The 144,179-nt window shown below is 41.1% G+C and overlaps 1 protein-coding gene across 1 annotated transcript; it reads left to right on the top strand.

The window, feature by feature from the left end:
* Positions 1 to 49,190: 49,190 nt before the first annotated feature.
* KPNA3 (karyopherin subunit alpha 3) lies at positions 49,191 to 141,622 on the top strand. The gene is made up of 17 exons (XM_068984778.1): positions 49,191 to 49,291; positions 95,303 to 95,347; positions 113,731 to 113,820; positions 114,005 to 114,034; positions 114,123 to 114,175; positions 114,296 to 114,391; positions 117,223 to 117,308; positions 118,171 to 118,257; positions 118,618 to 118,787; positions 119,884 to 119,928; positions 131,557 to 131,688; positions 132,615 to 132,743; positions 135,896 to 136,000; positions 136,099 to 136,170; positions 136,330 to 136,492; positions 138,374 to 138,468; positions 139,118 to 141,622. Exons 1-17 carry the CDS (start codon positions 49,223 to 49,225, stop codon positions 139,214 to 139,216), a joined length of 1,566 nt encoding a protein of 521 aa, XP_068840879.1. The 5' UTR covers positions 49,191 to 49,222; the 3' UTR covers positions 139,217 to 141,622.
* Positions 141,623 to 144,179: the final 2,557 nt, after the last annotated feature.

Genomic DNA, 144,179 nt, shown 5'->3' with positions numbered 1-144,179 from the left:
AGAGCAGAAAGTCTTCAGAACAATCCTGGGGCCTTGGAATCTTGACACATAGATACCAAAATGTCGCTTGAAAGGAGGTAGAGGCTGGAGCTCACAGAGGTGAGGTAACTTGCTGGAAAGTGACTAGAACCCCGGGACCTAACTCCTCTGGATTCCAAACTCAGTGCTCTCTCTACCAGGCCACCAACTACGAGTGTGAAATACTGACAGTTAACCAGACCGTTGGAGCTTCCCTGGTGGCTCAGCAGTAAAGAATCTGCCTGCAATGCAGGAGACCCCAGTTCAACCCCTGGGTCAGAAAGATCCCCTGGAGGAGGGCATGGCAACCCACCCCAGTATTCTTGCCTGGAGAATCCCCATGGACAGAGGAGCCTGGTGGGTTGCAGTCCATGGAGTCGCAAAGAGTTGGACACAACTGAAGCAACTAAGCAGCTGCAGCAGCAGCAGCCAAACTGTTAGAGAGCCACAGATGACACATCACATGACTCCTGTCCCATGGGGCCCTGTGCAGCAATCCTGTATGAAGGCATCTCCAACTTCCTACTGAGAACTACTGTGGTTTTTACCCACAACTTTACTTCCCACCAAAACTTCTCCAGAACACATTTGCCCTGTACCACAGACAGACCTGAACTTTTGATCTTACCGGCAAATTGACTTCTCCTCCACCCTTGCCTTTCTTGTGCATAAGACTCCATCTATTCTTTCCTTTCTCCCAGAAACCTGCCCCCTCACCCATACATCCCTTACTCTGTCCTGGTCCTTCCTCTACCAAAATACAGCTCCATCTTCTCTCTCTCTCTCTCCACTGCCCTAATCAAATCACCATGTTCTTTAGTCTGACTTCAACTGACAGCTAATCACTGGGAGAGTTTACATTAAAACTCAGGTTGCAGGGCTCCCAACCCTAGAGTTTCTGATTCAGGGGTCCAAGAATGTACATTTTCACAAGTTTTTGGTGAAGCTGAAGCTCCTGGAGTCCACTCTTTGACAAACTGAACCTCCTTCCAGTCCTTTCTCTGTATAGCAGTCCGAGAAATCTTTGTGTGAAAATCACTCAGTCATGTCTGACTCTTTGAGACCCCATGGAGTATACCGTCCATGGAATTCTCCAGGCCAGAATACTGGAGTGCGTAGCCTTTCCATTCTCCAGGGGATCTTCCCACAACCCAGGGATCAAACCCAGGTCTCCCACATTGCGGGTAGATTCTTTACCAGCTGAGCCACAAGGGAAACCCAAGAATACTGGAGTGGGTAGCCTATCCCTTCTCCGGTAGATCTTCCCAACCCAGGAATCGAACTGGGGTCTCCTGCATTGCAGGCGGATCCTTTAAGAACTGAGCTATGCAAAATCTCAATTGGATCATGTCAGTTTCTTTGCTCTGTTAGTCTGGTCAGGCCACTGTAACAAAATACCATAGACTGGGTCACTTATAAACAAAAAATTTATTTCAGACAGTTCTCAAGACTGAGAAATTCCAGATCAAGGTGCCAGCAGATTCTGTGTCTAGTAAAGGCCCACTCCCTTTTCTCCTACCCTCTGTCTTTTCTCCTACCCTCATGTGTGGAAAGGCCAAGGGAACGCTTTCATAAGGGCTCCAATCCCATTCAGGATGTTTCAGGTGACTCAGTGGTAAAGAACCCGCCTGCTGATGCAGGAAGCTCGGCTTCGATACCTGGGTCAGGAAGATCCCGTGGAGAATGGAATGGCGACCCATTCCAGTATTCTTGCCTGGGAAATCTCATGGACAGAGGAATCTGGCGGGCTACAGTCCGTGGGATCACAAAAAGTCAGACACGACTTGGCAACTAAACAACAACAATCCCACTCATGAGGGTGGAGCCTCATCACCTTCTGAGGGCCCCTGCCCCAAATACTGCCACGTTAAGTGTTAGGATTTCCACACAGGAATCTAGGGAGGACACAAACATTTGGTCTCTAGCACTTGAAACTCCAGTACTTTGGCTGCCTGATGTGAAGAGCTGACTCACTGGAAAAGACCTTGATGCTGGGAAAGATTGAGGGCCGGAGAAGGGGGCAACAGAGGATCAGAGAGTTGGATGACATCACTGATTCGATGGACATGAGTTTGAGCAAACTCTGGGAGACAGTGAAGGACAGAGAGCCTGGTACACTACAGCCTATGGGGTCACAGAGTCAAACACGAGTTGGCCACTAAACCACAACAGACTGGCCTAAAACCCTTCGTGGTTCTCATCACACTTAGGAGAGGGAGCTATGTCTGTCTTGTATCTCTGGCCGGCTGCTGGCGCAAGTTCCTTCAGAGTCCATGCCACCAGACTAAATCCCTGGTGCCCTCCAGTTGCCTTCACTTTCAGCCTGCTTGTTCCTTAAGAACTTGAGTACTGAACTCACCATCTTCATCTTCACCAACCCCTTCTGTCACTATTTAGGGAGCTTTGGCCTCTGTGTTCCTGACCTCCTCACCTCGAGTGGTCTCTAACTTTCCACCCCGATGGACCTTGTCGTCACCTGTAAGTCTTGATTTGAAGCCCCCTCTTCTTGAGCACCTCTTCCTCTCCTTGTAGCTTATTGGTTCTAATGCTCCCATCCCAGCGATTCTCTGATGTCATCAAGGCCCATGATTCACTGGCCTTATCATAGCTTAGTTTTTCACTTCCTTCCTGACTCAGCTTAGGGTAAATGGCATATTTTTTAAGAGCACTTCCTCATAAATACCACTAACACTCAGCTATCCCCTGCTCTATCCCTGTACCCAAGCAGCCAGAAGAGAACACTAGCTGGGGTGAGTGTTCTCACTTTAATTCCTGGCCACAGACCCTAAAGGTCCCATCACACTGCCCACAAGTCCAATCTATTTCCCTTCCTGGACCAACGGCACAGACATCACTTTTGCACATGCAGAAGCTCAGGCCCCACCCAGACCTCCTGAATCAGGATGACCTGCACTTTAACAACATCCCCAGGTGATTCATTTCTGCATCAAATGTTCAGAAGCTCTGCCCTGGTGGTTTGCTTTCTGAAATTCATTCATCATCTTCCTCTTTCTCCTCAAACCTCCTGAACCCCTGTGGCCCATCACTCAGCTCACAGTCCACTGAGAATGCCGAACACAGTCATATGAATTCAGCTGTCCATCACATCCTCAACCTGCTTCCATCTGTAGGGTCCCAGCTCTGTAGGGGGACTTCCCTGGTGGCTCAGACAGTAAAGCGTCTGTCTACAATGCGGGAGACCCGGGTGCGATCGCTGGGTCGGGTGGCCTCCAGATTTCATCCCTTTTGCTCCTGCATCCCTGAATCATGAGATGCGTGTGCTATGTCACTTCGGTCGTGCCTGACTCTTTGCGACCCCGTGGACTGCAGCCCGCCAGGCTCCTCTGTCCATGGGATTCTCCAGGCAAGAATACTGGAGTGGGTTGCCATTTCTCCTCCAGGGGATCTTCCCGACCCAGGGATAGAAGCTGCATGTCTTACATCTCCTGCTTTGGCAGGCAGGCTCTCTACCACTAGCGCCACCCGGGAAGCCCACTCCTTGGCTACTGGACATGTTCTGGTCCCGTGATCCCACATCCTGCTCCTACCGCCCACCTCTTAGCTTCCCAGCAAATCTCCCAGGTCCCCTTTCCTGCTGCGTTCTCATGGCTCACTCGCTCTCTTCACTTAGGTCTTTGCTCAGCCACCCTTTATAAAATCTCTCTCACACACACATTTTAATTATTTTTATAATGTTCATCTCTGCCAGTTATGTTCTCTGTTTCTTTACTGTCTGTCTCCCCACACTGGAATCTCAGCTCCAGGGCATGGGGTCTTTTTCTATTTTGTCTGTGGCCACATCCCAGGGCCTGACAGTCACTCATATTGCATAAATGAGTAGGAGCTAGGCTGGAGTGTCACACACCAGAAAGAGCCAGAGGCTACCAAGAAGGGCCCTGGAAGCTCAAGACCTCAGGGGCCCCTTCATTTGACAAGAGGCGATGGGACAAATAATATGTCATTTTCCGCTCTTCATTGCTTTCTTAGGACTGATTTGTTGCAAGGATATAGAAATGTACTTGTCATCGCCAGTGAAAAGGAGGGAGACAGTTGTTATAAGATAAGCAGAGTCTCACTGAATCCCAGGGGAGAATTCAAAGGGGCCTCAGCTGATGGCAGGTCAGCAGGTGGTCCCAGTAAGTCTCCGCTCCCTGTATTCCCATCCTGGTGCATGGTCCTCCTACACCAACCAGGCCTGACGTGTAAGAAACGAACAGGATCGTGGAAACAGCAGTCTATGTGTGGCTTCTGAAGTTAGATCATAAAAGACACTGCTTTAGGTCACTCGCCCCAGGGGAAGCCAGCTGCCATCTCCCGAGGACACTCAAGAGTTCCCGGGGAGTGGGGGCTGGAGGGTCAGTCCACACGGGGAGGAACCCAGGCCACAGCTGGTGCTGCTCAACAACCTCCAGAGCAGCCCTTGGAAGCGAACCCTCCAGCCCTCCCCGAGCCTCTGTCTCTGCCACTCCCTTCTCTGCCGTCTCACTTTCTGTGGGCAAATGCCCCGATGGCTAAACCAGTCTCCCTCTTGTCTCTGCAGGTGAGCCTTTTTCCTGCTTACCTTTTAACATACAAATGAAAAAAAAAAAAAAAAGTTGCCAGTTGTTGGTCTACTCCATGAATAGGCCAGCTTTTACTCTAAAGGGCCAGGTGGTAAATAATCGGACTTTGCAGATCCTGTTGCTTCTGTTACGACTATTCAACTCAACTCCATGTCTGTAGCGCAGAAGCTGCCACGACAATACCTAAGTGAATGGGTGTGGCCGTGTGCCGACAAATTTTATTTACAAAGTCGGGGCAGTGAGCTGGATTTGACTGGAGAGTCATGATCTGCCAACTTCCAGTCTTCAGGACATCACGGTTCCAGGGCCCAATACCATCTGATGGGCTCAGCCTGAGGCTGGTATCCCCTGTGGGTGAATCAGTTTTGGCCGAATAGCAACAGTGACACCAGATGAGTTAAGGGAGGAACAGATTTTCTAAGAAAGAAATGGTGCTGATCAGCAAACAACGTGCATCTTTTAGCACAAACACATTCAGTCAGTTCATTAACTGACCGTCTACATCGTGCTGAGCAACTTTGATAGGATATGGGAATATGAGTGATACATGGCCCACAGTAGGAGCTATTATGTGTCTCATGCTTAAAAGTGCCAGACTGGCCATTAAGTACTTTTTACATGTTGTTTCATATAACCCTCAAAGCAAAACTGTGAGGAAATTAAAGCTCAGAGACTAAGTAACTTATTTAAGGCCATACAGGAACAGGGGAGCCAAGCTGCCCTTGACTGTAGAAGCCAGAGCTCTTAACCATTGTGACCTGGGCTATTCAATGCTGCCTCTCAAGTTCCTTGAATTCTTGCCCTCTGAGAAGAGCTCGTCGTCGCCTTGGACTTTTTTTTTCTTTTTTGGTAAACTCTCTATTTTTTTGCAAATTAGTTTTGAATCCTTTTGGCTGTTAATAAAACCAATTATGTAATCATGCCCTCAATTGTTAATAGAGTGACTCTACAATTAAAAGTGACGTTGAAGGGGGCCCTGTTAGTTGGGCAGAGCCTGCACCTGGCCAACTTCCTGGCACGTGGGATTTGTGGGTCACTTACAGACTGGCAGTTCTTGTGGCCTGCAGCTGCTGTGCCGTCTCACAAAGGCCCGTTTAGGAGCTTTGTTGAGGAGGCTGGGGATCCCGCCCCAGTTCATTTCTCATTGTCTCCCTAAACTCTCAAAAATTGCAACGTGAATAGACATTCTAATAGTTCACTTGCATTATTTTTCAGCGAATTAGAAAGCAAATCGCAGTGAACTAAATATGTAATTTCCCAGAAGAGGCTCCCTTATTCTTTCAATCATGGAACATTTAATTTTTTTTTTTTTAGCTGCTTTTTCAAAGAGCCAGTTAGCCATATTAGAATTTAAATTTTAGAGATTTACATGGTTGTTTTTCTATTTAAGTTCCAAATCCTCATTAATAATATCTACTAAGAAAAAAACAATATACCAGAACACTGTTACATTTGTAATAACAGCATTTTTGTTTCATAATTCTGAAGTTACAAATCAACGTGTGTGTGTCAGTCATGTCCAACTCTTTGCAACCCCATGAACTGTAGCTTGCCAGACTCCTTTGTCCATGGGATTCTCCAGGCAAGAATACTGGAATGGGTTGGATTTCCTCCTCCAGGAGATCTTCCCAACCCAGAGATCGAACCTGAATCTCTTGAATTGCAGATGTACTGTTTACTGCTTGAGCCATCAGGGAAACCCCTGCAAATCAATAATAGAGAATTACACTAAATCATTTAACTTTTTTTTTTTTGAAGATTTGACCGTGCAATTGTGGTTCTGTTTCAAAACTAGAGGTTTTGTCTTGTAGACACTGTGGTAGATTGAAAAACCTGGTGGGACTTCCCCAATGGTCCTGTGCACTTCCACTGCAGGGGGGCGCAAGTTTGATCCCTGGTTGGGTAAATAAGATCCCACATGCTGCATGGTGAGGCCAAAAAACAAAAAGCTCCAAAACACCAAGTCTTCTCTGGAGTAAGAACATTCCCCCAGAGCCTTAAAAGTTATATTTCCTTGTATAAACGAGGTCCTGAACTCAATAATAATTGGGGGGAAAAGTGCTATGCTAAGTTGCTTCAGTCGTGTCCAACTCTGTGAGACCCCATGGACTGTAGCCCACCACTCCTCTGTCCATGGGACTCTCGAGACAAGAATTCTTGAATGGGTTGCCATGCCCTCCTCCTGGGGATCTTCCCTAACCCAGGGATCGAACCTATGTCTCTTAAGTCTCTGGCATTAGCACGCAGGTTCTTTAGCAGTAGCGGCACCTAGAAACCCCCACTTACACCCTCTTAAAACGCTGCCATTGCCACAGAAGGAAGTCAAGCTTTTGAAAGGTAAGTGGTTGCATGGAGAGAGAATCCCAGCTGACAGCCAGCACCAAGTCCCCTGACAGTGAGGCGTCTTAGGTTAGACCTGCCCACCACACTCAAGCTACTTGATGACCTTGGCTGCAAGAATCACTTGGGGAAAACAGAAGAATCACACAGCTCAACTTGGCCTAAATTGCAAAAGTAAGAGCAAAGAAATCGTTGTTGTAAGCAACTATGTTTTGGGGTAGCTTATTATAAATGGATACAAGCAAACGTGTGTGTGTGTGTGTGTGTGTGTGTGTGTGTTAAGTTGCTTCAGTCGTATCTGACTCTTTGTGACGCTATGGACTGTAGCCCTTGGAATTCCTCCCTCCATGGGATTCTCCAAGCAATACTGGAGTGGGTTACCATGCCCTTCTCCAGGGGATCTTCCTGACCCAGGGATTGAACCCACATCTCTTAGGTTTCCTGCACTGGCAGGTGAATTCTTTACCCCTAGCACTGTAGCAGATATCCTGAAATATTTATGGATGAAATGGCATATCATCTTGGATTGACTTAAAAATAATCTGATGGTAGACAGAAGTTGGTGAAGGTATAGTTGAAGACTGGCTGTGAGTTAATAATTGTTGAAGCTAGAGAATAGATGTTTAGGGGAATTCACTGCTTTATTCTCTCTCCCTTTAAAATTTAAAAAATATCTGGACATGTTTGAAATTTCCCTGATAAAAATTTTTTTTAAGTCAGTCAGTTTGTAATACTGCAAACGAAATAGAAAATTACCTATGTAGTATATTATAACTTAAACGAATTTATTTTAATTCTCAGGCTCACCTGCATTGGGGACATGGAGTCTTAACCACTGGACTGCCAGGGAGGTTCCCTAAACTTAAACTTTAATGTTGAATATTAGAAGACTTCATGTCAGATTTCATTAAAAAAAATTAGGATCAAAACCAAAGGAATCAGGCTAAGTGGAATATAAGGTGCAAAGAAAGGGCAGAAAACTTAAGCTGTTGGTTCCTGAGTCATCAGAGGCTGAATGGGTGCTGTAACTGTGCATGGCTGCCATGTTTTTTAAGCCTTTATTGAATTTGTTAGGGCTTCCCAGTAGCTCAGATGGTAAAGAACCTGCCTGCAGTGTGGGAGACCTGGGTTCAGTCCCTGGGCTGGGAAGATCCCCTGGAGAAGGACATGGCAACCCACTCCAGTATTCTTGCCTTGAGAATCCGATAGACAGAGGAGCCTGGCAGGGTACAGGCCATGGGGTCTCAAAGAGTTGGACAGGACTGAGTGACTAACACTTCACTTGAATTTATTACAATATTGCTTCTGTTTTGTGTTTTGGTTTTTTGGCCCATGTGTGATCTTAGCTCACAGACCAGGGATCAAACCTGCACCCCCTGCCTTGGAAGGCGAAGTCCCAGCCACTGGACCACCAGGGAAGTCATGGCTTCCAAGTTTTACAATTAAATGTTAAGAAAGAAGCATTGATCCCAACTATTTTGCAGTCACCTATGTGTCAGACTCTATGCTGAGAACTGGAGTTGTATCAGAGGGCTCATCCCAACCTTCCTTATCTGCCCTTGGACACACTGTAATTTCTTTTTGTGAGAAACTCAATGCTCAGTGTCTAGTCAGGTGCATACACATGTGAGGTGGCTACAAGGCGAGGGGTGCGGAAAAGTGGCCTGTCTTCTGTCTTCTTTACTTTCACTATTTGTCTTCCATATGCCTTTATGTCCCTCACTTTCTGCATTGCTGTTTTCTTTTGTATTTAGTTTTTTCTTACACGGAAACATTTAAACTCCTGTCTCATTTCTTTTGTGTATATTTTTCAGCTATTTGCTTTGTAGTTGCCATGGAGATTCCATTTGACGTCCTGAAGTTATAACACTTCAATTTGAATTTATGCCAGTTTAACTCCAATAACGTTTAAAAATACTCTGCTCCTTTCTGTCGTCATCCCACTGCCTTTTGGTTGTTGATGTCACAGAATGTATACATTGTGGTGGTGCTGTTCATTTGCTCAGTCTCACGTCTGACTCTCTGCCACCCCATGAACTGCAGGATACCAGGTTTCCCTATCCTTCACTGTACCCCAGAGTTTGTTCACACTCATGACCATTGAGTCAGTGATGGCATCCAACCATCTCATCCTCTGTCACCCCCTTCTCCCCTCTTGTTCTCAGTCTTTCGCAGCATCAGGCTCTTTTCCAACCAGTCGGTTCTTTGCATCAGGTGGCCAAAGTATCAGAGCTTCATCTTCAGTATCAGTCCTCCCAGTGAATATTCAGGGCTGATTTCCTTTAGGATTGGCTGGTTTGATCTCCTTGCTGTCCAGGGGACTCTTCGTTCTGTAGCTGACCATGATGTAATTATCTAATATTTCTGATTATTTAATATAACATTCATGTCATGGTCAGAGTTTAATTTTAACAATTCTCCTTTAAGGACTGTTGACTTGTAATCTTGAAACCATGCATATTGACTGCATTTGTTAAGAAGTTTGTGGTAAAGAATGTGCTTCCCTTAAAATTATCACCACCATGGTTTTTCTAGAAGGTTGAATTTGTTCCCCAGCTTCGTCATGAATATCTGCTGAGGAGTCCTTACTGATCTTGTTCCAGTGTAAGTTCAACAGAAAGCTTTCTTAATTAGACAGGCGAAGTATCTGAGAGTATCCTTCTTGTCTGCAAAGGGAATTTTGCAGGAGCAAAAGTAAAGTCAGTCAGTGGTTCTAATAGATTATTGTTAAAGCACAAATCAAACTCTGATCCATTTACATCAGTGTAGATAGTTTGTGTGAGATTGCTCAAGAAGGGTGAAGAATGAGAGGAAAAAAGGCCTGAGCAGAGCGTGAGGAACAGAACCTGCGAAAAATCTATTGGAGACCTCTGTGCCTGCCTCGAATCCTCGTGGCCCATCCTTTCTTATAAACTTTAGTCACTTCTGCGGCAAACAGTTAGGCACGTAGGTCCCAACAGCCCCTCCCCTTGGCTGCCAATTGAATCTTTGGATTTCTAAGGGGATGGAGGTGAGGACTGCCACCACCCATGGCATGCCTGTGGGGACCCGCTGAGCCAACCAGATCTGTGTGAAAACTTGGAGGTACAAGAAGTTACCCATCTTTAGGCAACCTTGGAGCCTCTGGAGGCAGCCTGGTGGCTTTGAGGTCCATTCTCCCTAGCAAGTCAGCCTCCCCAGTGGGGTCAAGCCTCAGTTGTCCACAGCAGTGACTGGCTTGACTCCCAAACCCCACTCTCATTCCTTGGGGCCACTCTATTTTTTTAAGAATGTATTCGTATATTTATTTATTTACTTATTTTTGTCTTTGGCTGTGCTGGGGCTTTGCTGCTGTGCCCTGGCTTTCTCTAGCTGCAGCGGGTGGCAGCTACTCTCAGGTGAGCAGCTTGGCCTTCTCACCGCAATGGCTTCTTTTGCCGTGGAGCACAGGATCGAGGGCACGCCGGCTTCAGTGCTTGCGGGGCGTGGGCTTAGTCGCCCCCATGGCATGTGGAATTTTCCTGGACCAGAGACTGAACCCGTGTCCCCTACATCGCAAGACAGATTCTTAACCACTGGACCACCAGGGAAGGGAAGCCCCCACCTTGGGGCCACTTTACAACAAAGAAAATTACATGTATATCTGTCTCAGGGTCCAAATAGGGTAAGTAGAAAGCCCTGTGTATTCTATTCTAATGCATTTATTTATTTATTTATTTTGATGGCACCACAGGGCATGTGGGATCTTAGTTCCCCAACCAGGGATAGAATCCGTGCCCCCTGCAGTGGAAGTCTTAACCACTGGATTGCCAGAGAAGTCCCAGCACTGTGTTTTTTAAACAGAAGGAATTTATTCAGAGAAATGGTTACATGCATGATAGAAGAAGCTGAGAAGCCCACAGGGGTCGGGGAGAGGGCAACAGAAAGACCGCAGTCTGGAGCCATTGACCCCTCTGGGAAGGAGGGACAAAGTACTGAGGCGATGGCAGCAGGGTCTAGAAGACAGCATCACAGTGGGCCTGTCCAGCAGGAGCCAGAGCCCTAGAGGACGTATCTTTGCTGCCGGACAGGCTGCCCTCCACTTGCTGCAGGCAGAAGCTGGCTGAGCTAGGAGCCGAGGAAATGCAGCCTTCAGGGGTCAGCTCACTGCAGCAGAGAGAAGAGCAGGGGTAGGCAAGGAGAGGAGGCAGGACAGACCGATTCGAACTGCCACAAAGGAACTGGCAGGGAGAGACAGCAAAAGAGCCTGACACTGAACGGCCAGGGAAGCCTAAATTGCTCCACTTTTTTTTTTTTTTTTTTAATGTGCTTTGTAAGATTAAAAGAATCTTCCCATATGTTTCTTGCTGTCAGCTGAGAGGGCCTGGGAGCCACAACACTCCAGTGATGGTGAGCATATCGAGTGCCTATAGGTCACTATAGGTCATACTATAGGTCTTGGTCTATAGTATGCATGTACCATTCTTCAATAAGAAGAACTAGGGGTCCTCAGAGAAATGGCTGATTCTCAGACTCAGGCCAGAGCTATACAAGGTGAGCCTGGAGCATCTTGTAGGGCTAGACAGTAAAGTGTTAAAACAAACATGGGACTTCACTGGTGGTCCAGTGGTTAAGACTTTGGGCTTGCGATGCAGGGGGCACGTGTTCAGTCCCCGGCCAGAGAACTGAGATCCCACATGCCATGTGGCATTGCCAAAAGATCAAAAAGAAAACAATACACACACAGCAAAACAAACCGCATGATGATGTCGGTATGTGAAAGGGACAAAGGAGTCAAATGAAAGAGCCTCTAGGGACTTCCCAGGTGGTCCAGTGGCTAAAAATCTGTCCTATAATGCAGGGGCACAGGTGGCATCCCTTATCAGGGAACTAAGATCCCACATGCTGTGGGCGACTCAGCATACGGACCACCACACTACTAAGTCCGTGCGCCACGACTAAGACCCAGTGTGGCCAAATAAATAGACTTCCCTGGAGGCTCAGACGGGAAAAGCATCTGCCTACAATGCGGGAGACCCAGGTTCAATCCCTGGGTTGGGAAGATCCTCTGGAGAAGGAAATGGCAACCTACTCCAGTATTCTTGCCTGGAAAATCCCATGGATGGAGGCGCCTAGCAGGCTACAGTCCATGGGGTTGCAAAGAGTTGGACAGGACTGAGCGACTTCACTCACTAGTGGCCAAAGTTGGAGCATTTGAGCAATAAAATAAAGTGGCACTGGATTATAACCCAAAGTATAAAATAAATATCCAGGAGTCTATACTGATGTAAACACATGATTGAGTAAATAAACACGGGAGTGGAGAGACACATCTCCCATGCAGAAGAATTCCAAAAAAATTTAAGTAGATACTCAGCCCTCCAGGAGGTGGAGCATAACTCCAACTCCTTCAAAGTGTGTTACAACTCTGCTTTCTTCCAAAGGGTGCAGTGTGAGAAGGGTGAGGACTGGGGGGATGAGCACCTTTAGAATGGAGGAACCTGGCAAACAGTGCCTTCACCAGGTGATCAAGGTCAACATCAATGTGGATAAATCCCATTGAGAGTCTGTAGGCTTGGTATGGTGTGATGAGAAGGACACATGATCTCTCAATCTTCTTCCCCCAAACCCATAATTCTTGTCTAATCAGGGAAAAAAAAAATAATTAGACGAATCACAATTGAGGGATACCCTACAAAAGAGCTGACCAGCACTGCTTAATAGTCAAGGCCATTCAGTTCAAAGTAAGTATGGGAAACTGTCACAGCCAAAATAAGCCCAAAGAAATGTGGCAACTCCGTGTAATGTCAGATCTTGGAATTAGAAGAAAGGACATCAGGTAAAAACAAAGAAAATTTGGACTGCCATACAGACTTTAGTTAATGATAGTGAATCAGTATTGGTTCATTAGTTGTGACAAAACGCCATATTAATGTTAGATGTGAATAGTCAGGAACACTAGGCACAGGTCATGTGGGAGCTCTTTGTACTATCTTTAGCTATTTCTGTAAATTAAAACAGTTCCAAAATTTAAACATTAAAAATAAGGCCTGCCTAACTGTAAAAGTGTGTATCAGTTGGTTCTCCAGCTGATAATTGAATGCCTTGTCTCGGCAGACCTGGGCTGTAGGATCTGATAACATAACATTCCTTCCCTCAATAAACACACAGTCTGGTATGATGCAGCTTGTTGTTGTTCAGTGGCTAAGTCCTGTCGTTGTGACCCCATGGACTGCAGTATACCAGGCTTCCCGGTCCTTCACCATCTCCTGGAGTTTGCTCAAGCTCATGTCCATTGAGTCAGTGATGCCATTCAACCATCTCATCCTCTGTTGCCCCCTTCTCCTCCTGCCCTCAGTCTTTCTGAGCATTTCTCAATTTTTCCCTATGCATTTCTCAAATCCTATTTGGGTAACAATTTTTTCTCCTTCTGATTCAATCTCTCCTTCCTCTAAATTGTTTTATATTTCTATTATTTTATGCCTTCTATGTATTTCTGTATTGTTTTATGCCTTCTATGTATTTCTATTATTATTTGATATATACCAAATTTGATATATATGACATTTGATATATATATATATATACAATTTGGAATATTTCAAACAACATATATATATATATTATTTGGTATATCCCAAACAATATATCTAGTATTTGGTATGTTGTATATATTGGTCTATATCCCAAACAATATATCATCTATTATTTCGTGCATCTGTGCATGCTCAGTCAATTCAGTTGTGTCTGACTTTTTACGACCCCATGGACTCTAGCCTGTCAGCCTCCTCTGTCTATGGGATTCTCCAGGCAGGAATACGGGACTGGGTTGCCATGCCCTCTTCCAAGGGGATCTTCCCCACCCAGGGATCAAATCCTAGTCTCCTGCATTGCAGGCAGATTCTTTACCGGTGAGCCATCAGGGAGTCCTTGCTGCTGCTGCTAAGTTACTTCAGTCGTGTCCGACTCTGTGTGACCCCAGAGACGGCAGCCCACCAGGCTCCCCCATCCCTGGGATTCTCCAGGCAAGAACACTGGAGTGGGTTGCCATTTCCTTCTCCAATGCATGAAAGTGAAAAGTGAAAGGGAAGTCGCTCAGTCGCGTCTGACTCCCAGCGACCCCATGGACTGCAGCCCACCAGGCTCCTCTGTCCATGGGATTTGCCAGGCAAGAGTACTGGAGTGGGTTGCCACTGCCTTCTCCCAGGAAGTCCCTATTATTTGGTATATATGTATTATTGGTACACACCAATATTTATCTGTTATTATTTGATATATACCAAATTTGATATATAAACTCTAGAGAGAGACCTTCCAAGCATGAGGAAACTCCGCACAGCATAGGAAGGGAGCAGGAAGGGACACAAAGAAGCAGTGGCAAACCGAAAACAGAAACAACAGGAAACTCAGTTGTGCCAACTGCTGCCAAGGAGGAAAAAAATCAGTGATTGGCGGATGTAATTTGGACAGATTGCAAGAGAGCACAAGACTGGGAGGCAGAGGCTTTAATGACTTGGGTGAGGACTTACTCTCCTGAACACTAAGTTCAAATAATGATGATGGGGAAATCGATGATGTAAGACTCAGCTTATTGGGTTACATCTATTTGAATCATCATCTTTATTTTTCTCCTCATTAGTTTTCAGTTTAGATTATTGGAAACTCACTTTCCTTTGAAAAGTGTCCCTTTTGCAAAGGGGGGAGATACCCCAAAATGGACAGAATATGAAGCCCCATGAGGCTTGGCATATCTTTGTATCTGCAGCGCCTGGCGTAATACTCAGCTCTCTTGGTTCAACCCTAATCCTTTTGACCCTTTTTCCTCAATCATATTTTGCTGCCTGCTCTTCCACCTACTAAGTTGGGAGTTAGAATTGTTATGGAAGAGATACACAGAACCTTAGGAAAATCTGTACAACACTCCGGTAATATATTTGAAAATATAGAAGAAATCCATGACTTCCTAGTAAAATATAAGTTACCAAAATTGATCCAAAAAAAAAAAAAGAAAAAGAAAATCTAAACCAGTCAATACTCATGGAAGAGAGTAAAAGAGTGATTTCAATCTAACCTTTAAAAAAGCAGTGGGCTCAGGAGATCTGGGTCCTATCTACCCTTTAATATGGTGTTATTGCAAAGTAACCAGTGATGTTACTGGCCTGCAGTTACTGGAACCAGTTACTGGAATGTTACTGAAAGAGTCTTCTGAGGATACCCAGGGATGACTGTATTTCAGGTCACAGAGAAAAAAACTAAAAGTCTCAAACATTTTATGAACTTATCGTAATCTTAAAATACAATCAAGTTACCCACCGCTCCCTCCTCCAAAAAAAAAAAAAAAAAGGAAGGAAGAGAAGAATTCTAGGTGCAAGAGACCCAGCAGGAAACACGGCAGAGTCTGTAGAGAAGATTGTGTTTTAGAAGAGGGGGATTGACTGTAGCGTACAAACACAGCACTGACAGACGCTGAGAAGTTAGACGTGGTGCAGAGTTCCAGGGGTGAGGGCGCATCTGCTTCAACTGTTACTAATGTATATATTTTTTATCCTCTGCAAATCTGCACCCTTTCTCCCTCAATCAACCCAGACTTTAGCACTTACCTCGCAGATTGCCTCTGAAGCCCTTTTCTTACCAGAAAGTTGTGTTTACCTCTTGATGGATCCTGAGCCGATAGACACAACCAAGCCAAACAGTGGGAGAAGGAAGGACTTATTGTCACCTGCAGCAAATGAGGCTTCCCAGGTAGTACTAGTAGTAAAGAACCTGCCTGCCAATGCAGGAGACAGAATAGATTTGGGTTTGATCCCTGGGTCGGGGAGATCCCATGGAATTAGAAATGGCAACCCGCTCTAGTATTCTTGCCTGGAGAATCCCATGGACACAGCCTGGCAGGCTCCACCCCTTAAGGTTGCAAAGAGTCAGACACGACTGAAGTGACTTAGCAAATAAGAACCCTTTCTCAAAGCAATGTCTCCCCAACAGCAAAACTGAGGAGGTTTTAAACTAAGGGTATATGCATATTCATAAGTGGGCTTGAACAAAGGGCTTCACTTGGTGGCTCAGACAGTAAGGAATCCGCCTGCCAATGCAGGAGACCTGGGTTTGATCCCTGGGTTGGGAAGACCCCCTGGAGAAGGGAATGGCAACCCACTCCAGTATTCTTGCCCGGAGAATCCAATGGACAGAGGAGCCTTTGTGTCCATGGAATTGCAAAGAGTAGGACATGACTGAGTAACTAAGCAGGCAGGCAGACACATGCATATTGATCATGGGGCTTGAGCAAAGGAGAATTAAGCACAGAATTGGACCAAAAATTTGACAGTGTCTACGCGGGAGTTGATTGAAGTCCAAAGGGTCAGCATCATCATTCTGTCCTCCATCTGGGTTCAGTTCAGTTCAGTTCAGTTGTTCAGTTGTGTCCAACTCTTTGTGACCCCATGAATCACAGCACACCAGGCCTCCCAGTCCATCACCAACTCCCGGAGTTAACCCAAACTCGTGTCCATTGAGTTGATGATGCCATCCAGCCATCTCATCCTCTGTCATCCCCCTTTCCTCCTGCCCTCAATCTTTCCCAGCATCAGGGTCTTTTCCAATGAGTCAACTCTTCACATGAGGTGGCCAAAGTACTGGAGTTTCAGCTTTAGCATCAGGCCTTCCTGTGAACACCCAGGACTGATCTCCTTTAGGATGGACTGGTTGGATCTCCTTGCAGTCCAAGGGACTCTCAAGAATCTTCTCCAACACCACAGTTCAAAAGCATCCGTTCTTCAGAGCTCAGCTTTCTTCACAGTCCAACTCTCACATCCATACATGACCACAGGAAAAACCATAGCCTTGACTAGACAGACCTTTGTTGGGAAAGTAATGTCTCTGCTTTGTCGTTTCTTTTTTTTCTTTTTTCCTGCTTTTTAATATGCTATCTAGGTTGGTCATAACTTTCCTTCCAAGGAGTAAGCATCTTTTAATTTCATGGCTGCAGTCACCAGCTGCAGTGATTTTGGAGCCCAGAAAAATAAAGTCAGCCACTGTTTCCACTGTTTCCCCATCTATTTCCCATGAAGAGATGGGACCAGATGCCATGATCTTAGTTTTCTGAATGTTGAGCTTTAAGCCAACTTTTTCACTCTCCTCTTTCACTTTCATCAAGAGGATCTTTAGTTCTTCTTCACTTTCTGCCATAAGGGTGGTGTCATCTGCATATCTGAGGTTATTGATATTTCTCCTGGCAATCTTGACTTCAGCTTGTGCTTCCTCCAGCCCAGCGTTTCTCATGATGTACTCTGCATAGAAGTTAAATAAGCAGGGTGACAATATACAGCCTTGACGTACTCCTTTTCCTATTTGGAACCAGTCTGTTGTTCCATGCCCAGTTCTAACTGTTGCTTCCTGACCTGCATAGAGGTTTCTCAAGAGGCAGGTCAGGTGATCTGGTATTCCCATCTTTTTCAGAGTTTTCCACAGTTTATTGTGATCCACATAGTCAAAGGCTTTGGCATAGTCAATAAAGCAGAAATAGATGTTTTTCTGGAATTCTCTTGCTTTCTCAATGATCCAGCGGATGTTGGCAATTTGATCTCTGGTTCCTCTGCCTTTTCTAAAACCAGCTTGAACATCTGGAAGTTCATGGTTCACGTATTGCTGAAGTCTGGCTTGGAGAATTTTGAGCATTACTTTACTAGCATGTGAGATGAGTGCAGTTGTGCAGTAGTTTGAGCATTCTCTGGCATTGCCTTTCTTTGGGATTGGAATGAAAACTGACCTTTTCCAGTCCTGACACACTGAGTGCAGCACTTTCACAGCATCATCTTTCAGGATTTGAAATAGCTCCACTGGAATTCCATCACCTCCACTAGCTTTGTTCATAGTGATGCTTTCTAAGGCCCACTTGACTTCACATTCCAGGATGTCTGGCTCTATGTGATGATCACACCATTGTGATTATCTTGGTTGTAAAGATCTTTTTTGTACAGTTCTTCTGTGTATTCTTGCCATCTCTTCTTAATATCTTCTGCTTCTGTTAGGTCCATACCATTTCTGTCCTTTATCGAGCCCATCTTTGCATGAAATGTTCCCTTGGTAGCTCTAATTTTCTTGAAGAGATCTCTAGTCTTTCCCATTCTGTTGTTTTCCTCTATTTCTTTGCATTGATCGTTGAGGAAGGCTTTCTTATCTCTTCTTGCTATTCTTTGGAACTCTGCATTCAGATGCTTATCTTTCCTTTTCTCCTTTGGTTTTCGCTTCTCTTCTTTTCACAGCTATTTGTAAGGCCTCCTCAGGACTTCCCTGGTGGCTCAGATGGTAAAGCGTCTGCCTACAATGTGGGAAACCTGGGTTCAATCCCTGGGTCGGGAATATCTCCTGGAGAAGGAAATGGCAACCCACTCCAGTATTCTCGCCTGGAAAATTCCACGAACAGAGAAGCCTGGTAGTCTACAGTCCATGGGGTTGCAAAGAGTCGGACATGACTGAACAACTTCACTCTCCTCAGACAGCCATTTTGCTTTTTTGCATTTCTTTTCCATGGGGATGGTCTTGATCCCTGTCTCCTGTACAGTGTCACAAACCTCTGTCCATAGTTCATCAGGCACTCTATCTATCAGATCTAGTCCATTAAATCTATTTCTCACTTTCACTGTATAATCATAAGGGATTTTATTTAGGTCATACCTGAATGGTATAGTGGTTTTCCCTACTTTCTTCAATTTAAGTCTGAATTTGGTAATAAAGAGTTCATGATCTGAACCACAGTCAGCTCCCGGTCTAGTTTTTGCTGGCTGTATAGAGCTTCTCCATCTTTGGCTGCAAAGAATATAATCAGTCTGATTTTGGTGTTGACCATCTGGGTGGGGGGCCTTAAATCCTGCACAATGTAAAGATGTATTGTTATGCATATTCCTTGGGGCATATTCCTGCCCCAAGACTGCCCTATTGTTTCTTGACTGCTTCTCCCTTGTTTGTACATCCCCTCTCTTAAAATTATTAATTACTGAGACCTGTGCAAGGGCAAGCATTGTGGCCAGGCTTAGATCACAAAATGGCTCTATGTCAAGAAAGCCATTCCTGGTTCTCTTTCTTCAGTCCAGTTCAGTTCAGTTGCTCAGTCGTGTCCGACTCTTTGCGACCCCATGAATCGCAGCATGCCAGGCCTCGCTGTCTGGCACCAACTCCCGGAGTTCACTCAAACTCATGTGCATCGAGTCGGTGATGCCATCCAGCCATCTCATCCTGTGTCGTCCCCTTCTCCTCCTGCCCCCAATCCCTGCCAGCATCAGGGTCTTTACCAATGAGTCAACTCTTTGCATGAGGTGGCCAAAGGATTGGAGTTTCAGCTTTAGTATCAGTTCTTCCAATGAATACTCAGGACTGACCTCCTTTAGGATGGACTGGTTGGATCTCCTTGAAGTCCAAGGGACTCTCAAGTCTTCTCCAACACCACAGTTCAAAAGCATCAATTCTTCGATGCTCAGCCTTCTTCACAGTCCAACTCTCACATCCATACATGACCACAGGAAAAACCATAGCCTTGACTAGACCGACCTTTGTTGGCAAAGTTGCTTTTGAATATGCTGTCTAGGTTGGTCATAACTTTCCTTCCAAGGAGTGAGCATCTTTTAATTTCATGGCTGTAATCATCATCTGCAGTAATTTTGGAGCCCAGAAAAATAAAGTCTGACACTGTATCCACTGTTTCTCTATCTATTTGCCATGAAGTGATCTTCTAATCTATCTCTTACACCAGAGCACAAGGACTGCTTTAACCCTCTTCCTATCACATGATAATTGCGCAAAAATTGCTGACTAGGTTCCACAAAGGCTCTCATCCGATCCTAACTATAGCACTGAAGCAGCCATTAGTGTTTCCCGCTACCAAGGAAGATACTGGTTCAATTTGCCCAGGGCCATCGAACTAAATAATGGTGGAGATGAGATGCTACCCTGGGTCTTTCCTACTCAGTAACTCCAGGTCACAAACACTGTTGATAGGAGGGGTAAAGTGAAGAACAAGCCATGAGGCACCAGCGATTTGGCTTCAGCTAGTATCTTTCCTGCCTGTTCTCTTGATCTTTCTCCATTCAAAGCTAATTACCAGTTTGGTTTTAACATGATTAAAGCAATTCTAGAATGAGCTACCAGAAAGTAGCAACTGAGAGAGGTTGCTTTCCAGAGTAAGATTTTATTAGGGTTAAATCCCAGATTCAGGCTGACCTGACACTGTGGTTTATTCATTTTCCAGAGAAGAGACCAAGCTCCTCTCTATTTCCTGCTCCTCACCAAAAAGGCCAGAATTGGAAATGCGGTGTTGCAGAGGTGGGGACCCAAAGCCTCCAGCCCCTTGCTTTGCTGGGCTCTGAGCCTCTGTGCCATCTCCCCAGCCCCCTCCAGGAGAAGACAAGCAGCCTTTGTTGAAGACTTGCATGGTGATGCCACAGCCCTTCAAGACTGCAGAGGAGACTCCTTGGACAGTCTCCAGAACTGGAGGTAAGTGCCCTGGGCATTCTAAACCAGCACATTCTCACTTCCATAATGCTGTCACAGCTAGGATGTAATTCCCAAGTGTCAGGGAACTTAAGTACTTCACAAGTTCTTTCAAGCGAGATTGTCTCTAGGTCTACTGACACTTTTCCAGTCTCCTCCCAAGCCCGCCCCTGGCTTTAAAACCTTCCCTAGATCAATGTATCCCTCTGAAAGCCTTCCTACCTTCGATTCTCATCTGCAAGTCCTCCCGGGAAGGCCAAGATCAATCAATCAATTGGATAGCATTGATTTTCTAAGTGCTTTTTTAGTTTTTTTTTTAAATTAATTTTTGAATAGATGATTCATGTACATTCCAATAACTGCAAAACAACAATAAGGTATGTAGGGAAATACATGTTTCTTTTCTCTCTGTGTACCAATCTGTTACAGATTCAGAAACGTTCTGTGACCTTGTTTTTCTTTCATTTTTTTTTTTTCTGTTCTTGTTCAGTCGCTCAGACATGTCCCTTGCCACCCCATGGACTCAGCATGCCAGGCCTCCCTTTCCTTCACCACCTCCTGGAGCGTGCTCAAACTCCTGTCCATTGAGTCAGGGATGCCATCCAACCATCTCATCCTCTGTCGTCCCCTTCGCCTCTTGCCCTCACTCCTTCCAGCATCAGGGTCTTTTCCAATGAGTAGGCTCTTCCCATCAGGTGGCCAAAGTATTGGAGCTTCAGCTTCAGCATCAGTCCTTCCAATGAATATTCAGGGTTGATTTCCTTTAGGATTGAAGTGGTAACATAATGAATACTCTGTTTTTCACCTCACATGCCTAGGGGACAGGTCCAAATCCATTCAGGTAGATTTGTCTAAAGGAATCTGTTGCTGGAAAGCATTGTATTTTATGGATGAACTTGTTACCAAACAAAGTTCACGTACCCAGGGTACAGTGAGGTCAAACAGACTGAAATATGGGAGTTTGGAGAAAGGCTTATTACAGGGCTAAGCAAGGAGAACAAGTGGCTCATGCTCAAAAACCTTGAGCTCCCTGATGGTTTGCAGGGAGAGGTTTTTATCAGCAGATTTTGGGGTGAGGGCTGCAGGGTGTGTGGCTTTGTTCTGATTGGCTAGTGGTGATGTAAGAGGGCGGTGCACATGTTAAGAGTCTGAAGGAGATAGCTCTGGTGAAGGGATAGGCTGTCCTTTATTTGACATGAAACTTCATTAGACTTGAAAGCAGAGACATTACTTTGCCAACAAAGGTCTGTCTAGTCAAAGCTATGGTTTTTCTAGTAGTCATGTATGGATGTGAGAGTTGGACCATAAAGAAAACTGAGCGCCGAAGAATTGATGCTTTTGAACTGTGGTGTTGGAAAAGACTCTTGAGAGTCCCTTGGACTTCAAGGAGATCAAACCAGTCCATCCTAAAGGAAATCAGTCCTGAATATTCATTAGAAGGACTGATGCTGAAGCTGAAATTCCAATACTTTGGTCACCTGATGTGAAGAACTGACTCATTGGTAAAGACCCTGATGCTGGAAAAGATTGAAGGTAGGAGGAGAAGGGGATGACAGAGAATGAGATGGTTGGATGGTGTCACCGACTCAATGGACATGAGTTTAAGTAAACTCAGGGAGTTGTGATGGACAAGGAGGCCTGGCATGCTGCAGTCCATGGGATAGCAAAGAGTCAGACACATCTGAGCGACTGAACTGAACTGAACTGAATGGTCCCCTTTCCCCTTGCCCACCTCTTTAGTTCTGGAGCCTACAGGCACTTAGGCCCAAGAGAACAGGCCAGATGGGGAATTGGAGGTGTTCCACTAAAGGAGAAATTTGTCTCAGTCTTTCCCTTATAGCTCAGTTAGTAAAAAATCTGCCTGCAATTCAGGAGATCCTGGTTTGATTCCTGGGTTGGGAAAATCCCCTGGAGAAGGGATAGGCTACCGACTCCAGTATTCTGGCCTAACGAATTCCATAGACTGTATAGTCCATGGGGTCGCAAAGAGTTGGGCACAACTGAGCAACTTTCACCCTCACCCTAGCCTGTATCAAAGTGATCATTGTTTTAGATTATTATGAATTTGCTTTAATTGACCTTTTTGTGCTCCGAGGAGAAGCTGAAGCAGTCAAAGCTGGGGAAAAGTGGGATCGAATGAAGATGAGAGGGGGAGGTCTCTAGGTAGGAAGGCTGATGGTTCTGACATGAAGGGCAATAAGAAAGTGGGGAGAAGTGGATATGAGGTAGATTCCATCTGGGATGACTAGGGCCCCACCCTACCCCCACAGTTACTGCCACACCCCCACTTTAAGGCAGCTCATTCCATTGCACCTGTCAGCTCTGAAGCCACCCTTCCTGCCCCTGACACCCAAGAGAGGGGGCTGCCCCAGAGTGACATTTCCTAGGAATGAAAAACACTTCCCTAACCTTGCCTAAGGAATGCTCTGGTTTCCACACTGAGGTGGCCGGAGTGTTGCCCTGAAGATCAGAGACACAAAGCTGCACGACCCCCATTCCAGCCCACAGAGCATTGGTCCATACTGTTTGCCCCCGTCCAGTAAAATGCACCTGGAAAAACCTCTATTGTTTATGATTTACTTCAGGATAAATCTCCCTGGGGACTGGGGTGTATGTGTGTGGTGGTTTTGATTTCTCCTCTAGGGATGGCTAGTTACTCTTTTTAATCCACGGGTCACCCTACTTGGAGCATTCTCAGTGGCTCAGTGGTAAAAAATCCACCCACAATACAGGAGACACGGATTCGATCCCTGGGCCGGGAAGATCCCCTGGAGTAGGAAAGGGCAACCACTCCAGTATTCTTCCTGGAGATGCCATGGACGGAGGAGCCTGGCGGGCTACAGTCTGTGGAGTCGCGGAGTCAGCCATGACTGCAGTGACGGAGCGCATTCACACACATATCTTACTGGGCCTATCCTACTTCCTTTTAAGGCAGTTGCTCACTCTGCCCTCCTTGAAATACCTTCTTTTCTGTTTTTAAATTTATTGAAGGAAATCCATGTTATGTTTGGAGCTCTTTTCTTTGTAATTTTATTTATCTAATTGTTTTTGGCTGTGTTGGGCCTCTGTTGCTGCGCCGGGCTTTTCTCTGGTTGCGGCACGGCGGGGGCTGCTCTCTGGGCGATGCTCTCCGGCTTCTCGCTGTGCTGGCTTCTCTCACTGCAGAGCACAGGCTCTAGGGCTCATGGGCTTCAGTAGCTGTGGCTCCCGGCTCCAGAGCACTGGCCTAATAGATGCAGTGCACGAGCTTGGTTGCTCCACAGCTTGTGGGATCTTCCCAGAGCAGGGATCAAACTCCGGTCTTCCTGCATCAGCAGGTGGATTCTTGACCACTGGGCCCCTAGGGAAGCCCTGGAACACTTTCAGGACAACGCGCGCTCCACAGTTTCTGGCCGTCTGCCAGGGCACTCCCGTACCTTAAAGCACCGAAGCATCGGTCCTCAGCCTTCATCGCCGCTCTGCCTCATCTCCGTGTTGTCTCATGGCTTTAAGAACCGTCGACTCCCGCATTTCTCTATCCAAGCAGCACCTCTCCTCTGAACTGGAAACCCTTCTATCTAATTGCCCACGTGACAGCTCCAGTATCTTTCTGGCTGTGAACACCAATAGGATTTGTCCCTCAAAGCTTGCTTCTCTGGTTTTCTCCCCCATTTTAGTAAATGGAAATGCCACTCTGAAAGTTTTGGTTTGTACCAAAAAAAAACACCCCAAACAAACAAAAACAAAAATGATACAACTCTGGAGAGTCATCCTTGACTCCTGTCTTTCATATAACCTGTCTCACTCAGCTTATAAACCACGGTCCTTCCAGGGGCCCATGAGTCTGACAAGTGTGTGACTAAATTAGCCCTGTTTCCAGACTTGATCGTGAAATAATGGGGGTAGGGTGAGCTTACATTCCCCACAAAAATCTAATTTTTGGAGTCTACAGATGTTTGCCAGAGGCGTCCAGTAATTGAAAGACTAGATGGGCTTAGGTCGGTCACAATAGGCTTATTTCCTCTCAGTTCATTTCTTCAACAACTATTTACTAAGCAGCTACTCACAGCCAGACCCTGCTCTAGATGCCACGGTTACATCTCTGAACAAAACAGAACTCTGTAATCCAAAATGGACAAAGCTCTCTAATCCATTTGGAGCTTATTTTTGTGTTTGGTGTTAAGGAGTGCTCTAGTTTCATTCTTTTTCATGCAACTATCTAGTTTTCCCAGCACTTCTTTTTGAAGAAACTGTATACTCTTGTATAATGTGTATTCTTGCCTCCTTTGTCATAGATTAGGTGACCATAGGTGTGTGCGTTTATCTCTGGGCTTTCTATTCTGTTCCATTGGTCCATATTTCTGTTTTTGTGCTAGTACCATGCTTCCAAAAGATCCATGTACCCCAATATTCATTGCAGCACTATTTACCATAGCCAGGACATGGAAGTAACCTAAATGGGAATGGGTATGGATAAAGAAAAATGTGGATAAAGAACATGTGGTACATATATGCAATGGAATATTACTCAGCCATAAAAAGGAATGAAACTGTGCCATTTGCAGAGACGTGGATGGACCTAGAAGCTTTCATACAGAGTGTAGTAAGTCAAAAAGAGAAAAATGTCTTATCTTAAGCCATATATGTGGAATCTAGCAAAATGGTGCAGATGAACCTATCTGCAAAGCAGAAATAGAGACACATGTAGAGAACAAGTGTACGGACACTGAGGTGGAGAAGGTGAGCGGGATGACCTGGAAGACTGGAACTGACATATATACACTACTGTGTATAAAATAGGTAACTAATGCGAACCTACAAAAAGCAGACAAAAGTCTCTGCCCTCTTGAAACATGCATTCTCGTCAGTAAACAGACAGCAGATAAAATATTAACTAAATTACATAGAATTCGCCAGCAGGTCCTGGGAGAAAACTCAGGCAGGGAGAGGTGTGGGGAATATTGGGGAGGGCAGGTTCTGTGTCCCGTGTTGGGTGAGGTGTTCAGAGATCGTCTCACTGAGCAGGTGACATTTGAGTAAAGGCCTGAAGGACATGAGGAGTGAGCAGCGGTGTTTGGAAGACTGAGTGAGAAGTGTGGGAAACACCGGAGGCAAAGAAAGGGCCCTCTGCAGGAGGTTCTCTGTTCTTTTCAGCGGCACCTTGAGTAAGGAGGCGGGTGTGCCAGGAGTGAAGCGAACGAGGGCAGTGGAAGGAGACGAGAGCAGAAGCGGGGCCAGTCTGGCTCTGGCCATGGAAAGACCCGCTCGCACGGCAATCCCGGGAGCCGGAAGCACCCCATCACCAGCATGTGGTCACCCAACTGTGGCACTAAAGGGAACCAGGGCTTCTGTGGGTCACCACTGATTCCAGAGCTGGGGCAAGAAATGAGCATCTTGTCCTTCTAGAAAGCAAGTAGGCTTTCAGAGATGACAGTTGTTCTTCAATTTCTCAGTCATGCCCCGACTCTTCGGACCCCGCGGCACGGCAGGCTCCTGCGTCTATGGGATTCTCTGGGCAAGAATACTGGAGTGGGTTGCCATTCCCTTTTCCAGGGGCTCTTCCCCACCCAGGGATCAAACCCTGAGTCTCCTACATTGCAGATAGATGCTTTACTGCTGAGCGACTGGGGAAACCCTTAGAGATGACTGGGTTGTATTCAAAAGACTCAGGTCAGGAGCCAGTGAGGTTAAAGAGACTCTCAAAAGATGGAATAATTTGAGCATCTCCAATGGATTGAGATTCATCAAATATATTAAAATGTGTGAGTTTATAATTATACCAGGAGAAAAAAAAAAAACCTCCTCACAGGTCACCTTTACAGGTTGCTAAGGAACCGACTCATCACTCTGAAGGCTGGTTTAAAAAGGGAAAGCTGAGCATTTGCCTCGTCTTTTCTATATGAACCATATCTCAGGATAGCTGAATTGTTGAGGAAAAGTTCTTGTTTCAGAAGCTTTCCAGCTAGTAGATGAAGGAGGAATGCTGGGATTAGAGTACCGTACGTCTCTAATCGCTAATGAGATAACAGATCTAAGCAATGATCATCAGTGCCTGTTAAAAACTCTCAGGGGAAAAGCTTATGGGGCACTTTTAAATGGACGGATCAAGCTGGCAGTGCCTGGATTCACGCGCCAATCCTAGCATCACAAAAGAGGAGACAAGCAGACACCATGTGATGCTGATGCGACACAGCCGGAGGTTCACGGCACCAGCTATGAAGTATCCTTGTCAAAAAATGGACCCTGAGATAGTTATGGACTTTGGAAAGGTCATGTACACACTGCCATATTTAAAATGTGTAACCAGCAAGGACCTACTGTGTAGCACAGGGAACTCTGCTCAATGTTAGTGGGAATGGGAGGGGGGTTTAGGGGAGAAAGCATACATGTGTGTGTATGGCTGAGTCTCTTCACTGTTCACCTGAAATTACCACAGCACTATTAATTGTCTCTACCCCAGTACAAAATAAACAGTTTAAAGTTTGGTGGGGGAAAAAAAAAAAAAAACGGACCCTGATCTAATCACGATGTAACCACTACTTTTCAGGAAATGCAGGGCTTAGGGAAACACGTTGAATGTTGCCACAGGGATGCAGTCAGCAAACTGCAGAATGTAGGTAACTGCCAAGTATCCCAGTTTTCCCAACAAATGAAAAGAAAAGAAGGCCGGACAGTTAATTTAAGTGAAAAGAGACGTAGAAGATATTTAAACTGACTGCAATGTATGGACCATAAAATACTAATTTTAAAAAGCTGTTAAAAAATAATGAGAAATTTCGAGTATCTGAATACTGATTGAATATTTGATAACATTAAGGCTTTTTAAGGGATGATGATGACATTATGGTTATGATATTTTTTTTAACGTTTGTGTATTTATTTGGCTGCACCAGGTCTTAGTTCTGTCTTCACTGTGGTATGTGGGATCTTTAACTGCAGCATATGAGATCTAGTTCCCCGACCAGGAACCAAACCCCGGCTGCTTGCATTGGGAATGTAGAGTCTTAGTCATCGGACCACCAAGAAAATCCCAACGGTTATGATTTTTTCCGAGTCCTTATCTTTTAGAGACACACCACTGAAATATGTGTGGATAATATGATGTGAAATCTGGGACTAATTTCAAAATAATCTAGTTAGATAGATGAAAGTAGGATTTCCACATGTAAATAATTGTTGAGGCTTGGCAGTGATCCGTTACATTATTTTCTCTGTTTTGTAAAATGTTTGAAAATGTTCCATAATACAAAGTAGAAAAGGAAGGGGGGGATCATGTACAGAGGAGTCATGAAGAAAGATTTTCCATGACACATGGGGATAATAATCCCTATTTTCTAACTTCGGTGCCAGCACACAAGTCATCCTCCAGTATTTATTATTGTTCAGTCACTCAATTGTGTCCGACTCTTTGCAACCCCATGGACTGTTGCCCACCAGGCTCCTCTGTCCATGGGATTCTCCAGGCAAGAATACTGGAGTGGGGTGCCATTTCCTTCTCCAGGGGATCTTCCCCACCCAGGGATGGAACCAGGTATCTTATGTCTCCTCCATTGGCAGGCAGGTTCTTTTACCACTGTCACCACCTGGGAAGCCCAATTCAGCTTTAGTAAACATTAAATAATATTAAAAGCAAATGAACAACAACAACAACCAAAAAAAAGAAAAACAAACCCAAACAGCATTACTTTTCTCCTGGAATTAAAAAAAAAAAAAAGTTTTGACCAAACCTCCAGAAATGTTCCTTAAGCAAAATATTTTAGTCTTCCCACCCCGTATGTGTGCCTTCGTGCTAAGTCGCTTCAATCATATCTGACTCTGTACACCCCTGTGGACTGCCGCCCACCAGGCTCCTCTCTCTGTGGGATTTCCCAGGCAAGAATGGAGTGGGTTTCCGTTTCCACCTCCAGGGGATCTTCCCAACCCAGGGATCGAACCCTCATCTCTTACATCTCCTACCTTGGCAGGCAGGTTCTTTACCACGAGAGCCACCTGGGAAGCCCCCCTGAGTATGTCAATAGCATTTATAATCAGCTGCGGTATTTATCTTTAATGCTTTTATCTTACATCCCTACTTCCAGCCATTCGTCTTGAATAAATCCTGCAGCAAAATGAAGTGCCTCAAAATCACAGATTATTTTCATTCCTTTGCAGTTCTCTGCACTGTTGAAATGCTACTGGCTCAAGCAGGGCCACTGATTAAGGCTGGTGTCACCAGGTTCTGTTTTATTTGACTCCACTCATGGTAAACCACTAGCTGTGCTGTGTTGTGCTTACTTGCTCAGTCATGTCCAACTCTTTGCTAGCCCTGGTATTAAAAATAGCCCAGATTTATCTTTCAGGATTATCACCTAACTTTGACATGTCTACTGTGCTTCACAGAAGGAGCCTCACATAAAGAAAAGTGAGGCAGGTTTGGGACAAGAATTGTGTTATTTTGTGGCTATCGTTTATCATAAGGTATGACCTAAATCAAATCCCTTATGATTATACAGTGGAAGTGAGAAATAGATTTAAAGGCCTAGATCTGATAGATAAAGTGCCTGATGAACTATGGAATGAGGTTCGTGACATTGTACAGGAGACAGGGATCAAGACCATACCCATGGAAAAGAAATGCAAAAAAGCAAAATGGCTGTCTGGGGAGGCCTTACAAATAGCTGTGAAAAGAAGAGAGGCGAAAAGCAAAGGAGAAAAGGAAAGATAAAAGCATCTGAATGCAGAGTTCCAAAGAATAGCAAGAAGACATAAGAAAGCCTTCCTTAGCAATCAATGCAAAGAAATAGAGGAAAACAACAGAATGGGAAAGACTAGAGATCTCTTTAAGAAAATTAGAGATATCAAGGGAACATTTCATGCAAAGATGGGCTCAATAAAGGACAGAAATGGTATGGACCTAACAGAAGCAGAAGATATTAAGAAGAGGTGGCAAGAATACACAGAAAAACTGTACAAAAAAGATCTTCACGACCCAGATAATCATGATGATATGATCACTAATCTAGAGCCAGACATCTTGGAATGTGAAGTCAAGTGGGCCTTAGAAAGCATCACTACGAACAAAGCTAGTGGAGGTGATGGAATTCCAGTTGAGCAATTTCAAATCCTGAAAGATGATGCTGTGAAAGTGCTGCACTCAATATGCCAACAAATTTGGACAACTCAGCAGTGGCCACAGGACTGGAAAAGGTCAGTTTTCATTCCAATCCCAAAGAAAGGCAATGCCAAAGAATGCTCAAACTACCGCACAACTGCACTCATCTCACATGCTAGTAAAGTAATGCTCAAAATTCTCCAAGCCAGGCTTCAGCAATACATGAACCATGAACTCCCTGATGTTCAAGCTGGTTTTAGAAAAGGCAGAGAAACCAGAGATCAAATTGCCAACATCTGCTGGATCATTGAAAAAGCAAGAAAACCATCTATTTCTGCTTTATTGACTATGCCAAAACCTTTGACTGTGTGGATCACAATAAACTATGGAAAATTCTGAAAGAGATGGGAATACCAGACCGCCTGACCTGCCTCTTGAGAAATCTGTATGCAGGTCAGGAAGCAACAGTTAGAACTGGACATGGAACAACAGACTGGTTCCAGATAGGAAAAGGAGTATGTCAAGGCTGTATATTGTCACCCTGCTTATTTAACTTTTATGCAGAGTACATCATGAGAAACGCTGGACTGGAAGAAACACAAGCTGGAATCAAGACTGCTGGGAGAAATATGAATAACCTCAGATATGCAAATGATACCACCCTTATGGCAGAAAGTGAAGAGGAACTCAAAAGCCTCTTGATGAAAGTGAAAGAGGAGAGTGAAAAAGTTGGCTTAAAGTTCAACACTCAGAAAACGAAGATCATGGCATCCAGTCCCATCACTCCATGGTAAATAGATGGGGAAACAGTGGAAACAGTGTCAGAATTTATTTTGGGGGGCTCCAAAATCACTGCAGCTGGTGACTGCAGCCATGAAATTAAAAGACGCTTACTCCTTGGAAGAAAAGTTATGCGCAATCTAGATAGTGTATTCAAAAGCAGAGACATTACTTTGCCCACTAAGGTCCGTCTAGTCAAGGCTATGGTTTTTCCTGTGGTCATGTATGGATGTGAGTTGGACTGTGAAGAAGACTGAGTGCCAAAGAATTGATGCTTTTGAACTGTGGTGTTGGAGAAGAGTCTTGAGAGTCCCTTGGACTGCAAGGAGATCCACCCAGTCCATTCTGAAGGAGATCAACCCTGGGATTTCTTTGGAAGGAATGATGCCAAAGCTGAAGCTCCAGTACTTTGGCCACCTCATGGGAAGGGTTGACTCACTGGAAAAGACTGTGATGCTGGGAGGGATTGGGGGCAGGAGGACAAGGGGACGACTGAGGATGAGATGACTGGATGGTATCACAGACTCGATGGACTTGAGTCTGAGTGAACTCCGGGAGATGGTGATGGACAGGGAGGCCTGGCGTGCTGCGGTTCATGGGGTCGCAAAGAGTCGGACACGACTGAGTGACTGAACTGAAAGTATGGTGATTTAATGAAGATACTCTCTCCAATAGGGCTTCTCAGGTGTCGCAGTGGTAAAGGATCCGCCTGCCAATCCAGGAGGCGCTAGAGACGAGGGTTCAATCACTGGGTCGAGAAGATCCCCTGTAGAAGGAAATGACAACCCTTCCAGTTTTCTTGCCTGGGGAATTCCATGGACATAGGAGCCTGGTGGCCGAGAGTCCATGGGGTCCCAAAGAGTCGGGCACGGCTTACCAGCACGCAGCCATGCCTTCTCTCCAATTCTAGCTTAAATTTCGTCTGGAACAGCCCAGTAGGTTCTGTCTGCAGGAAAAGGGCTCTCTGCTTCTGCAGCGGCCCCTACTGGTGCTCTAGTGCAGAGTGGCTGAGACTTCTGTTCCTTGCCCTGGGAGAGAAAGGATGTTCTGTTTTGTGAAGTACTGAGGGACCTAGATGGGTCAACACTGCTCTATTAATATAAAGTGAGATTATTCACCAGCTGTTGTTTCACTGCTTTCATCAGAGCCACTGAAACGTTTGCAAAATAGCGGAGGGTTTCTGATGGGAGGAATCATTGTTCAAAAGCCAGACCACCCAGCGGGCATTTCACGTAGCAGGCTTTGCACCCAACCTTTCCAGAAATTCAGTCATGTATTAAAGAGTTTCTTATGATGGGTCCGTGCCATGGGGAAACCACAGCTCCCTTCTTTTTCTCCCCACTGACTTCTTTTCCCCTGTTTTTTCCCCTTTTTTTCTAGCATGACCGTGTGTGTGCATGCGTGGTAAGTCACTTTGCTGCTGCTGCTGCTGCTAAGTTGCTTCAGTCGTGTCCGACTCTGTGCGACCGCATAGACGGCTGACCACCAGGCTCCCCCGTCCCTGGGATTCTCCAGGCAAGAACACTGGAGTGGGTTGCCATTTCCTTCTCCAATGCATGCAAGTGAAAGGTGAAAGTGAAGTCGCTCAGTTGTGTCCGACTCTTAGTGACCCCATGGACTGCAGCCCACCAGGCTCCTCCACCCATGGGATTTTCCAGGCAAGAGTACTGGAGTGGGGTGCCATTGCCTTCTCCAAGGTAAGTCACTTTAGTCATGTCCAACTCTGTGAAACCCTATGGACTATAGCCTGCCAGGTTTCTCTGTCCATGGGATTCTCCAGGCAAGAATACTGGAGTGAGTTGCCATGCTCTCCTCAGAGGATCCTCCCGATCCAGGGATCGAACCCATGTCTCTTACAACTCCTATATTGGCAGTTCATTACCACTAGTACCACCTGGGAAGCTCTGTATTGCCAGAGGTCTCCCTAGAAATCTATGGAAAAGAGTTACTAGACAAAGTTAAAGTAAAAAACAAGTCCAGTTAGAGAGATAGTAAATGCTTGGATATAAACTGTTTTTTTGAGTCCATCACATGACCTACGGTGTTCTTGATTTTCATAGACTCATAGAATGTTATCCAAGATGGGAGGGAGGAGACCAGAGATAGAGACGCATGCTCCTCAGGCCCCATGTGCACTTGAACTACGTGGGCATCCTGGCTTCCCTGGTGGCTCAGTCGTTAAAGAATCCGCCTGCAATGTAGGAGACCAGGGTTCAATCTTTGGGTTGGGAAGATCCCCTGGAGAAGGAAATGGCAACCCACTCCAGTATTCCTGCCTGGAAAATCCCATGGACAGAGAAGCCTGGTGGGCTACAGTCCATGGGGTTGCAAAGAGTTGGGCACAACTTAGCAACTAAACCACCAACTACCTACCAGGTCTGGAGAGGGGCCTGAGAACCTGCATTTCTGAAAAGCAGTCAAGGGGATGGACAACACTTTGAATGCAAGGGTCTCAGTTCAGGGGTATTCCCATTCACATTTTTCAGTGTGTCTGTAAATTTGCCCAAGATTTAGAAAATATAGCCTGAACAGATAATCAGAGTGGCAAAACTATTCCCCCTAAAACTGAATTCCTTAATAAATACTTTGTTATAACAATACATGTGAGAATAGAGCATCATTCAGTATCCACTTAAAAAAATGTTTCTCCTCTTCTTTCTACTGATGGATCATTCAACCTCGATGGTGATTTTCTTTGCTTTTCTACTGAAGTGTAAATACAGAATGCCTATTCTCTACTTAAATCCAGTGTACTAACCTATAACTACCTTTCCCATGAAATAATACTTTCTAAGAATGAGTTTCCTAGACACATCTTGATCATGTATGTGACAGGGAAGGTCAGGATCTGGGTCTGTTAATTAGGAGCTGAATGACCTTGGACAAATTGCTTAACCTCTCTGATCCTTAGTTCCTGCACCTAAAAGAAATGAGAGTGGAGGAATTAAAAATTTAAAAAGAACATTTTTTTTAAGTGGAAAAATAAGACTACCTATCTCACAGGATTATTGTAAGCTTTAAACAAGATTATGTATGCAAATTACTTGCTACATTATTTGAAGTAAGTACATAAGCCACGTGAAGTGTTCCATAAGCCGAGCTTCAAGACAAATGAAACCCTGAAATTTACATTTAGAATTGCTAAAATGTTTTCCTGTAAACCATTTTGGAAGGAAATCTTTCCAAAACATTTCTCACCCCCTCCAACCTTGTGTTCGGAGAAGGCAATGGCACCTCACTCCAGTACTCTTGCCTGGAAAATCCCATGGGCGGAGGAGCCTGGTGGGCTACAGTCCATGGGGTCGCTAAGGGTCGGACACGACTGAGCGACTTCACTTTCACTTTTCACTTTCATGCATTGGAGAAGGAAATGGCAACCCACTCCAGTGTTCTTGTCTGGAGAATCCCAGGGACGGGGGAGCCTGGTGGGCTGCTGTCTATGGGGTCGCACAGAGTCGGACAAGACTGAAGTGACCTAGCAGCAGCAGCAGCAGCAGCAGCAACCTTGTGTTACGGGCTTCCCCTGGGGCTCAGCGGTAAAGATTTCTTCACCTGCAGCACACGAGCCGCAGGAGATTTGGGTTTGATCCCTGGGTTGGGAAGATCCCCTGGAGGAGGTCATGGCAACCCGCTCCAGCGTTCTTGCCTGGAGAATCCCTATGGACAGAGGAGCCTGGCAGGCTACAGTCCATAGGGTCGCCTAGAGTCGGAGACGACTGAAGTGACAGCGTGCACGCATGCACCTTGTGTTACGGCGTATTCCGAATCCAGTTTAGCTCTTCCCTCATGACTCAGGGTCCCTGTTTTGAAAGTGAGTGACTGCCCTGTCCTGGAACGCAGGCATGGCCTCAGTCAGGGCGATGACGATCTTGGCCCTTCTCATAGCCACTCTCCTGGCCCTCTCCCCTGCTAGCACTCCCGCGCCTTCTGTTCAAACTTCCACAATAGCTCTTACCACATGGAGACCAAAATATCTGTCTATTCAGGTTTTTGTCCTCAGACCTCCTTGCTCGGGGCCAGGGCCAGGCCTCCAGTAAGTGTTTGCTGTTGAACAAAGAGCTCCCTCGGCCCCACTTAAAGGGTTGGATGTCAGGAACTCAGAAGCGTGGCTTGTGTTCATTTATTCAGACACTTTAAAATGCCTCCATGTTCTCAGCCAAGAGCTGAAAGCACTGCTCTATTTTATCTTTTAAAGATAGCCAGGGAGGGACAGAAATTGTATTCCTCCTTAGAACCTTGTGATGGTTTTTAATTATTGCAGGGCCAAGAAGTTATTTATCCTTCTGGTAAATTTAAAACCCATTCTGTTGTTTTGGTTCTTTGAAGATGCTTCCCTGGTCACTCAGCAGTGAAAAATCTGCCTGCCAAGCAAGAGACGCAGGTTTGACCCCTGGGTCAGGAATTTTCCCTGGAGAAGGAAACAGACAAGCCACTCCAGTATTCTTGCCTGAGAAATCCTGTAGTCAGAGGACCTGCTGGGCTATAGCCCATGGGGTTTCAAAGAGTCAAACACGACTGGGTGATTAAGCTCTCTGCATGCGGCTGCTGCTTTCACTGGCAGCAAGGCCACTGAAGCCAGGCAGCCCGGGATTCGAACACTAATCTGCAGTTTGACTCCTGTTTGAAGCCTGTTTGACTCCTGGCTTTGATGCTGTTTCCAAATCTGTACAAGGTTATAAAAGTTTGCTGAATGGCTATGTGTATGGAGATGGCAGTAAAGATATTTCCAGAAGTCCTCTTAGGGAGGAGTTATAACATTTGAAAGTCCCACTAGGGTTAGGGGCAGGAATGGAACTCTACAGAGCCTCCCTGCGTAATATTAGACTGCTGGGAACTAGAGCTGCAGGGAGCTTCACCTTTTAAACAGTTGGGCATCTACTTTGCAGAGCACAGAAGTGAGCAGGATTCCGAGCTGCTTCGTATGGGCAAGACTGGTGGATTATTTCTCAACAACTCTCCCTACCCTTTGTCCTTACTGCCAGAACCGTCTTTCCAACTCTAGAGGCTAAAAACACCAGTATCAGTTACTACAAGCCTGTGACTCAACCCTGGTGGATGAGTTTAAAGATAAATCTTGAGATATTTCTGGGAAACGTTTTCTCTTCTGATTTAGGGTGGGAGGCAGGGGATGTGTTGAGAAGTGCCACTTTTTCTGCATGTAAGTGTAGTTATATGCAGGTATAATTCCTCCAGCTATGGCAGCCGTCTTGTGATCATGGGTAACAACTCTGAGGATGAAAACTTATATTCTGTGAATGGCCAAGGAAAAAGGCAAAATCACCTGGGTTGGGTGCCTGATGACATTGTTGTGCTTCTGAGTTAACCAAACCTAGAAATGATATTTCCAGTGATAATAAACTTTATTGTTTAAGCTATGTTTCTATTGCATATTCGGTTACCTGTTACTTTATTCAGTATAAAATTGAGGCGGCTAAACCTTGGAGACGGGAGACTAAGAAGGAGCCTTGATGGTAGCACAGCAGAAGAGGACAGCAGAGAAAAGCCACTTCTGTTGAGAATTTTGACATCTGTTGGATGCGCAATGTAGAGCTCTGTTTCACGTCTTTGGGGAGGCATCAGTAAATTTATATTGCTTGCGCATAGTTTTAGTGCTAATGGATTGTTATGGGGGACTTGAAGAAAGGTTGAAACCTACATCAAGAATGGTGCATGATGGTAAATTCCCTAGTGGTCCAGTGGTTAGGACTAGGTGCTTTGAAGGAACTAGGTCTGGGAACTAGGATCCCACAAGCCCAGTTATGTGGCCAAAAAAAGATAAAAAGAGTGGTGCTTAATGGAAACAAAGACCTGGGAGTAGCCTTCATTCCTTTACATAACTTCTAGGTTGTGTAGGGTTTGGAGATCCATCTGTCAAGCATCTAGAATGATGCCTAGAACTCAGACATAGATAATAAATGATACGTTATTATTACCTTGTATTTTTAGTTTTAATTTTATTTTTTGACTGAGCCACACAGTTTATGGGATCTTAGTTCCCCCACTAAGGACTGAGCCTGGGGCCCTTGGCAGTGGTTAGGGAGGTCTAACCACTGGTTTGTCATTGTTGTTTAGTTGCTAAGTCATGTCTGACTCTTTTGAGACGCCATGGACTGTAGCCTGCTGGGCTCCTCTGTTCATGGGATTGCCTAGACAAGAATACCGACATGAGTTGCCATTTCCTTCTCCAGGGGATCTTCCCTGCCCAAGAATCAAACCCATGTCTCCTGCTTGGCAGGCAGATTCTTTACCATTAAGTCACCTGGGAAGCCCCTTGTGCGTAACCGCTGGACTGCCAGGGAATTCCCACTAGTGTTATTATCTCAGCTCCTATATATGTATCCAGGAAGGAGGCAGAAATTAGATGCTCTTGGGTGGGGCTGTACTGGAGGGCAGACCACGTGGTCGGTTTTAAGAAGAAGGTCTGTGAAAACAACAAGGAGCCGAGCGTCCCGGGCAGGAGCCTTGGCAGGTGGGTGGGGAAGTTTCACAGCAGAGCCACTGTGACCCTACGGCTGGGGCAAAAGGCTGAGTGCAGAGGCTAGAGGTAGAGGCAAATGGGGCGGTACTACTCAATGGGTATGAAGTTTCAGTTATGAGAGATGAAGACGTTTGGGAGGTCAAGCACATCTAACAGCAAGTGCATCTAACACTATTGTGCTGCACACTTGAAAATGGCTAAGATGGTAAATTTCGTGTTGTGTATTTCTTAATACAGTTTAAAAAAAGGAGGGGAGGATCCCAGTTACTAGAACTAAAGCCTACAATCAGAACAGGCTCAACAGAAGCCTGACAATTGTTTGGAGAGAGGCTTCCTGGATTTCCCCTGATTAGTAAAGGATGGGTTCCAGAGCTTACCCTCAAGCTGCCACGCAGAAGTCAAGTTTCCTCAAGAGCGGAATAATACTTTAAGACTCTCTGCTTCCACTCCAGGGGATGTGGGTTACATCCCTGGTCCAGGAACTAAGGTCCCGCATGCTGTGTGGCATAGCCAAAAAAATAAAAATTAAAAATAAAGGGTGGTATAATACTATATGGGCTTCCCAGATGGTGCTAGTGGTAAAGAACGTACCTGGCAGCGCAGGAGACACGAGCGACGTGAGTTCAGTTTGTGAGTCAGGAAAATCCCCGGGAGGAGGGCATGGCAACCCGCTCCAGTATTCTTGCCTGGAGAATCCCATGGACAGAGGAGCCTGGCGGGCTACAGTCCACAGGGTTGCAAAGAGTTGGATACGACTGAAGTGACTTAGCAAGCAAGCAAGGATAATACTGTGCATGTTTGTGTGTGTATATCTATACATATAATATCTCCTTCTCTCTGTGCTTTTGTGTGTGTGTGCATGCATGTATCTCCTTACCTTATTTAACCTCTCAAAAGGGCCTTGGGTGTCAACCTAATTTATCTGGACAGCTATGGGGAGCCTTCAAAGCTAGGGACTTCCTTTGGTCAACGTGTTGTGAAAGGACATAGCATAAACACCACTCGAACTGAGGCTTTAAAGGTTACTGTGGACGTTTGCACCTACTTTCTTGCTCTTCTCTTCTGGCACAGGACTGGCACGTCTCACATAGCTACTCCTGCAACCTTGGTCCCAGATTGTGAAAACACACGGAGCAGAAGCAGGGCCTTTACCAGTGTGGCGGCAGACGTGGTACCAGAGGAAGGAACACTGGTTGTTACAAGCCACTGGGAGTCAGGGAGTCCTTTGTTACTATGGTAAAGCCGACTGATACATCTGGACCATCACCTTTTGCCAACACACAGAATCGAGAAAAATAATGAATCATTGTTTTAAGCCACTACATTTCGGGGTCGTTGTAAGGTAAAAATAGATAATTTTAAGACTCTCTGCTTCCACTCCAGGGGATATGGGTTACATCCCTGGTCCAGGAACTAAGGTCCCGCATGCTGTGTGGTGTGGCCAAAAAAATAAAAATTCTATAGAGAGAAGCATTCTATAGAGAAGGAAGGCTAGCTTGATCCTAGGCAGGGCAGAAAGAGAGAAGGTAAATTTAAGGAATATTAAAAGAGTGTGTTTGAACTCTTTTGATCACTAATGATAAAACCTGAGCAAAAAGTAGAATCTTATTGGCTAAAGTTACTGAAAAGGAGTGAAGGTCAAATGATGTCACTGGATTGTTTCTCTCCATCTCTTGACTACCTTCCTTTGGTTGGATGGGTACCCTGGATTCTGAACAGTGGATTCCAGCAACCCTGAGTACAGCTTCCGCAGCCTCATGTCTTCCAAGGTTCAAGTTCAGTTTTCTAGCGACCTTCTTGTCTGGTCCTGCCCACAAAGGTCCTGAGATTCACTCTGAATAGACTGACTGAGGTCAGAGCCCAGCCCTGAGACAATCCCTATGACAGTGGCTGCAGAAAAGGATGCGTTTGTTATGGGTCTTTCTGTTGAAACTCAACCAGGTGTTTTTTAAAGGAGAATTTATTCAACGGTATAATTTAAAAAAAGAGAGAGACAGAGAGAACATTTCCTGAACTATTCCAATTTCAGGTGCAGTTTGAATTAGATCCAAAAGAATGTGTCCAGGATTTATTTCTTGACTTTTAAAAATTATGGCCAGCTGAGATACTCTTCCTACAGAGGATTTTGAAAACCAAGGAGAAATGAGTTTGATGACAATAAGAGACTACCATCAGGTGTTTGTTTTTTTATTTTTTTGGTCGCACTTTAGGGGTGTGCAGGATCTTAGTTCACCAAGGATCGAGCCCACACCCCTTGCAGCGGAAGCATGCAGTCCTAACCACTGGACCACCAGGTAAGTCCCTTGGAGTTCTTCTTTCTAATTGATTTCTACAAACAACCATAGCTGTATTAGTCTTGCTGTATGATCACAGGTTTGTGTATAGTAAGGAATTGTTGTTTAAGTTCATTAGTGTTCAAACTGCCCTCAGAGGCAAGATTGTAAAATGAATCCAGATTGCCTGAGCTTAGATCCTGGCTCTCACACTGACCTAAGCAGAGTCTCTACTCTGTGCCTCAGTTGATCTGTCTGTCAAATGGGATCAGCCAAAATCAACCCTGAATATTCATTGGAAGGACTGATGCTAAAGCTGAAGCTCCAACACTTTGGCCACCTGATGCGAAGAGCCAACTCATTGGAAAAGACCCTGATGCTTGGAAAGATAGAGGACAGGAGGAGAAGTGGACGACAGAGAATGAGAAATTTGGATGGCATCACTGCCTCAATGGACATGAGTTTGAGCAAACTCCAGGAGAAGGCGAAGGACAGGGAAGCCTGGTATGCTGCAGTCCTTGGGGTCACAAAGAATCAGACATGACTGAGCAACTGAACAATAAAAATGGAAAATGGTATTATCTACTTACCTTGTAAGCTTGTCAGTAATATATGTAAATCACTTAGGACAGTGCTTAGAACATGTTAAATGTAAATGTTAGTTGCTCAGTTGTGTCTGACTCTTTTGAGACCCCATAGACCGTAGCCCACCAGTCTTCTCTGTCCATGGGATTCTCCAGGCAAGAGTACCGAAAAGGATAACCATTTCCTTCTCTAGAGGATCTTCCTGACCAAGGGACTGAACTCAGGTATCCTGCATTGCTGGCAGATTCTTTACTTATTCTCATTTCCGTAGTAAACAAATAACTAATGAAGACAGGTTTTCAGAATTATGGCTATTTCAAATGGCAGGGCTTGGCTTGGTTCAGATTTTCCTTTGGTAGTAAGTGACTGGAATTATATCTGCTCATACTGTGGGTCAGAAGACATTCTTATGGTATTTTTCTATGTATTTTTAATGTATTCATCTGTCCCATCCCTTTTCCCGTTAGTTGGGTTGTCTAATGTTACAAGAGAGAAACAACTCGTTAGACTTCCACGGTAGTCCAATAGTTAAAAGCCCGCCTGCCAATCTAGGGGGCGCAGGTTTGACCCCTGCTCCAGGAAGATTCCAGGTGCTGCAGGGCAACTGAGTCAGTGCACAGCTACCAAAGTCTGTGCTTTAGGGTCCGCGCTATGCAAGGCGAAGCCCATGAACCACACGAAGAGTAGATCCTGCTCACTGCAACTAGAGAAAGCTTGCTCGCAGCAATGAGGACCCAGCACAGCCATACGTAAATAAATAATCTTTTTAAAAAAGAGAGAGAGAAATAACTCATTTCATTGTGCTTCTTTAATATGAAAGAAAACCTAAGCAAAGCTCTACTGAAGTCTAAAGAGAAACAAACTAAAGATTTCTTTAATTAGAATATTTTTCAGTTTAGCTTTGAACAATAAGGACCGGTTATTGCCCTCTATCTTTTTATCTTCTCATTGCATAATCTCACTTCTCCTTTTTCTTTTTTACTTTGAGAAGCTTAGAAAAACCGGAATTTCCAAATGAGTGTGATGTTAGCAATTCATATCATGATGAGTTGTAAGTTACTCATAGCTTCTCCTGGTTATTTTTGTTTGGGTTGTTCTGTGTAGTTGTGGTTGATAGAACAATTGTTCTGTGAGTCTGGAATTATCTTGGCTCTAGCAGCTCGCATTCCTATCTGTAATGTGTCCCTCTGTGACAGTGGCAGGGATTAAGTTCTATGGGGACATTATCCACAGCTCTCGGTTTTGGAGGCTGTTATAGCAGGCTCCATATTGATCTGAAAGTAGGGCAAGTGGATGGGGCTGGAGAGAGGCTTAGATAAGTTGAAGTACTTTCAGAAGTCCTGGAGTGTGCAATTTGCATGGGTTTTATCCCCAGGCTAAAGGGTGGTGAGGAGGGGGAAGTGTGAATTTTGTCTCATTGCTCTGGAAGGCAGCTTTGGATCACCAAGAGGATCCTGTTCAAATGCGAACATCAGCTGAACCTGTTCCTGAATTAAATTTTAGGAATGGTTTGGGAATCAGGAATCTCCTGGGTCAACTTATGGGTTTAAATAGCTGCCCACATCTTAGGTTTCTCCAGGGCAATTCAACTTGTTTTCTCTTACAAAAGTTTGATGTCATAAATGAAGAAGCAAAAATATGTGTGTCTGAGGACTTCCCTGGTGGTCCAGTGCTTTTACTGTAGAAGACAGGAGTTTGACCCCTGGTCAGGGAACTAAGATCCCGAATGCATTGCAGCACAGCCAAAAATTAAAAAGAAAGGAAGAAAGTGTGCCCTGTGATGTTTTTAATTTTTAAAATCTTTTAAAAAATGTATTTTTAATTGGAGAATAATTAGTTTACAATGGTGTGTTGGTTTCTGCTGTAGAGCATGAATCAGCTCTAAGTATACATATATTCTTTCCCTCTTAATTTTTAAAATCTTTTTGAATAGCCAGCAAGATTTATTGGATATTCTTGGCATGAAGAAAATATTGGTTGGTGTCGAATTAGAGTCTCAAAAAACTTGTATTTTTGATCCCTATACACTAATAGTTTTATTAAGCAATTAAAATGTGCTGGGCATTAACTGACTATGGGTATAAGTATTAATATTTCTAGCTCTACTTTATAATGTAAATAAAGTAATGTAAATAAACTGAAGCTTTGGAAGTTTAAGAACTTTCTTGGGATCACAAGTCTAGTAAAAGATGGGAATTGAATATGTTTGCTGTGTGGTGCTAAGCCAGTTCACTCACGTCTGTCTCTTCGGAACCCTACAGGCTCCTCTGTCTATGAGATTCTTTAGGCAAGCATACTGGAGTAACCCACGCCATGGGTCCTCTGTCCATGGGATTTCCCAGGCAAGAATGCTGGAGTGGGTTGCCATTTTCTTCTCCAGGGATCTTCAGGGATCGAGCCAGCGGTTCCCTGTGGCAGCAAGTGGGTTCTTTACCAACAGCGCCGACTCAAAATTGCGAACAAAAGTCTGTCTGTTGCTAAGTCTACGTCCTTTGTAAGGCAGGGTAGTTCATGGAATTTTCTGTGGTAATGTTCTTTGTCTCTGTGTTCGAGTCTGGTGCCCCAAGTATTGGTAGCTTTTGAGCACCAATGACATTTGTGTGACTGAGGAAATCAGTTTTGTTTTTTTTAATATTTCTTTATTTATGGTTGTGCTGGACCTTTGTTGCTGCGCTTTCTCTAGTTGTGGCAAAGCAGGGGCCACTCTCTAGTTGTGGGGTGTGGGCTTCTCATTGCAGTGGCTTATCTTGTTGCAGAACATTGCTTCTAGGTTGTGTGGGGTCAGTAGTTGTGGTGCATGCTCTTAGCTGCCAAGCAACTTGTGGAATCATCCCAGACCAGGGATCGGACCCTTGTTCCCTATTTTGGCAGGCAGAATCTTAACCACTGAATCACTAGGGAAGTCCAGAAATCAGTTTTTAATTTTATTTAATTTTGATCAAACAATTAAATTTAAATTTAATAGCCACATGTGTCTAGTGGCTACACATAGCTGTAGGACATCACATTGCTTGTTCTATAAACACAGGCTACTGTGGTCTCATGCATAGTAGATCTGGATATCGAAGACAGCAAGTGTGAGCAAGTAGTTGGAGAAAAAAAATAACCTTTTATGCAAATCAAAGTTATTTAAATTGCAGATTTTAAAGGAAGGTAGACCTCAAAGTTAAAAGACTCACAAAATGTAAGTAGGGAAAACTTCTTTTGGAAAGCTTTGATAGTATATTTTATTTTGTTGTTGTTGTTTAGTTGCTAAGTCGCGTCTGACTCTTTGCGACCTCTGGGACTGTAGCCCGCCAGGCTCCTCTGTCTATGGGATTTCCCAGGCAAGACTACTGGAGTGGGTTGCTGTTGCCTTCTCCAAGGAGCTTCCTGACTTAGGAATGGAACCTGCATCTCCTGTATTGTCAGGCAGATTCTTTACTGCTGAACCAACTGTTATTAATATATTGGCAGTATTGATTATAAGGGATATCAGTTCAGTTCAGTTCAGTTGCTCAGTGGTGTCCAACTCTTTGCGACCCCATGGACTGCAGCACGCCAGGTCTCCCTGTCCATCACCAACTCCCAGAGTTTACTCAGACTCATGTCCATTGAGTCGGTGATGCCATCCAACCATCTCATCCTCTATCATCCCCTTCTCCTCCACCTTCAATCTTTCCCAGCATCAGGGTCTTTTCACATGAGTCAGTTCTTCCCATCAGGTGGCCAAAGTATTGGAGTTTCAGCTTCAGCATCAGTCCTTCCAATGAATATTCAGGACTGATTTTGTTTATGATGGACTGGTTGGATCTCCTTGCTGTCCAAGGGACTCTCAGGAGTCTTCTCCAACACCAACTTGAAAACAGGGAAGAAGTTGTGCCTGGAACTGTATTCATGCTGCAAGATTCAGTCCTCTGCTGCTGCTGCTGCTGCTGCTAAGTCACTTCAGTCGTGTCTGACTTTGTGCGACCCCATAGACGGCAGCCCAACAGGCTCCCCCATCCCTGGGATTCTCCAGGCAAGAACACTGGAGTGGGTTGCCATTTCCTCCTCCAATGCATGAAATTGAAAAGTGAAAGGGAAGTTGCTCAGTCATGTCCAACTCTTAGCGACCCCATGGACTGCAGCCCACCAGGCTCTTCTGTCCATAGGATTTTCCAGGCAAGAGTACTGGAGTGGGGTGCCATTGCCTGCTCCATCAGTCCTCTAGGTGTTTTCATTTAGGGAATCATGAATAACCCAAATATCATAGTAAGGACAGAGGAGTATGTTTACAGTCAAACAATTTAACCAAGCTTTTTTGATTTTTACTTTCAGGCTTCTCCTGCCTCCAAATATCCTGTTTTTGGAGCCTTTGCTGCTCAATATTAACAAATAGACTAGGTCTCCTACAAAGAGTGACACACAAACAAAACATAGATGCCTACTTAGTAAAAGTCTCCGTGATAGCCCCTTTTCTATCTGACCTCTGGATTTATGGTTGTTACTAAAAGCTTGGCTTCTTTGTACACTAGTGCTGAGTCAAATCCTGGAGGCAGAGTTTTGGGTGAAGTAGAAAAGGATATCTTTATTGCTTTGCCAGGCAATAAAGTTTTTTAATTACTTAATTAATCTGGGTGCACCTGGTCCTAGTTGTGGCAGTGGGATCTGGCTCCCCGCCCAGGGCTGGAACTCCAGGCCCCTGTGCCCTGCACTGGGAGTGCAGAGTCTTTGCCACTGCCCCCTTAGGTAAGTCCCACGTGAGCTCCTTCTTGGATCTGGTGTGTTTGTGTTGCCCTTTGCATATCGTCACCTCACTGTCCACTGGGAAGGCAGGCAGTGAGTCAGAGGAAGAAAGAGAGTTTGACCGACTCTCCAGGCAGAGAGCCTTTCCCTCCTGTCTCTGCTCTGCTCCCTACTCCTCCCCTGTCCATTAATGCAAGTGCCTGATGAAGACGGTGTATGGGGGGCGGCGGACACTCAAAGTATGTTTGGAACAGAAATCCACCTAAAAGAAGAACTGTCAAAGAAAAAAAAATTGTCAGAAATTTTAGGACAAAGAGGAAGAGTAGAATGAGGGAAAAGAGGAGGTGGCGGCTGACAGAGAGATGCCCCAAATTTGAGTCACTGGTGACAGTCATTTCCCAGAGAGTAAGGACTTCAATGAAAGGACCTCTTGACGAAAGTGAAAGAGGAGAGTGAAAAAGTTGGCTTAAAACTCAACATTAAAAAAACTAAGATTGATGCATCCAGTCCCATCACTACATGGCAAACAGATGGGGAAACAATGGAAACAGTGATAGACTTTATTTTCTTGGGCCCCAAAATCACTGCAATTGGTGACTGCGGCCATGAAATTCAAAACTGCTTGCTCCTTGGAAGAAAAGCTATGACCAACCTAGACAGCATATTAAAAAGCAAAGACATTGCCAACAAAGGTCCATCTAGTCAAAGCTATGGTTTTTCCAGTAGTCATGTGTGGATGTGAGAATTGGACCATAAAGAAAGCTGAGTGCTGAAGAATTGATGCTTTTGAACTGTGGTGTTGGAGAGGACTCTTGAGAGTCCCTTGGACTGCAAGGAGATCCAACCAGTCCATCCTAAAGGAGATCAGTCCTGGGTGTTCACTGGAAGGTCTGATGTTGAAGCTAAAACTCCAATACTTTGGCTACCTGATGCAAAGAACTGACTCATTTGAAAAGGCCCTGATGCTGGGAAAGATTGAAGGTGGGAGGAGAAGGGGACGACAAAGGATGAGATGGTTGGACAGCATCACCGACTTGATGGACAGGAGTTTGAGCCAGCTCCAGGAATTGACGATGGACAGGGAAGCCTGGTGTGCTGCAGTCCATGGGGTCTCAAAGAGTTAGACGTGAGTGAGCAACTGAACTGAACTGAACTGAAGGACTTCAAGGCCTGGTGGGGGCTTCAAGTGACAGAAACCTGGTCCAAGTAAGAATGCAGAGAGATTCTGGGGCTAAGGTACCGTGGATATTGAAATCACTAGAAATAATGGCAAAGCATACAATCGACTAAGATCTGGCCAAGAAGGGACCCTGCTCTGGACCCTGCTTTTTCAGAGGTCCTGACCCTTGCTCCCTTCTGCTGCACTACTCTCCATTGAAAGCCCATGGGGCCAACTGGTCATGCTCATTGGAACCTGTGCCTCTCAACCCAGCTCTGAATACCAGGGACTGGTGATTCTCTGTTTAAATGGCCAATCCTGCTTCTAGGATCTTCCTAGGCTTCTTTTCTGGGTCTGTTCTCCTGGGAGAATGTGATGCTGCAGCTTTGCACATTTAGGCCTGAGCAATGGCCAAGAGGCATCTCTTGAGTCAGGTAGGGAGATGTGAATAAAGCTTTGTAGGTGAGTGAGAGAACTTGAACTTTGTGAATAGGGCTATGTATACTTGTTCTCAAGGTCTGTTCCAGTATGGGGTGGAGCCAGGACAGGGAAGAGAAGGGAAACAAAATGTGGGTGAGGGTCTGGCTACCATGCTTCTTTACACAACCATATTCTGAAGCAGAAGTCCAAAAAGGCAGGAAATTTAAATTCAGACTCAGACTTCCAGGTTGTAGTGGAAGCACATTTGTCAAAGTTCAGAATATATTTTAAGCTTGGAAGCTGGATTTTTAACGTTAAGATTGTAGACATGTGATATGTAGACTCCTGTTTTGGATCTTGTCCTTGTGTATTAGGAATCAGCAGGTTATAAGGGTCTTCCTGCTGTGAGCCTTGATACCCATCACACATTTGGAGGATAACTTTTTTTTTTATTGTCTGTCAACTCTGATGGATCTGAAGTTATGTGAAGGCAGGATACCAGGCTGTCATATTTACAAATATATCCCAGTGTCAGTGCAATGACTAACACATGGTAAGTGCTCACTAAATATGCATAAACTCTAAAATCATGACTTACATGGTTGGTGATGGCAAGTAGGGTGAAGAGAAGAGGCAGAAATGGGCAAAGTAATTGGAAAAGAGAAGTTTTTGCTGAACTGTAATAGAGCTTGAACAAGCGTGCAAGTTTCCCTTCAGTCAATCAGAGGAGTGGCAAACATGCAACATCTATTACCTTAAGAACTAGAGTAGAAGTAATCTATGTATTCATTCTAAGCTTTTGGTGTTTTTTTTTTCTCCCCATCAAATGCGTGTTTGGACCATTTGGCCCACAGTGTGAGGGCCTGGAGTTTTTGAGTGACTTATTCCTTAAAGTGCATTAAAAAACATGAATCGACATTTTAAAAAACGAAGGAAAAAAGAACCCAGCTTTTCGGTTTCCCTTGAAAAATTGGGCCTTTGGCAAGCCTGACCCACAGTCCAATACGGCAACAATGGTCTGAAGCCTTTAAATAAGCTTGTGTTTATCAACAGGCCAATATCCACCACTTACAAAAATGGCCCAGACATAGCCAGGCCAACAAAGGCCTCTGAATTCACAACCTCTGAACCTCAGGTTCTCTAAGTCTCCTTTATTTTGAAAGAGTATCTTCTTCAGTCTTTGCATGGTTATATTTCTCCCAACCTTTGAATGACCTCAGTGTCAAATGTTGCTTGTATCTGCCAGAGGTTCTGAAAATAAATTATTTCACATACATTCAAAGAAATGCACCTGCTCCAGAAAGCAACTATTAGTATTACGGATTCAAATTTCCCTTAATCAATTCCTACAATGACCCTAAAGGGAGATGCTAGACTACAGAGTCTGCGGATCAAGGTTTGACTACTTCTTGAACGCTGATATTATGTATGGTGGTGAAACAGAGGTATTCAGTTCAGTTGCTCAGTCGTGTCCGACTCTTTGCAACCCCATAAATTGCAGCACGCCAGGCCTCCCTGTGCGTCACTAACTCCCAGAGTTCACTCAAACTCACGTCCATCGAGTCGGTGATGCCATCCAGCCATCTCATCCTCTGTCGTCCCCTTCTCCTCCTGCCCCCAATCCCTCCCAGCATCAGGGTCTTTTCCAATGAGTCAACTCTTCGCATGTGGTGGCCAAACTATTGGAGTTTCAGCTTTAGCATCATTCCTTCCAGAAAAATATCTATTTCTGCTTTATTGACTATGCCAAAGCCTTTGACTGTGTGGATCACAATAAACTGTGGAAAATTCTGAAAGAGATGGGAATACCAGATCACCTGACCTGCCTCTTGAGAAACCTCTATGCAGGTCAGGAAGCAACAGTTAGAACTGGACATGGAACAACAGACTGGTTCCAGATAGGAAAAGGAGTACGTCAAGGCTGTATATTGTCACCCTGCTTATTTAACTTCTATGCAGAGTACATTATGAGAAACGCTGGGCTGGAAGAAGCACAAGCTGGAATCAAGATTGCCAGGAGAAATATCAATAACCTCAGATATGCAGATGACACCACCCTTATGGCAGAAAGTGAAGAGGAACTAAAAGCCTCTTGATGAAAGTGAAAGAGGAGAGTGAAAAAGTTGGCTTAAAGCTCAACATTCATAAAACGAAGATCATGGCATCTGGTCCCATCTCTTCATGGGAAATAGATGGGGAAACAGTGGAAACAGTGTCAGAATTTATTTTGGGGGGCTCCAAAATCACTGCAGATGGTGACTGCAGCCATGAAATTAAAAGACGCTTACTCCTTGGAAGGAAAGTTATGAGGTATTAGGGATACATAAATACAGGAACTGCCAGGGTGGAGGTTGCAGAACGGAGCCTGGGACGATGGTGAAAAAACAGACGCTAGAGCGCTAATCAGTTCAAGTATTTATTGGTTATTCATGACGTGCCAGGCACTGTATTAACAGAGGGCTTCAGCAATAGACCCACCACTGTCGCTACTTTTACTGCGCTAATTCCAATGCGGCAAACCAGGTAACACACACACATAAACACACATATAACATACATATGTATGTGTAATGTGGAGATAAATGCTAATTATAAAACCAAAGCAGAGCAAGGGAACAGCAAGTGAAGGTGGGTGCTGTCTTAGACCCCGGCCAAACAAGCAAAGAAGCAAAGCAGGAACCATGGATCCGTTTCTAATTTTCTTGGAAGCCTCCTTCGAAGCCCCGCCCCCCTCCCTCCCAATAGGCGCAAGAGCCGTCTCCTGGGAAGCTCCTCCCACAGTCCCGCCCAGAGGCGGTCTTGGGGGCGGAGCCCCGCGCCCAGGCTCTCGGAGCGCCCCGCGCAGAAAGCCGCGCGCTTAGGGTTCCCGGCATTCTCTGGGTGCTTTGCAGGCTGAGAAAATTACCCCCGCCGAAGAATGGCATGCTGGGAACTGTAGTTTCTGGCCGCAGCCCCGGATCTGAACGGGCAGTAAAAAGCCGCCAAGTCTGGCTCCATTCCTGGCGCAGGACTGGAAGCTCCGAAGGGTTGTAGGAAGGGCTCTCTGGAGGGTGAGCGAGTCGGGGGGGGCGGTGTCACTCCGAGAACCGTCAGGCACGTCCAGCCGGCTGAGCATCCAGGCCGGAGGCCGTCACGTGACTCCAGCCCCCTCCGGCGCCCGCGGCTCTCTTCAACGCTGTTCCCGCCCCGCCCCGCCCCTCGCGTCCATCGGCCCGAGCTTCCCCCGGCGCTGCTGCCACCTCGCGCTCGGAGGCGTCACGGAACGTGCTCGCCTCTCCCCCTCCCCCGCCCTTCCCCTCTCCCGCCCTCCCCCACCTACCCCTCCCTCGCCGAGACTCGCCGCCGCCGCCGCCGCAGCCGCAGGAGTAGCCGCCGCCAGAGCCGCGCGCAGCCATGGCCGAGAACCCCGGCTTGGAGAACCACCGCATCAAGAGCTTCAAGAATAAGGGCCGAGATGTGGAGGTGAGTGTGCTTCCGCGGCGGGGGGCCCGCCCGGCTCGCCCGCCCGGTCGCGCCGGCCCTGAGGCGGCGAGGAGGGGCGGGGGGCCGGCGCGACCGGGCTGGTTCTCGCCGGCCCGCGATGGGTCGGAGTTGGCCGCCGCCTCCCGTCCCTGCGGCCGGGCGGCGGGAGGCGGGTGGCGGTCCGGGCTGCAGCCGCCACCGGCGGCTGCCCGGTGCGGAGACCGGGAAATGCCGGGGTTTTCGGCCCCGTCACGCGGGCGCGGCCTGCTGTCGGCGAGGAAGAGGTGTGGAGCTGAGGCGGGGTCCGCGGGCCGGGGCCTCGCGCGCCGGGGATGCTGCGGCCGCGGTCTTTCGACCGCCGCGCTGAGGGGGCGGCGCGGCTCTCGCCCGGCTCGCGGTGCAGCCTCCCGCCCGGCACGGCCCCCTCAGCGCCTCCCGCGCTGCCGCACATGGAGCCTCGGCTCCGCCGGTCCCCGCGCCTACCTTCGGCGAGCCGGGCCCAGGCGGGCGGTGGCGGCCCGCAGAGGGGGGTGGGGACCAGCTGGGTAACCGACTTGTTTGAGGGAGGCGGATGGGGGAGGGTAGGATGCGCCAGGACCATTTTCTTATAACCCGGTGCGGTTCCCCGGAGCAGTCGTGCTGAGCTTCTCCCAGCTTGTACTCTCGTTAACCGCTGGCATTTGGAGCAAGCCGAAGGTGGACAATAGTTTCCCGTCTATTGTGTGGAGGGCTTTGGAAGAGACGTTGTTCCGACCTCCGCTCCCAGGACCTGTTTTCTTAGCCTTTTCTTGTAGCGGAGGGGGTGTGCATAGAAGGATCATTCCTTTGACACGTTGTACTGAAATAAAGAGGCTTGGAGGGCCTCTTGCTGTAAGCTGGTAGAATGTCCAAGTGGTTGCAAAACTGTAAACATTCATCGCGGTCACTCAGTTCGTTGCTACTCAGCATGTTGCCATTGTCTCATTAAGGTGACATTAGCAGGTACTGTTTGCAAACTCGGCTTCTGCAGGCAGCGCTAGAGGTCTCTCTGCAGCTACTGAACGCCGTGTAGTGTGGTGCAGAAACTTCCCTGGGACTCTGACCTCTGGATTTGCTAGCGGGAAGGTGTTTCAGGTCCACAGCCTCCTTTTCTAATACCAGGTGACATAATTTGCAGTTTTGTCATTCTTGCTCAGAGGCCAGTGTGACTTAAGAAAGGGTGCATTTTGTCCTGTCTTAAAGAGAGAAGGTGGTGGTGGTGGGGATATGCCATTCAACGTTCTGTTTTCTAGAAAAACAGAAAACTCAGGCTATTTTTCGGAGCTGCCAAATTAAATACTAATTAGGAAATACCGTGGAATTCCCATTTGACTGAGACAAATTAAGGTCATCTATGTCTGTCGTGGTCATGGTTAAGCTTCTTTTATGAGAAATACTTTTAAGTAAAAGTGAAACTTAGGAATAGCAACAAGAAATTTGGGGACTGCCTCTGATTTTTGGTCCACTTGATGATAGAAGTTAATTTTGAACTTTTCCCATCAGTATTTGTTCTTGAAGCTTACCCCAGTTATAAAGCAAAGCTTAATGTAGTTTGAAACATTCTGGTATTGTTTGTATCGAAGTAATTAACAATCTTTTGCTTTTGGGTGTTGGTACAGGTTTTTGTCTTTTTTTTTTGTTTTTTTGCCTCTGTTGTGTTCTGGGAACTCAGTGATAACCTAGAAAGGACTCCTGCACATAATAGGCACATGTAAATGCCTGCTGATGATCAGACTGTAACCAGTAACTTCTAGATGCATGAAAAAGATGCCTGGTTGCTAACTAAGCCTTCCAGCCTGAAAGTATTGATCACAGCATTACGATTCCCAGGATACAGGAAGGAATCTAAGGCATGAAGTAGCAGACATTGAAATGGTAGTTCCACATGGCAGGCACTTTACTAAGAGCTTCATTGATAACCGCTTTTAGTTCTTAGGACAACTTTGTGAGCAAGGTGTAGCATTATCCCCACTTTACAGAAGGAAAGTACTTAAGATGAGGAAGCTCAGGACTGCTTGTACAGGCTGCACACGGTCATGGAGTGGGTATGAGCATTCACTCATTGTCTGTTGGGTATATAAGGTTGCTCAGTCTGTACCTGGAGTTTACTTTTGTAGTTCAGTAGGAGTGTAGGAAAGTAAACTGATCACTACAGTGCAGTGACATCAATAAGTGTATGCTGAGAACGCATGAGGAGATCCTGACTTGGAGCTGAGCAGTCAAGGGAGATGTTCTGGTTGATTCCTAGCGGATAAATGGGAGTGAGTAGATCCTGAAGGATGCAAGGAAGTTGGGAGAGGGAGAGGGCAAGGAAGGGGCATTTCAGACGTGAGGAAGCAGTAACTAAAGAGTCCTGAGAATGTAGGGCTCTTCAATTACCACTGTAGCTGGACTGCTAAGAGAGAGGGATGCTAGAAATGTGACTAAAGGGTGAACTGGGGTCAGATCTGCTCAAGTGCCTTTATTGTGGAATTTGGTATAACTGACACTAGACACCTTATCTAGTTTAGTCTTATCCTTTTTAGAAACTATTATACTAGAAACTTAGGTTGCAACTTAGCTCTGTGACTAAATAGTAGTGATTATCAGTCTGTTAAAAAAAACAGTGAAATATACTTTGCTGAGCTATCAATCATTCCTGTCTTTTCTCCTACAGAATAGATAAAAGATAAAAACATTACAGATTATATAGCCAGCCAATACACAAGATGCTAGGTGTAAGAATAAAACACATAGTTTCTTAAAAAAAAAAAAAGTGTGGAGTTATGCCAGGGAATTGTGACTAGGGGAAGAATGCAGTTTCATAGTCATTCAATTGGGAATGGCTTCATAAACGAAAGGTTGGTGAATTTCATAGAACGGATGTACTAAACTTGGCACTGGGCACACAAGAAATTCGTGAATAAAGATCTGGGTGAAAAAGAAGAGAAGTTAGATGAAGGAGGGAAGAGATGGGGCTTTAAGGTTGCCTGTGGTGGTTTGAGAATATTTTTGTGGCAAAAAGTTGTTGATAAGAAACTTCTTGATAAGGAGATCTGAAGAAATTTATTTCAGAGTAGGGTTAGGAGGTGTAACATGATAACAGCGATGGAAAAAGGTGACTGGGCAGAGATAACGAGAATAAATTTTGGAGTAAAGGTACTGTTACCCATATGTAAGGAGGAATTTGCCAAAAAATTAAGACCGGGGCTGGTCCTAACGTAGAATGAGGATTTGAACCTCCTCCCCTTCCTTTCTCTTCTTTGTAAAACTCAGTGGAGAGAAAGGAGATAAAGGTTATCCTGAGCTTTATAGATGGAAGTCGGGGAGGGAATAATTATCATGGTCAGCAGTTTAAGGCTTGGGTAGGGGGAATGGATTTGGTATCTAAAACAAGGAAATACATAATGAATTCCAGTTAGTGAATACTTACAAATCACACTTGCAGGTAATTGCCACCTGGGTCAAATGTTCACTTCAAGGATGTGATATTTTAATCTGTGACAGAAACGAATGATTATTTAAAAATTCTTAACGTTTATTGAATGGTTACAGTGTACCTGTTCAGTTCAGTTCAGTTGCTCAGTCGTGTCCGACTCTTTGCGACCCCATGAATCACAGCACGCCAGGCCTGCCTGTCTGACAACAACTCCCAGAGTTCACTCAAACTCACGTCCATCGAGTCGGTGATGCCATCCAGCCATCTCATCCTCTGTCGTCCCCTTCCCCTCCTGCCCCCAATCCCTCCCATCATCAGGTTCTTTTCCAATGAGTCAACTCTTCACATGAGATGGCCAAAGTACTGGAGTTTCAGCATCATTCCTTCCAGTGAACACCCAGGACTGATCTCCATTAGGATGGACTGGTTGGACCTCCTTGCAGTCCAAGGGACTCTCAGGAGTCTTCTCCAACACCACAGTTCAAAAGCATCAATTCTTTGTCACTCAGCTTTCTTCACAGTCCAACTCTCACATCCATACATGACCACTGGAAAAACCATAGCCTTGGCTAGACGGATCTTTGTTGGCAAAGTAATGTCTCTGCTTTTTAATATGCTACCTAGGTTGGTCGTAACTTTCCTTCCAAGGACTACCTGTACCAAGTATCAATTGTTTATATGCATTATTTAGTCTTATGAAGTACGTATGTATTACTATCCAAGGAAGCTTGAGGCTTAACAGTTCTTAAGTAGTTAGCCCCAAAGCCTTGGAAGGTTTAAGTGATAGTGTGTGTGCAACTCTTTGTGACCCCATGGACTGTAGCCCCCCAGGCTACTCTGTCCATGGGATTTTCCAGGCAGGAATACTGGAGTGGATTGCCATTTTCTTCTCCAGGGGATCTTCCCAATCCAGGGACCACTGCGCTTTAGGCAGAACCTAAACTTACAATGAAGCTGCGTGACACTAAAGCCAAAACTTGCTCACTGTGCTGCACTGTCTCTTCACTGAGTAGAACCTAAGACTTGACTTATATGATGCACATCTGAAGGTTAATAAATGGGGGAAATAATTAGGAAATCTTAACTATATCAGAGAAATCCCTATTCTTCCCAACCCAGGGATCAAACCCAGGCCTCCCCCATTGCAGGCGGAGTCTTTACCAGCTCCGGCTTTACCAGAGCCACAAGGGGAGCCCGGGAATATTGGAGTGGGTAGCCCATCCCTTCTCCAGGGGATCTTCCTGACCCAGGAATCAAACCGGGTTCTCCTGCATTGCAGGCAGATTTTTTACCAGCTGAGCTATCAGGGAAGCCCTTTTCATTATTTTAAAACCTTGCTAATAAATTTTTTTGACATTCAATTTATCACTTTGATTTATTTACCTTTTTTTTTTTTTAACTCTTGCAAAGTTTGCCTATAGTAAGAAGCCAGTTAGTTGGTTTCACTGAAAAATAGTAACTCATATTCTTGGCCTTACCACTTAAACTTTAGGCTTCTGTTTCTTTTAAAATTATTTTTTAATTGGAGGATAATCGCTCTAAAATGTTGTATTGGTTTCTGCCATGCATCACCATGAGTCAGCCATAGGCATACATGCGTCCCTTTCCTCTTGAACCTCCCTCTTACCCCACCCCATCCTCTGAGTTGTCACAGAGCAGCAGGTTGGGGCTCCCTGCCTCGTACAGCAGATCCCTCCCTGCTCTCTGTTTCACGTCTCGTCTTGTAGTGTATATATTTCAGTGCTGCTGTTTGTTTGTCCCCCCTCTCCTTCGCACGCTGGGTCCACGAGTCTGTCTCTGTGTCTGCGGCTCCGTTGCTGCCCTGCAGATAGGTTCATCAGGACCATCTTTCTAGATTCCACATACATGTATACTTGATATTTGTTTTTCTGTTTCCGATTTCACTCTGCAAAATAAGCTATAGGTTCAGCCACCTCGATAGAATTTACTCAGATGTGTTCCTTTTTGTGGCTGAGTGATAGTCCATTGTATACATGCGCCGTAGCTACTTTGTCTGTTCATTGGTTGATGGACATCTGTCTAGGCTGCTTCCATGTCCTAGCTATTGTAAATAGTACTGCAGTGGACATTGGGGTACATGTGTCTTTTCCAGTTATGGTTTCCTCGGGGAATATGCCAGTAGTGGGATTGTTAGGTCTGATGGTAGTTTCATTCCTAGTTTTTTTTTTTTTTTCAGGAATCCCCATACTGTTCTCTATAGTGGCTGTATCAATTTACATTCCCACCAACAGTGCAAGAGGGTTCCCTTTTCTCCACACCCTCTCCAGCACTTATTGTTTGTAGATTTTTTGATGATGGCCGTTCTGACTGGTGTGAGGTGATACCTCATTATAGTTTTGATTTATATTTCTTTAATAATGAGTGCTGTCGAGCATCTTTTCATGTGTTTATTAGCCATCTATATGTCTTCTTTGGAGAAATGTCTGTTTCGGTCTTGTACCCACTTTTTAATTGGGTTGTTTGTTTTTCTGGTATTGAGCTGCATAAGCTACTTATACCTGTTGGAAATTAATCCTTTGTTAGCTGTTTCATTTGGTGTTATTTTCTCCCATTCTGAGGGTTGTCTGTTCACCTTGTTTAGTTCCTTTGCTGTGCGAAAGCTTTTAAGTTTAATTAGGTCCTATTTGTTTATTTTGGTTTTTATTTCCATTATTCTAGGAGGTGGGTTATACAGAATTTTGCTGTGATTTATATCAAGGAGTGTACTGCATATATTTCCTTTAAGAGTTTGATAGTTTATTTTTTAATCGGAGGATAATTGCTTTACAATGTTATGTTGGTTTCTGGCACACAACAGTGTTAATCAGCTATAAATATACATATATCCTTTCCTTCTTGAACCTCCTTCATTGGCTTCAGTTTTTAATACTAGGGCTAAATAAATATTGTCTTATGCTCAAATTTAACTAGCACTACTAAACTTGTTTCTTTCTTTGAAACCTCTGTTGGCAAGAGATATACCTAACTATTCAAGCTTAAAATCCTTATCCTCGGCTTTGATTCCCATCTTCCTTGCCTTCACTGTCGGTTAGTCGTCTGAGGAGCCCTCACATTTCTGCCTTTGTTATCAGTCTTAACACTCCGCCCTAGCGTTGGCCACTGTCGCAGTCACCTGCGCAGCTCTGGCGGTGCCCCAGGTTCCCCTGGTCTTTCCTCCCCAGTGTAGCCTACGGATTGACCTTTCTGAAGTCTTCCTGTAGCACTTTTCTGGCAATTCATCCCGTTGCATTCAGGATAAAATCAAAAATCCTTAGTATGCTGCACTTAATTTTACAAAAAATTCTGCCTTTTCTACCTTACCTACCACTTCTTATAATTCCTATACATTTTGTACACATGTATACATTCCTGTATGCTTGCTTTTGCTGTCTGTTTGGGGGGGCTCACTCTGACAGACTCTTTCTTCACTCAGACTCCTCCATGTATCTGTGAGACACCAACATTGCAGTTCCTCCAGATAGCATTATAGTTCAAAAAAAACCCTTCAGCAATTCTCCACAGGGCCTTTCTTGACCTGTCTACTTTTTTCCTTCCCTCTAATGCTTTTCTCTGAGTTTTCCTTTACCTCTTTGGTATAGATTGCTGTGACGTACAACAAATTCTCTTGTGTGTATAACAGCCTGTCAAGAAGCCCACTGAGTCTAGGGACCTTGGGTTATGACTGGTCATTTGTTGACTAGCATGGAAATTTATTTAATAAGCACTCTTTAAGAGAGATTAGATAATATAGTTGGGAGTGAAAGGTACAGTCTAAGATATTAATAATTTCTTTTATTATTGACTTCATGGCATCAGTACTGTTGTCTGGCCCTCCATTGACAGTCTGTTCTACTATAATGTATTTCTGTAACGTACACTAGTTCATATTTGAATGTTAAAGAGGAATGATGTTAGTTCATGCAGAATTCATGTCGGCTAATACTTGATTTTTACCAGCACATGAACAGTTTAGCCCTCCCAAATAACAGGAGTTGAACACTAGTAGTTGAAGTACAGAAACAGTTGAACATAGCAAGCCCAGGAGTATGCCTGTTGGCTCCCATGAAATGTGTGTTCTGTCTTAAAGGTGCTTGTTGTTCTAACTGTCTTGATGTATTTCCCGCTTTCTTCCTAATTTTGCAGAACATGAAGGTTTTCAGGACTCTATATGTCCTATAGCAGATACACTATAATTCTCTTTTCTTGAATTCACTCTCTGGACATATCTCTCCTGGTCCTTCTGCCTCATTGATTATTCTTTTCAGGTCATCTTTGCCAAGTCTTCTTTCTGCCCATTGAGTATATGCATGCCTTGAGGTTCTGTCCATAACTTGCTTCTCTATGGACTTTTTCTTGTCCACATCAGAAGTTGCCTTAGTTTTAACCACCATTTCATTGTGGGGAGTTTAAATCTGATTTAATCATCCACTGGAAATTAATCATATGAGCATCACATCAGCTTCTTAAGCTCAAAGTGTTTAAAGGCTTTTTTTTTTTCCCCTGTTTATGGCATCATCACTCTCACCGTAACCTGAACTTGAAATTTGAGAGCTTTCCTGGACTCCTTCCTCATCTTCCACGTTCAGTCAGATGCCAGTCATGTAGCTTGAATCGCTGCTGTCTCAGGATTTGGGCCCTGCCTCTCTATTCCCCTGCCTCCAGCCTACTTTCAGCCTTGTTACTTAGCATCTAGCAGTTTAAAAGTTGCCTGCAAAGTGGGGTTCTTGCTTCAGTTCACGAGGCTTTTCAGTGAGCCTGACACCTGATTATTTCTCCAGGTTCTGTCAGTTCCTCACCCCCCCAGCCCCACGCCTTTAAGCTCTGGCAGCACTGAGCTGCTTATGCACTTACGCGTAATCTGGACTCCTGCCCTCCCCTGCTTGCCATGCTATTTCTATTCTAAGGGCTATCCTGCTGACTGGAGTATCCTTCGCTGCCTCCTGTTGCCTGGCTAATTCCCACCCCTCCTAAATACTCATCTCTTCTGAGAGATCTTTCTGAATCTCCCTTCATCCTCCCGGGTTGTTAGCAACCTTTCTTCCCTCACTGTGCTTGGAAATTTTTGTTTGTTTGTTTTTACTTTTTTTAATGTTTTTATTATGTTTTATTTGTTTCACCTCTGTGTACCTCCATTGCAGTGGTTGGAACAAAATAAACATTAAAATGTTTCCTGAATGAGGACATTCATTGTAATTTTCCTAAAGTATGTTTTCTTTTTTTTAACTGAAGTGTTCAATCTTTTAGGGCGTTTTCAAAAATTGCTTCCCCACAAAAGCCCAAACTTATAATTTGATAGGTTAACTCTAATACTGTGGCCACCTGATGTGAAGAATCGACTCACTGGAAAAGACCCTGATGCTGGGAAAGATTGAAGGAGGGAGGAGAAGGGGATGACAGAGGTTGAGATGGTTGGATGGCATTACTGACGTGATGGAAATGAGTTTGAGTAGGCTTCAGGAGTTGGTGATGGACAGGGAGGCCTGGTGTGTTGCAGTCCCTGGCGTCGCGAAGAGTCAGACATGACTGAGTGACTGATCTGATGTGAAAAAATATTGAGAGATTAAGACACATGCATAGTAGAATTTTCTTAAACATCAGATATCATAATTTATAATTTATTCCCAAAGACTTTGGCTACTTCTCTAAAAGATAATGCATTCTTAAATAAATACCACATCACCCTGACACAGTTAATCATTTCCTGATAATGGCTAATGTAATCCGCAGTTAAATTTCCCCAGTTGTCTATTTTTTTAAAAAAACATTTGGTTGTTAGAACCATGATTACACAAGATCTGATCACATTTGGTTATGTCTCTTAAGTCTCCTTTAATCTAGAACAGGCACCTCCCACTGTGCTTTTCATACATAATACAAAATTTACCATTAATATATATACACATAAATATAACATTTATTGTTTATATATACATAATAAACAACTAACCAATGTAGTGTACTTTCTGTGGCATTAGGTGCATGTACATTGTTGTATAATCTTTCCCACTGTCCATCTCCAGGACTTTTCATCTTCCCCAACTGGAACTCTGTCTCCATTAAACAGTAACTAAAATTTCCCCTCTCTCCAGTCCCTGGCAACATCTCTTCTTTCTGTCTTTATGAATTTGACTGTTTTAGGAACCTCATATAAGTAGAACCGTATAACGTTTCTCCTTTTGTGACTAGTTTATTTCACTTAGCATAATGTCTTCAGCTTCATTCATATTGTAGCATGTGTCAAAATATCCTTCCTTTTTATGACTGATTAGTATTCCATTATATGGACATACTACATTTTGCAACATTTATCCACTGATGGATTCTTGGATTGCTTTTATCTTTCTGCTATTTTCCCCCACCATTAAAAAAAAATGGTGTTAATTTGGGGAAGGAAGAAAATCAGATCCGTTTTCTTATATTTAGTCAAACCACGTGAAATTGCCATTTTTACAGTTTTAAGCTGTCAAGTATCATCAAATTCCTATGGTTCAGCTTATTAGGCTGTTATAATTACTGGCCACAGTGGGCCCCTCCCACAAGCTACATCCGTCCAGGAGCAACCTTAGTGAGGGCATTCAGCCAGCCTTCAGTGGAGTGGTGGTCGTCAGGCAGTGAGTAAGGCACATATATTTAGGCTTAGAGAAGCTGTGAGACTAAATCAAGTTCACACAGTTAGTGGAGAAACTGGAACATGAACACAAAGTGTTTGGTTCCATTATATCTGAACCATGGTATACATGTGTCTCTAGCTAGTCACATGTATCTAGCCGTGAAGATATCTCACGTCCAAGGTAAGACAAACCCAAGTAAGACGGTAGGTGTTGTGAGAGGGTATCAGAGAGCAGACACACTGAAACCATAATCACAGAAAACTAGTCAATCTGATCACATGGACCACAGCCGTGTCTAACTCAGTGAAACTAAGCCATGCCATGTCGGGCCACCCAAGATGGGAGGGTCATGGTGGAGAGGTCTGACAGAATGTGGTCCACTGGAGAAGGGAATGGCAAACCACTTCAGTATTCTTGCCTTGAGAACCCCATGAACAGTATGAAAAGGCAAAATGATAGGATGCTGAAAGAGGAACTCCCCAGGTCAGTAGGTGCCCAATATGCTACTGGAGATAAGTGGAGAAATAACTCCAGAAGGAATGAAGCGATGGAGCCAAAGCAAAAACAATACCCAGCTGTGGATGTGACTGGTGATAGAAGCAAGGTCCGATGCTGTAAAGAGCAATATTGCATAGGAACCTGGAATGTCATGCCTGGTCCATGAATCAAGGCAAATTGGAAGTGGTCAAACAAGAGATGGCAAGAGTGAACGTCGACATTCTAGGAATCAGCGAACTAAAATGGACTGGAATGGGTGAATTTAAGTCAGATGACCATTATATCTACTACTGTGAGCAGGAATCCCTTAGAAGAAATGGAGTAGCCATCATGGTCAACAAAAGAGTCCAAAATGCAGTACTTGGATGCAATCTCAAAAACGACAGAATGATCTCTGTTTGTCTCCAAGGCAAACCATTCAGTATCACAGTAATCCAAGTCTATGCCCCAACCAGTAACGCTGAAGAAGCTGAAGTTAAACGGTTCTATGAAGACCTATAAGACCTTTTAAAACTAACACCCAAAAAAGATGTCCTTTTCATTATAGGGGACTGGAATGCAAAAGTAGAAAGTCAAGAAATACCTGAGGTAACAGGCAAATTTGGCCTTGGAATACAGAATGAAGCAGGGCAAAGGCTAATAGAGTTTTGCCAAGAAAATGCACTGGTCATAGCAAACACCCTCTTCCAACAACACAAGAGAAGACTACACATGGACATGACCAGATGGAGAACACTGAAATCAGATTGATTATATTCTTTGCAGCCAAAAATGGAGAAGCTCTATACAGTCAACAAAAACAAGACCAGGAGCTGACTGTGGCTCAGATCATGAACTTCTTATTGCCTAATTCAGACTTAAATTGAAGAAAGTAGGGAAAACCACTAGCCCATTCAGGTATGACCTAAATCAAATCCCTTATGATTATACAGTGAAAGTGAGAAATAGATTTAAGGGACTAGATCTGATAGATAGAGTGCCTGATGAACTACGGACTGATGTTCATGACATTGTACAGGAGACAGGGATCAAGACCATCCCCATGGAAAAGAAATGGAAGAAAGCAAAATGGCTGTCTGGGGAGGCCTTACGAATAGCTGTGAAAAGAAGAGAAGTGGAAAGCAAAGGAGAAAAGGAAAGATATAAGCATCTGAATGCAGAGTTCCAAAGAATAGCAAGGGGAGATAAGAAAGCCTTCCTCAGCGATCAGTGCAAAGAAATAGAGGAAAACAACAGAATGGGAAAGACTAGAGATCTCGTCAAGAAAATTAGAGATACCAAGGGAACATTTCATGCAAAGATGGGCTCGATAAAGGACAGAAATGGTCTGGACCTAACAGAAGCAGAAGATATTAAGAAGACGTGGCAAGAATACACAGAAGAACTGTACAAAAAAGATCTTCTAGATTAAGATAATCACGATGGTGCGATCATCACATAGAGCCAGACATCCTGGAATGTGAAGTCAAGTGGGCCTTAGAAAGCATCACTATGAACAAAGCTAGTGGAGGTGATGGAATTCCAATTGAGGTATTTCAAATCCTGAAAGATGATGCTGTGAAAGTGCTGCACTCAATATGCCAGCAAATTTGGAAAACTCAGCAGTGGCCACAGGACTGGAAAAGGTCAGTTTTCATTCCAATCCCAAAGAAAGGCAATGCCAAAGAATGCTCAAACACACAAATGCACAGTTGCACTCATCTCACACGCTAGTAAAGTAATGCTCAAAATTCTCCAAGCCAGGCTTCAGCAATACATGAACCGTGAACTCCCTGATGTTCAAGCTGGTTTTAGAAAAGGCAGAGGAACCAGAGATCAAATTGCCAACATCTGCTGGATCATGGAAAAAGCAAGAGAGTTCCAGAAAAACATCTATTTCTGCTTTATTGACTATGCCAAAGCCTTTGACTGTGTGGATCACAATGAACTGTGGAAAATTCTGAAAGAGATGGGAATACCAGACCACCTGACCTGCCTCTTGAGAAATCTGTATGCAGGTCAGGAAGCAACAGTTAGAACTGGACATGGAACAACAGACTGGTTCCAAATAGGAAAAGGAGTACGTCAAGGCTGTATATTGTCACCCTGCTTATTTAACTTCTATGCAGAGTACATCATGAGAAACGCTGGGCTGGATGAAGCACAAGCTGGAATCAAGATTGCCGGGAGAAATATCAATAACCTCAGATATGCAGATGACACCACCCTTATGGCAGAAAGTGAAGAGGAGCTAAAAAGCCTCTTGATGAAAGTGAAAGTGGAGAGTGAAAAAGTTGGCTTAAAGCTCAACATTTAGGAAACGAAGATCATGGCATCTGGTCCCATCACTTCATGGCAAATAGATGGAAACAGTGGAAACAGTGTCAGACTTTATTTTGGGGGGCTCCAAAATCACTACAGATGGTAATTGGAGCCATGAAATTAAAAGACGCTTACTCCTTGGAAGGAAAGTTATGACCAACCTAGATAGCATATTCAAAAGCAGAGACGTTACTTTGCCAACCAAGGTCCGTCTAGTCAAGGCTATGGTTTTTCGTGTGGTCATGTATGGATGTGAGAGTTGAACTGTGAAGAAAGCTGGGTGCCGAAGAATTGACGCTTTTGAACTGTGGTGTTGGAGAAGGCTCTTGACAATCCCTTGGACTGCAAGGAGATCCAACCAGTCCATTCTAAAGGAGATCAGTCCTGGGTGTTCTTTGGAAGGACTGATGCTAAAGCTGAAACTCCAGTACTTTGGCCACCTCAAGGGAAGAGTTGATTCATTGGAAAAGACTCATGCTGGGAGGGATTGGGGGCAGGAGGAGAAGGGGACGACAGGATGAGATTGCTGGATGGCATCACGGACTCGATGGACGTGAGTCTGAGTGAACTCCAGGAGTTGGTGATGGACAGGGAGGCCTGGCGTGCTGCGATTCATGGGGTTGCAAAGAGTCGGACACGACTGAGCGACTGAACTGAACTGAACTACTGAATATGTCTTTCTTTGTGGTGTTGATTAACTTGTTTTTCCTATTTCTTACTACCCTCTGAGTTTTCTGGAAACTAGAGGTTAGTTTTAAAGGCTTAAATATCTTTAAGCATTCTTGATTTTAAAAACCTCGTCCATTGGTGTGCTGTGTAATCTGTCCCAATTGTGATGTTAGACTGATCAGGTGGTTCGGATGATAACGAGTAGTTTCATGTTTTTATGTCAGAGGTACCATATTTGGCGAGAGGAATTTTAGTTTTTGGGTGAAATATGATAAAGACTTGATTGTCATTTGAAGTGAAAACATCTCCTGACTTTTTGGGTAGTAAAGGAGTTAGAAAATGTATCTAGAAAATCTCACTTCAAGGTCAGTGATATTCTTTTTCCATGACTGACAGCACTCCTACATTCACTTTTTTTTTCTTCTTAATATAAGGTTTGGCTGTATTCTCATTTCCAAGTCTCTGTTCCTTTGCTTTGAAAGTAAAACAGTATTAAATAGTTAAGGATGATGTAGCTATCTTTTGTGGTAGTTTTGCCATTAAGAAAAAAATTGTCACAGCTTAGGATACCAACATAAACAATTAAAACATGGTAGAATTGGGACTTTCCTGGCGGTAAGATTCAAGAGTTTCCAATGAAGGGGGGATGGGTTCAATTCCTGGTCGGGAAACAAATATCCCTGTGCCACTCAGTACAGCCAAAAAAAAACTTTTTTAAGGAAAAAAAAAGAAAAAAATCTCATAACCCCCAAAACTCAACAGTTCAGAATGACTAATTCCAAGTAAATATAGTCATGATTCTGCTGCTGCTGGTAAGTCGCTTCAGTCGTGTCCGACTCTCTGCCACCCCATAGACGGCAGCCCACCAGACTCCGCTGTCCCTGGGATTCTCCAGGCAATAACACTGGAGTGGGTTGCCATTTCCTTCTCCATTGCATGAAAGTGAAGAGTGAAAGTGGAGTCGCTCAGTCGTAAATCATGACTATTTATTTGGAAATAGTCATTCTGAACTGTTGAGTTTTGGGGGTTATGGGGTTTTTTTGTTTTTTTGTTTTTTTCTTTAAAAAAGTCTTTTTTTGGCTGTACTGAGTGGCACAAGGATGTTTGTTTCCTGACCAGGAATTGAACCTGTGCCCCCTTCATTGCAAACTCTTGAGTCTTACCGCCAGTCCCAATTCTGTTTCTTTACATGCCAGATTTTTTTTTTTTTTTTTAAATACTGGTGTTTCTAAAAATCTTCTATGCATGAACTTCTAGGGGAGTTCAGTTTGGTAGGAGAGACTGACATCTAAGTATATACTTAGTGTGCAGTATAAGTTCTGTGATAAACGTACAAAATTTGCAAAGTACTGTGAGAGCATGGAGAAAGGGAATGACTCTATCTGGGGAAACTGAGTAAGGTTACACAGAAGATCACTCCTGAGCTAGGTCTTGGAGGCGGAATTTGCCAAGACACAAAGAAAAATAACATGCATAACAGTGATTACACCATAAAAGTGTTAAAAGCATGGTGCACTCAAGCACTAGTTGGTTTGGTGATCTTACATCTATTCCCCCTTCTTCTGGAAACAGCATTCTGATTTCACCTTTGAAGCTACTCTTGTTTCATTGGATACCTCTTGGTGGAAGTTTTAATTGAAAGCTCCTGCTTCCTTTGGTTAATTAAAGTGTTTCACTCTTTTTGGATAACATATAATTAGCCAATCACATGCTATCCCCTGGCCTGTAAATCTGGTACTGGAACCTGAGTGATTCATCCTAGCGAAAGTATTGTGAAGAAATCTTCCATTAATTCCTGCCACCTAGATCTTTGGAGTTGCTTTAATCCTGATTTGTTCATAGATCTCATTCTTTAGCTTTTCCTTTGGTTCTTTGAATTTTTCTATATTTTTCCAGTAACTTCTCTTCTGTCTTCTTGCTTCCCTTTTATATCTTAAATTAACTGAAGTGTTGTGTTTTTTTTTTATTTTTCTATTGTTTGCAACATATCTGTAATTTAAGGTGATGATTGTCCTGGTTTGGTTAGGACTGAGGAAGTTCTCAGGATACAGGACTTTCAGCATTGAGACCAGGAAAGTCCTGGGCAAACCTTAACAGATTGGGTACTCTAACCAAAACAGTTTAGGAGTAGGGATAATGAGTTTGGAAAATCAAACATTGTTCAGATGGAAATACTCAGTATGTAGCTGAAAATCACCTGTACAGAACTAGCTTGCTTCACTTATTTCAGTCAGCAGTTATCTGAATTCTGAACTAAGTGTGAGGGATAAAACAATGAAAATATTAATAATAAATTATTGTTGAGCATTTACTATGTACAGGGGACTCTGCTTATAAGAATAATTGTAAATAACCCTCACAAAATTGCCATTATACAGATGAAGAAAATGAGTTAAGTCATTCATTTAAGAAGATACAACTAGGATGAGGCAGAGCTTGCATTCAGTTTTAGATTTCCTAATTGAAAATCCTGTGCCCCTTAATGACCATTCTCCTACTTTGCCTCAGGGTCCCTGCTCGAGGAAGACTAGTACGGAAACAGTCTAAAAGCAAACAAATGAAATCACGTGGAGAATACACTGGGCACAGGGGACGAGTGTAGGTGAGTCAGGAGAGGCTTCATGCAGATGGCTGCTTAAACTGAAGCTAGAAAAGTGTGTAGGTCATTTGGTGGTAAACCTTGGTTGGGCCTGAAAGTAACAGACAGCAGCATATGCTCTGGGGAACTAAACTCGTTTAGTATTTCTTACAGGTGGAGTGATTAGAAAGCTGGAAAAGATAGGCTGGGGCCAGATTGTGAAAAAGGCTTCCCTGCTGACTCAGTGGTACAATCCGCCTGCCAGTGCCGAAGACCCAGGTTTATCCCTGGGTTGGGAAGATCCCCTGGAGAAGCAACCCACTCCAGGATTCTTGCCTGGGAAATTCCAGGGACAGAGGAGCTTGGTGGGCTACAGTCCACGGGCTCACAAGAGTTGGTCGTGACTTAGGGACTAACAACAGCAAGATTGTGAAAAGGCTTTATGGTGAGGAAAATTTTACATGGGAAGCGAGTTTTGTGCATTGAGAAGGATTGCTTTGTTTGTACCATAGGAGATGGATCGGTGAGAATGGGAAGAGAACTTAGAAGGAATAGGTAGAAAACTCTCAGGGGTCTCAGAGACGGATTGTCTGACTGATAGCACTGGCATGGGTGGCAAAGGCAGGAAGTTGTCAGGACTGTTTTCCTTCTAGAAGAGAGGTTAGTAAACTTTTTCTGTGAAGGGCCATAATGGTTTTAAAAGCCTAAATACTTTGGGCTTTGAGTGCCATAATGTTGATGTCACAAGTGTTCAACTCTGCCATGAGCGTGAAAGCAGCCACAGATGATAGGGAAACAAAGCTTATTTACAAAACCGAGCGGAGGGCTGATTTGGCTCATAGGCCCTAGATTCTAGGACGATGTGGCAAAAATTTGGAAAATAATTCACATGATGTTTAAGGTAATGTATTAATAGATATGGGCTCATAGGGATAAGAAGAAAAGAGGACTGGAAGCAAAGAACCCCAGGAACCACATCATTGTAGAGTACTAGTGAAATTGCCACTGAAGAATGAGTCTGCAGGAGACTTCAGCAAAGTGTGGCATCAGAACTTTAGGGGACAAGAGTCTCCTGAAGGAAGGATGTCAGTTGCAGTTTTAAACGCTGCAGAGGACAGGTATGATGAGGACCTGAAGTAAGCGGTTCATTGTCATTGGAGCCTAGTTATTAAGTGGAAAACTCCAAGAGTGGTGGAGGCTGGGAGCTAGATTCTAGTAGGATGAGAAGTGAGTTAGAGATGTAGTAGATAGAATCAATCAGTCGAAACTCAGTTTAAGAAACTCGGTGCTCTTGGGAAGGAGGGACCACAGGCCATCCTGAGGAGGCAGTGTGGGTAAAAGAATTATTTTCGTTGTTTCTCAGCTGTTGAGAAGTGTGGGATTGGCTCCTGTTTATAGGCTACATGGAAGAAGCCAGAGCAAAAGAGATTTAAGGACCTAACTAGCTAGAAAAGGAATAAATGATTGAGTCTGGCATACTGGGGAGCCATTAGGTGCAGTAATAGATATATATTGTGGTTAGGTTTGGAAGGGCTCTCAGTTGGAAAGCACTTGGAGAACTAGAGCTAGAAGTGAGGATGGGCTGCAGTAGGGTGGAGCAGATTATGGTTGATGGCCTGTGTTTTCTTTGATAACGTTACCTCCAGAGAATAGAGTCTAAGAGAGGTAATACTTGAGGTTAAAGATTTTGGGGGAGTGCAGACTACCTGGCAATGAAGGCCTAGCTGAGATAAGTACAGTCTTCCCTTGGTGTTGCAGGGAATTGGTTCTAGGAGCTCCCTGAGATACCCGAATCCGTGAATACTCAAGTCCCTTTGTAAAACGGCGAATGTAGTAAATGAGTACGTTTGGCCCTTAGAATCCCGGCAGACCGATGGTACTATAGTGTATTTTGGTAACAGTTGTGAACAGTTTTCAGTTGATTGTGTCAGATTTAGCTACGAAAGCATCCTGAGTTATAGTTAGAATTGTTAGTTAAGCCAAATATAAAGTGTAGAAATCATACTCACTTGAATCATTAAAAAACTGAACTAACAAGATGCAGAAATTGAGTCTGAACCATTTCTCCCACAGATATGGAATCTGGGGGTGTAGAGAAATAAGGAATGTTGTTCACTCACCTAGCTGATAACCAGGTTTTCTGATTCCAGTACTTGGGTAACACAACATGCTTAATAACAAAATCTGTATTTTAGAAAACTTTAAAACACATAATAGTAGACAAAATAGTTTATGGAACTCCTGTATACCAGTGTAAAACAGTTAATAATTTTGGCCAGTCTTATTTCATTTATATTCTTACCCATTTTACCCTTCCCTGGAATATTTTGAAGCAAATTCCAGATATTCTGTTTTGTTTATCAGTATTTAACGTGATCATGAACTGCTTATTGCAAAATTCAGGCTTAAATTGAAGAAAGTAGGGAAAATCACTAGGCCATTCAGCTTTGACCTAAATCAAATCCCTTATGATTATACAGTAGAGGTGTTGAATAGATTCAAGGGATTAGATCTGTTAGAGTGCTTGAAGAACTATGGAAGTTGATAACATTGTACAGGAGGCAGTGACCAGAACCATCCCAAAGAAAAAGAAATGTAAGAAGCAAAGTGGTTGTCTGAGGAGGCCTTACAGTTAGGCTAAGGAGAAAGGGATAGACCCATCTGAATGCAGAGTTCCCAGAGAATAGCAAGGTGAGATAAGAAAGCCTTCTTAAGTGAACAGTGCAAAGAAATAGAGGAAAACAATAGAATGGGAAAGACTAGAGATCTCTTCAAGAAAATTGGAGCTACTAAAGGAACATTTCATGCAGAGATGGGCTCAATAAAGACCGGAAATGACACGAACCTAACAGAAGCAGAAGAGATTAAGAAGAGGTGGCAAGAATACACAGAAGAACTGTACAAAAAGATCTTTATGACCCAGATAACCGCGATGGTGTGATCAGTCACCTAGAGCCAGACATCCTGGAATGTGAAGTCAAGTGGGCCTTAGGAAGCGTCACTACAAACAGAGCTAGTGGAGGTGATGAAATTCCCATTGAGCTTTTTCAAATCCTAAAAGATGATGCTGTGAAAGTGCTGCACTCAGTATGCCAGCAAATTTGGGAAACTCAGCAGTGGCCACAGGACTGGAAAAGGTCAGTTTTCATTCCAATCCCAAAGAAAGGAAATGCCAAAGAATGCTCAAACTACCACACAATTGCACCCATCTCACAGGCTAGCAAAGTAATGCTCAAAATTCTCCGAGCCAGGCTTCAGCAGTACATGAACCGTGAACTTCCAGATGTTCAAGCTGGGTTTAAAAAAGGCAGAGGAACCAGAGATCAATTCTCCCCTACCAGCTGGGTGTCCTAGAGTTCAACTAAATTCTAATGCCACCTACCTGGAGATAGCCTCAGATTCCATGGGCTTCCCTGGTGGCTCAGAGAGTAAAGAAACTGCCTGCAATGCAGGAGACCTGGGTTTGACCCCTGGGTTGGGAAGATCCTCTGGAGAATGGCTACCCACTCCAGTATGCTTGTCTGAAGAATTCCGTGGACAGGGGAGCCTGGTGGGCTACAGTCCATGAAGTTGCAAAGAGTCTGGCACAACTGAGTGACTGACACTTCCACTTCACTTTCACTTCCAGTTTCCACAGGTCATCGATTTAGTACAAGACTGCTCCCCACCCTCATCCCTGCCTGTTTTCTAACCACCTGGCCACAAAACTTGTGTTGGAATACTTTGTCATACAGAACCCAGAAAACATTTTAGTTACTAGATTATTGGTTTCCTATGAAAAGATGTAACTCAGCAACAGCCAAAGGTAAGAGATGCATTGGAAAGGTCTGGGGGAAAGGAGCAGACCTTCCATGGTCTCTCAGAGCACACGGGGCTCCAGCTCCCCATGTGTTCACCAGCCTGGAAGCTCTCCAGACCCTGGCTTTTTATGAGAACATGATTAAATCATGGACCATTGATGATGGTACTGGATCTCCAGCCCCTCCACCCTCCCTGGAGTTTGGGGGGTGGGGCTAAAAGTTCCAACCCTCCAATCATTGGTCTGGCATCCAGCCGTCAACCTTAGGTTACCTGCACCTCATTAATATAACTACAGACACCTTTACTGCTCTCTTCAGGCTTCAGCTGTGTCCAGCTCTTTGCGACAGTCTATGGACTGTAGCCCTCCAGGCTCCTCTGTCCATGGGATTCTCCAGACAAGAACACTAGAGTGGGTTGCGGTGCCCTCCTCCAGGGAATCTTCTGACCCAGGGATCAAACCCCATCTCTTTTGTCTCCTGCACTGGCAAGCAGGTTCTTTACCAGTAGCGCCACCTGGGAAGCCCACTTCATGCTCTCTTTACTTAGTAAATTCCAAGAGTTTTAGGAACGCTGTATACCAGGAACAGTAGGTAAAGACCAATATATTTCATATTATAAATCACCATATCATAGTCAGATATATTATTATACTTAAAGAACCCAGAATAATTATACTCAGTTAAAAACACACTTTTGATATGAAATTTCAAAGTAAAAATACTCAGTGTTATACCACAGATTTATAGACCAAAAGGAACCTTCTTGGTCAGTTGTTTGGGGTTGGGATGTGACATAGGAAATTAATAATATTTTTAATAATTTTTTTTTCCTTTTTTCAACTAAAAAGAAAAGTAGAGGAATAATCCTCTCTGTTTCAAAATAGGTTGATAATAGCAGGTATTAAGTTTTAACTTATAAAGATGGTATATAGATTATTATGGAATGAGGAAACTTTATGGAAAGAAAGGCTTTTTCATATTTTCAGTATTTTAATAGTGAATTTTTTAAAATGAAAATGACTCCACTGCATCTATACATTATAAGAAAGATGTTGAAACACTTTGTGTCTCTGAAATAACCTTTGATACATTCTGATTTATTATTCCTTGAATGCAAACACACCTACACACACACACGTTTTCTTATTAAATATAGAAGCATTAAATCACAGAGAGTCAAGTGGGACAGCAGTGAACTTGGGTTGTGGCCCTTTTCTTTGTCAGAATAGTGTATGCTTGCTCTTTGCATTCCCTACCTCAGAATCGCAGAGGTAAAGATTCAGTATTCCAAACGTCTTTGCAGTGTTTCCAGAGGATATTCGGGTTGACACTGTTGTCATTTTTCTTTAGTCAGGATAGCAGTAGAGAGACCGAGAGAGAAAGCTGAACAGAGTATGGAGGAAGGTGGCTGGACAGGCATTGAAATAATTAGGTTGCATAGTACATCTATGAGTTCCTCTCAAAAATTCAGATGTGCAGGAAGAAAGTAGGTAGCCTGAAAAGGATGGTCATGTTGGCTAAGTGCTGGTCTGTACATGGACAGTACAGATGCATACGTAGATGATAAACAGCCTAGATGCTGGATGGTGCATGACGTGTGGAGCGGAGAGCATGGACTGTGCTATGCTGTACACAGACTGCGGTATCTTCTTGTAAATTTGTTAACTTGAATCTGGTTCCGTGAGTGTCATGTATATGCATATCTTAGTTTTGGAATAATGTATAATTAGGAATATTTATTGAGACCTTTTTTCTTTTTAAACTTTGCAAAAATAAATTTTTAATAATTAGAAACTGGTGTTTTAAACAAAAACATAAGAAGTAGAATATTTTGGGAATGGTGCTGTGTGACATTAATTTGTGTACTAATTTGTATTAACTAATTAGTAGTTAATTATTCACTTGTTAGTAAGTATATTCTGCTACTGCTACTGCTAAGTCGCTTCAGTCGTGTCCGACTCTGTGCAACCCCATAGACGGCAGCCCACGAGGCTCTCCTGTCCCTGGGATTCTCCAGGCAAGAACACTGGAGTGGGTTGCCATTTCCTTCTCCAGTGCATGAAAGTGAAAAGTGAAAGTGAAGTCGCTCAGTCGTGCCCGACTCTTAGCGACCCCAAGGACTGCAGCCTAGCAGGCTCCTCTGTCCATGGGATTTTCTAGGCAAGAGTGCTGGAGTTGGGTGCCATTGCCTTCTCTGAAGTATGTTTTACTTACTATTAAAAATTAAATACATTTTAAAGGAGAAGATGAAACATAAACCATGATTCTAAATATTAAGGCTCTCATACTATTTAATAATAAAATGCAAATTCATTCTTGTATGAGAATAAATTCTCATTGCCCAAAATCCTTTGGTATGAGTGACAATTTAAAATGCTTCCTCATCTCCATGTACAATTTAAAGTTACTGTTATGATCTGTGGCTGGTAGCAGCAGTATTTTCAGTATTGTGCTGAATTCTGGAGACATTGTTTTTGATTGGAATAAAAGAGTTGATACTTGGATGTTAAGAGTTCTATAGTAAATGGGCATTTTCTTTTGTTTTCTAAGTTTTATGAATGTAGGGCTCATGCAAAGTAACATTTTTGTGTATCCTTTGAAACTTTGGGAAAGTGGGATAATTGAGTGTTGAGCTAAATTAATCAAATTTTGGAATACAGAGGGAGAAAGTACCTGGACCATACACTGATTGTGGTGAAGTGCAAACAGCATTGTCAGTGAATATGACTCAACAAAAGTTCAAAGTTAATGTTAGTTATTCAAAGTGAAATGAAGTGAAAGTCACTCAGTCCTTGGAATTCTCCAGGCCAGAATACCGGAGTGGGTAGCCTTTCCCTTCTCCAGGGGATAGTTCTTCAAACTACCTTTTAAAAGAAGTTCTAAAAAAGATTGATTTATTTATGGTTGTACTCAGGCTTTCTCTAGTTTTGGCAAGCAGGGCCTACTCTGCAGCTGCTGCTAGGGCTTCTGGTTGAGAGCCTCGGCTTTAGGGCACCCACCGGCTCAGTCGTTAGGATGTACAGGCTTGGTTGCTTCTAGGCGTGTGGGATCTTCCTGGACCAGGGATCTAACCCGTGTCTCCTGCATTGGCAGGTGGATTCTTAACCACTGGACCACCATGCAAGCCATACTTTTTTTTTTTTTTTGGTATTATGGAGTAGAGGGAAGTAAAACTGAATCAAACAAGTTCTCGGCCTTCAAGGGCAATTTAATATAAGAAATAAATACAGCTGTTGGTAACTATAAGGTTGTGATTGTTTAATAAAAGGGTGGTTTGGGTACACAGGAGGGACAGGCGAACGCTGGCCTTAAAAGACTTGACAGAACTTCTCAGTGGAGAGGACGTGAATGTTTCCTGCTTTGCACAAGATGTGTAGGTTAGGTATATGTTTAGCAGAAAGAGTTTTGTTTAATTAAGCTGATTTCTTGATGACAGTGTACGTGTGACCCTCCCTCTAGTTTGTTTCAGTGGCCCCGAGTGTCAGCATGGAGGTCTGTTCTATCAGTGTTTCTCGTCTGCTCTGTTGTCCTAGGGGTGTCAGCTAGGGATCTGGGTGGTGGAGCCCTTGTGGGCTTGTCCCTTAATCTCAGTGCTTTGCAGATATGTTTCGTGTGTGTGTGTGTGCACATGGGCGGGGCTGAATGTGTCGTAATGTGAAGGAGGCTGGGAAGCACTGTTTTAGATTACTTACTATTCCTCTTCTGGTAAGAAGTTCTTTGGTATATAGTTTTGTTTTTGTAAAAACAGCTAGAATAGTCACAATAAGAACACATTCTGGATAAATGGTATTAGGTACCAGTGCAGACAGAATCTTCTGGTAAACCAGATATTATTTCCATGCAGTGATTAGGGGGCCCTACCAGGTTTTTAATTCTCAGCTTTGTATTTATGAACATGATGGCATTAAGTGAAGATTTGATGTTTGTGGTCACGGCCACACTTTAAATAAATGTGACCAAAATACAGTATCCCTCCATATGCTTTTCTTCTGGTAAACATAGTAGGTATTGGACCTATTGGGAGAAAACTATACTCCTCTCAGCAGGACAGGTACTTCGGAGGAAGGGAAGTTGGGCAGATTTGCTTAGGGTAGGGACAGCCTTGAGAGGAAGTCCAGAGCTCCCTTCCAGTAAGAGGCAGAAAAGGGAGAAGGAAGCAGAAAGGAAAATTCTGAACTTACAACCTGGAAGAAAGCAGGCATCTGGAGACCCAGTCCTAGATGTTACGCCCTAGTTGTGACTGCCTGGAGCTGTTGAATTCTGGGTAGAACTGTTCTGATTTGGGGGGCTAGTGTGACTTGAAATACACCCCCCCCCCGTATTAAAGAGGAGAAATTGGGGTCCCAACTTTCTTATCAGTGAAAGGGACTAAGATATGGTAGCAAAGGGATAGTTTTGGTGCTGCAGACTTTCAGAGTACAGTTACTTGTTGCTTGTTTGTTTCGTGTTAGTGAAGTAGAAGATACCTGGTGTCTGGAGGGTAGTTTAGGGATCTTGAGAAAGATTCGCCCCCTTCCCACTCTTCTTATTCAGTTCCTCTGCCTAGTAAAGTTTAATAATGTGTCTTTGGCTATATAACAGTATTGGCTAGCTATTTAAAGAATAAGAAAAGATTAAAGAACAGACCATACCAGCACTTTTTTAAGCTGGAGCATTGTCCTTTGGTGGGATAAAATATGTATCAGAATTTACGGTTTCTCTGCAGCTTGGGAGCCAGCCTACATTCAGCCTGGAAGTTGTTCTTTTCCAGCGTACATGTAAGAAGCTATTAATGGCCTTTCACCATGAAGATAATCTTATGTGCTGGTATTTAAATTCTAAGTAGTTTTAATTACTACTATAGAAGGATGAACTATTTCCAATTTTGAGCACTCCCTCTAGACAGGAAAGAAACAGGGAAGTCCTTTTATTCCAAAATTGAAATGAGGAAATAAATCTATTACTGGTAATGTTCAGATACCAAAAATAATCTTAAATCTCCTAAGAAATTCAGTAATAGAGGTATTAGAGAAAGACTGTAAAATAAATATTTTTAAATGAATGAATCGTATAAGGAAGAATCAGAAGCATTAGGAAAAAAAACCCAAGATACTACCAGAGTAGATCAGGCATACTTGAAAAGGACTTAATGTAGCTAGAAATGAGAGAGAAAAAAAAATCAGTGACATTAGGTACTCAGTGGACAGAAGTGACAGGATTTAAAATTGGAAATGCTTATTACAACCTACAGAAAAGGGAAAGAGGACATAGATGACTGCTTACTTAGTGATACAGACTGTGCCAGGTTCTTCTGTTAATGTTTATCTCATTTAATTCTCAGAACCACTTTTTCAAGTAGTTTTAATATTCCACTTTTAAAAGAATACTGTCGTTTACAGATAAGGTAAAAACAGTAAGTGAAGCAAGATCAGTGAGGAAAATGATGAACTCTGTTCTGAATATGCTAAGGAATTTGTGGGGTGTTTGCTGAAGTGATCCAGAAGACGCTCAGCTCAGGAGAGAGATCTGGAATTAAAGTTTTAAGCTGCTTCATTTCCCAGGGTTGTTGGACTTGCAGAATGTACCAAAATCTGTTTATTTCTTAACACAGTTGTTTATTTAAAGGATGCTGGCTAAAGGGAACTATAGTTGAAGGGATGACTCAAGTCTGACATCGAAATTTACTGTCTGCGTTGGCCACCTTTCCTTCTCTGAAAATAAGCCTTTCAGATATTGCCTCCCTGCCCCCATCACACATTTTATTCATTTCTCATGGGTAGCAGCTTAAACAAACTTTAGTTGTGCATATAAACTGTCATCAGCTGATGAGAATAGTTTTTAATGTTATTTTAAACTAATCTGAAGTTTTCTTGGGGGATTATGCTTGAAATGAGGTCTTCACATATGGTCAGTAGTACTGTTTTAACAATTGATCAATCAGAGTACTAGTTCATTAATTAAGACTGTGTGGTACTGGTATAAGGAAAAACATACAGATCAATGGAATGTAATTTAGAATCCAGCAGTAAACTTACATTTACAGTAAATTGGTTTTCAACAAGGGTGTGAGTGCCGTTCAACAGGGGGGAAAATGGTCTTTTCAATAAAAAATATTGGGACAGCTGAGCTAGATATCCTCAAATCAAGGAATGAAGTTAGGCCTCTGCCTCACACTCTTAGGTGGATCAAAAACCTTTATGTAAGAACTGCTGCTGCTAATTCTCTTCAGTCATGTCTGACTCTGTGTGACCCCATAGATGGCAGCCCACCAGGCTCCGCTGTCCCTGGGATTCTCCAGGCAAGAACACTGGAATGGGTTGCCATTTCCTTCTCCAGTGCATGAAAGTGAAAAGTGAAAGTGAAGTCGCTCAGTTGTGTCTGACTCTTGGCGACCCCATGGACTGCAGCCTACCAGGTTCCTCTGTCTATGGAATTTTCCAGGCAAGAGTACTGGAGTGGGTTGCCATTGCCTTCTCCTATGTAAAATCTAACATATTAAAAAAAACTTCAGGAGAAAAAGGTAGGTGTAAATCTTTGTGACCTTAGATTAGGCATTAGTTTCTTGATGACAACATCAAAAGAACAAGCAACCACATAAAAAGTAAATAAACTGAACTTCATTAAAATTAAATATTTATGCTTCAAGGGAGATCATCAAGAATGAAAAGAAGCCCACAGAAGGATAGAAAGTATTTGCAAATCCTCTCTGAGGATCTTCTTTGAGGATTTATAAGGGACTTATATTGAGAATATATAAAGCACTCTTAAAACTCAGTAATAAAAGACCAGCCCAATTCAAAAGTAGACGATAGACTTGAATGGAGATTTCTCTAAAGGAAGTGTGGCCAATAAGCAAAAAGATGCTAAACATCATTGGTCACAGTGAGATGCCACTTCATGAAACCCACTAGGATGGCTGAAATAATAAAAGCAGATTATAACAAATGTAGTTGAGAATGGTGAAATGGAAACCCTCATCACTGTTGGGATTGCCAATTGGGCTTGCCTGGTGGCTCAGATGGTAAAGAATCTGCCTGTAATGCAGGAGATGAGGGTTCCAGCCTTGTTTAAGGAAGATCCTTTTGGTGAAGGGAATGGCTACATACTCCAGTATTCTTGCTTGGAAAAGTCCGTGGACAGAGGAGCCTGGCAGGCTTTTACAGTCCATGCGGTCACAAAGAGTTGGACACGACTAAGTGACTAACACTGTCTCTTATACCTGCTGTAGAAAACAGTTTGGCAGCCTCTAAAGGTTGAACATTGAGTTACAGTATGATCTGGCAATTCCATTCCTAGTTTTATATTTCAAAGAAATAAAAACATGTTTTCTCCACAAAACTTACTTGTAATAGTAAAAAAGTAGTGAAAGTCGCTCAGTTGTGTCCAACTCGTTGCAATCCCATGGACTGTATAGTCCTGAATAGTTCTGAATTCTCCAGACCAGACTACTGGAGGGGGTAGAAATAATCCAAGTGTCTTATCAACTGATGAGTGGATAAATAAAATGTGGAATACATCCTTACAGTGGAATGTTATTCAGCAACAAAAGGAAAGAAGTACTGATAAAAGGAAACAACATAAATAAACCTTGAAAACATGCTAACTGGAGAAACCACCCACTAAAAAAAAAGGGATATACTATATAATTCCATTTATATGACCATTTATATTCCAGAAGAGACAAATCTTTAGAAGCAAGAATAGGTTAATGTTGAAAAGGACTGAGGTGAGAGTTGGGTAGAATCAGGTGACTGCTAAAGGAAATAAGGTTTCTTTTTGTAGTGATGAAAATAATCTAGGGACTTCCCTGGTGGTCCATTAGTTAAAACTCTGTGCTTCCACTACAGAGGGCATGGGTTCGATCCCTGATCAGGTAACTAAGGTCCTGCAGGCCACATGGTGTGGCCAAAATTTTTTTTTCAAAAGAAAATGCTCTAAATTTGATTTTGGTGATGGTTGCACAACTCTGATTGTAGTAAAAACTGTTGAATTTGTGTACTATAAATGGCTCAGTTACAGGCGTGTGAATGATATCTCAATGTTGCTGTAACAACCACCACCAGAGGAACAATGGTTCCACTGTGGAACCTAGACTGTATGCAGGCAGGCAGAAGAATATACTGTACTATTTTAAACACCAGACAAAAACATTTTCCTGTAAAGATTAACTGGATGTTTCCTAATACAAATGTTTATAACCTTGCTGAAAAGTTACACACCATACATGTTTCAGAATTCATCAATAAGCAAACCCAGATGATTCAGAGTTAATAATATAAAGTTGGTAACTGAAGCCATGGAAATATAGTATTCTAGAAGGGGTTTGTGAAAGAAGTAGATGAGTGGCCTGCAAGGTTGTAGACAGAGCCTACAGGGAGAGCACCATAGTGGGACGGGGAAGGAGGCCACGGAGGAGGACGGCATGGGGGTCAAGGGAGTGAGAGTGAACGGGTGACAGTGTGTCCCTGCAGAGGTGCCACAGACGGATGTGTCATGAATAGAAGATTGCTGATGATGTTTGCAAAAGCTATGTTAGTGAAGTTTTTTGAAAGCTGGCTAAGTGAATGGAGTGAAGAAGTGGAAAATGCTATAGACTGTTCCATCAAGAATTTTGGCTAAAGGAAGACAGTTGTCAAAAGAAAATGTAGATTGAGGAAGGGCTTTTTTTTTTTTCAAATAAGATGAGAGAGACTTGAGCAAATTCATGATGATGAGAAATAGAGCTTGGGAAAATGGACAAGGGGGTAACTGATGAAAGGCCCAGTGGTTATGATAGGATGAAAGGGAAAGAAAAATGTTTGAGGATGCAGTTGATTGGGGATGGAATTGAGATTTGGAGGTGCAGTGGATGATAGGAAGTTGAGAGAATTGCTACCATCTCATGGTTCCTGTTTTCTTAATAAATAGAGAGCCTGGTTTTCTTCAGAGAGGAAGGAGAATATGGAAAAGGGGTCTTGTGGATAGTAGCTTTTTTGTGCAAAACCTACCTAAGGAAGGCGGGAAAACTATCCAAACAGCAAGCATTGAGAGTTTAACTGAGATTAGAGACCTGGAATTGGTAATACCCATATTGGAGGCTGAGGTTTGTTTTTGTTTTGTTTTTTTCTCTTGCAGCGCTTGCTAGCCTGGCTTTTGGAGTAAGACTTAAAGTGAGTCAAAGTTAGCTTTTTATCAGGGCAACAGGATAGAAATACAGGGGGCAGAAGTGTTGAAGTATGAGGACTACGTAAGAAGGAAGCAAAACCGGAAGGGGTTAATAAAGTGGGAGAAAATCAAGGGCTGAGGGTCTGAAGTAATCTTTGTGGATCTAGGTCAGTCTGTCCAGTGACTAATGAATGGGAAGTTGTCTGTTGCCTTAATTGGATCTCTGGCGTATTTTGCTGCTAGGATCAGAGATTCTTCAAATTAGAGGTCAGTGTACATGTGTTTAAGGGAAAGTCTACGCATTTCATATTAAAATGTTGAATATTCCAGAGTTTATGAATGAAGTGTAAAACATCCCAAATTTATCCTAATTGGACTGGCAGATCTGTGGTTGGTTCTTGATGAAAGGGTTGCTGGAAACTTAGGAAAAAGAACAACTGGTGAACAGGCTGTTAGAAGGGTTGTTGAAGATACCAGGGATGTGGTCAGGACTTGGTTTGGAGAGGAAAACTAAACCAGCTTCTCGTCTTTGCTGATTATAAGGGCACTGGTGACAGAAATGAAAATGGGCAGAGTGATGTGGTAAATGAGGTAGGTTCTTCTCCACAGCTACGCGGAAGCAGTGGTCTTGAAGCGTATGGAGGTGGATGAGACATTGACTCTGACACATGTGGAACATGGGGACATCGTTAATAATGACGATGGTACCTAATGTTCTTGCGGGCTCTCTGTGCCAGGCACTGTCCCCATTATGCAAACTTTTAACATGAACTTGACTCATTTCTTGATGTAATCCTATGAGGCATTGTTATCATCATTTTATAGATAAAGAAGCTAAGATGGAAAGGCCAGTAACATTTCGAAAATATCATCCAGTTTGCATGGGGGAGCCTGAATTTAAACCTAGACCACTGACTCCAGAGCAGATATTTCTAACCACTGTGCTCTGCCATTCTAGGATGGTGCTCTAATGTGATTTGTGTAATATGTCTTCAGTGTGTGTTGAATAATTTACATGAAACCTTAGAGGAAAATTGTTTGGTATGATATGGATACTTTCTAATTTAGTGATAATTTTGTTGGTTATTTTATGAGAGAATTAACCAAGAGCAGTGGTTAAGAGTGTGGTTCTAGCAGCACCAGCATCAGTATCATCTGGGATCTTGTTGGAAACAAATTCTTAACCCTTACCCCTGCCCTGCTGCTTGAGGAATCTGGGAGCAGAGCCCAGCAGCCTGTTGGTTTTTTTCTTTTTCCTGCCTCACGGAGTCTTCATTGTGGCGCCCGGGTGCAGTGAGCGGGGGCTGCTGTCTGGTTGCAGTGTGCAGGTTTCTGATTGTGGTGGCCTCTCTGTTGCAGAGCACGTGCTCTGGGGCGTGAGGGCTTCAGTAGTTGCCGCTTGAGGGCTCAGTAGTTGCGGTGCAGGGGCTTAGTTACCCCAAGGCATGTGGAATCTTCCCAGACCAGGATGGAACCCCCATCTCCTGCATAGGCAGGCAGACTCCCAATCACTGGGCCACCAGGGAAGTCCCAGTTTGTGTTCTAACAAAGCTAGTTTATTTTACTGCAGGCTGAAAATTGGAGAGCTACTAACCCAGAGCAGGGCATCGTATCAGAAGGTAAATTAGAATTTGAATTAGCCTTAAATGATACTGAGATTATCAGTGTTTTCTGGATCACATTCTGAGGATTGAAATCTGATGTGGATTCATTAGCATTAGATAGTCCCTTGTGGCTCAGATGGTAGAGCATCTGCCTACAATGTGGGAGGCCTGGGTTCAATCCCTGGGTCAGGAAGATCCGCTGGAGAAGGAAATGGCAACCCACTCCAGTACTCTTGCCTGAAAAATCCCATGGACAGGGGAGCCTGGTAGGCTACAGTCCACGGGGTTGCAGAGAGTCGGACGTGACTGAGCGACTTTACTTTCACTTTTCACTTTCATACTCTGTGACTGCAGTTTGATATGTTGATTCTACTGGTCACAAGTGAAATGGGAAGCAAAATGTCAGTGGATCACAGCTGTGGACAGCTCACAATGCTTGGTTGTATATCAGTAGTGCTGTTTTCTTTCCTTTAAACATTTAAAAAATTGTGTAACATTTGATATATAAAAATAGATAATGTAGATATGTTTTGAAGAAATAATAAAACAAATATCTGTGAATCCAATACTAAGTTTAAGAACTAGAAACAGAAGCTATCTTTCTGATCACATCCCTAGCTTTCTATCAGAAGTAAATCTGCAGTCCAAGTAGTGACATTCTTGTCTAATTCTTCTGCCGCTATATTGCCCGTGACTGGGCTGAGGGACTTGTACCCTAGACTGTGGGCCTCTGTGTTGTAATGAAAGTGCATGTGTGACACCAGAGCCAGAGGATGTATTTCATTCCATATATATACACACATACACACACATATATATAAAAAGTAATCCATTGTCATAAATGTGTGTAAATCATTACTTTGCTTTTCCTGATTATCGTACATGTCTGTATCCTGAAAACATAGTACTTACTTTTGCTTGCTTTTTTTATAATATGAAATATTCGTACTGTATAATGTGGAAAATAAAAAGTTTTCAGTTGTTTTGTTCATGTAATGTTAACAGCTCTAGATTCATTTGTGTGGCTGTAGTTCATTCATCCTCATTGCTGAGTAATGATTGCCTCACGATTCACTTATTTTCCTTTTAATGAACATTCGCGTTGCTTTCAGTATTTTTGTTTGTTGCTATTATAAACCAGTGATGCCAGAAACCACTTATATTTGTCTCATGATGAGTATATGCAAGAGTTTCTGTAGGATTTATACCTTGAAATAGAATTGTTGTGTACTTGAGTATTTTCATCTTTACCATATTTTAAAAATGCCGAATTTTCTCCCCCAACTGATTGTATCAACTCACCAGTTGCTCTACATCTTCATGAACACTTGGTGGTATATTACCAAGGTTTGGCAGTCTAAAGTGCAGAAAGGTGTCTCACTACACTCTTAGTTTGTATCTTCCTACGTGATGAGCTTGACCATCGTTTCGTGTTGACTGTTGTTTTATCGTCTGTGAAATGCCTTGTCTTTCTCCTGTTCTGTCTGTTGTCTTTTGTATGAGCACTTTGTATATTCTGGATATTTGTTGTTTAGTATTCATGCTTCAGGTTTCTTTCCAGTTTGGCTTCTCTTTTCACTTTCTGTGTGACACCTTTCAAAGACCAGAAATACTAAATTTTAATGGAGTTATTGTTTTGATTTTAACATTTTTGTGTTCTACTTAAACTTTTCTCCACCCAGGGACTGTAAAGATATTTTTCTTTAAAAACTTAAAGTGTTGATTTTATAGATTTTCAAACCATCTGAAATTGATTTTTCTGTATGGTGATATAGTAGGTATCCAGTTTCATTTTTTTTTCCCCACATGGATAATTATTTGGCTCAGGACCATTTATTAAATGGCCTGTCTTTTTTACTAGTAGTCTGCAATACCATCTCTATCATATCAAGTCTCCATGTATGTTTGAGTTTGAGGGATCTCTTCTTTTGGTGAAGAAGAGAAAGTGAAGAGGAACTAAAAAGCCTCTTGATGAAAGTGAAAGTGGAGAGTGAAAAAATGGGCTTAAAGCTCAACATTCAGAAAACAAAGATCATGGAGTCTGGTCCCATCATTTCATGGGAAATAGATGGGGAAACAGTGGAAACGGTGTCAGACTTTATCTTGGGGGGCTCCAAAATCATTGCAGATGCTGATTGCAGCCATGAAATTAAAAGCCGCTTACTCCTTGGAAGGAAAGTTATGACCAACCTAGACAGTATATTAAAAAGCAGAGACGTTACTTTGCCAACCGCTGTCCGTCTAGTCAAGGCTATGGTTTTCCCAGTGATCATGTATGGATGTGAGAGTTGGACTGTGAAGAAAGCTGAGTGCCGAAGAATTGATGCTTTTGAACTGTGGTGTTGGAGAAGACTCCTGAGAGTCCCTTGGACTGCAAGGAGATCCAGCAGTCCATCCTAAAGGAGATCAGTCCTGGGTGTTCATTGGAAGGACTGATGGTGAAGCTGAAACTCCAGTACTTTGGCCACCTCACGTGAAGAATTGACTCATTGGAAAAGACTCTGATGCTGGGAGGGATTGGGGGCAGCAGGAGAAGGGGACGACAGAGGATGAGATGGCTGGATGGCATCACTGACTCGATGGACGTGAGTCTGAGTGAACTCCAGGAGTTGGTGATGGACAGGGAGGCTTGGTGTGCTGCGATTCATGGGGTCGCAAAGAGTCGGACACAACTGAGCAACTGAACTGAAGTGAACTTCTTTTGGTGAATTTATTTTCTGCTTTAATCTGTATATACTTTTATATCTTGAAAAGTTTAAAAATTTTAAAATGACAGCTGCTGCTGCTACTGCTGCTAAGTCACTTCAGTCGTGTCTGACTCTGTGTGACCCCATAGACGGCAGCCCACCAGGCTCCCCCATCCCTGGGATTCTCCAGGCAAGAACACTGGAGTGGGCTGCCATTTCCTTCTCCAGTGCATGAAAGTGAAAAGTGAAAGTGAAGTTGCTCAGTCGTGTCTGACTCTTAGCGACACCATGGACTGCAGCCCACCAGGCTCCTCCATCCATGGGATTTTCCAGGCAAGAGTACTGGAGTGGGGTGCCATTGTAGAAGTAACTTCATTTAAATATCCATTGTTCAGACTTCCCAGCTGTGTTTTATCTGTAGCATACGTGCACACATTCTAATGTATGTAGTGTTGTTGTTCAGTTGCCAAGTCGTGTCTGACTCTTTGTTAGCTCTTGGACTGCGGCTCTCCAGGCTTCCCTGTTCTTCACTATCTCCCTGAGTTTGCTCAAACTCATGTCCATTGAGTCAGTAATGCCATCCAACCATCTCATCCTCTGTTGCCTGCTTCTGCTCCTATCCTCAGTCTTTCCCAGCATCAACATCTTTTCCAGCGGGCTGGCTCTTTGCATCAGGTGGTCAAAGTATTGGAGCTTCAGCTTCAGCATCAGTCCTTCCAATGAATATTCGAGGTTGGTTTCCTTTAAGATTGACTGTTTTGATCTACTTACTGTCCACGGGACTGTCAAGAGTCTTCTTCAGCACCACAGTTTGAAAGTATCAGTTTTTCAGCACTCAGCCTTCTCTATGGTCCAACTCTCTCACATCTGGGCATGACTACATTATAGTTTGTTTGGGTCAGCATTCATATGAGTTCTGTGTTCTGTGATTGGTTGACATGTCTCTTAGATCTCCAGTCTGTAGGTTCCTGCTCCATTTCTCAAGCCACCACCACCCACCCGCCTTTGCCTTGTTGCTTGTTGTTTGAGAAATGGAGTTGTTTATCCTGAATTTTGCTCGTTGCAACTTCTTGATGTCTAGTATATCCTTCTGTTCTTTTCATTTCCTGTAAATTGGTTGTTACATGTAAAGGCTTGGTATGCTTTGTTTATTAATAAATCTATTTGCAAAGATTGATTTGTATGTGGTATTATATACTGCAAAAGAAAGATCTTGAGATACAGTTTACATACATTTTCACATCTACTCAGTGGGTTTTAGCATATTCATACTAAAAGTAAAAGTTGTACAGCCATCTCCATACCCAGTTTCAGAATATTTTCATTACCACAAAAAGAAATAATATGACCTTTAGGAGTCATTCTCCATTCTCCATCCGCTTCAACTAATCCGTTTTCCATCTCCATAGATTTTCCTGTTCAGGACATTTACATAAATGGAATCATATAGTATGTGGTCTTTTGTGACTGACTTAATTTCATTCAGCATAATGTTTTCAAGGGTCATTCATGTTTTTAGTATATGTTAATAATTCATTCCTTTTTATTACTGAATGATTTTCCATTGTATGGGTATACCACATTATATGTATCCATTTGGTGGGGCATTTAAGTTACTCCCACATTTTGGCTATTGTGGACTGAGTTGCTGTGAACATTCTGGTACAAGTTCTTGTGCAGGCATATGTTTTCATGTCTCTTGGGTATATACTGGGAGTCTAGTTGCTAAATCATGTGGTGATTCAACGTTTAAATTTTTGAGGAACTCCCAGACTGTTTTTCAGATTATTGTGCAATCCCACCAGCAGAATGTGAGAGTTCTGATTTCTCCACATTCTCACCAGTACTTACCTGTCGTCTTTATTTTATCCATTTTAATGAGTATCTTGTGATTGTTTTCTATTTCTCTGATAGCTAATTATGTCGAACATCTTTTCCTGTGCTTATTGGCCATTTGTTTATCTTCTTTGGAGAACTGTTTATTCAGATCCTTTGCTTATTTTAAAATTGTGTTGTTTTATTATTGAATTGTATGGGTCCATTCTGGGCTTCCGTCATAGCTCAGTTGGTTAAGAATCTGCCTGCAGTACAGGAAACCCGGGTTCGATCCCTGGGTTGGGAAGATCCCCTGGAGAAGGAAATGGCAACCCACTCCAGTGTCCTTGCCTGGAAAATCATGGACAGAGGAGCCTGGAGGGCTGCAGTCTGTAGGGTCGCAAAGAGTCGGGCACGACTGAGCGACTAACACCATTTATTCTAGATACATGTCCCTTATCAGATATATAATTTGCAAATCTTCTCTCTCATTCCACGGATTGGCTTTTCACTTTCTTGGATAATACATAATTTTTATTGTTGTTGTTCTTTAGTTACTAAGTCATGTCCAATCCCATGGACTGCAGCCCGCCAGGCTCCTCTGTCCATGGGATTTCCCAGGCAAGAACACTGGAGTGAGTTGGCATTTCCTCCTCCAGGGCATCTTGCTGACCCAGGGATTAAACTGCATCTCCTGCACTGGCAGGTGGGTTCTTTACTACTGAGCCACCAGGTGGTGGTGGTGGTGGTGGTTTATTTGCTTAGTCGTGTCAGACTCTTGAAACCCTGTGGACCACAGCACGCCAGGCTCCTCTGTCCATGGGATTTTCCAGGCAAGAATACTGGAGTGAGTGGCCATTTCCTTCTTCACCGGATGTTCCCAACCCAGGAATCAAACCCGGGTCTCTTGCACTGCAGGCAAATTCTTTACTGACTGAGCTACCTTTTTCCTACAGGGAAGCTCATAATTTTTATTAGGTGATGCATAGTGAAGGGCAGGAAAGCCTGGTGTGCCGCATTCCATGGGGTCGCAAAGAGTTGAACCCGAGTTAGCAACTGAACAGCAAACTACAGTGCTGGATTGTTTCATTTCCTGCTATTAGCAACCGTTGATGATCACTGCCTAGGTCCATTAATTTGTTAGTTGTAAAGTGGTGTATTTGAATTCTACAATTCCTTCTTTGTAAGAATTCTGAGATTGAAGTTAATGTTCCTTCAGCTCATTGAAGATACCAATTTTACCGCTCTGGGGCTTCCATTGCTTTTCAGAAGTCAGCTTTGTCATGAATACCTTGAAACATGGATGACTCAGTTGGTGGCAAATTTAGTTATTATTGTCCCAGAGCTATTTTTTTCTAGTTTTATCACTACTTGACAGGTCAATTTTATATCCTTATGTAGTCCTCTACCTCCTCCCCAAATAAAACTTATACATATTTTTCAATTACTGTATTTAGAAGGAGCAAGTATATAAATACCTGTATTGCAGAGGATTTTAAAAACAGGTTTATGTTAGTATGGTTTATATACAGTATAATTTACTTACAGTTAGTATAAAGTTTGATTTGTAGTCAATTGTTCAGTTGTGCAGCCATCACAAAAATCTAGTTTTAGTCTACTTCCATTAACCCCCAAATTCCCTTCCTGTCCTTTTCTGAAATTACTTACTTTTATTGTAGAGATTTGTAACCTGGAGTTAATAGAGGCTTTCTGATGGCTCTAAAACCGCATGAAATTATATGTAAACCATATGTCATATAGGGCCTGTGTTTTTAAAAAGGCAAAATTTTAGTAAAGTATTAATTATGAGTACATTTTAGAGTTGATTCGGGATATACAAATTACTGGGTTGAAGGTTACAGTATGACTGTGCCACTAACTGGATGCACATTTAGCTTCATGATTTTTTTTTTTGATTACTTTTCTTGAAGTTTCATTTTGTCATACACGTATGTAATTCATTTTCATACATTCTGAAGTCATATGTAGCCTAATTTCCTTGAGCTCTCTACCTTATTTCTTCCCTGTTTCCATATATTTATGTGTGAAATAGTCCTAGGGGATTCTTTACATATACTTTCTGATACTTTATAGAAGGTTTGTATTTTTGTTACGGTAGCTAGTTAGCTTTATTTGGTTCCTTCTCTTTTAGTTATTACCTGTTGATTCCCTGTTATGTACAGTTTGGAAATTGATTATGACTTCTTCCCCTCCTCTTCAGCATCTGATGTAAAATATATCTTTTTATTTTTTACTTTTTTGTGTGTGTGTCTATTGATTTTTTTTTTTTTTTTGGTAGTTTGTGGCTGCACAGCATAGCTTATGCGATCTTAGTTCTGGACCAAGAGTCTAACTCACGCCCTCAGCAGTGTAAGCATGGAGTCCTAACCACTGGACCACCAGGGAATTTCCTTTAAAGGTTTAAAAAAAATTGACCTTTATTTTGAGATAATTATAACATCATATGCAAATGTAGAACATAATACAAAGAGACCATTTATTCAGTTTCCTCCAATGGTAACGTACTGTAAAATATTGATATATATACAGTCAAGAGCTTCTCCATCTTCAGCTGCAAAGATTATAATCAACCTGATTTCGGTATTGACCATCTGGTGATGTCCATATGTAGAGCCGAAGATGGAGAAGCTCTATACAGTCAGCAAAGACAAAACTGGGAGCTGACTGTGACTCAGATCATGATCTCCCTATTGCCAAATTCAGACTTAAATTGAGGAAAGTAGGGAACACCACTAGGCCATACAGGTATGACCTAAAGGAAATCCCTTAGAGTTATACAGTGGAAGTGACAAATAGATTCAAGGGATTAGATCTGATAGGTGCCTGAAGAACTATGGACGGAGGTTCGTAACATGGTACAAGAGGCTGTGATCAAAACCATCTCCAAGAAAAAGAAATGCAAAAAGGCAAAATGGTTGTCTGAGGAGCCCTTACAAATAGCTGAGAAAAAAAGAGAAATGAAAGGCAAAGAATGCCATCTGAATGCAGAATTCCAAAGAATAGCAAGGAGAGATAAGAAAACCTTCCTCAGTGATCCATCCAAAGAAAGAGGAAAACAATAGAATGGGAAAGACCAGAGATCTCTTCAAGACAATTAGGGGTACCAAGGGAGCATTTCATGCAAAGATGGGCACAATAAAGGACAGAAATGGTATGGACCTAACAGATGGAGAAGACAGCAAGAAGAGGTGGCAAGAATACACAGAAGAACTATACAAAAAAGATCTTCATGACCCAGATAACCACAGTGGTGTGATCACTCACCTAGAGCCAGACATCCTGGAATGTGAAGTCAAGTGGGCCTTAGAAAGCATCACTACGAATAAAGCTAGTGGATGTGATGGAATTCCAGTTGAGCTATTTCAAATCCTAAAAGATAATGCTGCAAAAGTTCTGCACTCAACCGGCCAGCAAATTTGGAAAACTCAGTAGTGGCCCACAGGATTGGAAAAGGTCAGTTTTCATTCCAGTGCCAAAAAATGTTAAACTGCCACTCAATTGCACTCGTTTCACATGCTAGCAAAGTAATGCTCAAAGTTCTCCAAGCCAGGCTTCAACAGAATGTGAATCCTGGAGATTCATCCAGGCTGTTGCTTGTATCAATAGTTCATTCATTTTTAAAAAATGTTTTTATTTTGGCCATACCACATGGCGTGCAGGATCTTAGTTCCCTAACTAGGGATCAAACCCAAACCCCCTGCAGTGGTAGTGTGGAGTTTTAACCGCTGGGCTGCCAGAAAAGTCCCTCATTTCTTTCTATTGCTGGGTAGCATTTTGTGGTATGGATGTACCAAAATTTCGTTTAAACTACAAAGGACGTCTGGGTTCCAGGTTTGGGCTGTCATGAATGAATAAAACTGCTACCAACATTTGTGTATATTTATGAAATGTAAGTTTTCATTTCTTTGGGATGTATGTCTAGTAGTTGCCAAGTCCAGTGTATTTGCATGTTTAGTTAAAAAAAAAAACGATTTTCCTGATACTGCTTTACATTCCGCCAGCAGTGCATGAGTTTCTCCACATCCTCCTCAGCGTTTGGTACTGTCTCAGTTATTTAATTTAGCTGTTCTGGTAGGTGTGTAGTAATATCTCATTTGGCTTTAATTTGCATTTCCCTAATGGTTAATAATCATCTTTTCATGTATTTATTTGCCATCTGTATATCCTCTTTGATGTAATATCTCTTCATTTCTTTTGCCTATTTTCTAATTTAATTGTTCTAATATTATAAGAGTTCTCTATAATAGTGTCATTGAAAATATTTCATTTTCATCCTTTCCACATGGAAGCTTTCTAAGAGTAAAATTTTAAAGTTTGATGAAGTTTCATTTATTGGTTTTTTCTTTTATGGATCATGCTTTTAGGGAAAAGTCTAAGAATTCTTTGCCTAGTTCCAGATCCTAGTTTTAAATTTCAGCATGATCAGTTTGTATTATATTTTGTGTATGAGGTATGAGTCTTCAAGTTGAGGTTCATATACTTGTCTGTTAACGTCTACCTGAATGCCATCATTTGTTGAAGAGTCTAGCTTTCCTCTGTTGAATTATTTTCATGCCTCTGTCAGAAGGCGATTCAGCATGTTTGGGCAGGTTTGTGTGGGTTCCCTCTTCTGTTCCTTTGATCAGTGTATATATCTTTCCACCTGTATCATGCAGTGTTTATTACTGTAGCTATATAAGAAGTCTGGAAGTTAGATAGACTAATTCCTCCCACTTTTTTTCCCACAAAATTGTTAGCTATTCTAATTACTTTGGCTTTCTACGTAAGCTTAGAACAGTATTATCGGTATTTGAAAGGAATTGTGCTAAATCTGTATATCGTTATGAGAAGAATTGACATCAACTTGAGTCTACCAGTCCATTAACACAGTATGTCTTTACATTTTTTAGATTCTTAAATTCCTTCATCAGTGTTGTTTCATTTTAACATATGTATCCTGTACAGGTATTGTTAGGATCATACCTAAGATTTTTTTTTGGAGAAATTATTAATGATATTATTTGTATTTCTCATTTGGATGCCCATGTGTGCGTTGTTAGTTTATTGCTGGAGGAATGAGGCTCCCTGACTTCAGACTCTACTACAAAGCTGAAGTAGTCAAAGCAGTCTGATACTGGCACAAAAACAGAAATATAAATCAGTAGAATGGGATAGAAAGTCCAGAAGTAAACCCAGACACCTGTGGTCAATTAATCTATGACAAAGGAGACAGGAATACACAATGGAGAAAAGACAGTCTCTTCAGTAAGTGGTGCTGGAAAAACTGGACAGCTGCGTGTGAAAGAATGAAATTGGAACACTCTCTGTGGTAGTTTTGATGCCCATGTGTTTGTTGCAAGTGTATAGACATACAAACTGACTTTTGTGTTTTTATCTTGTGTTCTGTGACCTTGCTGAGCTCATTTATTAGATCTACCCTACATATAGATGTCCAGAGGCATTTTCTTTTCTGTTTTTGAAATCCATTAGTCTTTCTAATATATCTTGGTATTGGTTTTTCTGGATTGATTTCCCCGTACTTTGTGTGCTTTTCCAGTAATTTCAGGTCTTTTAGTTTTAGAACTTTTCTTTTTTAATTATTGTCTTTATTATTATTTCTAATAATTTTCACCTTCATTTCTTTTTTATTAAAATTTTATTTCTTTGCACATTCTGTAACTCTTAAGCATTATCTGTTGTGTTGGGTGATTGTTCTTGGCTAGGTTTTCTTTCTGAAATTTTCAAAATTTTCAAATTCTTTCATTTCTATTACCTCATTTTTGAGTTTTTCTGAATAATAATGTTCTTTCACGTTTTCTGTCGTTCTCTAGGATGCAGTTTTTACCTGTTGTATTTTAATGGATCATTCTGTTCCTTATGTCTTAAAACATAGAATTTGACCCCAGTCCTTTTATGTTGTTCATTTTATGATATGTTTTCCTGAGCTTTTCAGAGTGAGGGATGGGTCAGGATAGCTTTTCTAGCCATACTACTCTAGACCCCCTTCTTCTTTTTTTAAAAAGTGATTTTATAAATATATATATATTCCTATTTTCTGAGATCTGGCTCTTTTTCATTCACCCACTTTCGTCTGGATCCTCTGTTTTGCCCTAGTTGTGCCTGTCTTAATCACTTGGAATTCTTCTCCCAGAAATTTCTTATAGGGCTTTTCCTAGGAAGGAGGACTTCAGCCTCTTGTTTGAGTCTGTGCTCGTCATTTCTTACAGTGTTTTGTCCCTTTCATTTGCAGCTGTCCTCAAATTGCCTTTCTAAATTCTAGAGATTCATGATTTGGGGTTCTCCTCCCCGCTCCTCCTTCAATTACCCAGTTACTTCTGCCCTTCTATTTCCTTCAGCAGATATGCTGAGAACATGTCAGTCCTGTAGTTGGTGATTTAACCAGATTTAACCTTCTTGTATCTGAGAATTCATGGGTGTGCCTTATCACCCATTGTTGTAGATTTTGTCTGTGGGGTTTTGGTTTGACTGTCCTGGTAACTTTTTTTTTTTTTTTTTTGATGAAGTGAAAGATTCTAGATTAAAAAAATTCACTGAAAGATTTTATTCAAGAGAATTGCAACACAGGTTTGCATTAGAAAAAGCATGCTTTGGCTGCATTATGGAAAACTGGTTCAGTGCATAGAAGGAGACTAGTAATGATCCAGTTGACATGACGGTGGCTTTGTAGTCTAGGATGGTGGCGGTAAGGCTGGAAGGTTTGAATCCTATTTTGTTGACCTTGTTGGATGTCAGAGAATTTGGAGAGTGAGTAGCCATCCATGGATGATCTACCAGGATTGGGGCTCTTAACTTTTTGGGTGGTTGCACTGTTTCCTGGTATTGGGGATATTCATGGCAGCGTAGGTGGTATTTTTTTCTGTGGGGGAAGATCAGGAAGCAGGTGTGGTTTTATAAGCAGCTGAGTTTGAGGCCCTGCAGTGATCTGTCCCCTATCCCTAAACTTACACATGGGCATACCTATTTTAATTCTTCATTGAGCCCTTTCCTGACCCTCTAATCATGTCTCCTTCTGATATAGAACTTTATTATTTATTTTCCTATCTTAACAATGAACACATTTATATTACTGTGTGTTATTACTATCTTTTCCCCTAGACCAGCTGCTAGCAAACTTTTCTTAAAAGGACAGATAGTAAATATTACAGGCTTTGAGGGGCCAAGAGACAAAAATAAAGGTATCATATAGACATGTAATATCCTTTATACTGTAATCACTTAAAAATGTACAAACTATTCCTGTGGGGCCCTGAAAAAATAGACAGCTTGCCAGAATTGGCCCGCAGGTTACGGTTTACTGACCACTGTACTAGACTATCAGAGAAGGCAATGGCACCCCACTCCTGCACTCTTGCCTGGAAAATCCCATGGATGGAGGAGCCTGGTGAGCTGCAGTCCATGGGGTCGCTAAGAGTCTGACATGACTGAGCGTCTTCACTTTCACTTTTCACTTTTCACTTTCGCACATTGGAGAAGGAAATGGCAACCCACTCCAGTGTTCTTGCCTGGAGAATCCCAGGGACGGGGTAGCCTGGTGGACTGCCGTCTATGGGGTTGCATAGAGTCGGACACAACTGAAGCAACTTAGCAGCAGCAGCAGCAGTACTAGACTATAATTGCTGTATTTGCCTTCTAGTTGCAGGCATATTGCGTGGAGCATTTAGGTTGGATTTAGTAAATTTTTGACGAAAGAGTGAATATTGTATTTACAGATTAGAAGCCCAGGCGAGAGAGCAGAATAGATACTTGGGCGTGGTCTTCAAACTGTAATTGAAGATGTAAGAGTAGATGAGATCACTTGGGAAGAATGTAAGGAAGGAGAGGCCCTAAGATGAAGCCTTTTTCTATAACTTAAACAGAGTGGAGAGGAAGTGATGACTAATTCAAAGGTACTTGCACCATAGATGATAGTTAGCTGTTGCTGACTGACCTAAGCCATTTGGCAGTTTACACCCGTAGGTTCTTTTGGATGAATAGAAGGCCTTTAACTGTATAGATAGGTGCAGGTAATAGGTGATTTTCCTTAGAGATTTTACTACCAGTGAGTTATACTATTATTATTATTGTTGTTTTTGGCCATGCTGTATGACTTGTGGGATCTTAGTTCCCCGATCAGGGATTGAACCCAGGTCTTCAGCAGTGAAAGTGCTGAGTCCTAACCATTGAACTGCCAGGGAATTCCCAGTGAGTAATGAAATAAGCCTTAGACAGAATTTGCTGTTAATTCTTACACAAGTGTGTATTAGCGAGCAGTCGCCAGAAGTCACGGAGCTTGTTTTATGAGTTTAGCTCTTTTAGATCCTGAACTACCACCTAGCAATAAAACTTTAACCCTAAGTAGACACCAGGAAGATCTGACTAGAATTAGGGAACAAAATCTTTCAAGATGAGGTGGGCCACAGAATCACTTAGACTCAAAAACTTCTCTGTAGGGCTTGTCAGATTCTTAAACTGCAAACAGGTAAGACTCAAGGTATACCTATATGCCTAGTTAATCCATATGTCTTGAACAATTCCAGTTCAGCAGTAAAAAATTATTTCCAACATCCCTTACGTTAATTAACAAACAGGTGCCTAAATTCAGAAGTTGGTATTTGAAGCCCTTACTGATTGGGAACTAACTCCTGACTTGGGCACTTCACGTGCTTAATGGAGTGTAGATTCCTCATTTATTCAGAGTGCTTTAGGTCGCCCACCACTTCTAGCCTTGATGAAGCAGTTTTTTAATGGAAACTGCAGCGTAGCAGTAACTTGACCATATTTTCGAAGAGACAGGCTGCCTGAGACTTTCTTGTTGTCTGCTATCTTATTTTTTAGTTAGTTAATCACTTTATTTTGGCTGTGCTGGATCTTCTTGCCACGTTCAGGCTTTCTCTGGTTGTAGAGAGCGGCAGCTACTCTCTAGCTGCTGTTCATGGGCATCTCATTGCAGCAGCTTCTCTTGTTGCAGAGCACGGGCTCCAGGGCTTCAGTAGTTGCAGCACGTGGGCTTAGCTGCTCCGCTCCATGTGGCCCGAGCGTGTCCCCTGCGTTGGTAGGCATATTCTTAACCACTGGACCACCAGGGAAGTCCTTGTGTACTCTTTAAACAGTTTGTAAACAGTTGAGTGTAGTAGTCATTACAGTCAGAACACCTTTCTCTTCCAGCTTTAGTAACGGCTGGATTAGGCAAACAGTCTGTACAGGCAGATTTCGACAATTGGTAGTTTTTCAGGTGAATAAAGACAGCTTTCTTTACAGAGTGACCAGATAACACTTCATTAATATTTGTATTTGCTCAACATTTATTATAATTTTTATGATTAATCAATACATAAAGCATTCTCTGTATTAATAGTGTTGAAACATAAACCCAGAAACATTAAATATAGAATTATATTCAGGGCTCGCTCTTTTTACTGTTGAACCCTATTAGTAGTAATAGTTTTAGCAGGGCCTCTTTCCATGATCACATCAAATAAATGTTACTAATTTGAATTTTATTTGGCAATTTCCTTTACATTAATTAAATATATCTGTCTTTAAGCATGAATTTATGTCTAGATTAATATTTCAGTGTATTTAACAAAGTTTATAATTTGGGTTCCATGGGATTCTTTTTCCTATAAAGAGATTAATTCATCACTGCAGTTTAAGAAAACTTGACAGAGGCACAGTAACAAAAGATCATTAAATAGAATAATATTAATAACACTGCCTGTAGCAGTGTATTAAAAAAGTAATACACCATGACATGTGGCCTTTATTCTAAAAATGTAAACACTTACTGTATTTGTATGTGTAATGAAATAATCCATTATATCACTGTGTTAAGGGGAGAAGGGATATATGTGCTGTCCTTAGTTGCTCAGTCATATCCAACTCTTTGCAAAACCATGGACTGCAACACGCCAGGCTCCTCTGTCTATGGGAATTCTGCAGGCAAGAATACTGGAGTGGGTTGCCATGCCCTCCTCCAGGGGATCTTCCCAACCCAGGGATTGAAACTTAGGTCTCCTGCGTTGCAGGCGGATTCTTTACCAGCTGAGCTACCAGAGATATCTAGTTATTTTAATAATTCCTATTAAGACATTTGTGAGAGCCTCTTAGTAAACTTAGAAGGATACTTCTTTATCTTTTGATACAAAATACTTGTCTCAAGTTTATTTTCATTTTTATGTGATTTTTAAGGTCATAACAATGAGTAAATTACTTTCTTGAAACATTAATTGTTTGAGATAGAATACACTAGTTGCAGGCATAAAAAATTGGTTCTGGCTGACTTAAAAGCAAAACCATATTGGAAGATTATGAGGTAGTTCATCGAATGAGTACAGACACCAGATAACTAGGAATATAGCAAGTTCAGAAATAGGCATGGCTCACTGCCTTGTTCAGATACTTCCTTTGGTAATTAACGTGCTTTTTAAAAAAAATTTCCCTCTTTCTGTTTTGCTCTGGGTTCAGAGTTACAGGGGAGAGTTCTGTTGGCAGAGTTTGAGCTCATGCTGTTTATGCTAGGAGAGAGTGAGATGATTTTCTTTTTTCTTTTTTTGGAGATGCTTTAATAGATGGTTCCATCAAGACTACACAGTGGAGAGTATATAATTCCCCATAGAAACCTGGGTGCAGTTAGGACAGGGGTGTGGGTCTTAGGCAGCTGAGCTCTGTCTCCCACTCCCCACAGAACTAATCAACAGGTATCCAGTAAAATAGACAGGAGTTTTGACTTTTTAGCCTCCTATAGTTCATCATTTAAAGTCTAAAACTGACTAATCCTTAATCTTTAAGAATAAAATCTAAAAAAATAAATAAATAAATGCCAGAGACCTTAATTTATACTGGCAGTATCAATATTTAGATACTTAATGAAACTTTTGTTTTTCTTACAGACAATGCGAAGACACAGAAATGAAGTGACAGTTGAATTGCGAAAGGTAAGAGTGATTTGTGTTTAATTAAAAAAAAGATGTTTTCTAATGTTAAAACTTTCTATAACTTGAATAATGAAAATACTGTGGCAGATTAGTGGGCATCCCTAAAACTATACAGCATAAAAACATATGGTTAACTAATTTATGATGGCATACATTTTTAGTACCTTCCATTTATTGAGGTGTTAGGTACTGTGTGAAGTACTGTGCCACTGTCATTGAAATTCTTATAACATCTGGTGAAGTTAGATACTGTTTGTTAAAGACACTTTAGAAAAATAAATAACAGTAGAATAACCGTATATTCTACCAGGTGGATGCAACTGTTGTTAAAAATTTGTTTTGTTTTCTTCCATTACTTTTGAATTGCCCTTGATTAGATTGTGTTTTTATGCAAGCACATTTTATTTTTTTAAGCACATTTTCTTTTAAGCAAATTTTAATTATCAATTAAGAAAGTGCATATAATAAATTCTGTCTATATACACACGTACATTTACAAAATAGATTTGAAACTTACTTCTAAATCTTTGTGTTTGTCTTAGGTTAGATTTTCTTCATCTGATTCACTCCTGAAACTCATATATTATCTTAAATCTTCCCAGTTTCAGAGAGAAAGACTATCTTGATGCAGAGAGTACACACTCTCTCAGTGAGTCACTAAAATTAAATGGACTTCCCTGGTGGCTCAGATGGTAAAGCATCTGTCTACAATGCGGGAGACCCGGGTTCGAACCCTGGGTTGGGAAGATCCCCTGGAGAAGGAAATGGCAATCCACTCCAGTACTATTGCCTGGAAAATCCCATGGACAGAGGAGCCTGGTAGGCTACAGTCCATGGGGTCAGAAAGAGTCAAGACACAACTGAGCGACTTCACTTCACTTAGTACATTTATTTACTCAGTAAGTCTTTAATACCCACTTTGTGTCATGAATTTTTACTCAGCATTGATATTATGCTACTTGTTATAGTATACAGTTCCTGAGATCCATTCTTCCATACCCCTTCTGACCCATTTTTTTAATTAAATTTGAAAAATACTTGCTAATCTCAGTTCTTTCGACTCCTTAACTTCATGGATACTCAGAGATTAACCTCAGTGATTTGTCAGTTTTCAGATCGTTGGGTCATTTGGACCAGAGAACTGAACTAAGCCTTAAAAAGCTGAACTAAGCTTTTAATAAATGAGTGAGGTGAGCTCCTTGCCAATCTTAACACTTTGGACTTAGCTTCTTTTTCTTTTTAACTTTTTATTAGCACATACATACAAAATATCAATACAACTTAAGTGTACAACTTGATGAATTTTCACAAAGTGAACACATCTGTATCCTAAGGCTCCTTCACAGTTAGTGCTGTGCCCCAAAGCAACCATTACCCTGATTTCTAATGTTATAGATTATTTTGCATATTTTGAACTTTATATAAATGGAATAGTATGTGTCCTTTTGCATTTGGTTTTTCATTCATCTTGTGAAGATCATTCTCTGTAGGAGAACCACGAGGAATAAAATTGAAATTAAATAATTATTCATTTTTTGTTAGCTCTTCACATTACATCAACTCTCCCCAGATGTAAGCCTTCATTTTCCCTTAACTTTTCATGCTTGGAATACAATTCTGAGACTTTTGTATTGGTCTTGGTATTATTCAGAATTCTCTCCTGTTTTAAGCTTTTTAGCTCCTCTGATATGCTTATAAATCTAAGCTCTTCACTTATATTTATATTTGGTGATTTGTTTCTCTTATATTAATAGTTGTACTCCCTCTGTATTTAATTTATAGAATTAAAGTTTCTTCCTTGCCAGAGTATGTCTTTTCTTAATGTCCACCTTGGTTTCTTTAGACATCACTTTTTTTTAACTTTTATTTTATATTGGAGTATAATTGATTAACAATATTGTGTTAGTTTCAGCTGTACAGCGAAGTTATTCATTTAAACATATACTTGTATCTGTTCTTTATCAAATTCTTTTTCCATTTAGGTTTTTAAGAATATTGAGCAGAGTTCCCTGTGATATACAGTAGGTCCTTGTTGGTTGTGTGCCCAGTGGCTTTAGTCCTGTCCAACTCTTTGCAACCTTGTGGACTGTAGCCCACCAGGCTTCTCTGTTCATGGGGTTTTCCAAACAAGAATACTGGAGTGGGTTGCCATGCCCTTCTTTAGGGGATCTTCCTGACCCAGGGATCAAATCTGTGTGGTGGTGGTGGTTTAGTCTAGAGACCTCTTTCTTAGCTCTTCATTTTTCCCTTCTGGATAACATTATTTCCTTTCTAATTACTCTGATTAATTCCTGAAAAAAAAATGCTTGTGGGATGATCAAAATAAAATTAACTGAAGAAATTTCAGGCAGTTCCTTATTTCACATTTCAGAATTCCTTGAGTAAGCAGCAGAAAGTGACCCCTTCTGAAACAAAGCATAGACGTCAAAGCTTAATTGATTTTGATGTACTTCTTCAGAGGTGGGAAGAGCCCTTCAAAAGAAGATTCTTCCACTCTTTAAGGACAAAGTGTCTGTCTTTGATTTCACCCTTGTTGTCTTTATTGCTCCATTGAGGAGAAAATCACAGCATTGTTATTACTGACACTGAGATTGTTGAAAATACAAGAAAGGGAGCTAGTTCCCAGTTTCTTAGATGAGCTCTACACATTTCTACTAGATGGTCAGCTTCTAAATTGAATGTGTTAACCACATTCCCCCCATCCAACCCCAGCTTCCCACACCCTAGTACTCCTAGGTCTCTTCCCCAGCCCGTCTCAGAATGCTTAGTCAGATTCTGGACATGTAGTTGAAAGTGTTAGTTACTTCATTGTGTCCACCTCTTTGCGACCCCATGGACTGTAGCTCCTCTGTCCATAGAATTCTCCAGGCAAGATTACTGGAGTGGGTTGCCGTTCCCTTCTCGAGGGAATCTTCCCAACCAGGCGTTGAACCCAGGTCTCCTGCACTGCAGGTGAATTCCTTACCAACTGAGCCATAAGGGAAGCCCAGGAATACTGGAGTGGGTAGCATATCCCTTCTCCAGTGGATCTCCCTGACCCAGGAATCGAACCGGGGTCTAGAATTGTGATATCCTAAATTTTCACTTAAATTTACATCACTTATTGAAGTTTTACGAAAAACGCTTTCGTTATAGAGTAGTGCTATTCCGAAGACCTGATCTGTGACAAGTCAGGTAGCTTGTCTCAAAACAGTAAACAAATCTGAAGCAGAGGAATGAATCAGTGAGCTGGAAGATAAAATGGTGAAAATAACTTCTGAAGAGCAGAGTAAAGTAAAAGGAATGGAAAGAACTGGGGATAGTTTCAGAAACCGCTGGGACAATATCAAACACACCAACATTCAAGTTATAGGGATCCCAGAAGAAGAGAAAAAAAAAAGGGGGTATGAGAAAATTTTCAAAGAGATTATAGTTGAAAATTTCCCCAACATGGAAAAGGAAATAGTGAATCAAGTCTAAGAGGCACAAAGAGTCCCATACTGGATAAACCCAAGGAGAAATATGCCAAGACACATACTAATCGAACTAACAAAGACTAAACACAAAGAAAGAATATTAAAAGCAACAAGGGAAAAGCAACATGTAACATACAAGGGAAACCCCATAAGTTTAACAGTTGATCTTTCAACAGAAACTCTGGAGGCCAGAAGGGAATGGAAGGATGTATTTAAAGTACTAAAAGGCAAAAATCTATAACCAAGATTACTGTACCCAGAAAGCATCTTATTCAGAATTGATGGAGAAATAAAAGGCTTTACAGACAAGCGAAAGTTAAGAGAATTCAGTACCACCAAACCAGATTTACAGCAAATGTTAAAGGGACTTACATAGTCAGGAAATACAAGAGAAGAAAACAGATCTACAAAATCGACCTCAAACAATTTAAAAATGGCAATGAAAGTGAAAGTGAAGTTGCTCAGTCGTGCCCGACTCTTTGTGACCCCATGGATGGTAGCCTACACCAAGCTCCTCCGTCCATGGGATTTTCAAGGCAAGAAGTACTGAAGTGGGTTGCCATTTCCTTCTCCATGGAATCTTCCCAACCCAGGGATCGAACCCAGGTCTCTCACATTGTAGACAGACACTTTACCGTCTGAACCACCAGGGAAGTAGGAACATACATATCAATAATTACTTTAAATGTAAATGGATTAAATGCTCCAACCAAAAGACACAGGCTAGCTGAATGGATCCAAAAACAAGATCCATATATATACTGTCTACAAGAAACCCACTTTAGACCTAAAGACACATATAGACTGAAAGTGCATATTCCATGCAAATGGGAAGCAAAAGAAAGCTGGAGTAGCAATTCTCATATCAGACAAAATAGACCTTAAAATAAAGAAAATTGCAAGAGATAAGGAAGGATACTACATAATGATCAAGGGATCAATCCAAGAAGAAGACATATTTAAATATTTATTTTATTTAAAAAAAAAAAAAAGAAAGAAAACCAAGAAGAAGACATAGCAATTGTAAATATTTGTGCACCCAACATAGGAGCACCTTAATACATAAGACAAACACTAACAGATATAAAAGGAGAAATTGACAGGAACACAATAATAGTAGGAGACTTCAACACCTCACTCACACCAATGGACAGATCATCAAAACAGAAAATTAATAAGGAAACACAAGTCTTAAATGATACATTAGATGAGATGGATCTCATTGGTATCTGTAGGACATTCCATCCAAATGCAGAGGAATACAAGTGCACATGGAACATTCTCCAGGATAGACCACATCTTGGGTCACAAATCAAAGCTCAGTGACCACAATGCTATGAGACTAGATATCAATTAATAAGAAAAAACTATAAGAAACACAGGGGAGATTAAACAGTGCATTTCTAAATAACCAGCAGGTTACTGAAAAAGTCAAAAGGGAAATAAAGAAATTTTTAGAAACAAATGACAAAACCTATGGGATGCAGCAAAAGCAGTTTAAGAGGGAAGTTTATAGCAATACAATCCTACCTCAAGAAACAAGAAAAACAGTGAATAGATAACCTAACTTTACACCTAAAACAACTGGAAAAAGAAGAATAAAAAACCGCCAAAGTTAGTAGATGGAAAAAAATCAGAAAGATCCAAGCAGAAATAAATGAAAAAGAAATGAAAGAATAGTAAAGATTAATAAAACTAAAAGCTGGTTCTTTGAGAAGATAAGCAAAATTGACAAACCGTTAGCCAGACTCATCAAGAAAAAAAGAAGAATCAAATCAACAAAATTAGAGGTGAAAAAGGAGAGGTTACAACAGACAATGCAGAAATACAAAGGATTATAAGAGACTATTATGAACAACTGTCTGGCATTAAATGGACAACCTGGAGAAATGGACAGATTCTTAGAAAAGTTCAATCTTCCAGGACTGAACCAGGAAGAAATAGAAATTATGAACAATCCAATTACAAGCACTGAAATTGAAGCTGTGATCAAAAATCTCCCAAAGAAAAAAACGCCCAGGACCAGAGGGCTTCACAGGAAAATTCTCTCAAACATTTAGAGAAGAGCTAATGCCTATCCTTCTAAATCTTTCAAGAAATTGCAGGGGAAGGAATACCTCCAAACTCATTCTATGAGGCCACCATCACCCTGATACCAAAACCAGACAAAAACAACACACAAAAAAGAAAACTACAGGCCACTATCACTGATGAACATAGATGCAAAAATCCTCAACAAAATTTTAGCAAACAATTCAGCAACACATCAAAAAGCTCATACACCATCATCAAGTTGGGTTTATTCCAAGAATGCAAGGATTCTTCAGTATACACAAATCAGTCAGTGTGGTACACCATATTAACAAATTGAAAGATAAAAATAATAATGTAATCTAAATAGATGCAGAAAAAGCCTTTAACAAAATTCAGCACCCATTTATGATTAAAACTCTTCAAAAAATGGGCATAGAAGGTACCAACCTCAACATAGTAAAGGCCATATATGATAAGTCTATAGCAAACAGAATTCTCAATGGTGAAAAACTGAAAGCATTCCCCCTAAGATCAGGAACAAGACAAGGGTGTCCACTTTCACCACTATTATTCAACATAGTTCTGGAAGTCCTAGCTACAGCAGTCAGAGAAGAAAAAGAGATAAAAGGAATCTGGATCAGAAAAGAAGTGAAACTCTCACTGTTTACAGATGACATGATACTGTACATAGAAAACCCTAAAGAGAGTATCAGAAAATTACTAGAGCTAATCAGTGAATTTAGCAAAGTTGCAGGATATAGAATCAATACACAGAAATCACTTACATTTCTATATACTAACAGTGAAAAATCAGAGAAATTAAGGAATCAGTCCCATTCACCATTGCAACAGAAATAATTAAATATCTAGGAATAAACTTACCTAAGGAGACAAAAGAACTGTACACAGAAAATTGTAAGATACTAATGAAAGAAATCAAAGACAACATAAACAGATGGAGAGATACTCCATGTTCCTGGGTAGGAAGAATCACTATTGTGAAAATGACTATACTACCAAACGCAATCTGCAGATTCAATGCAATCCCTATCGTTACCAATGACATTTTTCACAGAACTGGAACAAAAAAAAATCTCACAATTCATAGGGAAACACAAAAGACCCCAAGAGCCAAAGCAGTCTTGAGAAAGAATGGAGCTGGAGGAATCAACCTTCCTGACTTCAGATTATACTACAAAGCTGTAGTCATCAAGACAGTAAGTATGGTCCTGGCACAAAAACAGAAATACAGACCAACGGAACAAGATAGAAAGCCCAGAAATAAACCTATGGACTTAATGGGTACCTTATTTTTGACAGAGGAGGCAAGAATATACAATGGGGCAAAGACAGCCTCTTCAATAAATGGTGCTGGGAAAAATCAACAGCTACATGTAAAAGAATGAAATTTGAATACTTCCTAACACCATACACAAAGATAAACTCAAAATGGTTTAAAAACCTAAATGTAAGACCAGAAACTATAAAACTCTTAGAGGAAAACATAGAAAGAACACTCGATGATATAAATCAAAGCAAGATCCTCTATGACCCACCTCCTAGAGTAATGGAAATAAAAACAAAAGTAAACTAGTGGGACCTGATTAAACTTAAAAGCGTTTGCACAGCAAAGGAAAGTATAAGTAAAGTGAAAAGACAACCCTCAGAATGGGAGAAAGTCATAGCAAATGAAGCAACTGATAAAGGATTAATTTCTAAAATATACAAGCAGCTCACACAACTCAATACCAGAAAAACAACCCAATCAAAAAGTGGGGAAAAGACCTAAACAGACATTTCTCCAAAGAAGACATACAGATGGCTAACAAACACATGAAAAGATGCTTAACATCTCTCATTATTAGATAAATGCAAATTAAAACTACAATGAGATATCAGATTTCACCTCGTACCAGTTAGAATGGCCATCATCAGAAAGTCTACAAACAATACATGCTGGAGAGGATGTGGAGAAGAGGGAATGCTCTTGCACTGTTGGTGTGAATGTAACTTGATATAGCCACTATGGAAGACGGTATGGAGATTCCTTAAAAAACTAGGAATAAAACCACCATATGACCCAGCAATCCCACTCCTAGGGATATACCCTGAGGAAACCAAAATTGAGAAAGACACGTGTATCCCATTGGTCACTGCAGCACTATTGACAGTAGCTAGAACCTGGAAGCAACCTAGATGTCCATCGACAGATGAATGGATAAAGAAGTTTTGGTATCATATACATAATGGAATATTACTCAGCCATAAAAAGAAACACATTTGAGTCAGTTTTAATCTGATGGATGAACCTAAAACCTACTATAAAGAGTGAAATAAGTCAGAAAGAGAAACATAACTATCATGTTCTAATGCATATGTATGGATTCTAGAAGAATGGTACTGAAGAATTTCTTTACAGGGCAGCAGTGGAAAAACAGACAGACATAGAGCATAGACTTATGGACTTGGAAGAGGGGAGGAGAGGGTGAGATGTATGGAAAGAGTAACATGGAAACTTACATTACCATATGTAAAACAGATCAGTTCAGCTCAGCCACTCAGTTGTGTCCAACTCTCTGTGACCCCATGAACCGCAGCATGCCAGGCCTCCCTGTCCATCACCAACTCCTGGAGTCCATGCAAACCCATGTCCATCAAGTCGGTGATGCCATCCAACCATCTCATCCTCTGTCATCCCCTTCTCCTCCTGCTTTCAATCTTTCTCAGCATCAGGGTCTTTTCAAATGAGTCAGCTCTTCACATCAGGTGGCCAAAGTATTGGAGTTTCAGGTTCAACATCAGTCCTTCCAATGAACACCTCGGACTGATCTCCTTTAGGATAGACTGGTTGGATCTCCTTGCAGTCTAAGGAACTCTCAAGAGTCTTCTCCAACACCACAGTTCAAAAGCATCAATTCTTCGGTGCTCAGCTTTCTTTATAGTCCAACTCTCACATCCATACATGACCACGGGAAAAACCATAGCCTTGACTAGACAGACCTTTATTGGCAAAGTAATGTCTCTGCTTTTGAATGTGCTGTCTAGGAGGAGCCTGGTAGGCTGCAGTCCATGGGGTCCCAAAGAGTTGGACACGACTGAGCAACTTCACTTTCACTTTTCACTTTCATGCATTGGAGGGGGAGGTGGCAGCCCACTCCAGTGTTCTTGCCTGGAGAGTCCCAGGGACGGGGGAGCCTGATGGGCTGCCATCTCTGCGGTCGCAGAGTCGGACATGACTGAAGCAACTTAGCAGCAGCAGGTTGGTTATAACTTTCCTTCCAAGGAGTAAGTGTCTTAATTTCATGGCTGCAATCACCATCTGCAGTGATTTTGGAGCCCAGGAAAATAAAGTCTGACACTGTTTCCACTGTTTCCCCATCTATTTCCCATGAAGTGATGGGAACGAATGCCACGATCTTCATTTTCTGAATGTTGAATTTTAAGCCAACTTTTTCACTCCCCTCTTTCACTTTCATCAAGAGGCTTTTGAGTTCCTCTTCACTTTCTGCCATAAGGGTGGTGTCATCTGCATATCTGAGGTGATTGATATTTCTCCTGGCAATCTTGATTCCAGCTTTTGCTTCTTCCAGCCCAGTGTTTCTCATGATGTACTCTGCATATAAGTTAAATGAGCAGGGTGACAATATACAGCCTTGACGTACTCCTTTTCCTATTTGGAACCAGTCTGTTGTTCCATGACCAGTTCTAACTGTTGCTTCCTGACCTGCATAGAGGTTTCTCAAGAGGCAGGTCAGGTGGTCTGGTATTCCCATCCCTTCAGAATTTTCCACAGTTCATTGTGATCCACACAATCAAAGGCTTTGGCATAGTCAGTAAAGCAAAAGTAGATGTTTCTCTGGAACTCTGTCTTTTTCAATGATCCAGTGGATGTTGGCAATTTGACCTCTGGTTCCTCTGCCTTTTCTAAATCCAGCTTGAACATCTGGAAGTTCATGGTTCACGTATTGCTGAAGCCTGGCTTGGAGAATTTTGGACATTACTTTTACTAGTGTGTGAGATGAGTGCAATGGTGCAGTAGTTTGAGCATTCTTTGGCATTGCCTTTCTTTGGGATTGGAATGAAAACTGACCTTTCCCAGTCCTGTGGCCACTGCTGAGTTTTCCAAATTTGCTGGCATATTGAGTGCAGCACTTTCACAGCATCATCTTTCAGGATTTGAAATAGCTCCACTGGAATTCCATCACATCCACTAGCTTCGTTCGTAGTGATTCTTCCTAAGACCCACTTGACTTCATGTTCCAGGATATCTGGCTCTAGGTGAGTGATCACACCATTGTTGTTATCTGGGTCATGAAGATCTTTTTTGTATAGTCTGTGTTTTCTTGCCACGTCTTCTTACTGTCTTCTTCTTCTGTTAAGTCCATACTGTTTCTGTCCTTTATTGTGCCCATCTTTGCATGAAGTGTTCCCCTAATATGTCTAATAGTCTTGAAGAGATCTCTAGTCTTTGCCATTCTATTGTTTTCCTCTACTTCTTTGCATTGGTCACTGAGGAAAGCTTTCTTTTTTCACCTTGCTTTTCTTTGGAACTCTGCATTCAAATTTGTCATTTTTCCTGGGTCGCTTCTCCTTTTTTTCCAGCTAATTTGTAAGGCCTCCTTAGACAGCCATTTTGCCTTTTTGGATTTCTTTTTCTTGGAGATGATCTTGATCACTGCCTCCTTTACAGTGTCCCAAACCTCCATCCATAGTTCTTCAGACACTCTGTTAGATCTAATCCTTTGAATCGATTTGTGACTTTGTATATTTGTAAGAGATTTCATTTAGGTCATTCCTGAATGGTCTAGTGGTTTTCCCGACTTTGTTCAGTTTAAGTCTGACTTGGGGCTTCCCTCATAGCTCAGTCAGTAAAGAATCTGCCTTCAGTGCAGGAGCCCTGGGTTCTATTCCTAGGTTGGGAAGATCCCCTGGAGAAGGAAATGACAACCCATGCCACTATTCTTACCTGGAGAATTCCATGGACAGAACCAAAGAGTTGGACACAACTGAGGGACTAATACCTTCATTTTCATTTTGCAATAAGGAGTTCATGATCTGAGCCACAGTCCACTCCCAGTCTTGTTTTTGCTGACTGTATAGAGCTTCTCTTATCCTTGGCTGCAAAGAATATAATCAGTCTGATTTTGGTATTGATTATCTGGTGATGCCCATGCGTAGAGTATTCTCTTTTGTTGTTGGAAGAGGGTGTTTGCTGTGACCAGTGCGTTCTCTTTGCAAAACTCTGTTAGCCTTTGCCCTATATCATTTTGTACTCGAAGGCCAAATTTGCCTGTTACTCCAGATATCTCTTGACTTCCTACTTTTGCATTCCAGTCCCTTATAATGAAATGAACATCTTTTTTCGGTGTTAGTTCTAGAAGGTCTTGTAGGTCTTCATCAAACCATTCAATTTAAGCTTCTTCAGCATTATTAGTTGGGGCATAGACTTGAATTACTATAATATTGGGCTTCCCTTATAGCTTAGTTGGTGTATCATCTGCCTGCAGTGCAGGAGTCCCACTTCAATTCCTGGATCAGGAAGATCCCCTGGAGAAGGAAATGGCAACCCACTCCAGTATTCTTACCTGGAGAATCCCATGGACAGTGGTTCCTGGTAGGATCACAAAAGTTGGACACAACTTAGCAACTAAACCACCACCATCACCACCGCTGTGATATTGAATGGTTTGCCTTGGAAGCGAACAGAGATCATTCTGTTGTTTTTGAGATTGCATCCTAGTACTGCATTTTGGACTCTTGTTGACTATGAGGGCTATTCCATCTCTTCTGAGGGTTTTTTTGCCCACAGTAACAGGTATAATGGTTATCAGAGTTAAATTCACCCACTACAGTCTATTTTAGTTCACTGATTCCTAAAATGTTGTTGTTCACTCTTGCCATCTCCTGTTTGACCACTTCTAATTTACCTTGATTCATGGACCTAACATTCCAGGTTCCTATGCAGCATGCTTCTATCCATGGGGTTTCAGAGTCTGACACGGCTTAGTGACCAAACAACAATGAAGCACTCTGAAGCCTAGTGGCTTATTAACAAAATAGCCATTTTATTCCACTGACAATTCTGTGGGTTGGCAGAGTGGTTCTTCCGGTCTGGGCCAGTTCACCTGATCTCTGCCTGGGCCCCTTCACTCATCTCTGGTCAGCTGGTGGGTTAGCTAGTGACTGGATGATCTAAGATGGTCTCATAGAAGTTTCTTACTATTGACTGAGACCTGAGTTGTCTTCCACATAGCCTCATCCTGCAACAGGCAAGCTCACAGTTGCTCACCTGGTAGCTCTAGAATTATATAATCGGCAAGAGAGGACATGCTTGGATGTGGGGGAGCTTTTCAAGTTCGTTTACTAAACTCAAGTCCATTGCCAAAGCAAGTTACATGGCCATACCTGGAATAAATACAGGACCAGATTATCCAGAGTCATGGATATGGGAAGGGGAATGATAACCATTTTATAAAACAACCACAATTTGAATATGAACAATTTTATGCCAATAAATTTGAAAACTTAGGTGAAACGAACAATTTCTCAGTGGAAAAATTTAAAATAATTTACCCAGCTTACTCAAGAAGAAATTTAAAAATCTGAATAGATTTTAAAACAATTAATAAGATCAGTAACTAAAAATTTAACGTCTCTTATTGCCCTGAAAAGAAAAAGTACTCACAGAGAGAACTCCAGCAAACATTCAAGGGACTGACAATTTCAGCCTTACTTAGTGATTTCAGAGAAGGTAGAGTGAACATTTCTGAACTCATTTTATAAGGTTAACAAACCATAACACCAAGAGCCAGGCAAAGACAGCATGAAAAAAGATGTATATAAGCCAGTTTCACTTATGAACATAGGTGGGGAAAAAAATCCCTCATAAAGTATTATTAAATTGAATCCAGTAATGAATATATATACATATTTTAATTCCAAGACAGGTTTATCCCAGGTTATAAGTTGAACATTAAAAAGTTCTGAGTTTAACATTAAAAACTCACAATTTACCACATTTATAGATGAAAGGAGAAAATTATGTGGCCATTTCAATAGACTTTTTTAAAAAGCACAGTTTAGTAAAATTGAGCACCTATGTGTGTCTGAAAAAGAAAATGTAGCAAATTAGAATTAGAAAGGAGCTTCCTTACAGCAGACATAATATATAATGGTAAAATGCTATCCCTGGATTGGGCATCTGTGTACAGAGGAGGATTTAGTTGTGCTTATGCTTTTGTATTACTTTTGTGCCTGAAATACCTGGGAGAGTAGGAGGAATAGGGGGAGTAAGATCCCTGAAAGGCCTTTGGAAGCTTAATTATTCAGACTCTGGTAAAGTTAGAGGAAACAGAGGATAAAAATAGAACCAGGGTTAGAATAATTTTTTTGTTTTGTTTATCTGTCAAATCAGTCAACTTTTTTGAAACTTTTTAAATGGCTTAAATTCCAAGAAGTGTTAAAAATCACCATATAATAGATGTTGTTGTGAGCTACACAGTCAAAGGCTTTCTTGTAGTCAGTGAAGCAGAAGTAGTTGTTTTTCTGGAATTCCCTTGCTGTCTCTATGATCCAACGAATATTGCCAATTTGATGTCAATTTTTTGGGCTCCAAAATCACTGCAGATGATGACTACAGCCATGAAATTAGAAGACACTTGCTTCTTGGAAAGAAAGCTATGACAAACCTAGACACTGTATTAAAAAACAGAGACATTGGTTTTCCAAAAAAGGTCTCTATAGTCAAAGCTATGGTTTTCCCAGTAGTCAGGTACGGATGTGAGAGTTGAACCATAAAAAAAAAAAACTTGAATTGAGTGCCAAAGAAATGATGGTTTAGAATTGTAGTGCTGGAGAAGACTCTTGGAGTCCCTTGGACAGCAGGGAGATAAAACCAGTCAGTCCTAAATATCTGATGAATATTCATTGGAAGGACTGATGCTTGACGCTGAAGCTCCAATACTCTGGCCACATGATGCCGAGAGCCGACTCATTGGTAAAGATCCTAATGCTGAGGAAGATTGAAAGCAAAAGGAGAAGAGAGCAGCAAAGGGTGAGGTGGTTAGATGGCATCACTCACTCCATTGACATGAACTTAAACTCCACAAGATGGAAGACAGGGAAGCCTGGTGTGCTGCAGTCCATGGGGTTGCCAAGAGACAGACACAGCTTAGCGACTGAATAACAAACAATAAAGGATTTTAGGGTTAACTGTGTGTAAGTCACAAAGTGAAAAGCATACATTTTTTTTTTAATTTGGAAAAAATTTCATACTTACAGTTTGAAATTCAGAGTTTCAAAATAGTACCAAAAAAGTACAGCACTCAGCACCCAACTTCCTTGATTCTTGGCATTTTCCCATATTTGCCTTATTCTTACTTTCTCCATGATAAATAAATATATATATTTATATAACCCCCGCAACCAGTTAAGTTGTGGCATGGTGCCCCCTTACACCCTTAGTACATTATTTTCATACACCTTCCAGTGTAACCACAGTTGTTTTTTCAAGTTCACATAAATTTCTATCTAATCCATAGACCGTCACTCATACTTTGCTAGCTTTTTCCAATAATATTCTTTTATAAACCCAAGATCCAATCTAGGATTAGACATTGCAATTAGTTACATCATCTTTTAAGTCTCCTTTGATCCAGTAGTTCTTCAGTCTGTATCTTTCATGACAGTGTATTTGAATATATAGACTGATTTTTTAATAGAAAGGCCAATTTAGGTTTGTCTGACTTTTCTCAGATGGTCGTTATTACTACTATTATTTTGCTCAGGAATACCAGCAAGATGATACTGTTTTCTCAGTACATTGATGAGAAGGCATACCGTCTTGATTTTCATTTACTCTTTTTTCTTTTTAAACTGTATTTGAAATTAAAAAAAATTTTTTTTTCTTGGCCTGCAAGGAGATCAAACCCATCAGTCCTAAAGGAAATCAGTCCTGAATATTCATTGGAGGACTCTGATGCTGGGAAAGATTGAAGGCAGGAGGAGAAGCCACTGATAGCTGATTCACTTTGCTGTATACCTGAAACTAACACAACATTGTAAATCAACTATCAGTTCAGTTCAGGCTCTCAGTCATGTCAGACTCTGCAACCCCATTGACTGCAGCACGCCTGGCTTCCCTGTGCTTGCTCAAACTCGTGTCCATTGAGTTGGTCATGCCATCCAACCGTCTCATCCTCTGTTGTCCCCTTCTCCTCCCGCCTTCAATCTTTCCCAGCATCAGTGTCTTTTCCAGTGAGCCAGTTCTTCACATCAGGTGGCCAAAGCATTGGAGCTTCAGATCCAGTATCAGTCCTTCCAGTCAGTATTCAGGACTGATTTCCTTTAGGATGGACTGGTTGGATCTTTTTGCAGTCCAAGGGACTCTCAGAGTCTTGCCCAACACCACAGTTCAAAAGCATCAATTCTTCGGCACTTAGCTTTCTTTATAGTCCAACTCTCACATCCATACATGACCACTGGAAAAACCATAGCTTTGACTAGATGGACCTTTGTTGGCAAAATAATGTCTCTACCTTTTAATATGCTGTCTAAAAAATCTGCAAGCAATAAATGCTGGAGAGGGTGTGGAGAAAAGGGAACCCTCCTACACTGTTGGTGGGAATGCAAACTAGTACAGCCACTATGGAGAACAGTGTGGAGATTCCTTAAAAAATTGCAAATAGAACTACCTTATGACCCAGCAATCCCACTGTTGGGCATACACACCGAGGAAACCAGAATTGAAAGAGACACATGTACCCCAGTGTTCATCACAGCACTGTTTATAATAGCCAGGACATGGAAACAACCTAGATGTCCATCAGCAGATGAATGGATAAGAAAGCTGTGGTGCATGTACACAATGGAGTATTACTCAGCCGTTAAAAAGAATTCATTTGAATCAGTTCTGATGAGATGGATGAAACTGGAGCCGATTATACAGAGTGAAGTAAGCCAGAAAGAAAAACACCAATACAGTATACTAACACATATATATGGAATTTAGAAAGATGGCAATGACGACCCTGTATGCAAGACAGGAAAAAAGACACAGCTGTGTATAACGGACTTTTGGACTCAGAGGGAGAGGGAGAGGGTGGGATGATTTTGGAGAATGGCATTCTGTCATGTATACTATCATGTAAGAATTGAATCGCCAGTCTATGTCTGACGCAGGATACAGCATGCTTGGGGTTGGTGCATGGAGATGATCCACAGAGATGTTATAGGAAGGGAGGTGGGAGGGGGGTTCATGTTTGGGAACACATGTAAGAATTAAAGATTTTAAAATTAAAAAAATAAAAAAAATAAAAAATAAATGCAGTGTCAAAAAAAAAAAAATGCTGTCTAGGTTGGTCATAGCTTTTCTTCGAAGGAGCAAGTGTCTCTTGAATCCATGGCTACAATCACCATCTGTAGTGATTTTGGAGCCCCCCAAAATAAAGTCTGCCACTGTTTCCATTGTTTCCCCATCTATTTGCCATGAAGTGATGGGACCAGATGCCATGATCTTAGTTTTCTGAATGTTGAGTTTTAAGCCAACTTTTTCACTCTCCTCTTACACTTTCATCAAGAGGTTCTTTAGTTCCTCTTCATTTTCTGCCACAAGGGTTGTGTCATCTGCATATCTGAGGTTGTTGATATTTTCCCCGGCAGTCTTGATTCCAGCTTGTGCTCCATCCAGCCCGGCATTTTGCATGATATACTCTGCGTATGAGTTAAATAAGCATGGTAACAATATGCAGCCTTGACACACTCCTTTCCCTATTTGGAACCAGTCTGTCGTTCCATGTCCATTTCTAACTGTTAGTTCTTGACCTGCGTACAGATTTCTCAGGAGGCAGGTCAGGTGGTCTGGTATTCCCATCTCTTTCAGAATTTTCCAGTTTGTTGTGATCTACATAGTCAAAGACTTTGGCATAGTCAATAAAGCAGAAGCAGATACTTTTCTGGAACTCTCTCTCTGTCTATTTCAATGATCCAGTGGATGTTGGCAATTTGACCTCTGGTTCCTCTGCCTTTTCTAAATCTAACTTGAACATCTGGAAGTTCACAGTTCACGTACTTTTTGAAGCCTGGCATGGGGAATTTTGAGCATTACTTTACTAGTGTGTGAGAAGAGTGCAACTGTGCAGTAGTTTGAGCATTCTTTGGCATGGCCTTTCTTTGGGGTTGGAATGAAAACTGACCTTTTCCAGTCCTGTGGCCACTGCTGAGTTTTCCAAATGTGCTGGCATATTGAGGGCAGCACTTTCACAGCATCATCTTTCAGGATTCGAAATAGTTCAAGTGGAATTCCATCACCTCCGCTAGCTTTGTTTGTAGTGATGCTTCCTAAGGACTGCTTGACTTTGCATTCCAGGATGTCTGGCTCTAGGTGAGTGATCACACCATCGTGGTTATCTGGGTCAGGAAGATCTTTTTTTGTATAGTTCTTCTGTGTATTCTTGCCACCTCTTCTTACTGTCTTTTCCTGTTAAGTCCATACTGTTTCTGCCCTTTATTGTGCCCATCTTTTCATGAAATGTTCCTTTGGTATCACTAATTTCCTTGAAGAGATACATTTGCTGTTTAAGATTTTATTTTCCCCCATATAGGCCATTACAGAATTTTGAGTAGAATTTGCTGAGTTATACGTATTTTTCTTTACTCGATTATAATGTTTGCCATTTGATCAGGACACTTATCTGCCCAGTTTTTTCTCTGTAAATTAGTAAGTATTATGTGGGGAGCCACTTGAGACTATAAAATATCAGTGCATTATTTTCATATTTGTGAGATGCATCGATTTGAAAATAATGTAGAATTAATTGAGTACATACTAAAATGTGCTGTGATATAATTTGAAGTTGGTAATCTCTTAAGCATTAGCGTACATGTAAAGCATCTAGTTTAAACATGCTTATACATAGCACAAAAGTAAATACCATGCATATAACCCAGTAAGCCTCGTCTGTCTTTAGTTTTTCTAATTGATCTGAGTTTTAGCATCAGTATTAATACATCATCAGTACCTTTCTGTTGTAGTCAAACACTTCTATAAATATTAAAGACCAGAAGGTAAAGCCTTGAAAGTTTTAAATTGAAAAGAATCTTAGATATCATACAGTCTTTTGTCTATTTTTACTTAATTCTGTAGACAAACTAAGAAAAGAAAAATTGTCATTTACCCAGTTATATATTATGTAAAATGGCACACATTGCCATTACAAAGAGTTCAAATCCCATAAAATGCAGAGATAAGCATTTAAAACTGAGGTAATAGCAAGTAGATGACATTTTTGCTAGTGAAGTCCCATCCCTGCACTCGCAATAAGTGAAATACATACAAATCTTAACATTTGAGCAATAAACCCTCATTAAGCTGGCTTCTTAATAAATGCATTGCTTCAGACAACCATTAGCAGCAAGCTGATGAAAGCTAGTATACTAGTTGAAATATATTTGCTAGACCTTTATAATAAGAGAAGGAAATGGCAACCCACCTCGGTATTCTTGCCTGGAGAATCCTAGGGACGGGGGAGCCTGGTGGGCTGCCATCTGTGGGGTCGCACAGAGTCAGACACGACTGACGTGACTTAGCAGCAGCAGCATAATAATTTAAAATTTGAATCTTTATTACAAATTAGGAAGCACAGTATTGGTGAAAACAGTTGCTGCCTATTAAATTGTGAGTGTCTATGAGTGCTGGCCTTTAAACCAGTTAATTTTGTTACCAAATCCAGAATGTGGCCTGTCATTGATTTGTAATATACATACTTAATTCATATTGTCCTTATAAAGAGATTTAGTGTTTATTTCACAGTTGGCTGATAAAGTTGAAATAATTTTAATGACATTTTCATTAGCAGCAGCCTTTAGAACTTAACTATTTTATTGGTTGTCTTTCAGAACAAAAGAGATGAACACTTACTGAAAAAAAGAAATGTTCCTCAAGAGGAAAGTTTAGAAGATTCAGATGTTGATGCTGATTTTAAAGCAGTAAGTTAACATTCCTTATAAGGTGTTGTAAAAGTAATTTTTATAATAACCAGAGAACTTCATTCTCAATCTTAAGACTAATTTTACAATGATAATTAGGGTATATTAACTCTTTAGTAAATATATTAATTAATGTAATTTTGCTAATAAACTCTTTGCTGAACTATCTTTTTTTCTTTTTAAGCAAAATGTAACACTAGAAGCTATATTGCAGGTATGTTATTAATTTAATATTCTCTTTTTGAAGTATTTTCAAATTGATTTTTTTTTTTAATTTCTGAAATTTATGTTTGGTGTTGCAGAATGCCACAAGTGATAACCCAGTGGTCCAGTTGAGTGCTGTCCAGGCTGCAAGGTAAGGACGAATTTGTCGAGAGAGAGAATTATGTCACTCATGGTCTAGAAGTAGTACACTGTTATTTCTGTTCATAGTTTGAAACTTATAGCAGCTAATTTCTCATACTTCTTTTTCTAGAAAGCTTTTATCCAGTGACAGAAATCCACCAATTGATGACCTAATAAAATCTGGGATTTTACCAATTCTAGTGAAATGTCTAGAAAGGGATGATAAGTAAGTATAAATTTAACTCCCTGTTCACTTTTTGCAGCCAACTGAAAATTTGTGATTATTATTTAACTAATGGGTTCCATTTGGTTTTGCCTTTATTACATTTTTCATTTGTCATGTATTTTAATGTAATTTTCTAAATACTGTGATAATACTCTGCAGACCTAAGTGCTTTTCTTTTTAGTTTATAAAGTATGTGTTTGTGTTTTCTAGGAAAATTTTAACGTCTGTTTATTGTCTATTCTAAATTGTCTCAAACATTTATAGTCTTTATTTGTTAGTTGGCTTTTTCTTCAGCAATGTTTTAAAATAACCCAAATAGTGTTTGAGTCATTCTTTGCTTATGAGTCTATATATAGATTAACCTCATGACTTGAGTCAACATGAATGGTTTCCAGAACTGAGTAGCTCTTTCTTACCCTGGGAATATTCCAGCTGATCCCCTGATACTCTGTGAAGTCTTTAACAGAACTCCAGCCACGATTAGTGGTCTATCATCATGGTTTTTATCTGTGGTAAATTAAAAATAAGAGGGCAGATTATAATTTCCCAAAATAGAAAGAGAAAAACACCACTTGGTATCTTTTGAGGTGCTGGCCCCATTTCTACTAGTATTTGGATGCTAGATCCTAAACCTCATCAGTTTGAGTTAATTGGCTAGAATGTAAGTCTGAACCTCAAAATACATTTAAACAAGGGCTCATTTTTCTTTTAAGGACATTTAGACTAAAACTTGGGGGTATTTTGCTAAGTATTATCTATGAGATTTTCAGGTGACTAGATTAAAATAGTAGCATTATAAATGTTTCCACTAAGAGTTTTTATTATTTTAAAATACTTCATTCTTTTTCCATTATGTACCACAACCATCTCTATCGTATATATTTTCTATAAGATTTATTTAAGCAAAAATAAGTTTTGTTTCAGTTATTTAAAAAAAATTCTGTTTGCCTCTACCTTTAGGGCCCTCTCTTTTTTTTGGCTCTTGAGCTGCTTTTCTTTTTTCTTCTTTTCTTTTCCATTTATTTATTTATTTTGCATTTTTGTCTTTGTCATGGGCTCATTTGTATGGGTGTGTCTGTGAAATGTAGCTTGTATATATAACAGAAGAGTATGCTGAAATATATATGGACATGTATAACTACCACTGGAGGTAAAAATAGAAAATTGTCAATGGTTTCGGTCTGACTTAATGGATTTGTTACGGGAAATTGTGTCATAATATAAAAGACCCGAGACTGGAGCTGAATAGACCTTGGTTTAAATCTAGGGTTTGCGGCTGACCTAAACCCAAATAGCATTTGATGCTTAGGTACCTCATCTATAAAATTTAGGTGGTTGCAAGGAATGAAAATAATATATACAAAATACCACATAATACCAAGCATATAATAAATGTTTCTTTATTGTTTACTTACTGTGCTCATTTTATTACTTATTTTTTCTGTCTTATCTCTCTCTTTTTAAATGATATGTTAGAAGACCTTCCGTAGCTTTGTAATTGTATTTTTTACATCTTTCTGTTTTCTCATTTCAGGCCCTCATTGTCAGTATTTTGCCAAACCATCCATCCTAGTTTAATAACTTTCTCCTTCCAGTCTGAGAAAACGTAAACTATCTGATCATCTTTGATCTTATCATTCCTTTATTTCTCCTCAACTTTGATGCCCTCTTATTTCTTGCCTTTCACCGAAATTCATCGAGTATTGCTAGTTCTTGTCTGCTACTTCATTGTCTGGTCTGTTCCATCTTTTTAACCTCACTGCTTGCTATTATCACTGACATTTTTTCTTCTTAAAACCCTTTCCTTCTCTGATCTCTCTAATCTTTTGATATTAACAACCTCACTCTGTTTCTTTGATATTTATAGAGTTTCTTCTAAGTTCCTAACCTTGGGCTTTCCTTGGTTTTTGCTCATTCCCACCTCCTCCCACCTTGGCATTCTGTTTGAAAAGAATTGATATTTTTCAGCTATCCACCCTAACTTAACATAGATAATTTCTTCTTAACAGATTTTTCCCACATCAGCCTTTGCCCATTTTTATCTCTTCTTCATGGACTTCAACATTGTTTTCTTTATGTCACTTTTCAGTATGCACTTGGTATGTCTGTAGAATAAATTCCAAGTCCTGAAGCCTGAGATTCGAGTCCTGCTCCACACACACATTGTAACTTGCCCTTGCAGTCTTAACCATGTTGCGCATCTTCTTGGCTTCAGCTCTCCTGATCTCTGTGTTGCCACCTGCACACATCATGACCAGCCCAGCCGTGGTGGTTTTATTTGTATTTCCAGCTGTCAGTGCCTTTCTTTCTTTATCACTCTTGGAAAACCTAGTTCAGTTTTCACTTTCTTTGTGAAGTCTTCCATCACCATTCCAGATTATAATGATCTTATCCTTTCAGCAAAATTATATAGCCTTGTAATATCCCTGGTATGTGAAGCAGGTGATGTAGTGAAGTCAGAGCTTTAAGACCTGTCTAGAGGTTGTGGCAGTGATTCAAATGAAATGATGAGGACTTCGGCTACCACAGTGATATTTTGGATGGCACTATAAATATAAGAAATATTTAAGCGGCAAAATTGATATGATATCTGTGGGAGAGAAAGGGATCAAGGAAAATAATGACTGGCTAAATGTTGCAACTACCAATGAACCTAAAGAAGTGAGTTTATATTGACTGACTTTGAGAGCAAATGAGACATTCAAGTGGAGATATTCAACAGGCAGTTGGACATAATGAGGCAAAATTCAAGGACAAGGTAAAGGATAGCCATGTAATCTGTGGGTCTTAAATGGTAGTTAGGTGTCTAAAGATTTTTTTTGTTTTTACAGCCCTTCATTACAGTTTGAAGCTGCATGGGCATTAACCAATATAGCATCAGGAACCTCTGCACAGACTCAAGCTGTTGTACAGTCTAGTAAGTCAATTAGCTTATTTACTTGCTGGACCTTCTGTCATTTGCATGAAATGTGCTGAACAGGAAGACAGAGAACAGAGTAAATGGTTGCCTAGGGCTGGGGGAGAAGGTAGTAGGACTTTCTGGGTATGGGATTTCTTTGGGGGGCAGTAGAAATGTTGTCAAATTAGATTGTGGTGATGACTACACAACTCTGTATAAACTCTAAGAACCTTTGAACGGTACACTTAAACAGATAAATTATATCTCAGTAATGCTATTAAAAGTTTGAGTCAATTTTAATTTAAACATTCAGTAATACAGGTCGTGCAGAGATACAGCTAAAAATCCTAGAGGTGGTATACAACATATTGAAATTTTAAGAAAAAGTGGTCTACCTTATACTTAGTTCTCACCTGAAATGAATAGGATACCAGTCTTTTGGAATTTGAGTTAGTTCATAAGTTATGTGTAGAGTAAGAAATATAATGATAAATTATCTTGAAATATAAGGTAGGCTTGATATGGGTATAATCAGTTCTTTAATTGATCCCTTATCGACAACTGGAATCATATTGACTAAAGCATTCTAAGGTAGAATCCTTGTTTTAATGAATGGCAGGAAAAACGTCATGCTGTTGCTTTCATTTAATTAACACAGTCGCAGTTCTAGATACTGTCAGTAAGTGTTGCTTGAGACTGGGGAAACACTGAAATGTAGCATATTTAGGGTAAAGGTATTTGCTACATTTATTTATTCACTGAACTATAATTGAGCAACTCTAGTGTACCAAACTATGTATATTTCATCAACTTATTTAGGCTGAAACCTGTGAACTCTTCAACATTTTGCAGTATAAATATTAGTTTTTCTTTATCATAGATGCCGTACCTCTTTTTCTAAGACTTCTCCATTCACCACATCAGAATGTTTGTGAACAAGCAGTATGGGCTTTGGGAAACATTATAGGTAAGTTGAAATTAGGTTTTAAAACACTCCAATTAAGTATCTTAATTAACTTTTTTCCTACATTGGCCATTACATACTATGTTTCCTCTAATTGTAATGTGGGTTGACTTATCTTCTTGCTTCATAAATATTAACTTAAGATTATACCTCTTTAGATGGATATGCAATTTGTTATCCAGGACTGGTAGGTTAAATTTGTGTTCCCCAAATCAAAATCTGGAGAAATAGCAACACTTGATGCCCTTGACTGATGTTGAGGAAACATAGAACATCAGTGTCCCAACATGAGCCATTGCATACATTTCAGACTTTCTCATCCTGAATGTAATTTTTTTTTAAATACAATTTTCATTTCTGTAGGTGATGGTCCTCAATGTAGAGATTATGTCATATCACTGGGAGTTGTCAAACCTCTTCTGTCCTTCATCAATCCCTCCATTCCCATCACCTTCCTTCGGAACGTCACATGGGTCATTGTCAATCTCTGCAGGAATAAGGACCCCCCACCGCCTATGGAGACAGTTCAGGAGGTAAATGAAGAATTGCAAAGGCCAGATGGTATATTTTCCCTATGTTTATGCTTTAGGTTTTCATGTACAAGGAATGAAATAACGCATATAATGATTTCATTGCAGGTATGAGATATTTAAGTAATGTATCATAACTTAATTTTTGACTTCTGTGAAATAAAAGTTGAGACTTGTGGCACCTGACCAAATACAGTCCACCTTAATTTAAGAAACCATAAATTCAAGCAGAAAACAACAAAAGAAGAAAATAAAATCTCAGTTTTATCACTACATTGAGTTGTTGATTTAACACTAAAAAATAAGGGATGGCTGCTGATAAAACTAGTGTACTCATATGCAAATGTTCTAGAGTTAAATTGCTGTGTTAAATCTGCTAATTAAAGCAAAGTAAAATCTTTGCTCTTTACATCTGATTTGTAGATGGATCTGAGTATTTTAAGTTTTATAAAATCCTATGTAACCTTTAATCACTTGACTGTATAGAGAAATGTTGACTGTGAATCTGTAATCTTTATGATTGGCATCATTCACCATCTTCTGCCACCTCTTGCCCATATGGAAAGGGTACTTAGTGATTCCCCCCACGCCCTCACAGATTTAAAGAAAAGATTTGAAATGTCTGCATTCAACAGACTTTATACTGGTCCTACTTCTCTTGACTAAATCTGAGGTCAAAAACTTTAATTTGACTCAAGTAGTTCATTAAATAAAATCTTAGTTTTAAGCAGGTAGGTGGGACAGTGAGATCCGTTTTAAGAATGGCTTTTTAAAAATAGCTATATACTCTCATCTCCACTGTTTGCAGTAGACATATGTCATAAAGAAGGTTATTGAAAACAAATGTTTTTCCTTGAAGGTACATTAATCTCTGTCAGACTTACTTGACTATTTTAATTAAACATCTGAAATATTTTTTGGTGTTTCAGATTGAATTTATTGTATTTTAATTTTCCTAATAGAGATTGAAAAAACTCAATGTTGTTTTTCTTGCCCTCAAATAGTATTTACTGCTTTTTTAAAAAATCACAGTTACTCGTTTTTGCAAAGACATGTTTGTCCACTCTAGAGTTATTTATCATTTGTTTTCTTTCCTCAGATTTTGCCAGCATTATGTGTCCTCATATACCATACAGATATAAACGTAAGTAAAGCAGAACCTTAGTTTTGGAATTTGGCTATTAATGAGACTGAAAGGGTTATTTTATTCTTATGCTTTTAGTAAATGTCACCATATATCTTAATAATTTGTCAAGCTTCCATAATGTATGTGGAAGAAGTGTATGTTCTGTTTTCAGAAATAGGATTAAGGTTAAACTGAGTTTATATCTTAAATCATTCAGATAATAAAAATACTAACATTGGAGAAATTATCACATATGTAGTTAATTTAGTTATTTATATCATAATAGTATTTTTAAGTATCAATATTTATAGAGTGGTAAGAGCTTTATAAAGCTCCTTCGTACTTTAAAAAATTTTTTTATTTGATTTTTGTAATTGGTAGTCTAGATATTATTATCCTTATTTTAAAGAATAAGAAACAGCCTCAGGGAAAGGTTAAGTGATTTATTCAGAGTAGCAGAGCTTATAAGGGTCAGTGTCCATATTTAAAACTGAGATCTTCTGATGACAGATCTTGTATACTTCCTATGAAACTGTACTAACTCCTAGGCTGTAACCTTTTGAGGTATAGTATTGAAGAATATCAAGTATCGCTTTAAATGCAAAGGTATCTTTAGATTATTTGTTCATTATATGAGGTTTAGTTAAGCACTTACTGTATATATTCTGGCACAGTTTGTTTCAGGCAGTCTGAGAATTCTGATTGTAGTAAGACTGAATGCCAATTCTTCCCCAAAGTAAAACAATGGATAAATTTTAGACAATTCAGAACCAACTCTAATGTTCATCCAGCGTGAATTTGGCTTCTAATATTTCAATTAAGATCTCTTCCGATTTGTATGTTTGTGTTTTTGTGTATCTTTGTTTACACATAATATTTATGTGTGTGGGTGTCAGAATTATGTGTGATTTATCATTGAGATGAAGAAAATACATCTTTGTTAACATTTCTCAAGAAGCAATATATAGTTTCTATATAAGTACTGAACCACACGTTTCTCTAGTTAATTTTAGGACTTTAAGTTCTTAGGAAGGAGTCTTTTAAAGGTACCTGAGGTAACTTTTTATTTGTGAAGTGTTAGCCTGAACTGTCACAACAATTAAGTGAATCCTGTTTAGTTATATACTGTCCTGTTTTCAAAATGGACATAAAAGTGACTTAGCAATAGACATAAGATAATAAATACCTTAGAAGAAAGGAGGAGGTATAATTATTTTTAAAAGTGTATTTGTTGTTACTGCTAAACTTAGTCCAAGCTTTCTGAAAGCCAAAATTAAAAGGAAAATAACCAAGATATCTGGTCCCATCACTTCATGGGAAATAGATGGGGAAACAGTGGAAACAGTGTCAGACTTTATTTTTGGGGGCTCCAAAATCACTGCAGATGGTGACTGCAGCCATGAAATTAAAAGACGCTTACTCCTTGGAAGGAAAGTTATGACCAACCTAGATGTCAGCATTAGCAGCAGGTAAAAAGAGTGAACGAAATGGGCTTTTGTCAGTTGCTTGCTGTACTAAATCTATTTCTGTAATCTCCTTTGATCTTACCAGCACCCTTATGAGATAAATTTTGTTCTCTTATTTTACTAGTAAGGAAATCGAAACTCAGTAAAGTAAAATAACCTAACTAAGGGTCATACGATAAATAAAAGCCATGGCTGAAAATTAAAGCCGAGTCAAGGCCTATGCTGTTTTGTACCATGATCACATAATGATACAATATATGGCTGAAAATTAAAGCCGAGTCAAGGCCTATGTTTTGTACCATGATCACATAATGATACAATATGTGTGCAAACAAATAAGAAAAGAAAACAGAGAAATCACCAAAACACTAGAATTATCAAAGCACATGTTCTCTTTGGCAACCGGAAAGCTTCACTGAGAAAGTAACATTTGAAATAAGCATTATAAGAAGGATGGTGGTGGAACTGTTGTTAGAGGTGAAAAAAGATGATTATGTTAATAGCATTTATTAAGGGTTTCAAGTGTGCCAGGCACTGTTTTTTAGCACTTTTTCATATATTAACTCATTTATTCCTTAGAAAAATCGTGTGATTGGTTACTGAAATTGTCTTCATGTTACAAATATGGTAAAAAAAAAAAAAAAAAAAAGCCAGCTAACTAATTTGTGTGTAGTCGTACAACTAGGATGAGAAGGATTTTGTCAAGTTGAAAAAGTTGTTTCAGGTACCAGAGGAACTATGTTAAGAATTCAAGAGAATACAGGAGGATGTGGAGAATCCAGGTGGTTAATAAACCAAAACATTTGCTGGGGAGTTAAATTACAGGGGTTTGTATCCTGTGTTAAGGAGTTTGGACTTCTCTTGTAATCAGTGCAGAGTCACTAAGATTTCTCAATATGAACATATCACTCCTCTATTTGAAAATCTTAGTGACTCTGCACTGATTACAAGAGAAGTCCAAACTCCTTAACACAGGATACAAACCCCTGTAATTTAACTCCCCAGCAAATAATCCAGAGCCAGACATCTTGGAATGTGAAGTCGAGTGGGCCTTAGAAAGCATCACTACGAACAAAGCTAGTGGAGGTGATGGAATTCCAGTTGAGCTGTTTCAAATCCTGAAAGATGATGCTGTGAAAGTGCTGCACTCAATATGCCAGCAAATTTGGAAAACTCAGCAGTGGCCACAGGACTGGAAAAGGTCAGTTTTCATTCCAATCCCAAAGAAAAGCAATGCCAAAGAATGCTCAAACTACCACACAAACTCAAACTACCACACAATTGTACTCATCTCACATGCTAGTAAAGTAATGCCCAAAATTCTCCAAGCCAGGCTTCAGCAATACGTGAACCGTGAACTCCCTGATGGTCAAGCTGGTTTTAGAAAAGGCAGAGGAACCAGAGATCAAATTGCCAACATCCGCTGGATCATGGAAAAAGCAAGAGAGTTCCAGAAAAACATCTATTTCTGCTTTATTGACTATGCCAAAACCTTTGACTGTGTGGATCACAATGAACTGTGGAAAATTCTGAAAGAGATGGGAATACCAGACCACCTAACCTGCCTCTTGAGAAATCTGTATGCAGGTCAGGAAGCAACAGTTAGAACTGGTCATGGAACAACAGACTGGTTCCAAATAGGAAAAGGAGTATGTCAAGGCTGTATATTGTCACCCTGCTTATTTAACTTCTATGCAGAGTACATCATGAGAAACGCTGAACTGGAAGAAACACAAGCTGGAATCAAGATTGCCGGGAGAAATATCAATAACCTCAGATATGCAGATGACACCACCCTTATGGCAGAAAGTGAAGAGGAACTCAGAAGCCTCTTGATGAAAGTGAAAGAGGAGAGCAAAAAAGTTGGCTTAAAGCTCAACATTCAGAGAACGAAGATCATGGCATCCGGTCCCATCACTTCTTGGGAAATAGATGGGGAAACAGTGGAAACAGTGTCAGACTTTTATTTTGGGGGGCTCCAAAATCACTGCAGCTGGTGACTGCAGCCATGAAATTAAAAGACGCTTACTCCTTGGAAGAAAAGTTGTGACCAACCTAGATAGTATATTCAAAAGCAGAGACATTACTTTGCCAACAAAGGTCCGTCTAGTCAAGGCTATGATTTTTCCTGTGGTCATGTATGGATGTGAGAGTTGGACTGTGAAGAAGGCTGAGCGCCGAAGAATTGATGCTTTTGAACTGTGATGTTGGAGAAGACTCTTGAGAGTCCCTTGGATTGCAAGGAGACCCAACCAGTCCATTCTGAAGGAGATCAGCCCTGGGATTTCTTTGGAAGGAATGATGCCAAAGCTGAAACTCCAGTACTTTGGCCACCTCATGCGAAGAGTTGACTCATTGGAAAAGACTCTGATGCTGGGAGGGATTGGGGGCAGGAGGAGAAGTGGACGACAGAGGATGAGAAGGCTGGATGGCATCACAGACTCGATGGACGTGCGTCTGAGTGAACTCCGGGAGTTGGTGATAGACAGGGAGGCCTGGCGTGCTGCGATTCATGGGGTTGCAAGGAGTCGGACACTACTGAGCGACTGAACTGAACTGATGTTCATATTGGAGAAGGCAATGGCACTCCACTCCAGTACCCTTGCCTGGAAAATCCCATGGATGGGGGGAGCCTGGTAGGCTGCAGTCCATGGGGTCGCTAAGAGTCGGACGCGACTGAGCAGTTTCACTTTCACTTTTCACTTTCATGCATTGGAGAAGGAAATGGCAACCCACTCCAGTGTTCTTGCCTGGAGAATTCCAGGAACGGGGGAGCCTGGTGGGCTGCCGTCTGTGGGGTCGCACAGAGTCGGACACAACTGAAGGGACTTAGCAGCAGCATGTTCACGTCTGTTATAGTCAGATAATTTGAAAGAGGTAAGGAGGATCTGGAATAGGGCAAGTTTGAACATAACCTGGCCTTTTTTGCTATCATAGTAGGTTTGAGGAACTTGATGAGGGTATCAACCCAAAGAAGTAATGGGTAGGAAGATAAAGTGAGTAGAACCTCAAGAGGAAAGAATCAAAGAGGAGAAGTGAAAAAGTAAAAGAATAGCATTAAAGTAAAGACTTCATTTATGAGACAGTCATTTGTGAGACTGCTGGAGAGGCTTTGTTGGGGTGTAGAGAGAACTAGCTTATGGACATTAATATGCTTATATGACATTAGAAAAACTCCGTACTGACTCAGAACTAAAGAAGAAATCTGGACTGATTCAGGTCAATCTGTGTTCATTTTCTTTCTAGTTATTGTTCTTAAAGTCAACATGTAGTTGCAGTGATTCTGTAGCATTTGGTTTTCCTGTCCTTTTTGAAGTTTCTCATCCGTGGTTTGATAGGCCCAGACAGTTTTGAGTGTTACCTAACATTTGATACAAATCTACCTTGCTTTGCTGCTGGTACAAATGAAATCAGTCAGTTGTGGCAAATTGGTTTTATGCTGAGACTTGATGGGTAGTGACACCTGATGATATGTCAGGGGTCCCCGAGACTACCTTCAAGTTCAGTGATTTGCTAGAAGGAATCATTGAAAAGCTTCTACACTCATGCTTATAATTTATAGCAAAAGAATACAGATTTGTTTAGGGAAAACTGTCTTTTCCCTCCTGTGTAGGTGAAAACCCCATCTCTTCCCTGTGGGTCTCTCTCCTATGTGTCTTCTTTACTGCACACACAGAACACTTCACTTCTCATACTTCTGGTCACCAGATGTTTTGCAGTAGGGATTTGGGGGAGGTTCCCCACAATACCAAGTGAGTATCTGCAATACACTGGATATCCTACAATTTAATTCAGTTCTAGCACTAACCAGAGATAGAGTCAGATCTCACAGGTCAAGGACTCAGTCCCATGTGGTGGCCACCTCTTCCCCTAACCCACAGGCACACTTCAGTTGCCAGTCACAAAGTCAGACCGGTGCTTCTGACCAACCAGCTTTAAACTGGAGGTTTAATGAATAGAACCAAGACCCCCTCCTTGGGTTCTATTAATTTGCTAAAGCAGTTCAAAGAACTTAGGTAAACAGTTATATTTACTAGTTTGTTAAAGGATGAACCTCTGTACAGTCATCAAAAACAAGACCAAAAGCTGACTGTGGCTTAGATCATTAGCTCCTTATTGTAAAATTCAGACTTAATTTGAAGAAAGTAGGGAAAACCACCATACCATTCAGGTATGGCCTAAATCAGACCCCTTATGATTATACAGTGGAAGTGGCAAATAGATTTAAGGGATTAGATCTGATAGAGTGCCTGAAGAACTGTGGACAGAGGTTTATAATATTGTACAGGAGGTGGTGATCAAAACCATTCCCAAGAAAAAGAAATGCAATGAAGCAAAATGATCATCTGAGGAGGCCTTATAAATAGCTGAGAAAAGAAGAGAAGCAGAAGGCAAAGGAGAAGGGGCAAGATATACCCAGTTGAATGTAGAGTTCCAAAGACTAGCAAACAGAGATAAGAAAGCTTTCTTAAGTGAACAAAGCAAAGAAATAAGAGGAAAACAATAGAATGGGAAAGACTAGAGATATCTTCAAGAAAATTGGAGATAGCAAGGGAACATTTCATGCAAAGATGGGAATGATAAAGGACAGAAACAGCAAGGACCTAATAGAAGCAGAAGAGATTAAAAAGAGGTGGCAAGAATACATAGAACTGTACAAAAAAGGTCTTTAAAAATAATTAAAATACCTCAGGATTGCTGAAGACTTCACTGGCACATGATTAATCTGATTACTAGCTGAAAGGAAAAGAGTATAGTCATTGACTGTTAGTGACTGTAAAAGCCAGGCGTTTAACCATAGAAATCTAGAAAATTGGGGGGTAAAAAAAAGAATATTAGATGGAGGAGCTGTAGAATAGCAGAAGCAGTTCAGATGGGAAAAGGCAATGAAAGGTACAATTACAAATATTAAAGCAGCTGTTAGCCTGCTTATGTAGGTGAGGAAAGCAAACTACTGAAAACAAAAGAAACTTGAATAGTCTGATAATCTTGTGCTGTGAATTCAAATTTTTAAAGCATTTTAAAAATGAGATTTTCATTGAAGGTCCAGTATATTATCAAAAAGAAAAAGGGCGACTAGAAGAGTCTGTGGAGAAGGCAATGGCACCCCACTCCAGTACTCCGGCCTGGAAAATCCCAGGGACAGAAGAGCCTGGAAGGTTGCAGTCCACAGGGTCGCTGAGGGTTGGACACGACTGAGCGACTTCACTTCACTTTTCACTTTCACACATTGGAGAAGGAGATGGCAACCCACTCCAGTGTTCTTGCCTGGAGAATTCCAGGGACGGGGGAGCCTGGTGGGCTGCCGTCTATGGGGTCGCACAGAGTCGGACACGACTGAAGCGACTTAGCAGCAGCAGCAGCAGTAGAAGAGTCTGCAGTTTCAGGGGACCTGAGACCTAGCTGTAACTTACTTTCTCCCACTAGCCTCTAAATGTTGTCAGCTTAGAAACCTTAAATATTTCATTTTTCTAATCTACTGTGTATTAGGAAAAAAAAAAGATTTTCTGCTAATAGAAGGGGGCTATAATGGAGGGGGCAAAGTTAGATTTCATTTAGCAACGTCCTAAAACATCACAGGCCAAGGCAATCAGTATTGTTATGCACAGTGTTCCATTTTGTGGCTAAGGTTTATTCAAACATCCTGCTTGGGGTAGGCAATTAGTCCATTTCTTGAATTTTGCAAATATGAATAATGTAGCAGGGATTAATCTTGTGTATTTTCATATTGCTGGAGGTGTATTTCAGGGTAAATTCCTAGAATCAGGAAAGCTAGATCAGAGTGAATGCACTGTAATTTTTGTTACGCACTACCAAATACCCTGCATAAGGGCGCTTCCGTTTGCTTTCTCAGCAGAAATACATAAAAGTGACTTTCTCCTTAGCCTTGCCCACGGAATGTACTGTCGCATTTTAAATTTTTGTCAGTCTGTGAGAAACTGTATTTCATTTTTAGTATGTGTTTCGCTTTTTGTAAGTGAAGTTGAACTTGATTTTGTTGAAGAGCCGTTTTTGCATCTTTTCAGATAGCCTGTTTATCTTTTATTGCTCATTTTTTATCAAATTTTTGGTCCCTTTTTCTTAGCTTATAAGAGCTCTTTATGTTTTAAGGACGTTAGCTCTTTACTTTTGATATATATTTCAAAAATTTTCCTAATTTGTCCTTTGTCTTTGATATATTTTGCCATGCAGATTTTTTCTTTTTATATAGGCAAATTTATCAGCCATTCCTTTTGTTGATTTAGATTCCTCAGTTACAGATGTTTTATCATGTTAAGGAAATGTCCATAAAATCCCATTTTGAGTGTTGACCTCAGAAATGAGTGTTGGAATTTATCAGTGTCTATGAAGATGATTATATGATTTTCTGTTTAAATCTATTAATATGACATAGATAGATGTTCCTAAAATTGAATCATCCTTGCATTCCTTGAGTAATTCCACTTGATTATATTATTTTCTTAAGGTAGTATGGGCTCCTGTTCACTAATATTTTATTCATAATTTTTATATCACTATTTACCTGTATGATATTGGTCCACAGCTTTTTTAATGGTGTCTTCATTAGGTATTAATATTATATTTTTACCACATTTAAAAAACATTATTCTTCACTTATTTTCTGTGCTCGGCCTGGGGTCTGTCTGTCTGATCTTTGCAGATTTGGTAGCTTTTCCCATTGAGGCCTTTTGGGTCTGAATACTTCGTGGGATTAATTCCTTGATAATGTTCTCTGGCTATTGAAATGGGCTTAAGTTCTCTTGTCTCTGCTGCGGTCAGTTTTTTGTAAGCTGTTGTCCTAGGAAATTATTCATTTCTTCTCAGTTTTCAACTCTGCGTGCATGTAAGTATGCAGAATAATTGTAAGATTTTTTTGAGGGGTTTAATTTACTGTTTCAAGGTTTATTTTCTTCATCATTTCTTATTTTGTACATTTGTGCTCCCTCCACCACTTTCTCTAATTAAGTTAACAAGAACTTTTCAAAGTTTTTTCAAAGAATCAGGATTCCAGTTTTTTAATTAGATCTGTGGTTTTTCCTGTTCTTTACTTCATTTCTTTCTACTTTTGTATTTGTTGTTTCTTTTTGCTTTCTTTTGGTTTGCTCTGTTCTTTTTCTAGCTTTTTATTTGGAATCGATTTTCATTCTTTTTACCTTCTGTCGTATACTTTTTAAGGCTGTGAACTTGCCTTTGAACACTGCTTTACATAAATCCCATAGCTTCTGATACATGGTATTTTCATTATAATACTCTAGAAAGCTTTTTGTATTTTTTAATCTAAGAGTAAGACTCTTAAATTTCCATACCGTATTCCATATTTATTAATATCCAATTTTATTGCCTTGTAATAGTTTTATAGTATTTCTGCTTTATGTAATTGATGTTTACTTTGGACCTAATTTTTTTGTGCCCCGTCTGCATGTTATATTATCTATTACCAAGGTTTGAATTTCAGTATATATTTATAAAATCTGTATCCTCATTTTTTTGTCTACTTGACCTCATACTGACAACAGTGTGTAAAAAATCTTTCATCAGTATATTTTTATTTTTTCTTGAATCTTTTTAGTTTCTCCTTTATAGTGATATTTATAGGGTTATTTGGCAAACAGATGTCTTTAACAGTTATATCTTCATTGTAAATTGTGGGATTTTTAGCTTTATAAAGTAGCCTTCTTTATTCTTTGTAATGATTTGAAGAATGAATTATACTGGTCAGCTAATAGGCTTGCAGTCTCAGCTTTCTTATAATTTACTTGGTGTGCCTTTGCTTGTCCCTGTATTTTTAGCCTTTCTGAATGACTTAGGCGTGTCTCTTGTGTACAGTATAGAATTGGGTTTGTTTTAGGATCCAATTTGAAAATCTTTTTCTTGTTACAGGTGAGTTAAGCCTGTTCATGTTTGGTTTCAACTCTGTCGTATTACTTTGAGTTGCAATTTCTGTGTTTTATTTTCTACTTAGTGTTCTTCTCTCTTTTATTTATTTATTTTTTTTTTTCTTCTCTCTTTTAAAAATTTCTTTTGGTATTTAGGAATGTTTGTTTTTCTTGCAATGTTACCTTTATACTTAAACCTTTTATAATGCCTTTTTTTTTTTAAACTGTCTGGTTTGACAGGTTTCAGTGGTATTTTTTGACTCCTGTCTTTACCCATAGAATAAGTGACTAGCTTATTCTAGTTTCACTTTTCTCTCACCTCATTCTCCCATTTTTGAATATAGGTTTGTGTCTTTTGCCTAATTTGGGAAGTTTTCTGTCATTATTTCTTCAGCTACTTTTTCAGCTTCACCTCTTTCTGAAACTCTAGTGACATAAATGTAACATCTTTTGTTACTCATCCTACAAGTTCCTAAAGCTCTCTTCATTCTTTGCCATCTTCCTCTTTCCCCCCACCCCCACCCCATGGATGATTTATATTGATCTGTCTTTGAGTTAGTTGATTTTCTTTCTCTTTCCCTTTTACTTCCAATGAGTTTTAAATTTTGATTATTGAGTTTGTTAATTTTAAAATCCATTTGATTCTTCCTTATGTCTCCTTTTTATTTGCTGAGATTTTCTATATTTTGTTTCAGATGTGTTCACAATTGCTTGAAGAATTTTTATGACAGTTACTTTGAAACTCTTGTCAGATAGTTCCAACATCTGCCTCATTCAGTATTGGCGTCTGTTGACCACCTTTTCCCTTTGCAGTTTAGATGATCCTGGTTCTTGATATGATGAGTTATTTTCAGCTGTAGCCCACGTTTTGGGTGTTGTTATGAGACTCTGATTTCTATTTAAATCTTGCTACCTGTTAATGCCAGACTGAGGAGTAGACGAGCTCTGCTCCACACAGCATCTGCTCACACCCTCCAGTAAGGAGGCCTTCCTTACTGGGAAGGGCCGGATGCAACTCTCGGGCATACCTTCTGTCCTCTCATTTTTGAAGTTGCAATATTTCTATTTTTCTGAAACATGTATCTTTTTAAAAGTATTCTTCCACCCTTATCTTCCTGTTTGTGTTCATCTTTGATCTACAATGAAATATTTCTTCACTTATCTCTTAGTTGAAAGAAGCTCATCCTCTGGTAAGGGTGTCAGCAGATTTTTCTGTAAAGAACTGATAGTAAATATTATAGGCTTTTTTGAGCCACATGGTCTCTGTCCCACTAATGTAGAGTAGCAAAGGATATGTTACCGTAAGCTCTTCACTCCCCTCTCTTCTCTGAAGTCTCACATAAGCTTAAGGCAGGAGGTCCAGACAAAGGATAGAATTCAGTTTTTTCTCTTCTTACAAGTATTTTGACATTTGTAGCATTCTCAGACTCCTAGTAATGTTGAAGGTGTGGGCTATGTGTGGTTTTACATGCCCTTATTAAATAGTACACTTTTTTGAAGGATACATGGAGAGATTTGAATTGAGACGGCAGTATTTATTTTAGAGCAACAAATGTCTTATAGTAGGAAACATCTCTGGATTTCACATGAGATCAGACCTGTGCTTACATTCCTCTGTCAAGACACCAAGGAAAACTGCTTATAAGCTCTCTGACTTTGAATGAGTCAACAAACCTGAGCCTGGTTTTTGTTTATTATTTGCAAAGTTAGACGGGTGTAGTGTATGGTTTATACTGTGTGCTCTTCTGCTGGAACATTTTTCAAGAGATTTGCAAATAATTAACTTTTTTTCCCTAAAGTTAAAATGCCAAATCATTTGTCTGTTTAATAGTCTGAAAAATTACATTGTTAAACATGTTTGAAAACTACAAACATGGATAAATGATCTTTGGGGGCTTTTCTAGACTTGAAGCAGCATGGCATACTGGTTTTATTCTGTATATAAAGTATTTCCTTATGATTATTGGGTATTCAGTGTATAGGAGCAGGAAGAATTCCTTTTCTGCCTATTTTTAAGTTTGTCTACTTAATACATAGATGTGGAAGTTGGGGTAGAAGTTGGCCTGGACTTCTGTGTTTCATTTTTGTGAAGAGTGACCTGAGATAGCCATTGAGAGAGTTTTACCTTGTATCAGCTTATCAGATATTTTTGCTGCTAAGCTAAAACAAAATTTAATTACTTTTTATGTCACCATCTCCTAAGTGTGTTATGTATCTTAAGCATTCAAACAAATATAGATACATATATATATATATTTTTCAAACAAATATATTGAGCGGCCATTCTTTTTTATTTCCTGCAGATTCTCGTGGACACTGTTTGGGCACTGTCATACCTGACAGATGGAGGTAATGAGCAGATACAGATGGTTATTGATTCAGGGGTTGTGCCGTTCCTTGTGCCCCTTCTGAGCCACCAGGAAGTGAAAGTTCAAGTAAGTATTAAGCATTTTTCTTACTTGTATAAAATTTGTACTTGCTATAACCAGTTAACTTATACAACCAGGCTTCAGTTCTATCTGTATGCACATTTCTTCAGTATTTCTTCTGCTATTTTACTGAATCTGATTTTGTTGATTTCTAAATCTTTATCTCATCCAGATTCTTTGCTGAGTTTCAGACTCATATAGCCAATTGTCTTTGAGTCCTTAGACATAATTGCCAAGAACCTCCTTCAATAATACTCTATTATTATTTCAAGCAGGCAAAAATGAACATACCGTCTTCTCCCACAAACCCACTCCTCTTCATATATCCCCTATTAATGGACAGCATAGTCCAAGCTAGGAACCTTGGTATTCCTCCTCTTATCTCTGCTGTATTTCAAAACCCTGTTAGTCCTTACTATATAGCTTTCACATCTGTCTCCTTGTATGTAGAGCCACTCATTTAGTTCAAGGTTTATTTTCTTCTCTCTGGATAACTGCATTTCTTTCTCTCTCTCTCTCTCTCTCTCTCTCTCTGATTTCTCATCGCATCACTGATGGATCTGTTCATCCCACTTCTGCCAAAATGACTTTAGGTAGAAATCTGTACCCATTCCAGGCCTGTATTAAAATCTTTCTGTGGTGCCAGTTTACTAATAGATAAAAATAGCTATGAAAAAAACGGACCTTTACATTTTATTTTAATCTTTTCTCCAACAGTTTTTCACATATTTTTTCCTGTATAATTCCAGTTTTCACAAGACTTTTGTTTAAAATTCAGAATTGCTTCTCAGTTCTATAAAATGCTTTGTGTAAGCATGCAGTAAGTTTCAATCATTCACCGCTTGCATTTTTACATTTTCTCAGGATTATAAAAAACATAGAATCAGATTCATCATAAACAAATTTATGGAAAATATTTTATCCCCACCCAGACAGCAGCACTCAGAGCGGTTGGCAACATAGTGACAGGCACAGATGAACAGACCCAGGTTGTTCTCAACTGCGATGTCCTGTCACACTTCCCAAACCTCTTATCACACCCGAAAGAGAAGATAAATAAGGTAAGGCATATAACAGCCCCGTCAATGCACTTCTTTCTCTTTGTATATCTCATTTTTAACTACCTTCTTGTTTCGATTACTTTTCGTTTATAATTCTCTTCAAACACTCTGGTTAATTTCAGATCACCTCTGCAGTTCTTTTCTTTCAGTTCTTAATTGCCTGCTATAAGTGCTGCCATGATCATCACAGAATAAAATTATTTTCCTTTTAACCAGTGTTTTTATTTCAATATATTGAGCAGTAGCAGTGATCAACAAATTAGTAGCCACTAGGTGGAAAGAACATGTGAATTTTCCATTGGGTTGCTATTATCTTTTTTTTTTGCTGGTGTTTTTTAATAAACAAATAGATCATAATTTAATCTTCCTACAGAATTAGATTGAATGTAAAACTACAGTGCCTAAATTAAAGGATCATTAAAACTGTTTTCTGTTTGGTTTTTGTTTTTTTAATATTTTAAGCTTACGATATAAACTTACTGTTAAACATGTGCTGAAGTGCTTTAGTCTTCTTGTCTAGCTTATTTCACAGTTCATGTTTTCAACATTCATCCATGTTGGAGTTTGTATCAAAACTTCATTCCCTTTTATTGCTGAGTAGATACTGCATTGTACCTATATACCATATTTTGTTTATACATTGATTTGTGGATGTACACTTTTGGATTGTTTCTGCCTTTTGGTTCTTGTGAATAATAATACTGCTGTGAACATTGGTTTCCGTCCTTGCTTTCAGTTCCTTTGGGTGTATATCTTTATGAGTAGAATTGTCCAGTCATATGGTAATTGCATGTTTAGCTTGTTGAAGAACCGTCAAGCTTCTTTCCATAGCAGTTGCACTGTTTTACATTCCTGTAAGCAGTGTTATGAAGGTTCTAGTCTTGTTTTATATAGGTATTATTTTTTCATTTATTTGACTGTGCCAGGTCTTAGTTGCAGCAGGTGGGATCTTCAGTCTTCATTAGAGCATGCGGGATTGTTCATTGTGGCATGTGAAATCTGGTTCCCTGACCAGGGATCAAATCCAGGCCCCCTGCATTGGGAGGGCAGGGAGTCTTAGCCCCTGGACCACGAGGAAAGTCCCTCCAATTCCTTTTTTAAATTATTATTGTAGCCATCCTAGTACTGTGAAGGTAGGGTCTGCTTGTTTCGATTTGCATGTAGTGTATTACAGTTTCATCTGCCTGAAATGCCACCATCCTCAGACTAACAAAACTGCTTATTTCTTCTTTGTCATAACTATATTTATATAGTTCCTTGACTAAAATTTGATAGTTGGATTTTTACAGAAAAGTGTGTTGTCAGAAATCAGATTTTGTAGGTGCTTTTGTTCCAGTGAGCTTCTCTGGTGATAAAGAGTCTGTCTGCGATACAGAAGACCTGGGTTTGATCCCTGGGTCGAGAAGATCCCCTGAAGAAGGGATATTCTGAAAAATGGCTACCCACTCCAGGATTCTTGCCTGGAGAATCCCATGGACAGAGGAGCCTGGTGGGCTACAGTCCATGGGATCACAGAGTTGGACACGACTGAGCGACTAACACTTTCACTTTCAATTTGTTCCAATGAAGGGAAAGAAACCAGAGTCTTTTAAACTCTAGGCAAATATATGTGATTTTTACAGCTGAATATATTAGTATTCTGTGACTGGAAGCAAGGCTAAGAAGTGAGGAAACTGGACAGGAGTAGGTCGAGAGGTTCTGGCCTGGGATCTGGTATACTCTGAGTGAAGGTATCATAGGGGAAGGGAAGAGGGTTTCTATGGATAGATATCTCCTCAGCTTCAGCAAGGAGGTAGTTGTTGGCAGAAGTTTTCCACCTTGAGTGTTTGTGTTATTTGCATGTTGGTTACATCATAGTTCTTTGGAGGTGTAAGTTACCAGCTTGTTTTTTTTTCCCCCTCAACCTTTAGTTTGAAAATTTTCAAATGTGCAAGAAATTTGCAAAAATAATATAGTGAAACACCCTTTTACTCTAAAACACCAGTTAATCAGTTATTCATATCTCACCACAATTGGATGGCAAAAAAGTGTACAGTCTTTTTATTTATTTATTATTTAGGCCATGTGCCAGGCCTTGTGGGATCTGAGTTCCCTGACCAGGGATTGAACCAGGCTGTGGTGATGAAAGTGCTAAATTGTAATCACTAGGCCAGTGGGGGCTTTCCTATTATCTTTCAGTTGTAGAGGAGGAGGAAGATAGTACTTTAACACTAAACTTAGAAATAAACCTGTTTGTTCATGACATAAATCCTCTAAGGTTACAGTAAAATTTGTCATATAGATCTTTCTTAGACTAGTTAGAGACTTAAGTTCTAATATATTTTACAAATAAGTATTTTTACAATAAAGCAATTCATCTTTCTTAGAAGTAGTTTTAACCAAGTATTAGGAAATTCTGTCTTCTATTTATTTCTGTCATTTGTGTTTTAGAGCAGGGGTCCCCAACCTCTGGGCCAAGGACTAGTACCAGTCCCTGGCCTGTTCGGAACTGGGGCTGCACAGCAGGAGGTGAGCAGTGGGCAAGTGAGCAAATCTCCATTGCTTTCCTTAGTGTCTGAGCTCCGCCTCCTATCAGAAGAGTAGCGGCATTAGGTTCTTGGAGCTTGTACCCAGCTGTGAACTGTGCGTGCGTGAGATCTGGGATGTGAACGCCTTATGAGAATTTATTGCCTATTGATCTGAGGTGGTGGTGCTCAGTAAATATAGTGCTCTTGAATCATCCCAGTTGCCACCCCTGTCTGTGGGAAAGTTGTCTTCTACAAAACTGGTCCCTGGTGCCAAAAAAGTTGGGGACCACTATTAAGAGAGAAGCTCATGCAGCAAAAATGTAAGGTCCTTGCATAAAGATTTTTTGTCTGTTTCGTTCACTGCCATGTTACCGCTGTCTAAAACAGTGCTTAGGGTATAGTCCTAAGCATCTGTATTATTGAAGGTTATGCTAGGTTAATGGGCCAAGATATTATGCTTAAAAGTTTCCTAATAGGTTTAAAATGGAAGATACTGTATTGCCTAATCACTTTTAGATGCATTTGCCTTATTGTAACTGAGCTGATTTTGTTATTGTATATGTAAATCACATTAAAATAAGAGCATAAGCACATTAAAGATACAATTTTTCAAATAAAGGTGCCCTGTATTTTATTTAATTATAGGAAGCAGTGTGGTTCCTTTCCAACATTACAGCAGGCAACCAGCAACAGGTTCAAGCTGTAATAGATGCTGGATTAATTCCTATGATTATTCATCAGCTTGCCAAGGTCAGTCATTGTTATGAGTTTGTCATGTCTGTTAATATGTTATAATCAAGACTTTCTGAGCAAAAAATTCATTTCAGCTTTTCTTTTTAAATCTTCAGGGGGACTTTGGAACACAAAAGGAAGCTGCTTGGGCTATTAGCAACTTGACGATAAGTGGCAGAAAAGATCAGGTGAGTCTGGAAAAAAAAATGTTATGATTGTTAATATTGGGAAGTACACTACTGTCTTGTGTTTAGGAGTTTTTGATTGTTTATAAGCCCTGTACTGTATTCCTTTGGAGGAAGAGGTAATTATATAAATAAGAGTATTTCTTCTCTTTTGTTCTCTAGGTTGAGTACCTTGTACAGCAGAATGTAATACCACCATTCTGTAATTTATTGTCAGTAAAAGATTCTCAGGTTGTTCAGGTGGTTCTAGATGGTCTGAAAAACATTCTGATAATGGCTGGTGATGAAGCAAGCACAATAGCTGAAATAATAGAAGAATGTGGAGGTAAGAGGTTTGATTAAAGAAAAACAGTTGAGCTGTGGAGCTCTGAAACATTAGTTCCTTTAAAGACAGTTAATTTGAAAGAAAAGTGCTAGGATACATTGCTATTAATATCATCTGAGGATGTTGCTATTCTTTATTTGCTATGTTAGTAATCCAGGAAGATTTTCCAGAAAACAGCTGATTGTGAAAGTCACTCCATAACTTTCTTAGAGTTTTACAGTGCTTTTTAGGAAACACAATTACTCCTCTTGAAGTCATGTTGCATAAGATTAAGTGAAAACAAATGTGATAGCATCACTGAATATTCAGACAGAAAGTGTTTTCTTAATAACAAGAAGAAAATATCCTAGAGATGTTAAGGAGTCTTGTCCATGGTCAGAGAAGTAGTTTGTGGTAGAAGCATAATTAAAAGCCAGATGTTCATACTGTGCTACTGTTAATTCACTATTCATTTTGTTTTTAAGATGTCTTATTAATGCATACATATAGAATTTAGAAAGCTGGTAACGACAATGCTATATGCAAGGCAGCAAAAGAGACACAGATGTAAAGAACAGACTTGGACTCTGAGGGAGAAGGCGAGGGTGGGATTATTTGAGAGGCTAGCATTGAAACATGTATATTACCATATGTGAAACAGATGACCAGTGCAAATTCGATGCATGAAACAGGACACTCAAAGCTGGTCCCCTGGGAGAACCCAGAGGGGTGGAGTGGGGAGGGAGGTGGGAGGGGGGTTTCAGGATTGGGGGACACATGTACCCATGGCTGATTCATGTCAATATATAACCAGCACAGTATTGTAAAGTAATTATCCTCCAGTTAAATAAATTAATTTTTTAAAATTAATTCAAAATTAAAATAGGAATAAATAAAATAATGGAACTAATTTTTTTAAAAAAGATGTTTTACTTTTTAAATAATTTGAAATAAGCATTGTAGTCTGATTCAGAACAATTTAACCCAGAAAGTTTGAGCTATAGAATTGTTACTCCAGCTTTTTATCAGTATAGTTGCTTCTGTCTATGAGACAAATACTTATAATTAGGGTACATATTTACTTAGCATTTTATGATTTTATAAAGCACTCTATATCCATTATCTTTGATACCCATTTTCCCATTTTTCTGGTTTGGATGTTACTATAGAAAAAAGTTGAATTTTTTTCTATAGTAACTTAGATTTGTTACTATATAAAAAATTTTAAAAAGCAGTTATTTTGAAACTACTTCAAAATAACTTAGCTAAAAAGACATTCAAGGAAGAATAGTATCAAGGATTTAATAGAGTTGCATCTGATATATGGAGTAAATATTTTGGGAATATAGATAAAGGCATTCTACAGTTAACTATTCTGAAAAAACATTCCCAAATTGATATGGCTATATAGGAGATAAGCACCCTATTTCTTTCTTTCTTTTTTTTTTTTTAAGAAATCACTTCTGAATTTAAAGTTTTACCTTCTATTTATGTCAATCTTTGAGATAAAAAAATTATCGTATGCACCAGTATGATTATACTAAAGGAATCTTAGGCTGGGGGAGATCTTGATCCTAGTCTTGCCACTCACTTGCCATGTAACCTGAAACAAACCCCTTTATATCTGTGCCACACTCCCTCATCTGTCAAATGGAGTGTTTAGGTGATTTTTAAACTGCCTGCCTCAGGGAACAGGGTACCTCAAGGGCCTCTAAAGAGGAAGAAATTAGTGGGGTGCTGGCTCTCTAAACAGAACAACTCAGGATTTTATCTGTTTTTTTAGATAAATGATCATCTTTGGAGGGTGGTAGGGAGGGTGTTTTTAGTTCTTTAGGATGTTTCATGATTAAATGAGTGCAGTTTCTTTATTAGTATGTACTTAATTATTTTAATTATTATCAGGTTTGGAGAAAATTGAAGTTTTACAGCAACATGAAAATGAAGACATATATAAATTAGCATTTGAAATCATAGATCAGTATTTCTCTGGTGATGATGTAAGTATATATTAAAGTATAGTGTGTCTGCATGTACATTAAAATCTATACATAAAGTAAGTTTACTAAGAATTAATTTTCCATAACTAAATTGATACTGTATTCCTGTTACCTTTGCTTTTGTAATTTGTTAAATGGGAAGAAACAGTAATTATAGAAATGATGTATGTTCAGATCGGTAAATCTACAGATATCGGGACTTAAGAACGGGGCAGTTTTTAAATGTCCAGTTTTAAATCGCTGACTCTCTCTATTTCTGTCTGCGCTGGGCCTTTGTTGCTGTGCAGGCTCCTCCCTGGCGGCGGTGGCTTCTCTGGCTGCAGAGCGCAGGGCTTGGGGCACATGGGCTTCAGGAGCTGGGGCTCCTGGTCTCTACAGCACAGGCTCGGTAGCTGTGGCACACGGACTCAGTTGCTACACGGAGGTGGGATCTTCCCACATCAGGGATAGAACCCATGTCCCCTGCATTGGCGGGCAGTTGGTGTCTTTCCCTTTGAGCCCACAGGGAGGCCCTATGATTTTCTTAAAATATTTTTAGGTATTAAAAACACACACAGAATTCTTTTCCTAAGAAGTAAATCAACTCTGCTTACGCTGTAATGTATAGTATCTTAACATAATGAAAATTCTTTTTCTTGGCTTCTTGTAGATTGATGAAGATCCTAGCCTCATTCCCGAAGCAACACAAGGAGGTACTTACAACTTTGACCCAACGGCCAACCTTCAAACAAAAGAATTCAATTTTTAAATTCAGTTGAGTGCAGCATCTATCCCACATTGAATATGAAGCACCACCAGATGGCTACCAAAATGACAAGAGCAACAGCAACTACCGAAGGCTCCAAAACATACATGCCTCTTTGTTTTGATGCTTCTAAAGCAAGCCGTGTCTCAGTCACTTTGCAGTTGCCAAAAGTCACTATCCACACGGACTGTAAATGCATATGCATGATTTCCTAAACTGGTTTAGAATTCTCCTTAACAGTCTTGACTGCCCTGTTTTCCCCCGTTCCCTGGTGCCACATGCTGACATCTGCAATCTCCAGTTTAGAATATTCCGTAGTGGTGGCATGTCAGCTGCCCACTTGATACTCCTTTGGAAAATGGTGCGCTGTGGATCAAGACACTTTGGTATGACACACACACGCGTTGGAAGACTTTAAAGAGGTGCAGTCTGATCTGAGCCTCCATCATTGTCCTCCACAAACATATTTTCATACTCTTTATGTGGAAGAATAGATTTTAAAAGTACAAGCCAAATGATTTTCATTGGTGGAACTGACACAGACAAAAAGTAACTTAAAAAAAAAGAAACTTGGTTATTGGTTAAACAGATAAGTTTTAAAAACTGTGCTTCATCTACCAGTAATTGATGTGTTTATTATCTGCCTCAGAAGCCAGGGTTGGAGGAAGGACTTTAGCTATGGATGGTAACGCTTTCGCCATTATACCTAATTTTTGAGAACAGCAAGCCCTATTTGACCACTCACTCCAGCCTGTGTGTTCCTGCTGTTTTGAAGTAATCAAATGCTGTGCATGGTATTTTACCTGAGCTGCAACCTGTTACGGACTTGAACTTCTGTTTAAGTTGAAAGCAAGAATCCCTGACCATAAAGAAAAACAAATAAATAAAACCAAAAAACACAAAGGTCTGAAGTACCCATTGGTGATATTAAAAAAGAAAATCTTGCTTTCAGCTTTCAGGAGTTAATATTTTTCGTTTTAAATTGATAATTGGATATGGTTGATTTATATTGGGTTTAAACTGTGGAGCTTTCATGTTTACTGTAATTTAGTCTTAAAATATTTTTTACTTAGTAACCAGTGCTTTTGATAATGTGGTTGGCAACAAACCAGCAACTATCTAGAAGTGTCATAAGACTTCATTCTTTGAGTATTGGGAAGTTCATTCAGATCCTACTCTAAAAGCATATTCACATATAAAAAGATTCAGACAAGGATCTGCCTAGAGGAATAATCTGCAGTTATTTAGCATAAACCTGATTTGCAGTGATCTTCAAGTAATTCTGAAAAATCTGGTATTACTGTGTAAAGTCACTGCTTTTGGTAAATTGTCCGACCCAGTTATTAATGAAAGAATATGGATTTGAAATTTCTTAAACTGAACAGTTTGTGCTGTCACAGGAATGGTTTTGTTGCTATTGTTTACTGGGTATAATTTCCCAACGCGTTGATGTGAAGGGATAGGAAATCTAAACTAATTTAGTTATCCGATGGGAGGGGGGTGTATTTACTGTGATGAAGATGAGACACATGTCGTCAGAGCTTTGTGAATCAGCGGGGGTGTTTTCACTGATAAACAACACATAGCAGGTGTGCATTCATTACAAATATGTGTATCTGCCAAGGTGGAGCCACTTTAAAGAGTGAGTTTTGTCTTGTATCTAAAGTGGATACAAGCGTATGTTTAAAATGCAAGATTTTTACTTGCTAGAGAATCTGTTTTAATATAGTGGTTTGGCCTCTGATTATTTATAGGTTTTATAAATTTTAGAATCAATTTCTCTTTAAGGTGGCTCAGACTTTTCAACTCTTGTGCACATAAAATTGAGTTGAAGTTCATTGTGCCTTTTTTTCTTTATCCAAATTTTGAGTTAAAGCTTCATATGGTAACTGCATCCTGTTCAGACACCATGGTCTAAATTTTTGAAACTGTGTGGTGTTCACTAAAAGTAGGAGTAATAAAGTCAAAGCTAATCAAGGTCACAAACTTCGGTGAAACCCTTAAAGTCCAAATCTTCTTGATATTGTGAATTATACCCCTTCCAGTTTACTTCCTTCTGGACTCCCCATAGTTACTGACAGTTACCTTTTAAATTTTGTACACATGGAGCCTGAATTGGGCCTCTACTGTGCCGACTCCTATTTCCTGTGTGTTTTAAGTGCAAACTAACAGAAGTGAACATTAGCATCAAGTAGTGCAGACGTCCGTGTGCATTGGCTTGATCCAGTTTGTTGTGACCTATCGGTTTGGAATTGGAATTGCACCATTTTGTAGACAAAGGAAACTAAGTATATTGCTGCACTTTTACGTTTTCAAAACAGTGTTGAAAATTTGCATTGTTTTTATTTTTTTTAAACTCAGTTAAAAAAGACTAAAACGTTCTTTCAAAAGAGGCATCTAAATGTGTTCCTAATTTTGTATATGGGCTTAGGTTTTGTAACCAATAAAAAAGCTGCTATCAAATATGATAAAACATCGAAGAACTTATTTTTGAAAGTATCTGAATTTCCTAGTTTTGTTTTCTATGTGGTTAAGTGGAATTATTTTCCAAATATTAGCCCCAATGAAGGTGAATCATGAATTAACTCTTTCTTTCACTGTATTTTAATATCTCCTTTCCACTAGAGCAAACTAGGATGACCAGTAACAATGCTAGGTTCAAGAATATCGTGTAACCTAAGAAGTAGAAAAATCTACACTGATTTCCTAAGCTGCTGTAGATGGTGACAGAAACAATAGAAACTTCTTGTTGCACAGGCTTGAGGCTAGAAGTCAGGGTGGTGGCTGGGACTTGCTCTCTGGAGGGAAGGACTTTCATCACTTCCTGCTTCTGGTAGTCCTCAGCTGGTAGCTGCATCTCTCTAGTCTCTGCCTTCATTAGCACATCAGTTCTCTGTGTGTCTCTGGTTTAAATACCGTAACTCATAGAAAGCCATTTCAGATGATTGTGTAATTGTGACTTTCATGAAACAAAAGCTGAAACTTTAAGGCTTGTCTAATCCTTGAAAACCAGAACTTTGCAAGATAGTAATTGAAGTAAACCTAACAGTTTTAACCTGTTAGATAGAGGTTGTGGCTGTAAATGAAATCTTGGATTATTTAAAAGAACAGGGGATCAGCCAAACTTTACTTTTGTATAATGACACTTCAGATTATTTTTGAACAAACTCAATGTATGAGAAAATAAATTACACTTGCCATCATGTACTTCACAAGGGTTGTCCTTTTGAGAAGACTAACTATTGCTGGTAAAAATTTATGGATGTCAGTTGTCTAACAGTGATAGTTATGAATTTTCTTAACCCTAGTTGAACTGGGGGTTTAAATCTATTTGGAGAAAGGGAATATAATTTCTGTACATTAAGCTGTAAGTTTTAAGGCATATATAGGCCAAAGAGTGCTGTCTTTAACCTACCACTCATTTGTCCAGAGTGTAAAAGGAGCTCTTCACATAAATGATGTACTTTGTTAAGTAAATGAGAAACACTGCTAGAATGACTCTCAAAAGCACAGCATATAGATGAGGCTCTATCTATACATACTTGTATACAGCTGACCCTGAACAACATGGATTTGAACTGTGTGGGTCCACATATATGTGGGGTTTTTCAATAGTAAATACTATAGTACTGCACGATCTGCTGTTGGTTGACTCCTCGGATGTGGAACCACTTACACAAAGGAACTGCTGTATGGAGAAACTCTGTATATGGAGGGCTGACTACAAATTATAGGCAGATTTTCGAATATTCAGAGGGTCAGCACCCCTAACCCCTGTGTTGTTCAGGGTCAGTTATATAGATGGACTCAGTACTCAATCTAGACAGAGTGTTTAGGAATAGCAATGTGGGAATGCAGCATATTCACATCCTTCATCTTGTTCGGTCCCTAAGTCATGTCCGACTCTTTGCAACCCCATGGACTGTAGTGTGCTAGGCTCTTCTGTCCTTCACTGTCTCCCAGAGTTTGCTCAAATTCCTGTTAATTGAGTTGGTGATACTAGCTAACCATCTCATCCTCCGTTGTCCCTTTCTCTTCCTGCCCGCAGTCTTTCCCAGCATCAGCACTGTGCTGTGCTTAGTCACTTCTGTCATGTCCAACTCTTTGTGACCCCATGGACTGTAGCCTGCCAGGCTGCTCTCTCCATTGGGATTCTTCAAGCAAGAGCACTGGAATGGGTTGCCATGCCCTCCTCCAGGGGATCTTCCCAGCCCAGGTCTCCTGCATTGCAGTCAGATTCTTTACCAGCTGAGCCACCAGGGAAGCCCCAAAATACTGGAGAGGGTAGCCTATCCCTTCTCCAGGGGATCTTCCTGACCCAGGAATCCATCCGGGTCTCCTGTATTGCAGGTGAATTCTTTACCATCTGAGCCATCAGGGAAGCTTCCCTGGTAGAGAATCCCTCTGTTACTTCCCAATAAAGTCAGTTTTGCTGGCTGCTGGCATAAACTTTAACTCTGTGCTCATTAATGGGTTGACTTGGAATCTTTTTCAGTTTTTCTCAGCATCAGAGTCTTTTCCAATGAGTCAGGTCTTCACATCAGGTGGCCAGAGTATTGGAGTTTCGGCTGCAGCATCTGTCCTTCTGATGAATATTCAGGATTGATTTCCTTTATTGATTGACTGGTTTGATCTCCTTGTAGTCCAAACGACTCAAGAGTCTTCTCCAGAAGCACAGTTCAAAAGCATCAATTCTCTGGTGCTCAGCCTCAGCCTTCTTTATGGTCTAACTCTCACATCCATACATGACTACTAGAAAAACCATAGCTTTGACTATATGGACCTTTGTAGGCAAAGTAACATCTCTGCTTTTTAATACACTGCCTAGATTTGTCATAGCTTTTCTTCTAAGGAACAAGCATCTTTTAATTTCATGGCTGCAGTCACCGTCTGCAGTGATTTTGGAGCCCAGGAAAATAAAGTCTGTCACTGCTTCCATTTTTTTCCCCATCTATTTGCCATGAAG

Source organism: Capricornis sumatraensis, chromosome 12 (assembly GCF_032405125.1).
Source record: "Capricornis sumatraensis isolate serow.1 chromosome 12, serow.2, whole genome shotgun sequence".
In the NCBI taxonomy this organism is placed as follows: domain Eukaryota; kingdom Metazoa; phylum Chordata; class Mammalia; order Artiodactyla; family Bovidae; genus Capricornis; species Capricornis sumatraensis.
This window is presented reverse-complemented; position numbering and strand designations above follow the sequence as displayed.

Excerpts from the sequence above, each read along its gene's own strand:
- KPNA3 (XM_068984778.1), top strand. The coding sequence starts at position 49,223 with ATGGCCGAGAACCCCGGCTTGGAGAACCACCGCATCAAGAGCTTCAAG. Across the intron at positions 114,392-117,222 it reads TGTCTAGAAAGGGATGATAA|CCCTTCATTACAGTTTGAAG; the intron begins GTAAGTATAAAT and ends TTGTTTTTACAG. Across the intron at positions 136,001-136,098 it reads TTATTCATCAGCTTGCCAAG|GGGGACTTTGGAACACAAAA; the intron begins GTCAGTCATTGT and ends TTAAATCTTCAG.